Source organism: Gopherus flavomarginatus, chromosome 1, assembly GCF_025201925.1.
Source record: "Gopherus flavomarginatus isolate rGopFla2 chromosome 1, rGopFla2.mat.asm, whole genome shotgun sequence".
NCBI classification, from domain to species: Eukaryota; Metazoa; Chordata; order Testudines; family Testudinidae; genus Gopherus; species Gopherus flavomarginatus.
In genome coordinates this window covers 379,577,457-379,703,948 of record NC_066617.1, presented here as the reverse complement: position 1 = coordinate 379,703,948, position 126,492 = coordinate 379,577,457, and the positions used below count along the sequence as shown (strand labels likewise).

General features: G+C 63.1%; 3 protein-coding genes across 5 annotated transcripts; 2 read left to right on the top strand and 1 right to left on the bottom strand.

Moving 5' to 3' along the window:
* Positions 1 to 17,015: 17,015 nt before the first annotated feature.
* On the top strand, positions 17,016 to 47,109 carry HPX (hemopexin). The gene is made up of 10 exons (XM_050938994.1): positions 17,016 to 17,080; positions 17,811 to 17,878; positions 19,860 to 19,940; positions 20,769 to 20,911; positions 21,587 to 21,740; positions 22,482 to 22,694; positions 33,248 to 33,364; positions 36,313 to 36,443; positions 44,046 to 44,190; positions 46,883 to 47,109. Exons 1-10 carry the CDS (start codon positions 17,016 to 17,018, stop codon positions 47,107 to 47,109), a joined length of 1,344 nt encoding a protein of 447 aa, XP_050794951.1.
* A 23,298-nt stretch (positions 47,110 to 70,407) lies between these two features.
* APBB1 (amyloid beta precursor protein binding family B member 1) lies at positions 70,408 to 111,902 on the top strand. Of its 3 annotated transcripts, none has more exons than XM_050930859.1 (15): positions 70,408 to 70,504; positions 71,263 to 71,355; positions 75,230 to 75,783; positions 91,023 to 91,228; positions 92,507 to 92,605; positions 97,680 to 97,765; positions 98,030 to 98,084; positions 99,266 to 99,403; positions 99,622 to 99,749; positions 102,684 to 102,798; positions 104,070 to 104,154; positions 104,450 to 104,533; positions 104,675 to 104,790; positions 110,484 to 110,660; positions 111,498 to 111,902. In XM_050930859.1, the coding sequence occupies exons 3-15, from the start codon at positions 75,243 to 75,245 to the stop codon at positions 111,663 to 111,665; spliced, it is 1,998 nt and encodes a 665-aa protein (XP_050786816.1). In that variant the 5' UTR covers positions 70,408 to 70,504; positions 71,263 to 71,355; positions 75,230 to 75,242; the 3' UTR covers positions 111,666 to 111,902. The 3 variants fall into 3 exon arrangements, with proteins under 3 accessions (XP_050786816.1, XP_050788349.1, XP_050787554.1); XM_050931597.1 differs by having other exon boundaries at positions 70,409 to 70,504; positions 92,549 to 92,605; XM_050932392.1 differs by lacking the exon at positions 92,507 to 92,605.
* A 459-nt stretch (positions 111,903 to 112,361) lies between these two features.
* SMPD1 (sphingomyelin phosphodiesterase 1) lies at positions 112,362 to 120,106 on the bottom strand. The gene is made up of 6 exons (XM_050936386.1): positions 119,884 to 120,106; positions 116,856 to 117,625; positions 114,988 to 115,159; positions 114,164 to 114,240; positions 112,887 to 113,032; positions 112,362 to 112,804 (listed from the first exon to the last, which is right to left on the bottom strand). Exons 1-6 carry the CDS (start codon positions 120,082 to 120,084, stop codon positions 112,395 to 112,397), a joined length of 1,776 nt encoding a protein of 591 aa, XP_050792343.1. The 5' UTR covers positions 120,085 to 120,106; the 3' UTR covers positions 112,362 to 112,394.
* Between the last annotated feature and the right edge of the window lie 6,386 nt (positions 120,107 to 126,492).

The following is a 126,492-nucleotide window of genomic DNA, read 5'->3' as shown; positions in this document are numbered from 1 at the left end:
CTTCCGACCCCTCCGTACCTGAGAGCGGCTCAGCCCTGGGCCTCAGCAGCCCCCTCCTGAGAGCCCAAGGGAGCCACCTGGCTGGGCTGGCCATGGAGCAAAGGCCACGTGGGCCCCACACCCATCACCGGGCTGCCAGGCCCCACGGCCCAGACGTGCAGCTCCGTGCACAGATCACACTGGCCCCAATGGTTGCCAGGAGCTCCCCGCCCTGCCCGGGCCCTGCCAGTGAGATGCCAGGTGGCACTGGCTGGCACCCGCCCGAGGAGAAGCTACAGGTGACAAGGCTTTGTTTGAAGTGGCATTTTCGAGCAGCCCAAGTCCCTAGCACGTCAGGGATGGTTCCCTCCCGTGAACAGCGCAAGTACTGGCCGCACCAGTGGAAGGGGCCCAGGGCTGGCCCTGAAAACAAGGGACAGGTGGGCAGCAGGGTCCCTCTGAGTTATCCTACCCATGGTACGTGGTGACGTGTGGCAGGGGTGGGGCCGAGGGGTTCAGAGGATGGGAGGGGGCTCAGGGCTGGGGCAGAGGGTTGGGGTGCGGGGAGGGTGAGGACTCTGGCTGGGGATGCAGGCTCTGGGGTGGGGCTGGGGATGAGGGGCTCAGGGCTGGGGCAGAGGGTTGGGGGGTGAGGACTCTGGCTTGAGGGGGCAGGCTCTGGGGTGAGGCTGGGGATGAGGGGTTTGAGGGTGCCCTGGGGCTACAGTGGGGAGAGAGGATGCCCACCCCACCCCTGCTCTCTCTCCCCGGAGTAGGACCTGGGCTGGGGAGGGTCCGGGCCAGGGCTGGGTTTGTTACTGGCACAAAATTCTCTCTTGCACCCTCCAGGGCACCCACCTCTGCCCAGTTCCTAGGCTCAGGGCAAAACCCTGTTAGTTTAGCCACGCTAACTTCCCCGTCCGTGGGCTGTGGGCGAACAGCCTTCCCGCTGGACTCAGGGCTTTACCTTTCGTGGGTTTACGGGGTCTTTTCCCAGTGAAAGAGCCTCACACAGTAATAACCTGATCCTCTAACAACAGTCGCCAAACCCAGCCTGCACCCGCTGCACAGCCAGTGCTCCCCGTAAGCTGGGTGAGCTTTTCGCTGCCGGCCCTTCAGGCTCGGGTCCATCCGGGGACGCCAGGCTCTGGCCGGTGTCATTGGCGGGGTGCTGAGGTCTGGCAGCGCTGACCATGGGGCTGGTTCCCGTCAGAGCCCAGTTTATCCAGTGACACTTGGGCCCTGCTAAGCACGCCCGTCACTGATCATCATCCTCCCATGTTGCTCACCAGTCCTAGCACAACGTAGCCCCATTCTCTAACCCACCGCCTGCATTCACGTACCCACAGCAACACTCACTGTGTGCCAGACAAATGCTCAATGCACCCGGCAGAGACCCATGAACACAGGGACGTGGGGCCCAACATGACAAAACACGGAAGAAATGTGGGTGTCACACCCACAGCCACTGAGAAGTGATTTCTTGCCACAAAGACGCTATCAAACGATGTTTTCTTTAACCAGCTTATCTGGTGCTAGTGGGAGCCATTAGGACGGGGTCTGCTTCTTAACAGCCGGATAGTCCAGCGTTTTAATGTCATTTAGATGGACTGTGGGGACGTGACTCTCTGCTTCTCAGCTAATGGCTGTCGCTTTTTTTAACCTGGCTGCAGCCGAAGGTCTGAGGCTTCACCATGTGGCTACAAGAAAAGGCCTGATCTCAACAGGTTGGGACAGGGGGACGGTGGTGCCCTGAGCGTCTGTGCGGCCGTGCAGCTTACAGGGAACATAGGTGGCCACTCGGGGGTCTGGACCTGGCTCCTCTGGGGCTGGGGAGCAAGGGGGGCACCTGTCACGGACTCACAGTGCCCACTCGTGGCCCCATGTGGTCCGTGGGGGGTTCCCCTTTCAGAGCATCAGCCCTTCTTGGGGGTCCACTTGTGACGAAGTGGGACTGGTTTTAATGTTCTCTCTAAATACTGGGGGGGGCCTCAGCCCTGGCCGACCCTGTCGCCTGGCAGCTAATGGCAGCACCCCGGCCTGTGAGTGGCCAGCAGGAAGAGGTTTGCCCAGCGGCGCAAGTGCGACCTGGTGGAACTGTGCAAGCAGAGGGGGCTGCGCAGAGGGAGGCTCATCAAGGACCAGCTGATTGCCCACCTGGAGGAGGGAGATCACAGGAATGAACAGAGCCCTGTCTCTGGGGGAAGCAGCCGGGCAGATGCAGCGCAGGCACCAGTGTCTGTCCCCGCTGGGAGTGGTCAGCCGGCGGCTGAGGGCTTCCCGAGACCCCCCCCTTCCTATGCCTAGGGGAAGGGCGGGGAGGAGCCCAGTGAATGCCAAGGGCACCGTGACCCCCCCCACCAGCCAGCAGGGGATCCTCCCGGCAACACTCGGCATCCGTGGAGCGGAAGCAGCTGGAATGGGAGAGAGAGCTAAAACTGAGAGAGCTGGAGGATCGTGAGAGACAGAGAGAACATGAAGCGAGACAGAGGGAACATGAGGAGAGACAAAGACAGCAGAAGAAAGAGAGACTGTGTCAGCATAAGCTGCAACTGGCAAGGCAGAGGGGCAGCGGGCCCCCAGCTGCGATGAGTGAGGGGGGGCCCAGGACTGCACAGAGCTTTGATAAGTGTATCCTGGCCCAGCGTAAGGAGGGGCAGGACATGGATGACTTCCTGGAGGCCTTTGAGACGGCCTGCGAGCTGCACCAGGTAGACCCTGCAGACAGGCTCCGGGTTCTCCCCCTTACTGGACCCCAAGGCCGTGGCATTGTACCGCCAGCTGGGAGAGGAGGAGAAAGGGAACGACGAACTATTCAAGCAGGCCCTGCTGCGCGAGTTTGGGCTGACTCCTGAGATGTACCGGGAGAGGGTCCGGAGTCAGGATAAAACCCCTGAGGTCTCATATCTGCAGCTAGCCGTCCGCATGGAGGGATAGGCCAGCAAGTGGGCAGATGGGGCCCAGACGATGGGGGTCGTGGTTAAACTGCTGGTACTGGAGCAACTGTATGAGCGGTGCCCATCCGACCTGAGGCTGTGGTTGAGGGACCAAAAGCCAGAGAACCCGCGACATGCAGGGCGGCTGGCCGATGAGTTTGTGAAGAGCCGGTCGGGGGGTGGCAGGTTGGAGTCCCAAAGGAATAGGCCTGCCGCGATGCAGACAGAGTCATCCTGGGACCTCCCAGAGGGGGAATACGGAGAACCCCCTCCCAAGGGGAACGCCCAGTGTCAGGGACAACCGATCGGTTCGAGGGGACCAACGGGACATGAGCTGCTGCTATCAATGCGGCCAGAGAGGCCACGTATAGTCCCAGTGCCCCAGGCTCAGGTACAGACCGAGCGAACTGGACCCACAGAGGGTTAACTGGGTAGAGACCCAGCCAGATGAGGGGCAGGCTTCCCAGGAAAGCGGGGCTGGCAGCTTATCAACTGTTCAGGAGGGAGGAGGGCCCCAAGCCACCTCCTCCACAGAGCTGGATTCTCCGTACATCAGGTTTTCCGTTTACAGGGTGGGCGCAGGGCTGTCCCTGCGGAGCGAGTGCCTTGTTCCCCCGGAGGTGAATGGGAGGAGGGTCAATGGATACTGGGATACGGGTGCTGAGGTGACGCTGGCCCAGCCTGAGGTGTTAGCTCCAGATCAGGTGATGCCCAACACCTACCTGACCCTGACAGGGGTGAGTGAGACCCCATTCAAGGTGCCCCTGGAAAGAGTACACTTGAAATGGGGGAACAAGGAGGGCCCCAAGAAAGTGAGGGTGCACCCCCATTTACCCACTGAGGTGTTAATGGGGGGGGGTGACATGGAGAACTGGCCAAGCAACCCCCAGGGTGCCTTGGTTGTGACCCGTAGCCCAAGCCTGCACAGGACACTGCGCCCTGACAACGGGGAAGGTACCTTGCCCGAGGCGCAGGACCCTAACCCAGGGGGGAGGGAACGCCCAGGGACACGGCTCAGGGAGGCTGCAGCTTCAGACCCAGCCGACGAGAGAGAGCAGGTGCCCAACCCTGTCCCAGCTGCTGAGTTCCAGGCCGAGGTGCAGAAAGATCCCTCCTTGCGGAAGATAAGGGACCTGGTCGACCTCAGTGCGGTACAGACCATGGGGGAAGGTTGCCAGAAAAGGTTCCTGTGGGAGAAGGGGTTCCTGTACCAAGAATGGGCTCCCCAGGGGGAATGGAGTCGGGGGGATCAGGAGGCAGCTGGTGGTTCCCCGGAAGTATCGCCACCAGCTGCTCTGCCGGGCCCATGACATCCCTCTCACAGGGCACCAGGGAACCTGGCGTCCCCAGCAGAGGCTGCTACAGAACTTTTACTGGCCTGGGGTCTTTACCCATGTCCGGCAGTGCTGCCAATCCTGTGACCCCTGCCTGAGGGTGAGGAAGGCCCGGGACAAGGGGAAAATGGTTTTAGGAGCCTTGCCAACACAGAGGAGCCTTTCCCGAGGGGGTCCAAGGTCAAAATGGGGGCTCTGAACCAAGAGAGCCCGAATCACAGCCCTCCAGACTGGAAAGTGGGGAGAAGACCGCAGCCCAGCTTGAACCCCAGGGGTACTGGGGTGGGGAAAGGGCACGGGCCCCATAAATCTTCCCACATGTGAACTACGAGTGCCACCGAGCCCCCCCCCCGACCTAAAAGGTGGTGTGAAACTGGAAGGGCCTGGGGTAACTCTTCCCCCCACGAGGTGGGGGGGATGCTGGGGCATCCCTGGGAATGTTGGTGGGTTTGAACTTCCCGAGGTCACTGGCTGAAGTGACCCCGCTCAGTTCGGTCTCGAAGGGGGGAGAGATGTGACGAAGTGGGACTGGTTTTAATGTTCCCTCTGAATACTGTGGGGGGGGCCCTCAGCTCTGGCCGACCCTGTCGCCTGGCAGCTAATGGCCAGGCCCTGCCCCCCTGCAAGGGATGCTCAAGGTGTTGGAGACAGAGATCAGGTGACCTCCTGGCCCGGGAAAGAGACACAGCCCACAGAGGAGGGGCTGGAGGGGGTTTGGTAGTTTTTGGAAGCTGGCTGGAAGATGCAGGGGAGCCCCGAAGAGGCTCGGGCCTCCCAGCGGGGCTGTGGCCTCCCTGGGGCCCCAGATGGACCTAACTAAGAGGGGTCTTATTATCTGTACCAGCAAGACCTGTTTTGGACTGTGTTCCTGTCATCGAATAAACCTCTGTGTTACTGGCTGGCTGAGAGTCACGTCTGACTGCAAAGTGGGGGTGCAGGACCCTCTGGGCCCCCCAGGACCCCACCTGGGCGGACTCGCTGTGGGAAGTGCACAGAGGGGCAGAGGATGCTAAATGCTCCAAGGAGAGACCCAGGAGGTGAAGCCATGTGAGCTTCTTGCCCTGGACACAGTCTGCTCCGAGGGAGAGGAGGCTCCCCAGAGTCCTGCCTGGCTTGGTGGGGAGCAGGTCCAGAGCATCGCCCGAGGACTCCGTGACACCACTCTCTCTCGGGGTCAGGCCCCTCCACCGCCCAGAGCCGCACCTCTCTGAGCCTCAGCACGTCTGCCTCTGCCGTAGGCCCCCTCAGGGAGTCCCCTCGCACTGGGCCCCTGGGGCCTCCACCCCCAAAGGGGTTGATGCCCCCCCGCCCCCCGCCCTGTTCTCTAGCTCGGAGTGACTCTCAGCCAGCGTAAAACAGAAGGGTTTACTGAGCATCTGAACCCAGCACAGGAATCTCTCAGGGCCTCAGGCCTGGCCTCCCCCAGCCCAGCACATCCCAGTCCCCCTGCATCCAGGTGGGGTCTCCCTGCTCCCCCTCTCCAGCCCAAAGCACCCCTGCTTCCCAGCTGGGCCTCCGATATCCCCAGCCCCAAGCCCCTCTGGCTTCTCTCCAGGGAAACGGGCGCCTGGGCCCCCTCTCCCCTCTTCTGTCCTCTGGTCCCTCTGGCTGGAACCGGCTGGTCAGGTCACCGGGGTCCTCTCCCCACAGCCCATTGTCCCCCACTGGCCAGAACCGGCTGTGTCTCCTGAGCTGGGTCTCTGGGTCCCCAGGTGACCAGTCGCTGGGGTCACCATCCTCCAGGCCATCGGCCGGGGTCCCAAGCTCTGGTCCTCTGTAACAACAACTCTCTCTCCCCTCCCCTCGTTAAACCAGTAACACCCAGGGGACACTGAGTCCCACCCCCTCTGCATGCAACCCCCTGGAAAACACGGAAAAACCAAGGAAACCCCTCGCTTCGTCACAGCACCTCTCTCCCCATCCTGCTTCCAGAGATGTTCTCTGCCCGTGGTGAGGGCCACAGCCCTGCTGCGCCCAGGTTCACCTCTCGGAGCCAGAGCCGGGAACGGTGCCGACACTTGCTGGACAAAGCGTGAGGAGCAGCGGCCTGGCACTCAGGCTGTGCCCCGGCTGCCCTTCCTGGGGGATGGCAACTTTCCGCCATGGGGTGTGTCAAGCCCCCGCCATGACTTCACCCTCTGTCCCTGCTGACAGAGGGGTCTGGTGCCTGGGAACGTGAGCGGCACAGCTCTGGGGACATGGGCTGTGGGGAAGGGCCTGGCACCTGGCAGCTTGGGCAGAGTGATTCTCATGCAGCTCATGGCTCTTTGGTCGTGTTACGACAGCAGCAGGACCCCCCTCAAAACAGGGCCCATCCTCCCCAAGGAGCAGAGGGACGTAGCTGGTGGGGGGAGCAGTGGGGTGTGGCAGTGGGAACGGGACCTTTCCGTGGGCTAGTCCTGCAGGCAGGAGGTTGGGCAGGGGCTGCAGAGGCTTCTGCTCTGTGGTGCGGTAGGAGCAGGGAATGGTCCTGAGTGGAGGGTCTGTTTGAAGTCCCTTGGGCCCAGAGGGATGTTACTGACCCACCACGTGGCTCCTGGAGCAAACAGAAGCCAAGGGCAAGCCCCGAGGGGGAGAACGGAGAAGCTAAACGCTTAAGCTTTCTGGAAGTGTGGAGATGATGAGGAATTTCAAGGCTCTTCACTCTGCCCGTGAGAAGGCACCGCTCAGGGGATGCCCGGTTTCCAATACTAGCTGGTTCTGCTGCACTCGGCGGTGTGACGCGTCCCCCTGGGGTGCCACCTGGAGCTGGGGTACCCCTGAGCCCTCTGACCCACCAGCCTGGGCTCCCTCTCACACTGCACTGCTGTGACGAGCTACAACGCCCTCCAGCCTGCACTTTCACCAGCATTCACACAGACAGGGACATACCCAGCTGCAGTCACATGCAGCCTCTCTAACCACCAGCTGGGGACCCCAGCACAGTATCCTCCTGTTCTGGTCACATCTGGCCAGCATATGACCACCCGGTCCGCTGCTCCCTCAATGTGACAAGGACCGTGCACACGTGTGGTAACCAAGCTGAGATTTTCCCCAGACACCTTAGTCAAACGCAAATGGGTTTGGAGTAAAACATGTTTATTAACTACAGAACGATAGATTTTAAGTGGTTGTAAGTGTTAACAAACAGATCAAAGCAGCTCACCTAGGAAATAAACAAAACCACAAACTGAGCTTAACATCCTAGATAGGTAGGAGATGAATTAACAAATCAGCCTGAGTGATAAACAGGCTGGCAGATTTCTTGAGTTTCCCAGGTTTTCAGACGCAGGTTTTGTATGTTCCCCAGGTGTTTCCAGGTGTGGCGTTGTCGGGAGAGTGAGGTCCCCCCAGGATGTCATTTCCCCCTTTTCTATCTTCTTCCCACTTGCTGGAAAGCTCTTTTGCTGTGCCCTGGGTCAGACAGTTCCCTGGAGGTAGTGCTGTCTCAGAGAGGTTTCTGGGTGTCAGGGACTCTAACCCAACGACAAAGTTCGTTGTCTGACCGCGAGAGAGACAGGCAACACTAGCAAGGTCCGATCAAAAGCTCTTTATTGACAAGTGCACGCATCAATAGAGAGCAGCTCGTCTCCAGAGAGAACCAGCCTGCTCTTTACATCTTAGTATAAGCCAAGATAGACAGTTCTGTCGCGTCATGAATTATTCACTGGAGCAACCCACCCCCTTCTTCTAACAACCAGACACTAGACACCTTTAGTATACATGCATGCCTAAAGTTAGAAATGTAGGGGAGTTAAAAACAAACAAAGAACAAAACCAGGGAGTGAAAACAAGGAGGCTGGGAAACTAGGGCTCTTATCAGTTCTTCGAAGAGCTGCCCGAACACAGCACATCTGGTACTATGCCAGGAATGTAGCTTCTCTCTTATCTCACTTGTTCCCAGCGCTTGTGAGACATGCTGCTGCTTCTCAGTGTTTTCCACTCAGGGATTACCCACAAACCTCTGTTAGCCTGACTTTGGTCAGGTTGGCATACCTGGTTTTGTCTGCTATATCTTTATTCAGGCCTAACATGGAGTAACCCTGGCGCGTGTGCATTTCCTCAGGAAGCCATTAACACTGTTTGGCCTTTTTACTGTTGTACCCAAAAGGCTGCTTGTGGGTGTTTGCAGCCTCACCACACGGTTCAGTAACACACACGTAGCCAAAGGTCACAACGTCGCACACGATGGTAGCAGGGACAATCCAGTGAGAGCTGACTCTCCAGCAGATTAACACGTTTCCAATGACACCTCACAGGCCCTCATGACATGACCGTGGTGCCTATGGGGTGCCGGGTGTCACAGCGGGTGTAATGGTTTCCGCTCACTCAGGGAGGGGAGCTAACCAGGAGGCTGTTACTGCGGCCTGCTGTGCCCCACATAAAATGAAGCGGAGGAGAGCGATGTTTTTCATCAGAGGCACAGATGGAACAGAAATAATGGAGAGTTTGCAGCTGACCTGAGGCTGAACAGCCACGTTTAGGGAGTTACCTGAATCCCTGATCAGAGATCAAATCATGGTGGAAATCGGAATAAACAGCTCAGGCTATTGGGTGACAACAAGGCCATTAGGATTTGCCGAACCCCAGAAGCTGCCCAGCCCAGAATGGTCCGTGCTCTGACACAAGACATGACTGAGGCCTGAAGCAGAAAGCCACACAGCTCTCAAAGTCTCTAGCCGGAGCTGCGCATGGAGCTGCACACGCTGTGACAACTAGCACAAGCCAGGGCAATGCCCAGCCTATGGGAACAGGTACGAAGGGATGGGACCTGTTTCAGTTCTTGCAGGAGCTGGCAAGCCCCTTGTGCACTGCCTGGATTAAGAGGCTGACGGCAGCACCAGTGGCTTCTTCCCTGGAGAAATGGGCAGAGCTGCAGAATCAGACACGTGGGCCATGTGCCTGGAAGCTAATGGGACATTTGTTAATTTGCCCAGGGGTTGCCAGAACCCCAGTTAGTGACGCTGAAAGAAAAGCTCGCCCCCCCCCCAACTTGCCCCAGCAGCCGAGAGGAGAGCAGAGATTCCTTCGAGCAGAGACCTAGGAAGGGAAATTGGTGCCTGATTGAGCTGCCCAGACAGAGTTTGAGAAACTGACGGTTAATTAAACAGCCTCCCTTCCCCCGCTGCGGTGCTAGAACAGTAGGAGCAAACCTGCAACCATGACTACGCTACAAGCTTTTTCCGATGCAAGTTATGTTGGCACAGAGCCCCCACGGCTCGTATGGTACCTGGGCTCGTGCATACCTGGGTCCTCATGTCGGCACGGTGCCTGCTCACCAGTGTCCATGCACAGGGCTGTGCACCGTGGGTCATTGTCCCCATGTGCAACCACCACCAGCCAGTGCAAGGGCTGTTGGGAAGGTCTGTCAGTGCACAGTGGGGCAGAAACGACTCACTCGGGGTGACTGGGAGCAAGGGCTCAACTTGCCAGCATGCAGCTGTCTCCAGCCCATAACATTATCTGCATCCGGTGATTTTCATGCCTTTCTGAAGAATCCCTGGCCCTACTGCTGGGGCCTGCTAGGCACTGTGTGGTGATGTGCACACTGGGTGTGTCACTGAGCCTGGGTGTTGTGTCACACAGGGCGGTAACAAGTGGAGGTCTCTCTCCAGCATGTGCTGGGAACTCAGAACCACAAATTATTTTCCAAATCGTAGAATGTGATTCAGTAATAAGCCAGTGCAACCGCCCCGAGCAATTTAAAAGCAAATACATGAAGCGTTCAGGTTCTGTTCCATGAATAGATTGTAACCCTTCTGCCGCTCTGAGTTGGCAGCAACAAGGGCTGGGTTCAGTATCCAGGGGTTCCGTTTCAATAACGCAATGTAAAACCGGCTTGAGCCCCCACCCAGTGACCTGGGACAATTACACACACACCCCCGGGCACCTCTAGGAGGCAACACTTCCCCTCTTCCAAGCACGGAGTCTGAGTGTAGCAAAATCCTTTTAATAAAGGAAGGAAACAATGGAAACACCACAGACAGGATTCATAACACAAACCATGAGCAAAAGACCCACCAAGTAAGTTTGGCAGTGTCCTTTTCCCCTTTTACCCTCAGGGTCTTAAGTCCAATCACCCCAAAGTCCAACAACCCAAAAGTCTCTGTCCCTGGTCAGTGCTGCCCCAGAGTTCAAAAGTTTATCTGCAGAGTATTACCCCCCGCACAGCCTGGGTGGAAATGGGGGGGGCACATGGGGTGTTATGGGGCACCTTACGTGGGCCAGGGCCGACTGCCCCGCCTCTCCGTGGAGGTCTGCTGCAGCCTTCACCCAAACGGCTCTGCTCCACCAGCTGTACTGCTCCTCCAGCCGACCCGTGAGTCACTCCAACCGTCCTGCAAACTGCTCCACTCCACCAGCCCTCCCATGAACTGCTCCAGCTGTCCCCACAAACTGCTCCGCTCGCTGTTCCATGGGCCACTCCAACCATCCTGCAAACTGCTCCGCTCCACCAGCCGTCCCATGAACTGCTCCAGCTGTCCCCACAAACTGCTCCGCTCCACCAGCCGTCCCATGAACTGCTCCCCACAAACTGCTCACCTCCACCAGCCGTCCCATGAACTGCTCCAGCTGTCCCCACAAACTGCTCCGCTCTGCTCCGCTCGCTGTTCCATGGGCCACTCCAACCATCCAGCAAACTGCTCAGCTCCACCAGCCGTCCCATGAACTGCTCCAGCTGTCCCCACAAACTGCTCCGCTCCACCAGCCGTCCCATGAACTGCTCCCCACAAACTGCTCACCTCCACCAGCCGTCCCATGAACTGCGTCCCACAAACTGGTCCGCTCCGCTCCGCTCGCTGGTCCATGGGCCACTCCAACCATCCAGCAAACTGCTCAGCTCCACCAGCCATCCCATGAACTGCTCCCCACAAACTGCTCCGCTCCGCTCCGCTCGCTGTTCCATGGGCCACTCCAACCATCCAGCAAACTGCTCCGCTCCACCAGCCGTCCCATGAACTGCTCCAGCTGTCCCCACAAACTGCTCAGCTCCGCTCTGCTCGGTGTTCCATGGGCCACTCCAACCATGCTGCAAACTGCTCATTTCTGCCAGCCACTTAGCAATAGGTCTTCACACTCCCCCACTAGTTAACACAGCACTCAGTGATCTCAGCTCTTAGTAGGGAAGCCCCAGTGCTGGTGCACCATTGGCCCAATATGAATTCAGCTCAGCAGCCTCTAGATGGACTCCTAATAGAATCAAAATTAGCTCTGCTCTTTTACAGGAAGGATGCAATTGGTGTTCCAGGCCCTGAAAGAAGAGGGGAGTAACTACAGCATCAGATACACACACTAATCCACAGCCTCTTTCAATTCACTACATTTTGGAACCCATGTCCCTTGTCTAGTGAGTGCTATTTAGTTGATGGTGAGACCCTCTGTCATAAAACAGTTTCATGGTTCCTCATTCACATAATCAGGGTAACAACACTTTATTCCTCTTGCCCCAATAACAGAGAAATTGGGGATCCCACAGTTGTCAAAGTGACCATTTCGGGCTGCTATGGGCTCGTGCTAGGCGGGGTGCAGGTGCCTATGCAAACAAGATCAGCCCCTGAAATTCTTTTCCACGCTTGCCACAATTCACCACCAGATGTCAGGGCAGAGCTCATCCTGACTCTGCTTACATATTAACCAGGGCAAAGAACAGCCACGTCCATTTTACCTGAACATACAGCAACCGTGGCTGTCACAAGGCTGTGGGTGGAGGTGGAGGGGTTGGGGAAGGGATGCAGCCCCTGAGGCTATGTGCAATGGTGAGGGTGGCATAGGCACGGGCTGCCGTGCAGTTCTCCACGGACTGTGGAGGGAGGCCAGCCCAGGACTGTTGAACCTGCAGGTCCACCGGAGCCTGCTGCAGCTGTGGTTGCTGTCGGAAAAGACCCTGATGCCTCCCCCTCTGCTTTTCCTGCTGGGACTCCTCGGCTTTTCTGGCTTCAGTGCTTGCTCTCCAGGCCCTGTGCTCACGGGCCGATCTCACTGGACATGTTCATACTGAGTCCTGGATCAGGTGTCCTGCGGTGGGCGCCACCAGCACCTCATTCTAATGCCGGGTTCTCACACTTCGATGCACCGCGAGCCCCTCTGATAACAAAATTACTACATGACCCTGGGGGTGGGGGAGCCCAAGTCCCCGGTGGTGGAACTCAGCTTTCAGCTTCAGCCCCGTGAGTGCCCTCGCTCTGGACCCCCGGGGCCTCCACCCCGCAGAGGGAATAATGTCCCCACACACACACCCTGATCTCTAGCCTGGAGTGACACTCAGCCAGCATAAAACAGGAGGGTTTATTGATCCCAGCACAGGAAACTCTCCCGGCCTCAGGCCTGCTGTCCCTCAGCCCAGAACATCCCATGCTGGAAGGACATAATGAGTGGGGTCCCATAGAGATCAGTTCTGGGTCCAGTTCTGTTCAATATCTTCCTCAATGATTTAGATCATGGCATAGAGAGGACACTTACAAAGTTTGTGGGTGATACCAAACTGGGAGGTGCTTTGGAGTACAGGGTTAAAATTCAAATTATCTGGACACCCTGGAGAAATGGTCTGAAGTAAATAGGATGAAATTCAATATGGACAAATGCATAATGCTCCGCTTAGAAAGGAACAATCAGTAGCACACATACAAAATGGGAAATGACTGCCTAGGAAGGAGTACTGCGGAAAGGGATCTCTCTCTGGGAACCATTTTCCAACCAGTTCTGCACCCACCTTATAGTAACTCCATCTAGGTTGCATTTCCCTAGTTAGTTTATGAGAAGGTCACGTGAGACGGTCAAGATAGACCATGTCTACCACTTCCCCCCAGCCACAGGGCTTGTTACCCTGGCAAAGAAAGCTCTCAGGCTGGTTTGACATGATTTGTTCTTGACAAATCCATGATGACTATTACTTATCACCTTGTTATCTTCTCGGGGTTGTGAAATGATTGCTTCATTATTTGCTCCATTATCTTTCCGGGTACAGAAGTTAAGCTGACTGGCCTGTAATTTCCCGGGTTGTCCTTATTCCAGTCCTCTGGAATCTCTCCCATCTTCCATGACTTCTCAAAGATAATCGCTAATGGCTCAGCTATCTCCTCAGTCAGCTCCTTGGGTATTTTAGGATGCATTTCATCAGGCCCTGGTGACTTGAAGACATCCCATTTGTCCAAGTAACTTTTGACTTGTTCTTTCCCTATTTTAGCTCTTCTGATCCTGCCTCATTTTCACTGGTTTTCACTGTGTCACAGAGTGTGGGGATGTCAGGGCCCTGCACCCCCACATCCTGTGATTCACCAGGCCTCTCAGCCAGCCAGTAAAACAGCAGGTTTATTAGCCGACAGGAGCACAGTCCCAGACTGGTCTTGCAGGCACAGACAACAGGGCCCCTCAGTCAGCTCCATCTTGGGGGACAGAAAGCTCAGACCCCAGCCCTGGGGCTCCCTCCATTTCCCCAGCCAGCCTCAAACTGAAACCCTCCAGCGCCTCCTCCTCTGGTATTTGTCCTATTCCCAGGCCAGGAGGCCCCTGATCTCTTTGTTGTCCGGCACATTCAGTTGGCACCTTTGCAGGGGAGGGGCCCAGGCCATCTGTTGCCAGTAGACAGGGTGTCTGCCATTCTCTGTGCAGACACCATCACACTGGTCCCGTAGGGCTCTGCATCGATCACACCCCCTTATCCCACCACCTAGATACCTCAGAAATGCATAGGGGAAACTGAGGCACCCACACAGCACTCAGAGAAAACATTAAGAACATTCCCACTTCATCACACACTGGCATTCACTGTGTTAGATGTCCAACCACCACAAACCTTCCTGGTGAGAACTGAAACAAAGTCGTCATTTAGCACCTCGGCCATTTCCACATTTTCTGTTATTGAGCAATGGGTCGACCCTGTCCCTGGCCTTCCTCTTGCATCGAATGTATTTGTAGGATGTTTTCTTGTTACTCTTTGTCTCTAGCTAGTGTAATGGAAAGGGAGGGACAGCGGTGCAGGGCTGTCATAAACAGATAGCTAAGGGTTAATGTCTCTTTCACCTGAAGCACCTGACCAGAGGACCAATCAGGAAACCGGATTTTTTCAACTTTGGGTGGAGGGATTTGAGTGTCTAAGGTCTTTGTTTTCTGGCTGCCTGCTTTCTCTGAGCTTTGGAGAAGTAGTTCTATTTTTCTAGTCTTCTGTTTCCAAGTGTAAGGACAAAGAGATCAGATAGTAAGTTATATGGTTTCTTTTCTTTGGTATTTGCATGAATATAAGTGCTGGAGTGCTTTGATTTGTATTCTTTTTGAATAAGGCTGTTTATTCAATATTCTTTTAAGCAATTGACCCTGTGTTGTATCATCTAAATACAGAGAGAACATTTGTACTTATTTTTCTTTCTTTTTATATAAAGCTTTCTTTTAAGACCTGTTGGAGTTTTTCTTTACTTCAGGGAAATTGAGTCTGTACTCACCAGGGAATTGGTGGGAGGAAGAAATCAAGGGGAGATTTGTGTGTTGGATCGCTAGCCTGATTTTGCATTCCCTCTGGGGAAATAGGAAAGTACTTTTGTTTCCAGGATTGGGAACGGAGAGGGGGAGTCCCTCTGTGTAGTTTCACAGAGCTTGTGTCTGTGTATCTCTCCAGGAGCACCTGGAGGGGGGAAGGGAAAAAGGATTATTTCCCTTGGTTGTGAGACTCAAGGGATTTGGGTCTTGGGGTCCCCAGGGAAGGTTTTTCAGAGGGACCAGAGTGCCCCAAAACACTCTAATTTTTTGGGTGGTGGCAGCAGGTACCAGGTCCAAGCTGGTAACTAAGCTTGGAGGTTTTCATGCTAACCCCCATATTTTGGACGCTAAGGTCCAAATCTGGGACTAAGGTTATTACAAGGGCCTCATGCCCAGGGCGGGGGGAGAGGCAGGGCCCCAGGGAAGGGGGGGCAGGGCCCAGTGTCCAGGGTTGGGGGGGGAGAGACAGCGGTGCAGGGCCCTGTGTCCAAGGTGGGGGGAGGCAGGGCCCAGTGCCCAGAGCAGGGGGGAGAGGCAGGGCCCCAGGGAACAGGAGGCAGGGCCCAGAGAGGGGGCAGGGCCCCAGGCCTAGGAAGGGGGGCAGAGCCCAGGGAAGGGGGGGCAGGGCCCCAGGGCCCGGGAAGGGGGCCAGGGCCCAGGAAGGGGGGCAGGGCCCAGGCTGTCCTGTCTGAGCACCGCAGAGGCGCTGACCCCCGGGTGCTGAGCTCACTGATCTGCACTTTAGCCCCGGCTCCGGTCCTGGCCCTGAGCTGAGCAAACAGAGCCGGGGTCAGGGTCCCCCCTCCCCCGCCCATTGGGCGTCCCTGGGGAGCTGCTGGGAAACAGGCAGGACAGTGCCAGGAATGTGCCCCCCACCCCGCCCCCTCCCTCTGCCCCATGGAGCCCCCCCAGCCCTGTCCCTCTGCCCCATGGAGCCTTCCCCACCCTGGTCCTCTGCCCCATGGAGCCTCCTCCGTCCCATCCCTCTGCCCCATGGAGCCTCCCCAGCCCTGTCCCTCTGCCCCATGGAGGCCCCCCACCCCATCCCTCTGCCCCATGGAGCCTCCCCAGCCCGGTCCCTCTGCCCCATGGAGGCCCCCCACCCCATCCCTCTGCCCCATGGAGCCCCCCCAGCCCCGGTCCCTCTGCCCCATGGAGCCCCTCTGCCCCATGGAGCCCTCCTGTCCAGTCCCTCTGCCCCATGGAGCCTCCCCTGCCCTGGTCCCTCTGCCCCATGGAGCCTCCCCCGTCCCATCCCTCTGCCCTATGGGGCCTCCCCAGCCCTGTCGCTCTGCCCCATGGAGCCTCCCCTGCCCTGGTCCCTGTGCCCCATGGAGCCTCCCCCGCCCCCTCCCTCTGCCCCATGGAGCCCCCCCAGCCCTGTCCCTCTGCCCCATGGAGGCCCCCCACCCCATCCCTCTGCCTCATGGAGCCCCCCCAGCCCCGGTCCCTCTGCCCCATGGAGCCTTCCCCACCCTGGTCCTCTGCCCCATGGAGCCTCCTCCGTCCCATCCCTCTGCCCCATGGAGCCTCCCCAGCCCTGTCCCTCTGCCCCATGGAGGCCCCCCACCCCATCCCTCTGCCCCATGGAGCCTCCCCAGCCCGGTCCCTCTGCCCCATGGAGGCCCCCCACCCCATCCCTCTGCCCCATGGAGCCCCCCCAGCCCCGGTCCCTCTGCCCCATGGAGCCCCTCTGCCCCATGGAGCCCTCCTGTCCAGTCCCTCTGCCCCATGGAGCCTCCCCTGCCCTGGTCCCTCTGCCCCATGGAGCCTCCCCCGTCCCATCCCTCTGCCCTATGGGGCCTCCCCAGCTCTGTCCCTCTGCCCCATGGAGCCTCCCCTGCCCTGGTCCCTGTGCCCCGCCCCCAGCTGTCCCAAGGGCCCTGGCCAGCATTCAGGAGATTTACCCAGCAGGGACCCAGGGGCATCCGTGGGTCAGGGGGCAGCGGCTCAGGTGCGAGGAGCCCTGGAGACCCCCATTCCCCATGGCACTTGGCTCAGCCCTGCCCCCTCATCCCAGCACGGCCCAGGGGGCTGACTCCTGGGGCAGACAGCGCACGGCCCCCACACTGCTCGGCTCCAGGGGGCAGAGTCTCCCCGCCCCATCTGTCTGCCTCTGCTGGGTTCTGGGGGCCTCCCGGGGATCTCGGCTCCAGGCTGTGGTGCTGGTGCCCGGGGCAGCAGGGAGCCTGGCATGTGCGGGGTTAATGGGAGCTGCTCCGGGCTGGAGGGGCTGGGGGCTGTGCCATGGGCTCTGGGCCTGCCTCCCACTCTATATAGGAGAGGGTGACAGCCCAGAGCCCTGACCCAACCCAGCATGCGCGTAGCCGTGGCTGCCCTGTCCCTGGCCTGGGCACTGGCCCTGGGGCTCGCCCACTCCCTGTGAGTGGCACTGCTGGGGCAGGGCACAGCGCCTGGTGCCAGGCAGTGAGGGGCACTGCCAGAGGGACCGTGCGAGGGGGGATGGGGTGGAGGGGCCCATGTGCAAGGGGCAGAGCATGGCTGCGCGGGCAGGTGGGGATGGCACTGGCAGAAGCGTTTGTGTGAGGAAGGGCAGGTGTGGGTGCTGGTGCAAGAGGGACGGGTGCTGGTGTGAGAGGATGGATGCTAGTGCGAGAGGGACAGGTGCTGGAGTGAGAGGGACAGACGCTGGTGCGAGAGGGACAGACGGTGGTGCGAGAGGGATGGGCACTGGTGAGAGAGGGACAGACAGTGTGAGAGGGATGGGTGCTGGTGTGAGAGGGACAGACGTTGGTGCGAGAGGGATGGGCACTGGTGCGAGAGAGACAGACAGTGTGAGAGGGACAGGCGCTAGTGCACGGCAGGAGGGCGCAGATGTTTGTGTGAGCAGCTGCCAGACCCCGGGCGTAGCTCCCGCAGGCAGGGAGACGTGGGTGTGTTTCACCCCACACCAGCCCCTGCACTGAGCACACCTGCCCAGACCCCGGGGCCCAGCACCCAGGAGCTCGCAGCAGGGCCCGGCCCCAAGGAGAACGCTACCCCTAGTTGTATGGGGTCCCTGCCCCCCCACAACGACTCCAGCAAGGAGAGGAGTCAGCTGGGGAGGAGATCTCAGTGAACCGGGACCCAAACTGCCTTCTCCCCACAACAGCCCTGGCAAACCGGGGGAGGCTGGACCACGGTTCCACTATGGGGCTGAGACCCAGCTCAACGACACAGGTGAGATGCAGCTGGGGGGCATCCTGCGGCCTGGGAGGGGTCGAGATGCAGCAGGGTGTGTGTGTCAGGGATCCATCAGTTAGTCCAGCACCCTCACCCGGCTCCCCCAGCCCAGCACCCCCGGCCCAGCTCCCCTAACCCAGCACCCCCGGCCCGGCTCCCCCAGCCCAGCAACCCCGGCCCGGCTCCCCCAACCTGATGCCCTCTCCTGGCTCCCCCGGCCCAGCACCCCCAGCCTGACACCCTCGTCCGGCTGCCCTGGCATCAGCCCCCTCCGGGTCACACTCGCTGGGGTCAGCCCCTCGGCCCCCCCTCAGAGACCAACCCTCAGAGCCCCCAGCCCCCACGACACACCGGGAGCCCCCTCAGCGAGTGCCCCTGGTGGGACCCCGGCAGGAGACTTGTATCCAAAGGGAGCCAGGCACCCCCCGGCCTGACTCTGCAGTGACTCTGCCTGTGGGAACAGCAGGCGGGTGCCTGGGGGTCTGGACCCAGCGATTGAGTTCTGGGTTAGTGCCGGGTCAGATCAGAGCCCAGAGCCCCCCGACCCCTCTGTAATCCCCTCCAGGGGCGTGTCCAGCTGCCCCCCTGTCACTACCCCCGGCCCCTCTGTAATCCCCTCCAGGGGCGTGTCCAGCTGCCCCCGTGTCACTACCCCCGGCCCCTCTGTAATCCCCTCCAGGGGCGTGTCCAGCTGCCCCCCTGTCACTACCCCCAGCCCCTCTGTAATCCCCTCCAGGGGCGTGTCCAGCTGCCCCCGTGTCACTACCCCCGGCCCCTCTGTAATCCCCTCCAGGGGCGTGTCCAGCTGCCCTCGCGGCACTACCCCCGGCCCCTCTGTAATCCCCTCCAGGGGCGTGTCCAGCTGCCCCCCTGTCACTACCCCCGGCCCCTCTGTAATCCCCTCCAGGGGCGTGTCCAGCTGCCCCCGCGGCACTACCCCCGGCCCCTCTGTAATCCCCTCCAGGGGTGTGTCCAGCTGCCCCCGTGTCACTACCCCCGGCCCCTCTGTAATCCCCTCCAGGGGCGTGTCCAGCTGCCCCCGTGTCACTACCCCCGGCCCCTCTGTAATCCCCTCCAGGGGTGTGTCCAGCTGCCCCCGCGGCACTACCCCCGGCCACTCTGTAATCCCCTCCAGGGGCGTGTCCAGCTGCCCCCCTGTCACTACCCCCGGCCCCTCTGTAATCCCCTCCAGGGGCGTGTCCAGCTGCCCCCGCGGCACTACCCCCGGCCCCTCTGTAATCCCCTCCAGGGGCGTGTCCAGCTGCCCCCGCGGCACTACCCCCGGCCACTCTGTAATCCCCTCCAGGGGCGTGTCCAGCTGCCCCCCTGTCACTACCCTCGGCCCCTCTGTAATCCCCTCCAGGGGCTTGTCCAGCTGCCCCCGTGTCACTACCCCCGGCACCTCTGTAATCCCCTCCAGGGGCGTGTCCAGCTGCCCCCGCGGCACTACCCCCGGCCCCTCTGTAATCCCCTCCAGGGGCGTGTCCAGCTGCCCCCCTGTCACTACCCCCGGCCCCTCTGTAATCCCCTCCAGGGGTGTGTCCAGCTGCCCCCGCGGCACTACCCCCAGCAGCTCCGTGCTCTGTTCTAGTTCCCAGGCAAACCTGGTCACTTGGCCCAGGCCTCCAGCTGGTCCAACCGCTGGCTTCTCGCCGGGGGTTGTAAGTACCCAATGGCTGGGCCAGTGTCTGGGCTCTGGTGCCCATCACACCTGGATCTCTGGGTGTCTGCAAAGAGCAACCCACTTTCCCCCCCAACCCCCAGGCAACCATGCAGCAGACAGGGAAACTGAGGCACACTGAAAAATTCCACATTCTTGTGGGGTGTGGGCGGGTTGGTTCCTGGGGATGTGACAGCAGTGGGGGCAGAGGCAGATTGGGTCAGTGAATGTGGTGCGGGGAAGTTGGCTTGGTGGCAGGGAGGTTGGGTAGTTCCTGGGGGGCAGGATGGCTGCACGGTACTGTACTCTCCTCCCCAGAGGCGGCAAGCCGGTGTGCGGACGAGGGGGGCTTTGATGCCATCACACTGGACGAGCACGGTGTGATGCTCTTCTTCAGAGGTACGGGGGGCTCTGGCTGCTGGGGCAGGGGGAGGGGCGTCCCTCACAGGCTGTCCTGGGCACCCCGGCTGGGGGCTCTGGCCCCGCTTGGCACTACACCAGGCAGGCCTCCGGGGCAGCGTCTCCCCTCAGGGCACCTGTCCCAGGGCAAGGACCCTGCTCCGCTTCGGCACCTCCTGGGTCTGACCTCCGAGCGTTCAGCCCCCTGATCACCCCGTGAGCTCCCCACAGCGAGTCCCCCTGGCTGGGACCCCTGGGGGAGCCTCACCCCCAAAGGGTCCTGCCCCCCACGCTGCAGCCAGCCGTGACTCCCAGCCTGCGTGTGACACAGATGGGTTATTATCGTGGGGTGCCCAGCGTAGAACAGAGCTTGGCAGCACTGAGATCAGGGACCTTTGGCAAAGTCCATGGGGGGTGGGGGGCCGAGAGCACTGGGCCCTCGCCCCTGAGTCCCCAACCAGGAGACTGACTCATTTCCAGCTGCCCGGCCTCCATCACGGCCATTGCCCTCCTCTGTCCTTTGTCCCTTTTGGGGTCTAGCAGGTCACCTGGGCTGCATCAACCCCCCATCTGCTCCTTGCAGAGGAGGGGACCCAGCCAGCAGCTGCCAGGCTACAAGTGTCAGTTGTTCTCTGCAGCCCGTCAGCAGTTGCACCTGCTCTCTAGGGGTGTCTGCAACAAACACACCCCCTTGAGTAGCACGTGGGGAAACTGAGGCACACAGAGGGTTTAGAGAAGCGATTAAGAACGTTCCCACTTCGTCACCCTCCCCACCGCTCTCCGGGCCCGGCCCTGCCCTGCTCAGGCTCCCTTGGCCTCGCCTGGCAGGTGTCCACGTCTGGAAGGGCTTCCACGGCCCAGCCCAGCTCATCAACGCCACCTGGCCGGAGATCCAGGGCCCCGTGGACGCTGCGCTGCGCATCCACCACAAGGCGTCCCCTGGGGTGCACGACAGCGTCTACCTCTTCCAGGTGCTGGGGGGGCGCCAGGCAGGGGCTCCGTGGGGGGCTGGGCTGCAGGGGGGGCTCAGTGGGGGTCTGGGCAGCGGGGGGGGCTCCGTGGGGGGCTGGGCAGCGGGGGGGCTCTCTGGGGGTCTGGGCAGCGGGGGGGGGGGCTCAGTGGGGGTCTGGGCAGCGGGGGGGCTCAGTGGGGGCTGGGCAGCGGGAGTGGCTCTCTCGGGGGCTGGGCAGCGGGGGGGGCTCTCTGGGGGGTCTGGGCAGCGGGGGGGGCTCTCTGGGGGGTCTGGGCAGCGGGAGTGGCTCTCTCGGGGGCTGGGCAGCGGGGGGGGGCTCAGTGGGGCGCTGAGCTCCAAGCGGGGCAGGGGCAGAGAATCAGTGGGGGCTGGGCAGTGAGAGTGGCTCTCTGGGGGGCTGGGCAGCGGGGGAGGCTCAGTGGGGGTCTGGGCAGCAGGAGTGGCTCTCTGGGGGGCTGGGCAGCGGGGGGGCTCTCTCGGGGGCTGGGCAGCGGGGGGGCTCTCTGGGGGGTCTGGGCAGCGGGGTGGGGGGGCTCAGTGGGGCGCTGAGCTCCAAGCGGGGCAGGGGCAGAGAATCAGTGGGGAAAGGCCCAGGGTCCTGCCGGCTCAGGTGCCAGGCCATGCCCGTGTCCGTACAGCCCCGTGGTGCCAGCTGAGCTGCGTGTGCCCACAGGGCGAGCGGGTCTGGGCGTATGCGGGGGGCCGGCTGCGGCCCGGCTACCCCCGGCTCATCGGGGAGGAGTTCAAGGGGGTGCCTGGGGACCTGGACAGCGCCGTGGAGTGTCACCCCGAGGACTGCACGGCCGAGAGCCTCCTCTTCTTCAAGGGTACGGGGCCAGGCCGGGGGCAGGTGGGGCTGGGGGGCTGGGAGGGGGCCGGGCCGGGGGCAGGCAGGGCCGGGCCGGGCTGGCATGGGGCTGGACTGGGTGGGCACTGACCCAGGTGCTGAGCCGGCTGTGGGGGCGGTCGGGGGGCCAGGTGGGTGCTGACCTGGACTGTGGGGGCGGCCAGGGGGCTGGGCGGGTTGGGCAGGCGCTGAGCTGGGCTGTGGGGGCGGCCGGGGGGCCGGGGCGCTGGGCAGGTGCTGAGCCGGCTGTGGGGACGGCTGGGAGGCCGGGGGGCCAGGGGGCTGGGCGGGCGCTGAGCCGGGCTGTGGGGGCGGCCGGGGGGCCAGGGGGCCGGGCAGGCGCTGAGCCGGCTGTGGGGGCGGCCGGGGGGCCAGGGGGCTGGGCGGGCGCTGAGCCGGGCTGTGGGGGCGGCCGGGGGGCCGGGGCGCTGGGCAAGCGCTGAGCTGGGCTGTGGGGGCGGCTGGGGGGCCGGGGAGCCGGGCAGCCGCTGAGCTGGGCTGTGGGGGAGCCGGGGGGTCGGGCGGGCGCTGAGCCGGCTGTGGGGGCGGCTGGGGGGCCGGGGGGCCGGGCAGCCGCTGAGCTGGGCTGTGGGGGGGCCGGGGGGTCGGGCGGGCGCTGAGCCGGCTGTGGGGGCGGCCGGGGGGCCGGGGGGCCGGGCGGGCGCTGAGCCGGGCTGTGGGGCCGTCCGGGCGCTGACCCCGTCGCTGTCTCTCCCCGCAGGGCGGGACGTGTTCGCCTACGACCTGGGCCTGGGAGTGCTGAAGCGCCGGTCGTGGCCCGGGGTCACCAACTGCTCGGCGGCCACGCGCTGGCTCGGGCGCTATTACTGCTTCCAGCGCGTCCACTTCCTGCGCTTCCAGCCGGCCACGGGCCAGGTGCCGCCCGGCTACCCCCGCGATGCCCGCGACTACTTCCTGCGCTGCCCCGGGAGAGGTGATACCACCGGCTGCCCCCCTGCGGTGCCCCCGGATCACAGCCCAGCGATCCCCTCGGCTGCCCCCGGATCACACCCCAGCGATCCCCTCGGCTGCCCCCCCGCAGTGCCCCCGGATCACAGCCCAGCGATCCCCTCGGCTGCCCCCCCGCAGTCCCCCCGGATCACACCGCAATCATCCCCTCGGCTGCCCCCCTGCCATCCCCCCGGATCACACCCCAGCGATCCCCTCGGCTGCCCCCGGATCACACCCCAGCGATTCCCTCGGCTGCCCCCCTGCCATCCCCCCGGATCACACCCCCCACCATCCCCCCGGATCACACCCCAGCGATCCCCTCGGCTGCCCCTCCGCCATCCCCCCGGATCACAGCCCAGCGATCCCCTCGGCTGCCCCCGGATCACAGCCCAGCGATCCCCTCGGCTGCCCCCGGATCACACCCCAGCGATCCCCTTGGCTGCCCCCCCGCAGTGCCCCCGGATCACAGCCCAGCGATCCCCTCGGCTGCCCCCCCGCAGTGCCCCCAGATCACAGCCCAGCGATCCCCTCGGCTGCCCCCCTGCCATCCCCCCGGATCACACCCCCCACCATCCCCCCGGATCACACCCCAGCGATCCCCTCGGCTGCCCCCCCGCAGTGCCCCCGGATCACACCCCAGCGATCCCCTCGGCTGCCCCCCCGCAGTGCCCCCAGATCACAGCCCAGCGATCCCCTCGGCTGCCCCCCTGCCATCCCCCCGGATCACACCCCCCACCATCCCCCCGGATCACACTCCAATCATCCCTTCGGCTGCCCCCCTGCCATCCCCCCGGATCACACCCCAGCGATCCCCTCGGCTGCCCCTCCGCCATCCCCCCGGATCACACCCCAGCGATCCCCTCGGCTGCCCCCGGATCACACCCCAGCGATCCCCTCAGCTGCCCCCCTCACGGTGCCCCCGGATCACAGCCCAGCGATCCCCTCGGCTGCCCCCCCGCAGTGCCCCCAGATCACAGCCCAGCGATCCCCTCGGCTGCCCCCCTGCCATCCCCCCGGATCACACCCCCCACCATCCCCCGGATCACACCCCAATCATCCCTTCGGCTGCCCCCCTGCCATCCCCCCGGATCACACCCCAGCGATCCCCTCGGCTGCCCCCGGATCACAGCCCAGCGATCCCCTCGGCTGCCCCCCCCGCGGTGCCCCCGGATCACAGCCCAGCGATCCCCTCGGCTGCCCCCCTGCCATCCCCCCGGATCACACCCCCCACCATCCCCCCGGATCACACCCCAATCATCCCTTCAGCTGCCCCCCTGCCATCCCCCCAGATCACACCCCAGCGATCCCCTCGGCTGCCCCCCCACGGTTCCCCCGGATCACAGCCCAGCGATCCCCTCGGCTGCCCCCCCCGCAGCCCCCCCGGATCACACCCCAATCATCCCCTCGGCTGCCCCCGGATCACACCCCACCCATCCCCTCGGCTGCCCCCCTGCCATGCCCCCGGATCACACCCCAGCGATCCTCTTGGCTGCTCCCCCGCGATCCCCCCAGCTGACCCCCCGCGATCCCTCCAGGTCAGATCCCCCATGATCCCCCCACATCACACCCCCCGCAAACCCGTCAGATCACACCCCCCGCGATCCCTCCAGCTGCCCCGCCCCGCAATCCCTCCAGATCACACCCACAGCGATCCCCCTGGATCATACCCCAGCGATCCCCTCAGCTGCCCCCCCCCGCAATCCCTCCAGGTCACATCCCACACGATCCTCCTGGGTTACACTCCCCGCGATCCCCCTGGATCACACCCCAGCGATCCCCTCGGCTGCCCCCCTGCTATCCCTCCAGGTCACATCCCCCGCGAGCCCCCCAGATCACACCCCCGTGATCCCCCTGGCTGGCCCCCCGCAATCCCCCTGGATCACACCCCAGCGATCCCCTCGGCTGCCCCCCCCGCGATCCCTCCAGGTCACATCCCACCTGATCCCCCCGGGTTACACTCCCCTCGATCCCTCTAGGTCACATCCCCTGCGATCCCCCTGGATCACACCCCCGCGATCCCCCCGGCTGGCCCCTCGTGATCCCTCCAGGTCAGATCCCCCATGATCCCCCCAGAACACACCCCCTGAGAAGCCCCCGGATCACACCCCCACGATCCCTCCAGCTGCCCCCCCGCGATCCCTCCGGGTCACAACTCCTGCGATCCCCCCCGATCACACCCCTGATGATCCCTCCAGCTACCCCCCCGTAATCCCTCCGGGTCACAACTCCCGCGATTCCCCTGGATCACACCCCCCGTGAGCACTCCGGCTGTCCCCCCACAATCCCTCTGGGTCACAACCCCCGCCATCACCCCGGCTGCTCCCTCATGGTCCCTCTGGGTCATACCCCCCGCGGTTCCCCCCAGCTGCCCCCCCGCAATCCCTCCGGCTGCCCCCCCGCAATCCTCCCGGCTACTCCCCCGCAATCCCTCCACATCACAGCCCCCTGCGATCCCTCCGGCTGACCCTCCATGATCCCTCCAGATCACACCCCCTGCGATCCCTCCGGCTGCACTGCCCCGCAATCCCTCCGGCTCCTCCCCGCAATCCCTCCGGATCACCCCCCTGTGATCCCATTGGCTGCCTCCCCGCAATCCCTCCAGATCACAACCCTGCGATCCTTGCAGCTGCACCGCCCCACAATCCCTCCGGCTCCCCCCACCTGCAATCCCTCTGGCTCCCCCCCGCAATCCCTCCGGATCACTCCCCCGTGATCCCATCGGCTGCCCCCCCCATGATCCCTCCGGCTCACATCCCCTGCGATCCCTCCAGGTGCCCCCCCGCGATCTCTCTGGCTGCCCCCCCGCAATCCCCTCGAGTCACACCCCCTGCGATCCCCCCAGCTGCCCCCCCGCAATCCCCTTGGCTGCCCCCCCACGATTCCTCCGGATCACACCCCCTGTGATCCCCCCAGATCACACCTCCTGTGGTCCCCCTGGCTGCCCGCCTGCAATCCCCTCAGGTCAGACCCCCTGCGATCCCCCCGGCTGCCCCACCACGATCCCCCCAGCTGCCTGTGACGATGCGGTTCTGGCGGGACCCAACTGAGAGTGCCAATTCAGGACCAATTGCTCAAACAGGGCAGTCACAGCCCTAGGCTGGGGTTTTTCCACCTCTAAGGCAAACCAAACCAGCCAGACAAAAAGGACTTCGGTTTCACCCCACTAGCTAACCACAAGTCACACAAGCAATTTCCTTAGACACTCCAGTCTCCCAGTATCACCACCAGTGCCATCTGTCCTGGGGATGAATGGTTATGAAAACCAACACCCCAGTAAAAGAAAAAGGTTCTCTCGATCCCAAAGGACCAAGCCCCAGACCCAGGTCAATATACACATCAGATCTTACCCACAAATCACGCTGTTGCCAATCCTTTAGAATCTAAAATCTAAAGTTTATTCATAAAGGGAAAAAGGTAGAGATGAGAGCTAGAATTGGTTAAATGGAATCAATTCCATACAGTAATGGCAAAGTTCTTAGTTCAGGCTTGTAGCAGTGATGGAGTAAACTGCAGGTTCAAATCAAGTCTCTGGAGAACATCCCCTGCTGGGATGGGTCATCAGTCCCTTGTGTAGAGCTTCAGTTTGTAGCAAAGTCCCTCCAGAGGTAGGAAGCGGGACTGAAGACCAGATGGAGATGAGGCATCAGCCTTATATAGGCACTTCCAGGTGTAAGAACCTCTTTGTTCTTACTGTGGAAAATTACAGCAAAATGGAGTCTGGAGTCACATGGGCCAGTTTCTGCACACCCTGCTGAGTCACAGGGCGTATCTGCCTCCTCTCAATGGGTCAGTTGTGTAGCTGATGGTCCTTAATGGGCCATCAAGCAGGCTAAGCAGAGCTAACACCAACTTGTCTGGGTATTTCCCAGAACTACAGCACCAATTTGAAATACAGACAGTATACAGCCAATACTCATAACTTCAACTACATAATGATACAGACATACAGACAGCATAATCATGCAACACATTAGTTACAAAAATCACCATTAGCAATAACAGCAAATTCATTGCAAGTGTCCATTTACAATTAAGTTTGTTATGTCACACCTTTGGCTCAATACCATTGGAGTTTGGGAATTTTAGGGTTAACTTTTGGCTTTCCTTTGCAAAATTCAGTTTTCTCTTTTCTCTTGCTTAGCCAAATTCACTGGCTGATGGGGTGGGTTCTCTGTGCTAACAGCTATTAGCAAGTCTTTTTTCTCCCTGCCAGCCAGGTAATTTGCATCAACACAAACACTGGCTTTTAACTTCTTAGCTGCTACCAATTCCATGCTGGACTCTGTCTTACAGAGATTCCACACAAATCCAAAGAGTTTGAGAGTGAGAGTTTGCTTGCTCTCCCTTGCATCCTCAAGCCTTTATCCATAAAACTATTCTGCTTTGAAACACCAGTAACCCAATCTGTTCTCAGATCCTGAAGCGCAGACTGCTCACTCACAGAATCAGCATGGAGACAGTCCTGTCCCAACACCATTGTCTTCCCAACCAGCTGGCCACACACAGCCATTTGATTATAGGGCTGCTCAACTTTCTTAACAGCTTCTACTTTATCTGAGGGCTTGTCTACATCAGAAAGTTGCAGCGCTGGTGAGGGAGTTACAGCACTGCAACTTAGGAGGTGTACACATCTGCAGGGCACCACCAGCGCTGCAACTCCCTGTTTGCAGCGCTGGCCGTACTCCTGTTTTGTCTCGGGTGTAGAGGATCCAGCGCTGGTGATCCAGCGCTGGTAATCAAGTATAGACACTTACCAGCGCTTTTCTTGACCTCCGTGGAATAAGCATGTATCCTAGCATACCTGAGGAAGCCTCTGGTAATCAAGCTGGTCTCCTTCCCCGGTTTGCTCTCGCGTTCCCCGAACCCCGAGCAAGCAGGTCTTCTTCCCTGCGGTTTGCAGGGTGGTTCGGGGAACGCGAGAGCAAACCGCGGCGAAGCTGGTCTCCTTTCCCGGTTTGCTCTCGCGTTCCCCGAAAGCCCTTGAAGCCGCCCAACAGCGCTGCAGTGTGGCCACATCTAACACCACTTGCAGCGCTGGTTGCTGTAAGTGTGGCCACTCTGCAGCGCTGGCCCTATACAGCTGTACTAATACAGCTGTAACAACCAGCGCTGCAAAATTTTAGATGTAGACATGGCCTGAAGGCCTTTTCAAAGCTCCCCGCACTGGATCTTTCAAAAGGAAAGTCAGTGGAGCCATTCACAACAGAAAATTTCTGGCTGTTAGGAACTGAAACTTCCTTAATTAAATCACTTTCACACCCTTTAGTTGCAGTAAACTGCTTGCACAGATTACCCTGAGGATTCCTTTCCCCAGGAGCTTCTCTAAGCAACAATTCGCCCCTTACAGACATTCTGCTCTTACCTTCTTCACCTAGGGCTTGCTGTAAAGGAACACTTTCCTGATTCACAACAGACTCTTTTTGGGTTTTACTTACATCCATGATCACCTTTGGCCCATCCTGCAGATTTCTACCCACTTTCCTTTCAGGCAAACTTATAGACTTACTAGATAAAAGTTTAGAGGTTCTCTCCTTCCCTCTGCAACTTTCCTCATAGTCACTGGCCACCTGCACATTGTCAGGCTCAACACCCACAAGTTTAGCAATCTTTTCCTCCTTTTTACAAGTTGTTAAACTGTCAGTAGGTAACACAATTAAATCACCTTTCTGCTCTCCTTGTGCCCTGGCTAGGGTAGCACCCTGATCAGACAGAGCTGCTACACCATTTTCCAACCACACATTACCAACCGGCAAACTACAAGCACCAGAATTGTCTGGTCTCTGGGATTTTGCTAAGACACTAACTGGATGCAACCTAGTTACAGGGCCATCCTCCCCAGCAGACACAAACTTAGGACCATTCCCTTCCTGGGCTTTAGCTGTATTTACAACCAACTCTGAGACAACTGAATCACCCTCAACCATCACAGGCTGAAAGGCACCTTCTGTCTGCTCCACAGACACAGAAGAGCCGGAGACACATTCTCCTTCACCAGACACACAGCTTGGGATTTCCTTTCCCTTGTCCCAGCACACAGGGCTGTTCACAGACAACTGCTTGGAGACTGAGGTAGCTTCCTCCATAGGCAAGTCAATACCCCGACAGACACAGGCACATTTCCTTCACTGTCACATTTCTCCACACAGGAAACAGGTAAGGGATAGAGACACTCATCTTCCACTATCCTTGTCTTCCCGCACTGCTGACTAGACAAAGCCATCAGCTCACAAGGCTGCCTAGGCTCCTCCAAACTTTCCCTACCAGGCACATTGCCACTCCCAACAGATAAGCTGCTGCTTTTTTCACTACACTGAGCTACTTCCAGCAAATCACAGTTACCCATTTCAGGTTTACTTTTACAAGCTGCACTAGCCACCAATCCATCACCCATCACCAATCTCCCCTTTCCTTCCTCAGTTAGGGCTTCCACCTGACCATTTACTTGAATCTGCTCCTGAGAAACATTTTCCTCCCCAGTGAGATCTTTTTGCTCTTGATCTAATTCCAGATTCACTTCTGAGACATTAGACAGACATTCAGAAACTCCATTCACAGACACTCTGCTTTCTTGCACAGACAAACAGCTATTACCCACCAGGTTAGACTCCCCCTCTCCCTGGCCATAGCAAAACTGGTTACACACAGAAAACTGCCCAGAGTAATACCACATATCAACATAGTTATAAACTGGATTTTTAAGAGGATACAGTTTCTGCTGTTCTTTCCTTGCTTTTTTGACTTGGAGCTGTGTGACGTTATTGATATAAACTGGGACCATATAGAACATGGGTTGCAACCAAGGTCCTGTAGTGGCACCAAATCCTATGTAAAGGGGGTCATATAAGGTGTCTAAGACCAGGTTACGGATTACTGGTTATGATGATGCTGTCTGTATGTCTGTATCATTTTGGTAGTTGAAGTTATGAATATTGGCTGTATGCTGTCTGTATTTCAAATTTGTGTTGTGTTACTGGGAAAGATCCCAGACAAGTTGGTGTCAGCTCTGTTTAGCCTGCTTGATGGCCCATTAAGGACCATCACCTACACAATTGTCCCATGGAGAGAAGGTCAGTTACGCCCTGTGACTCAGCAGGGTGTGCAGAAACTGGCCCATGTGACTCCAAACTCCATTTTGCTGTAACTTTCCACAGCAGGAACAAAGGAGTGTTCTTACACTTGGAAAAGCCTATATAAGGCGGAGGCCTCATCTCCATTTTGTCTTCAATCCTGCTTCTTACCTCTGGAGGGATTTTGCTGCAAGCTGAAGCTCTACACAAGGGACTGAGGACCCATCCCAGCGGGGGATGTTCTCCAGAGACTTGATTTGAACCTGCAGTTTACTCCATCACTGCTACAAGCCTGAACTAAGAACTTTGCCATTACTGTATGTAATTGATTCCATTTAACCAATTCTAGCTCTCATCTCTATCTTTTTCCCTTTATGAATAAACCTTTAGATTTTAGATTCTAAAGGATTGGCAACAGTGTGATTTGTGGGTAAGATCTGATGTGTATATTGACCTGGGTCTGGGGCTTGGTCCTTTGGGATTGAGAGAACCTTTTTCTTTTACTGGGGTGTTGGTTTTCATAACCATTCAGCCCCAGGACAGGTGGCACTGGTGGTGATACAGGGAGACTGGAGTGTCTAAGGAAATTGCTTGTGTGACTTGTGGTTAGCTAGAGGGGTGAAACCGAAGTCCTTTTTGTCTGGCTGGTTTGGTTTGCCTCAGAGGTGGAAAAACCCCAGCCTTGGGCTGTGACTGCCCTGTTTGAGCAATTGGTCCTGAATTGGCACTCTCAGTTGGGTCCCACCAGAACCGCAACGTCACAAGCTGAAGTCTGGCAGTTTCTTGTTGCATCTTGTGAGTCTCCTGTTCCAGCTTGTGAGTCTCCTGTTGCCTCTGTCGAGCTTTTTCCTCAGCAGCCATCAGCTCCAGACGCCTCTTAGGAACTTTTTCTTCTCTCTCCTCAGCCTCCTTCTTTCTTTCAGCAGCCTCTTCCTCCAGCTGGGCCAAGGCTTGCTTCTCTTTCATTCGAATTTCTGCCAGTTTTTGCTCATATTCAAACTGCAGGCTGTCCATCAGGGCTTGCAATTTCGTTGCTTTTGCTGATGCTTTCTGGCTCATGGTCACTGATCTTTAACCAACCAAACTCTCAATTCCAAAATTTCAAATTTTGCTAACATGGGGTTCTGAACCAAAGCTTAATTGACCTGGTTCTGTGGATCCTGCCGACTACGCCACTGTGACGATGCTGTTCTGGCGGGACCCAACTGAGAGTGCCAATTCAGGACCAATTGCTCAAACAGGGCAGTCACAGCCCTAGGCTGGGGTTTTTCCACCTCTAAGGTACCAAACCAGCCAGACAAAAAGGACTTTGATTTCACCCCACTGGCTAATCACAAGTCACACAAGCAATTTCCTTAGACACTCCAGTCTCCCTGTATCACCACCAGTGCCACCCGTCCTGGGGATGAATGGTTATGAAAACCAACACCCCAGTAAAAGAAAAAGGTTCTCTTGATCCCGAAGGACCAAGCCCCAGACCCAGGTCAATATACACATCAGATCTTACCCACAAATCACACTGTTGCCAATCCTTTAGAATCTAAAATCTAAAAGTTTATTCATAAAGGGAAAAAGATAAAGATGAGAGCTAGAACTGGTTAAATGTAATCAGTTACATACAGTGATGGCAAAGTTCTTGGTTCAGGCGTGTAGCGGTGATGGAGTAAACTGCAGGTTCAATTCAAGTCTCTGGAACATCCCCCGCTGGGATGGGTCATTCAGTCCTTTGTTCAGAGCTTCAGCCTGTAGCAAAATCCCTCCAGAGGTAGGAAGCAGGACTGAAGACCAGATGGAGATGAGGCATCAGCCTTATATAGGCACTTCCAGGTATAAGAACACTTCTTTGTTCTTACTGTGGAAAATTACAGCAAAATGGAGTCTGGAGTCACATGGGCCAGTTTCTGCACACCCTGCTGAGTTACAAGGCGTATCTGCCTCCTCTCCATGGGTCAGTTGTGTAGCTGATGGTCCTTGATGGGCCATCAAGCAGGCTAAGCAGAGCTAACACCAACTTGTCTGAGGTGTCACCCAGAACTACAGCACCAATTTGAAATACAGACAGTATAGAGGCAATACTCATAACTTCAACTACAAAACGATACAGACATACAGACAGCATAATTATAACCCGTAATCCATAACTTGGTCTTAGACACCTTATATGACCCCTTTTACATAGGATTTGGTGCCACTACAGGACCTTGGTTGCAACCATGTTCTGTATGGTCCCAGTTTATATCAATAACGTCACATTGCCCCCCTGTGATCCCTCCTGATCATACTTCCCGTGGTCCCCCTGGCTGCCCCCCCACAATCCCCTCGGGTCAGACCCCCTGCGATCCCCCCAGCTACCCCCCCATGATCCCTCTGGGTCACACTCCCCGCTATCCCCCTGCCTATCCCCCTGCGATCCCTCCGGGTTACATCCCCTTCGATCCCCCCAGCTGCCCCCTCCGTGATCTCTCCAGATCACACCCCCTGTGATCCCCCCAGCTGCCTGCCCCCACAATCCCTCTGGGTCACCCCCCTGCCATGATCCCCCCCTGGTCACACCCCCTGTGATCCCCCAAGCTGCCGCCCCCCACGATCCCTCTGAGTCACATACCCTTGCGATCCCCTCCAGCTGCCCCCCCACAATCCCTCCAGATCACACCCCCTGTGATCCCCCCAGTTGCCTGCCCCCACAATCCCTCTGGGTCACACACCCCCATGATCCCCCCCTGGTCACACCCCCTATGATCCCCCAATCTGCCGTCCCCCCGATCCCTCTGAGTCACAGCCCCTCGCGATCCCCTCCGGCTGCCCCCCCATGATCCCTCTGGGTCACACCTCCCGCTATCCCCCTGGCTGCCTCCCCACAATAGACCCCATGATCCCCCTGGCTGCCCCCCCCAATGCCTCCAAGTCACAGCCCCCCATGATTCCTCTGGCTGCACCCACCCACGATGCCTCTAGGTCACAGCCCCCCCACGATCTCCCCAGCTGCCCCCCCTGTGATCCCTCCTGGTCACAGCCCCCTGCAGCACCCACCCGGCTGCACCCAAACCATCCATCCTCGTTACAGCCCCCCTGCGATCTTTCCTAGTCATACACACACCCCACTGTCCTGCCTGGTAACAGCCCCCCATGATCCTCCCGGCTGCCCCATGATACCCTGCCATGATCCTCCCAGCCCCCCCCCATTAGCACCCCCATGATAGTGTGGCTGCCCCACAATATCCCCAACCTCACCTGGACCACAACTCCCCTGGCCACCCCATGACTGTGACCCTCTGTCCCCCTATGACACCCCCACCCCCAACAGTGACCCCCTGTGATACCCCTTGGCAACCTATGACCCCACCTCCTCCAGCACCTCCTGGCAACTCCATACCCCAGACGCTACATCCTCCCCCAGCCACACTGTGCCCCTAATGTGCCCCTGGCGCCTGCCCGTACCTGACCCCTCTCTCCCTGCCGGCGGCTGCAGGGCATGGGCACGAGGTGCACAGAAACGCCAGCACCATGGGCATCTGGGACCGATGCAGCGGCCTCGCCTTCCAGGCCTTCACCGCGGACGACGCCAACCGCACCTACGCCTTCCGGGGTGAGTGAGAAGCGGCTCCCCGACCCGCTGCCTGGCCCCCACCGGTGTCCCCGTACCCAGCCCCGACCCTGGGCCACTGGGCCTTGGCTGGAGCCCTGCAGTCCCTGCAGCTGGAGCTCCCCGGAGCCCCCCGCTCCCCATCGACCCCCTTGTCTGGTCGCTCCCCGGAGCCCCCCGCTCCCCATCGACCCCCTTGTCTGGTCGCTCCCCGGAGCCCCCCGCTCCCCATCGACTCCCCGTTGTCTGGTCGCTCCCCAGAGCCCCCGCTTCCCATCGACCCCCCCCTTGTCTGGTCGCTCCCCGGAGCCCCCCGCTCCCCATCGACTCCCCGTTGTCTGGTCACTCCCCAGCGCCCCCGCTCCCCATCGACCCCCCCTTGTCTGGTCACTCCCCAGAACCCCCCGCTCCCCATCGACCCCCCCTTGTCTGGTCACTCCCCAGAACCCCCCCGGTCCCCATCGACCCCCCCTTGTCTGGTTGCTCCCCAGAGCCCCCCACTCCCCAACAACCCCCTGTTGTCTGGTAGCTCCCCGGAGCCCCCCGCTCCCCATCGACCCCCTTGTCTGGTCGCTCCCCGGAGCCCCCCGTTCCCCATCGACCCCCCTTGTCTGGTCGCTCCCCAGAGCCGCCTGCTCCCCATCGACCCCCTGTTGTCTGGTCGCTTCCCAGAGCCCCCTGCTCCCCATCGACCCCCTTGTCTAGATGTTCCCCGGAGGCCCCCCCCGCTCCCCATCGACTCCCCTGTTCTCTGGTTGCTCCCTGGAGAACCCCCGCTCCCCATCGACCCCCCGTTCTCTGGTTGCTCCCTGGAGACCCCCCGCTCCCCATCGACCCCCTTGCCTGGTCGATCCCCAGAGCCCCCCCCACTCCCCATCGACTCCCCTTGTCTGGACACTCCCTGGAGCCCCCAGAGCCCCCCGCTCCCCATCGACCCCCTTGTCTGGTCACTCCCTGGAGCCCGCCACTCCCCATCGACTCCCTGTTGTCTGGTTGCTCCTCGGAGCCCCCCGCTCCCCATCGACCCCCGTTGTCTGGTCTCTCCCTGGAGACCCCCTGCTCCCCATTGACCCCCCCTTGTCTGGACACTCCTTGGAGCCCCCAGAGCCGCCCGCTCCCCATCGACCGCCTTGTCGGGTTGCTCCCTGGAGCCCCCTGCTCCCCATCAACTCCCCTTGTCTGGACACTCCCCGGAGCCCCCCTGCTCCCCATCAACCCCCTTGTCTGGTTGCTCCCTGGAGCCCCCTGCTCCCCATCATCCCCCTTGTATGGTCGCTCCCCGGAGCCCCATGCTCCATATCAACCCCCTTGTCTGGTCACTCCCCGGAGCCCCCCCACTCCCCATCGACCTCCCACTTCTCTGATCACTCCCTGGAGCTCCGCGTTCCCCATCGACCCCCCCTTGTCTGGTTGCTCCCTGGAGTCCCCCTACGCCCCATCGACCTCCCTTGTCTGGTCGCTCCCCGGAACCCCCCGCTCCCCATCGACCCCCCTTGTTTGGTCCTTCCCCGGAGCCCCCCGCTCCCCATCGACCCCCTTGTCTGGTTGTGACAATGCAGTTCTGGCGGGACCCAACTGAGAGTGCCAATTCAGGACCAATTGCTCAAACAGGGCAGTCACAGCCCAAGGCTGGGGTTTTTCCACCTCTAAGCCAAACCAAACCAGCCAGACAAAAAGGACTTTGGTTTCACCCCACTGGCTAATCACAAGTCACACAAGCAATTTCCTTACACACTCCAGTCTCCCAGTATCACCACCAGTGCCACCTGTCCTGGGGATGAATGGTTATGAAAACCAACACCCCAGTAAAAGAAAAAGGTTCTCTTGATCCCAAAGGACCAAGCCCCAGACCCAGACCAATATACACATCAGATCTTACCCACATATCACGCTGTTGCCAATCCTTTAGAATCTAAAATCTAAAAGTTTATTCATAAAGGGAAAAAGATAGAGATGAGAGCTAGAATTGGTTAAATGGAATCAATTACATACAGTGATGGCAAAGTTCTTAGTTCAGGCTTGTAGCAGTGATGGAGTAAACTGCAGGTTCAAATCAAGTCTCTGGAGAACATCCCCCGCTGGGATGGGTCATTCAGTCCTTTGTTCAGAGCTGCAGTTTGTAGCAAAGTCCCTCCAGAGGTAGGAAGCAGGATTGAAGACCAGATGGAGATGAGGCATCAGCCTTATATAGGCTCTTCCAGGTGTAAGAACACTTCTTTGTTGTTACTGTGGAAAATTACAGCAAAATGGAGTTTGCAGTCACATGGGCCAGTCCCTGCACTTTGCTGAGTTACAAGGCGTATCTGCCTCCTCTCCATGGGTCAGTTGTGTAGCTGATGGTCCTTGATGGGCCATCAAGCAGGCTAGGCAGAGCTAACACCAACTTGTCTGGAGTGTCACCCAGAAGCACAGCACAAGTTTGAAATACAGACAGAACAGAGCCAATATTCATAACTTCAGCTACAAAATGACACATGCACACAGACATAATTATAACCAGCTACCCATAACCTGGTCTTAGACACCTTATATGTCCCCCTTTACATAAGATTTGGTGCCACTACAGGACCTTGGTTGCAAACCATGGTCTATATAGTCCCAGTTTATATCAATAACCTCACAATGGTCACTCCCCAGAGCCCCCTGCTCCCCATCGACCCCCTTGTCTGGTTGCTCCCTAGAGCTCCCCGTTCCCCATCGACCCCCTTGTCTGGTCGTTCCCTGGAGCCCCCCCACTCCCCATCGACCCCCCCTTGTCTGGATGCTCCCTGGAGTTCCACCCCATAGGCCCCCCTTGTCTGGGGGGCAAACCCCTGCCCCTCGGTGTGACAGGGACATCTTGGCCATGGTCCAGGGTGGGGGTCAGCCCCTGCTGAGCGCCCCAGAAGCCGCCAGCAGCCGCCCTGCCCCAGGGCAGCCATGCAGAGCGGCGTGTTCTCGCCTGGCCCTAGGGGGGCAGTACTTCCGCCTGGACTCCAAGCGGGACGGTTGGCACTCGTGGCCGCTGAACCACACCTGGCAGGAGCTGAGCGGGCAGGTGGACAGCGCCTTCAGCTGGGACAACAAACTCTACCTGATCCAGGTAATCTGGGATGGGGGCTGGTTCTGGCCAAGGCCAGCTGTGTGGACAACTCAGAACAGGGTGTCCAGCTCAGGGCCTGCTTGGCTGGGGTGTCTCTACCCCTCCCCAGAGAAGTGTGTCTGTCCCCCCCCAGGGCAGGGTGGGGGCTGGGTGTCTGTTCCCCCCCAGTGCAGGGCGGGGGCTGGGTGTCTGTTCCCCCTGAGGGCAGGGCAAGGACTGGGGTGCCTGTCCCCCCAGAGCAGGGTGGGAGCTGGGCATCTGTCCCCCCCCAGGGCAGGGCGGGGCTGAGGTGTCTGTCCCCCCCAGGGCAGGGCAGGGCAGGGCTGGGGTGTCTGCCTCCCCTCCGGGCAGGGTGGGGGCTGGGATGTCTCTCCCCCCAAGGCAGGGTGGGGCTGGGGTGTCTGCCCCACCCCCAGGGCAGGGTGGGAGCTGGGTGTCTCTCCCCCCCGCAGGGCAAGGCGGGGATGTGACAGAGCAGGGAGCAGGGCCTGTTTGAACAGTTCGTAGTCCCCTGCCTCCGCCCCTTTCAGTCGGCTGTACACCTCCACGGCGGTGGAGTCCAGTAAGGGGGTGAGAACTGCGATCCTGTCTGCAGGGTCAGCCCTGTGCAGCTCGCAGGCCTTCTCAAAGGCCGTCAGCAAGGTGTCTATGTCCTCCCCGTCCTTACGCCGGGCCAGGAAGCCCTTATCAAAGCTCTTTGTAGGCTTGGGTCCCCCTCACTCGCCGCAGCCGGGGCCCCACTGCTCCTCAGCCGGGCCAGCTCCAGCTCATGCTTATGCTGGTTCTCCTCATGCGGACGCTGTTTTTCTCGTTCTTCCCGCTCCTGCTTCAGTTCTTGCCTCCTTAACTCGAGCTCTTCCCATCTCAGCTCCCTGTCATATTCCAGCCGCATCCATTCCAGGGACGGGGATCTCCGCCGGGACGATCCTCTGCTGGCCACCGGTGCCCTCGGTATTCGCTGGGCTTCCCGCAGCCACTCCCTTAGGTATAGGTGGGCAGGGTCTGGGGTGTCCTCGGCAGCAGTCTAGCCCCTCCCAGCCATGTCAGGCTCCGGAGTCTGGGGGAGTCCGGCCCTGCACCCCTCTTCCTGGGACTCACAGTGACTCTCCGCCAGCCAGTAACACAGAAGGTTTATTGGACAACAGGAATGCAGGTTACAGCAGAGCTTGTAGGCACAGCCAGGACCTCTCAATCGAGTCCCTCTGGGGGTTCAGGGAGCTTAGATCCCAGCTTGGGATTCCCTGAATTCCAACCACCCAGCCCCAAACTAAAACCAAAAAATCCCTGCAGCAGCTCTCTTCCCCCTTCCCTCTCTCTCCCGTCCATTGTTCAGGCTCCCAGGCAGGTGTGAATTCTCCCAACCCCCCTCCTGGCTCAGGTTACAGCTCAGGGAGATTTACTCTCATCCCCAATGTAACCTCTCTGCAACAATCCCAGGTCAAATCCGCCCGCTCCCTACTCCATCACATCTCTCCCCCCTTCGAGACTGAACTGAGCGGGGTCAGTCTGCCCAGTGACCTGGGGAAGTTCAGGGTCCCCTCTCCGGGACAACGCGTCCGCTATCAGGTTGGCACTTCCCTTCCCATGGACCACGTCCATGTCATAGTCCTGCAGGAGCAGGCTCCACCTCAGGAGCTTGGCATTGGCTCCTTTCATCTGGTGCAGCCAGGTCAGGGGAGAGTGGTCGGTGTACACAGTGAAGTGTCGCCCAAACAGATATGGCTCCAGTTTCTTAAGGGCCCACACCACGGCCAGGCATTCCTTCTCGATGGCCGCGTAGCTTTGTTCCCGGGTTAGTAACTTCTTGCTCAGGTACATGATGGGGTGTCTCTCCCCCTTTTCATCCTCCTGCATCAACACCGCCCCCAGTCCCGTGTCTGAGGCGTTGGTGAACACCATAAAGGGCTTGTCAAAGTCTGGGTTTGCCAGAACTGGGCCACTAACCAGAGCCTCCTTCAGCGCCCGGAGAGCCTCCTGGCACTGCTCAGTCCAGACCACCTTGTCTGGCTTCCCCTTCTTGCACAGTTCAGTGATGGGGGCGGCTATGGCGCTAAAGTGGGGCACGAACCTTCGATAGTACCCCGCCATCCCAATAAAGGCCTGGACCTGGTGTATGGTTTGTGGAGCAGGCCAGTCTCTGATCACCTCCACCTTGGCTGGTTCCGGCTTTAGGCAGCCGCTTCCCACCCGATGGCCCAGGTAAGATACTTCAGCCATCCCCACCTTGCACTTCTCAGCCTTTACTGTTAACCCAGCCTCCTGGAGTCGGTCCAGCACTTGTCTAACCTGGGACACATGGTCCTCCCAGGTCCGGCTGAAGACGCAGATGTCGTCAATATACGCCACGGCAAAACTCTCCATCCCCCTCAATAGCTGATCCACCAGGCGCTGGAAGGTGGCCGGTGCTCCCTTGAGGCCGAAGGGCAGGGTCAGAAACTCATAGAGCCCCAGAGGGGTGATAAAGGCCGATTTCAGCCTGGCATCTGCGTCCAGCAGCACTTGCCAGTAGCCCTTTGTAAGATCCATAGTGGTGAGGTACCGAACATCTCCCAGTTTGTCTAGGAGCTCGTCAGGCCTGGGCATGGGGTAGGCATCAGATACGGTGATGGCATTGAGCTTTCGATAGTCCACACAGAACCGGACTGACCCATCCTTCTTGGGGACCAGCACCACTGGCGAGGCCCAAGGGCTGGAGGATGGCTGGATCACCCCCAAAGCCAGCATGTCCCTGACCTCTCTTTCTAGGTCCTGGGAAGTTTTCCCAGTGACCCGAAAAGGGGAGCATCTTATAGGGGGATGTGACCCAGTCTGCACCTAGTGGACAGTCAAATTAGTGCGTCCAGGCTGGTTGGAAAACAGTTGTCGGTATAGATGCAGCACCCCTCTGATCTCAGCGTTCTGGGCCAGGGTCAGCTGATCAGAGAGGGGAATCGCCTCCATGGGGGAACCAGCTTTTGTCCCAGGGAATAGATCCACTAAAGGGTCATCTCCCTGCTCCTCCATCGGGAGCGGCCTTCCTCTCCCATTTGTCTCTCATCAGGTCCAGGGGCCCCCTTACCAGCCTTCCATATAACAGTTCGAAAGGCGAAAACCCGGTAGATTCCTGGGGCACCTCCCTGTACGCGAACAGCAGGTGGGGTAAGTACTTGTCCCAGTCCTGCGGGTGCTGGTTCATAAATGTTTTTAGCATCATCTTCAGCATCCTGTTGAACCTTTCTACCAGCCCATCGGACTGGGGGTGATACGCTGAGGCCCAGTTGTGCTGGACCCCACATTTCTCCCACAAGCACCGGAGCAGGGCCGACATGAAGTTGGACCCCTGGTCCGTTAAGACTTCCTTGGGGAACCCCACCCGGCTGAAAATGGTCAGCAGCTCATCTGCCACGGTGTCTGCTTCGATAGAGGACAAGGCCACCGCCTCGAGGTAGCGAGTGGCGAAATCCACCACCACCAGAACATATTTCTTCCCTGACCGGGTCATCTTGCTGAGGGGTCCCACTATGTCCATGGCCACCTTCTGAAAAGGTTCTTCTATGATGGGTAAAGGCCTCAAAGCTGCTTTCCCCTTGTCCCAGTCCTTCCCCACCCTCTGGCAGGGGTCACAGGATTGGCAGTACTGTCGGACCTGGGTAAAGACCCCAGGCCAGTAAAAGTTCTGTAGCAGCCTCTGCCTGGTGTGCCGGATTCCCTGGTGCCCTGCGAGAGGGATGTCATGGGCCAGGTACAGCAGCTTCTGACGAAACTTCTGGGGAACCACCAGCTGCCTCCTGAACCCCCATGACTCTACTTCCCCTGGGGGAGCCCATTCTCGGTACAGGAACCCCTTCTCCCACAGGAACCTCTCCTTGCAACCTCTCTTCATGGTCTGTACCGCACTGAGGTCGGCCAGGTCCTTTGGCCTCCGCAAGGAGGGATCTTTCTGCAGCTCGGCCTGGAACTCAGCAGCTGGGACTGGGATGGGGACCTGCTCTCTCTCGGTGGCTGGGTCTGAGGCCGCAGCCTCTCTGAGCCATGTCCCTGGGCGTTCCCTCCCCACCAGGTTAGGGTCCTGCGCCTCGGGCAGAGTACCTTCCCTGTTGTCAGGGCACAGTGCCCTTCGCCGGCTCTGACTACGGGTCACGACCAGGACACTCCGGGAGTTGCTTGGCCAGACCTCCAGGTCCCCCTCCATTAACACCTCTGTGGGCAAATATGGATGTACCCACATGTCCTTGGGGCCCTCCTTGGCCCCCCACTGCAGGTGTACCCTCGCCACAGCCACCTTGAATTGGGTCCCGCCCACCCCCATCAGGGTCAGGTAGGTGTCGGGCACTATCCGATCTGAGGCCACCACCTCGGGCCGGGCCAGCATTGCTTCTGCGCCCGTGTCCCAGTACCCAGTGACCTTCCTCCCATCTACCTCCAGGGAAACAATGCACTCCTTCCGGAGGGGCAGCCCCGCGCCCACCCGGTAAACCAAAAACCCGGAGCCTGAAGCATCCAGCCCCCCAGAGGAGCTGACCTGGGGCCCTCCTCCCTCCTTCACAGGTGGTACGCAGCCAGCCCCCCTTTCCTGTGAACGCTGCCCCTCGTCCAGCTGAGTCTCATAGACTCATAGACTCTAGGACTGGATGGGACCTCGAGAGGTCATCGAGTCCAGTCCCCTGCCCTCATGGCAGGACCAAATACTGTCTAGACCATCCCTAATAGACATTTATCTAACCTACTCTTAAATATCTCCAGAGATGGAGATTCCACAACTTCCCTAGGCAATCTATTCCAGTGTTTAACTACCCTGACAGTTAGGAACTTTTTCCTAATGTCCAACCTAAATCTCCCTTGCTGCAGTTTAAGCCCATTGCTTCTTGTTCTATCATTGGAGGCTAAGGTGAACAAGTTTTCTCCCTCCTCCTGATGACACCCTTTTAGATACCTGAAAACTGCTATCATGTCCCCTCTCAGTCTTCTCTTTTCCAAACTAAACAAACCCAATTCCTTCAGCCTTCCTTCATAGGTCATGTTCTCAAGACCTTTAATCATTCTTGTTGCTCTTCTCTGGACCCTCTCCAATTTCTCCACATCTTTCTTGAAATGTGGTGCCCAGAACTGGACACAATACTCCAGTTGAGGCCTAACCAGCGCAGAGTAAAGCGGAAGAATGACTTCTCGTGTCTTGTTTACAACACACCTGTTAATGCATCCCAGAATCACATTTACTTTTTTTGCAACAGTATCACACTGTTGACTCATATTAAGCTTGTGGTCCACTATGACCCCTAGATCTCTTTCTGCCATACTCCTTCCTAGACAGTCTCTTCCCATTCTGTATGTGTGAAACTGATTGTTCCTTCCTAAGTGGAGCACTTTGCATTTATCTTTATTGAACTTCATCCTGTTTACCTCAGACCATTTCTCCAACTTGTCCAGATCATTTTGAATTTTGACCCTATCCTCCAAAGCAGTTGCAATCCCTCCCAGTCTCTACCAAGTTAACCCGGTGTGGGGTTGGTCTGCTCAGTCTGTCCTTGAGTCTGGGGCACTGGGACCGTATGTGGCCTCTCTGGCCACACTGATAGCAGCTCATGTCCCGTTGGTCCCCTCAAACCGGTCAGTTGTCCCTGATGCTGGGCGTTCCCCTTAGGAGGGGTTCTCCCTATTCCCCCTTTGGGAGGTCCCAGGATGACCCTCTCTCTGCATCGCGGTGGGCCTGTTCCTCTGGGACTCCTCCCTGCCACCCCCCGACCGGCTCTTCACAAACTCATCAGCCAGCCGCCCTGCATGTCGCGGGTTCTCTGGCTTTTGGTCCCTCAACCACAGCCTCAGGTCGGATGGGCACCGCTCGTACAGTTGCTCCAGTACCAGCAGTTTAACCACAACCCCCATCGTCTGGGCCCCATGTGCTCACTTGCTGGCGTATCCCTCCATGCGGACGGCCAGTTGCAGATATGAGACCTCAGGGGTTTTATCCTGACTCCGGAACCTCTCCCGGTACATCTCAGGAGTCAGCCCAGATCGCGCAGCAGGGCCTGCTTGAATAGTTCGTCATTCCCTTTCTCCTCCTCTCCCAGTTGGCGGTACAATGCCACGGCCTTGGGGTCCAGTAAGTGGTGAGAACCCGGAGCCTGTCTGCAGGATCTACCTGGTGCAGCTCGCAGGCCGTCTCAAAGGCCTCCAGGAAGTCATCCATGTCCTGCCCTTCCTTACGCTGGGCCAGGATACACTTATCAAAGCTCTGTGCAGTTCTGGGCCCCCCTCACTCATCGCAGCTGGGGGCCCGCTGCCCCTCAGCCTCGCCAGTTCCAGCTCATGATGACACTGTCTCTCTCCTCCCGGTCATGTTCTCTCTGTCTCTCACGATCCTCCAGCTCTCTCAGTTTTAGCTCTCTCTCCCATTCCAGCTGCTTCCGCTCCACGGATGCCGAGCGCCGCCGGGAGGATCCCTTGCTGGCCAGGGGGGGTCACGGTGCTCTCGGCATTCGCTGGGCTCCTCCCCGCCCTTCCCCTAGGCCTTGGAAGGAGGAGTCTCGGGAAGCCCTAAGCCGCTGGCTGACCACTCCCAGTGGGGACAGACACTGGTGCCTGCGCTGCATCTGCCCGGCTGCTTCCCCCAGAGACAGGGCTCCGTTCATTCAAGCAATCTCCCTCCTCCAGGTGGGCAATCAGCTGGTCCTTGATGAGCCTCCCTCTGCGCAGCCCCGTCTGCTTGCACAGCTCCACCAGGTCGCACTTGCGCCGCTGGGCAAACCTCTTCCTGCTGACCACTCACAGGCCGGGGTGCTCGCCGCTCCCCACGGTTTCCAGGGGGACCCCTAGTGCACCAGCCCTTCTTGAGGTCACCACCTCTCTGCCAGGGTCGAGCTGCAGACTCCTCCGCCCCTGGGACCGCTCACTGCATCCCCCAGGGGACCCTGTTATTGCAAAGTCCTTCTCACTGGGCACACACTCCCAGGGGTTAATCACCCCTTTGTTTTACTGCTCCCCAGTCACTTACTGCAGGAAGCGCCGTCCACGGGGTGCAGTAGATCACACCACTGCCACCAGTTGTCACGGAGTGTGGGGAGTCCGGCCCTGCACCCCTCTTCCTGGGACCCACAGTGACTCTCCGCCAGCCAGTAAAACAGAAGGTTTATTGGACAACAGGAACACAGGTTACAGCAGAGCTTGTAGGCACAGCCAGGACCCCTCAATCAAGCCCCTCTGGGGTCCAGGAAGCGTAGCCCTCTGAATTCCAACCACCCAGCCCAAAACCAAAACTAAACTCCCCTCCTCCAGCCGGCCGATTCCTTTGTCCAGCTTCCCGGGCCAAGGTGCTATCCCCCTCCCCCCCTACCTGGCTCAGGTTACAGGCTTAAAGATCCTGTCCCTCACCTAAAGACATCCCCGGCTCTCCCATCCCCCACACAGACAGTCCCTACTCCATCACAGAACCACGTCCATGTCATAGTCCTGCAGGAGCAGGCTCCACTTCAGGAGCTTGGCGTTGGCTCCTTTCATCTGGTGCAGCCAGGTCAGGGGAGAGTGGTCGGTGTACACGGTGAAGTGTCACCCAAAGAGATATGGCTCCAGTTTCTTAAGGGCCCACACCCTTCTTCCCCGTCCCACCGTCCTGCGTGTGCCTTGCAGGGCTCCCAGGTCTACATCTACCGGGTGGGTCCGGGCTACACGCTGGTGCAGGGCTACCCCCGGGGCCTGCAGGAGGAGCTGGGCATCGCGGGCGCTGACGCCACCTTCACCTGCCCCCACTCTGCTGAGCTCTTCGTCATCAAAGGTGCGAGCTGGGCAGCCAGGTCTAGTGATCAGAGCAGGGGGTTGGGGAAGCCAGAACTCCTGGGTTCTCTCCTGGCTTGGGTGGGAGAGGCTGGTGTGTTGGAGCAGGGAGTTGGGGAGCCAGGACTCCTGGGTTCTCTTTTGGCTCAGGGAGGGGAGGGGCTGGTGGATTAGAACAGGGGGTGGGACCCAGGACTCCTGGGTTCTGATGCTATGGGTCCTTGGGCGAGTCTGAGTGGGGTGATGCTGGCTGGCCTTGAGGGGCTGTGGAGGGCAGTGAGTGACTCAGGCACTGTTGGGCCCAGCCGGGGCATCTCTGCTTCCACCAGCACCCCCGGCCTGGTTCACATTGCGATGAAGGGGTGCACGGAGCTGGGCCGGGGGCGCCGTTCCCATCGCAGGGGAGGGTGTAACGATGCTGACTCTGGCGGGACCCAACTGAGAGCATCAATTCAGGACAAATCACTCAGAACAGGGCACTCACAGCCCCATTCAGACAGACTTGAAGTCAGTTCTTGAGGTTCAGATACATGGCAGAGATGAGCTTGTAGTTGCCAAAAGTCTTTTTAGAAACAGTCCAGAGGTTATAGTCCAATGTCCATATTCAGGGCGGCTCCAGTCAGTGACTGGGGATCTCAAGCCTTGTGGGTTAAGGTTTCCCCCTCTTGAAACCCAAAGCAGATCTGAGATGAAGCAGGATCGTGTCCCAGGTTCTTATACATTTCCAGCAGCCTTTTGCCCTGAGAAAACAATAGGCTTAACTCCTTCTCCCAAACATTATAGGATAATTTATCATAAAATCAAAGAATCATAGAATCTCAGGGTTGGACGGGACCTCAGGAGGTATCTAGTCCCACCCCTGCTCGAAGCAGGGCCAATCCCCAGCTAAATCATCCCAGTCAGGGCTTTGTCAAGCCTGACCTTAAAAACCTCTAAGGATGGAGATTCCGCCACCTCCCTAGGGAACCCATTCCAGTGCTTCACCACTCTCTGAGTGAAAAAGTTTTTCCTAATATCCAACCTAGACCTCCCCCACTGCAACTTGAGACCATTACTCCTTGTTCTGTCATCTGCTACCGCTGACAACAGTCTAGATCCATCCTCTTTGGAACCCCCTTTCAGGTAGTTGAAAGCAGCTATCAAACCCCCCCTCATTCTTCTCTTCTGCAGACTAAACAATCCCAGTTCCCTCAGCCTCTCCTCATAAGTCATGTGCTCCAGCCCCCTAATCATTTTTGTTGCCCTCTGTCACAGAGTTGGGGGAGTCAGGGCCCTGCACCCCCCACTTTCTGCGATTCACCAGGACTCTCAGCCAGCCAGTAACACAGAAGGTTTATTAGCCGACAGGATCACAGTCCCAGACAGGTCTTACAGGTACAGACAACAGGACCCCCTCAGTCAGGTCCATCTGGGGGCCCCAAGGAGGCCACAGCCCTGTTGGTCGGGGCTCCCCTCTCCATTTCCCAGCCAGCTCCAAACTGAAACTCCCTCCAGCCTCTCACTCAGCCTCCCCCAGCTCTGCCCCCAGTCGTTGTGTCTTTTGTCCAGCTTCCCGGGCAGAGGTGTCACCTGGCCTCCAACTCCCTCTGGGGTCTCAGGTTACCTGCTCAGGTCTCCTCCCTTCCCCAGGCAGGCCCCCAAACTCTCCTCCAACTCCCCTCCTGGGTTCTCAGGTTACCTGCTCAGGTCTCCTCCCTTCCCCAGGCGGGCCCCCAAACTCCCCTCCAACCCCCTCCTGGGTTCTCAGGTTACCTGCTCAGGTCTCCTCCCTTCCCCCAGGCAGGCCCCCAAACTCCCCTCCAACCCCCTTCTGGGTTCTCAGGTTACCTGCTCAGGTCTCCTCCCTTCCCCAGGCAGGCCCCCAAATTCCCCTCCAATCCCCGTCCTGGGTTCTCAGGTTACCTGCTCAGGTATCCTCCCTTCCCCAGGCAGGCCCCCAAACTCCCCTCCAACCCCCTCCTGGGTTCTCAGGTTACCTGCTCAGGTCTCCTCCCTTCCCCAGGCAGGCCCCCAAACTCCCCTCCAACCCCCTCCTGGGTTCTCAGGTTACCTGCTCAGGTATCCTCCCCTCCCCCAGGCAGCCAGTCCCAGCAAAACTCCCCTGCAACCTTCCCAGGCCAACTCCCCCCACTCCGCAATCCCATAACACATCAGGAACATTCCCACTTCGTCACACCCTCCATTAAACAGTTCAGATACCGGTTACTACAACCTTCAAAGAAACACATAGAGAATAATACTATTTCGCACAAGTGTCTTCCTAAATGTTAATATTCCTCTTTTGATCTTTGAATCAAAGCCATAGCAATAGACAAGACTTGTTTGCTGACATCCCAAGACCTGACCAAACACCTTCCCTTCTACCTCTAACAATGCGGCTGCATTTCAAAGCTCTGTTCATTGAGTATCTTCCTAACCCGTCTCTAAAGTTTGGTCCTGAGTCAGGTCAGTCTGAGGTAATTAACTCTTTCTGGCCCTGTCACCTTTCCGTGAGATGTTATATCACTCAGAATGTCACAAGAGGTGCTCGGGGCTGGGCCAGGGGAAGGGCGCGAGGGCCAGGCTGGGAGGCTCCGTTCATGTCAGGGAGGGAGGGGTGTGTGGGGCTGGGCCGAGGGGCTCTGTTCAGATTGCCGGGGAAGGGGCACATGGTCCGGGTGGGGGGGCTCTGACAGCTCCTGTCTGCCCTGCAGGAAACTCCCTGGAGCGGGTGGATCTGAACCAGAGCCCAAGAAGCCCGAGGCTAGAGGGGCCCATTCACCACGAGCACGTGGACAGTGCCATGTGCAACGCGGACGGAGTGCACCTCTTCCATGGAAACACCGTGCACCACTACGCCAGTGTGGCCAAGCTCATAGCGAGCCCCAAGCCCTCCCCCCCGCAGAACGTGACTGCCGTCCTCTTCGGGTGCCCCCACTGACAGGACAACCCTGCCAGACCCCCAGCCACCACGCTCCCTGAACCCCCCCATGGCATCCTTTACTGTGCCCCTCCCTTCCGCGCCCACCGCACCCCACTCCCAGGGGTGTCCTTGGTCAGTGAGGATCCAGGTTCAGAGCTCCCCTCCCACCTGGGGAAGAAGGCACCTGGCTTGTTCTGCCATCTGAGCACTTGCTCTGGCTGGCCACTATGCCAGGCACGGTTCCTTGCCACCTGGCTGCCCCCCATCCCCCACCAGCTTGGCACTTTCATCAGTCACCCATGAGTCACCTTCTGCTGCCGCTTGCCTCTGCCGTGACCTCTACCGGTCAGTCTCCCCGTGATTGTCGGCTCTCAGGGGACCGGGCACACTCTCCCACCACCACTGGCTTCAGCTCTCATTGAGCATTTGAAAGAATAACGTGGCTCCTAATAAAGGTTCTTTCTTTCTCTTGGAACAGCAGGAGGAACAGATGAAAGCAGCCCAGGGACCCTTTGGGAGTGGGGCACACATCCTAGCTAGAACCTCTGTCCCTACCACCTGACTGCCCCAGGGCTCTGGCATTCGAGTCCCTGGCTTAACGGGGGCCTTTCAGCTGAGGGTGAGCCCTCGTTTGGGACAGGCTAAGCACAGTTCTGCTCATACAGCAAAGACAACAACCTTGAGAACAGCACTTCACACTCCTGCATTCAGCTCTGCAGTGATTTGTAACCCAACACCAGCCAAAGCCCTGGACTGGGTTCCCTAGGGAGGGGGTGAAATCGCCTTCCTTAGAGGGTTTTCAGGCCCCGCTTGACAGAGCCCTGGCTGAGTGATTTAGAGCAAAGCAGCTCTAGCTGTTGGATCCCTACGCAGAGTAGCTGTGTTCACGGAAATACAGTTTGCTCCTGAAGTTTCTCCCCCTCCCAGCTCGCTGCCAGGGAAGAGTTCATTCAGGCCCTGCTTACAGGTGTGTGCGCATGCACGTTTGTGTGTGTGTGTCTTTGTGCCTGTCTGTGCATGTGCATGCATGTGTCTGTGTGTGTACTGGGGTGTTGGTTTTCATAACCATTCATCCCCAGGACGGGTGGCACTGGTGATGATACAGGGAGACTGGAGTGTCTAAGGAAATTGCTTGTGTGACTTGTGGTTAGCCAGTGGGGTGAAACCGAAGTCATTTTTGTCTGGCTGGCTTGGTGCCTTAGAGGTGGAAAAACCCCAGCCTTGGGCTGTGACTGCCCTGTTTGAGCAATTGGTCCTGAATTGGCACTCTCAGTTGGGTCCCGCCAGAACCACATCGCCACACTGGGACACCCGGGGGAGCTGGCTGGAGGGCCACATGGAGCCTGCAGCCGCATGGCTGGGACACCCAGGGGAGCTGGCTGGATGATGCCTCCCCAGCATTTCTGCGAGCTGTGCTAAGGACCCCCCCTGCAGCCCTGCACCCAGTAATCCCGACTCTGTTTGAAAACACTGCCTGGGTGGGGCTGCAGCTCCCGCTGGGTGAGGGGTGGAGCCCTGCAGCTCCCGAGTGGGCATGAGGAGGGGGGTGTCACAGAGTCCCTGGACGATGCTCTGGAACTGGTCCGGTAAATCTGGCAAATCCAGACCTTTGCAGTGTTCACCGACGCCTCAGACACAGGGCTGGGCATGATGCTGATGCTAGCCAATGCTGAGGGGGGAGACACCCCATCGGGTACCTGAGCAGGGAACTGCTGCCCCGGGTACAGAACTATGGGAACGTTCTTAATGTTTTCTCTTAATGTTTGCTCTGAATACTGTGTGGGTGCCTCAGTTTCCCCTATGCCTTTCTGAGGTATCTAGGTGGTGGGATAAGGGGTTGTGGTTGTTGCAGAGCCCTAGGGGACCAGTGTGATGGTGTCTGCACAGAGAATGGCCGACACCCTGTTTGCTGGCAACTGATGGCCTGGGCCCCTCCCCTGCAAAGGTGCCAGCTGAATGTGCTGGAGAACAAAGGGATCAGGTGACCTCCTGACCCAGGAAAGAGACAAAGGCCTGAGGTGGGGCTGGAGAGTTTCAGTTTGGAGCTGGCTGGGAAATGGAGGGGGGCCAGATGGGGCTCTGGCCTACCTGTCCCCCCAGATGGACCTGACTGAGGGGTCCTGGGTGTACTGAGAAGCCCTGCTTGGGACTGTGATCCTGTCGTATAATAACCCTTCTGTGTTATTGGCTGGCTGAGAGTCCCGGTGAATGGCAGGAATGCGGGGTACAGGGCCCCGACTCCCCCACACTGCGTAACACCAGACATGCTTTATATGTGAGATCAGGATTATATGTAATGAGGAATATGGGGGTTACAGCACGCTCCCTCAAGAGAGAGAATGTCACAGTGCGGGGGGGGGGGGGGCGCCTGCAGCTCCTGGCTGAGCGTGGGGGGGGCCCTGTGGCTTCTGTGGACATGCTGGGCAGAGCTTTTGGGGGGGCACAGACAGCTGGGTATGGGGGGGACACAGGGGGCTTGGTGTGGTGGGGGGCACAGGGGCTGGGCGGGGGAGTGCAGGCGGGTGGGGCAGGGGATGGGAGCTGGGAGGTGGGGGGCAGTGGCTGGGAGGTGGGAGCTGGGGGTGGGGCTGGGAACGGGGGGCTGGAGCCAGGGGACTGGAGCTGGGAGGTGGGTGGGGACTGGAGCTGGGGCCAGGGTCTGGGAGCTGGGGGCAGGAGCTGTGGGTGGGGGGGTAGGAACTGGGGCTGGGAGGCGGGAGGTGGGGCCTGGGAGCTGGGGTCGAGGGCTGGGAGGTGGGGGCAGGGGCTGGAGGCTAGAGTTGGGGGCGGGGGCGGGAGCTGGGAGTTGGGGGCAGGGGCTGGGGGCTAGAGTTGGGGGCGGGGGCGGGAGCTGGGAGTTGGGGGCAGGGCTGGGAGCAGGGGGCTGAGGGCTGGGAGGTGGGGAGTGGAGAGCTGGAGCTGGGAGGCTGGGGGCGGGGGCTGGGAGTTGGGGGCAGGGCTGGGAGCGGGGGACTGGGGCTGGAGCAGACCAGAGCCGAGTGCTGGAGCCGCTGGCTGGGCAGAGTGAGGGAGACCCTGGGCACAGGGCCCAGCACAGGGAGATGCCCCCAGGCCATGAGGCCTTGCAGCCCAGACTGGGAGGGGGCTCGTAACCCCCACGGGGGCGGGGGGCTGCCACCGAGATCCTGAGGGTGTGTGGCCACCGTCAGAGCGAGGGTCCGACCTGCGGCACAGCCAGGGCCTGGGCAGGCCCTGACATTCCCGGCCACCGAGCGGGGTGCCGGCTTTTCCCTCCACCTTTTACTTATTTTGAAGGACTTGCTGTGTAATAAATCGTGTTTGCTTTGAACCCTGTGTAGTGATCAGTGGGACAGGGAGCGCCTGGAGTGGACAGAGCCCCTCAGAGTGGGGACACCCAAGCCCTGTCCTAAGTATGACAGGAGATTGGGGTTTGAGCCCCAGGAATCCTGGGCCCAGCCTGGTCGGGGGTCCGAGGACTCTGCCACCCAGGGGAGCGGGAGGGGAGCCCTCGAGTCAGGTGGGCCGCTGGGTAAGGGAGCAGGGGCTCAGATCCTTTCGCTAGCCCCCTGCGCCGGGGGAGTGTATAAGCCAGGAGAGCTGCCCATGATAGCAGGACCATTCCCCTGCTTCCATCTGTCTCCGAGGTCCCATGGCCAGCCCTGAACATGCAAACGGCCAGACTGGGTCAGACCAAGGGTCCATCCAGCCCAGTGTCCTGTCGGCCGACAGTGGCCAGCGCCAGGTGCCCCAGAGGGAGTGAACAGAGCAGGGAATCACCAAGTGACCCATCCCCTGCGCCCATTCCCAGCATCTGGCAGACAGAGGCCAGCGACCCATCCCGGCCCAGCCTGGCTAATAGCCATCGATGGACCCGTCCTCCGTGCACTTCTCTGGTTCCTGTTCGACGCGGTTCACGTTTGCCCTTCCCAGCAGCCCCTGGCAGCGGGTTGCCCAGGCTGGCTGTGTGATAGGTGAAGTCTTTCCTCATGTAGGTTTATCCCGAAGGGCGAGTGGGACCCCTTGGGGCTCTGGCCCACCTCTGGGGGCCCCCCAGGGCCTGTTTGAGGGTTGGGGCAGCACTGGCCGCCTGAGAGGGGAGAGGGGGCAGCTCGGAGAGGTGCCCACGTGGGGCTGTGCCCAAGGGGGATGTGTGCAGATGATGCGCGACTGACCCAGGCAGCGTTTACTGGAATGAAGCTTTATTGGCTCAGGCCAGCGGGGCGGGAGAGGCCTCCAGAACGGCCCCGGTCCCACTGGCCACGCCGGCTCAGCCGAAGATGCAGACGGTGCCGGAGGCCAGGCGGTGCCGGTATTCGTGCAGCAGGCAGGCGGCTGGCGGGAAGTTGCTCCTCATCTCCAGCTTGCCAGGCACCACGTGGACGGTGACGCTGGGCCCCAGCCCCTCACCCAGCTTCTGCAGCATGCGCTGGGCTAGGTAGCCACGGGCCCGGGCTGGCTCGGCCTCCAGGCTGGCATAGACCTCGGGCGGCGGGTTGGGCAGCTTCCACTCCAGCTCCCCGATCAGCTGGTGGGTGCGGCCCTTGTCCAGCGAGGAAGGGCTCTCACTGTAGCAGGCTACCACTCTGAGCCCGCAGGCCGCCTGGCCCGTGATGTAGTTGCCCTGGGCTAGCACCTGGTCCCCCTCCAGGTCGGGCTGCGGCTCCCCGTCTGGGCCGGGCTGCGGCTCCCCGCCCCACGCCATCACCGCCCAGCGCAGCCAGTCGTAGTTCGTCTCCAGCTTCTTGAGGACCTGGGCAGCCACCTCGGCGGGGCCAGGCAGCGGGGCCTGGGCCAGGACGCTGGCCAGGTCCTCCTGTGCCTGCCCCTGGAAGTAGGCGGTGCACTGGCCCACGGCCTCCTTCATGCGCTGGTGCAGGGCCCCCATGCGGCCAGCCCAGCGGCCCAGCAGCAGGGCCCCGTCCCGCCCCGTCAGCCCGGCCTGGCACAGCAGGCACAGCAGCCCCGCGCCCACCACCAGGTTGAGCTGCTGGCAGAACTGAGTCATCTGCCAGCGGCGGGGCCGGTGGGCCTGGACAGCCTGCTCCAGCAGCGCCGGGCGCCCGGTCAGCACGGAGACGCCCTGCACCCGCCGGCACAACCCCAGCAGCTGCCGCTCCAGCTCGTACTGGGCGCAGGTCTGCAGGAAGAGCTCCTGCTCGCGCGGGGCGTGGGCAGCGCCGGCCCGCACGGCCGCCCCCAGCTGCCCGTACACGGCAGCCACGCAGTCCTCGTAGCGCCCCACCTCCGCGTCGTCCAGCAGCCCTGGGCCCCCCGCCAGTGCCCCGTCCAGCAGCTCCAGCTCCCGCTGCACGAACGCCAGCTCCTCGGGCATGGCCGTGCCCTGCAGCTGCGCCACCACGCCTAGCACCAGCGAGCGCAGAGACTGCAGGTAGCCGTGGGGCTCCAGGAGCTGCCCAAAGAGCGCCATGTCGGGACCTGTGGGAGAGGGGGGTCACACTCAGCCCCAGGAGCCCCGCAGAGTCTCCAGGGTTCAGGAGGACACAGCAGGGGCCCCAGGGGTGCAGCAGGGACACTAGGGTTCAGGGGGACACAGCAGGGGCTCTGGGGATGCAGTGGTGGGGTGCAGCAGGGGCCCTGGGCTGCAGTGGTGGGGAGCAGGGGCCCAGGGTTGGAGGACACATGGCAGGGGTCTGGGGGTGTGGCACTGGGATGCAGCAGGGATCCAGGATGCGGCAGTGGGGTGCAGGGGTCCCAGGGATGGGGGACATATGGCAGGGGCCCAGGGGTGTGGCGGTGGGGAGCAGGGGCCTCAGAGTTGGGGGACACATGGCAGGAGCCTAGGTGTGTGGCAGTGGGGTGCAGCTGGGGCCCCGGGGTGTAGCGGTGGGGAGCAGGGGCCCCAGGGTTGGAGGACACATGGCACGGGCCCGGGGCTGCAGCAGTGGGAGCAGGGGTCCCAGGGTTTGGGGACACATGGCAGAGGCCCTGGGGCTCAGCAGTGGAGAGCAGGGGCCCCAGAGTTGGGGGACACATGGCAGGGGCCCAGGGGTGTGGCGGTAAGGAGCAGGGGCCCCAGCATTGGGGGACACATGGCAGGGGCTGAGGTTGCAGCAGTGGGGAGCAGGCACCCCAGGTTTGGGGGACACATGGCAGGGGCCCGAGGGTGCGGCAGTGGGGAGCAGGGGCCCCAGGGTTTGGGGACACATGGGAGGGGCCCAGGGATGTGGCAGTGGGGAGCAGGGGTCCCAGGGTTTGGGGACACATGGCAGGGGCCCGGGGGTGCGGCAGTGGGGAGCAGGGGCCCCAGAGTTGGGGGACACATGGCACGGGCCCGGGGCTGCAGCAGTGGGAGCAGGGGTCCCAGGGTTGGGGACACATGGGAGGGGCCCTGGAGTGTGGTGGTGAGGAGCAGGGGCCCCAGGTTTGGGGGACACATGGCAGGGGCCCGGTAGTGTGGCAGTGGGGAGTAGGGGCCCCAGGGTCTGGGGACACATGGGAGGGGCCCGGGGGTGCGGCAGTGGGGAGTAGGGGCCCCAGGGTTTGGGGACACATGGCAGGGGCCCGGGGGTGCGGCAGTGGGGAGTAGGGGCCCCAGGGTTTGGGGACACATGGCAGGGGCCCGGGGGTGCGGCAGTGGGGAGTAGGGGCCCCAGGGTTTGGGGACACATGGCAGGGGCTCAGGGGTGCTGCAGTGGGGAGTAGGGGCCCCAGGGTTTGGGGACACATGGCAGGGGCCCGGGGGTGCGGCAGTGGGGAGTAGGGGCCCCAGGGTTTGGGGACACATGGCAGGGGCTCAGGGGTGCTGCAGTGGGGAGCAGGGGTGCCAGGGTTTGGGGACACATGGTAGGGGCCTGGGGGTGCAGCAGTGGGAGCAGGGGCCCCAGGATTTGGGGACACATGGCAGGGGCCCAGGGATGTGGCAGTGGGGAGCAGGGGTCCCAGGGTTTGGGGACACATGGCAGGGGCCCAGGGGTGCTGCAGTGGGGAGCAGGGGTCCCAGGGTTTGGGGACACATGGTAGGGGCCCGGGGTTGCAGCAGTGGGGAGCAGGGGCCCCAGGGTTGGGGGACACATGGCAGGGGCCCGAGTGTGCGGCAGTGGGGAGCAGGGGCCCCAGGGTTGGGGGACACATGGGAGGGGCCCGGGGCTGCAGCAGTGGGGTCAGGGGTCCCAGGGTTGGGGGACACATGGCAGGGGCCCGGGGTTGCTGCAGTGGGGAGCAGGGGTCCCAGGGTTGGGGGACACATGGGAGGGGCCCAGGGGTGTGGCAATGGGGAGCACGATTCCCAGGGTTGGGGGACACATGGGAGGGGCCCGGGGTTGCTGCAGTGGGGAGCAGGGGTCCCAGGGTTGGGGGACACATGGGAGGGGCCCGGGGGTGCGGCAGTAGGGAGCACGATTCCCAGGGTTGGGGGACACATGGCAGGGGCCCGGGGTTGCTGCAGTGGGGAGCAGGGGTCCCAGGGTTGGGGGACACATGGGAGGGGCCCGGGGGTGCGGCAGTAGGGAGCACGATTCCCAGGGTTGAGGGACACATGGCAGGGGCCCGGGGTTGCTGCAGTGGGGAGCAGGGGTCCCAGGGTTGGGGGACACATGGGAGGGGCCCGGGGGTGCGGCAGTAGGGAGCACGATTCCCAGGGTTGAGGGACACATGGCAGGGGCCCGGGGTTGCTGCAGTGGGGAGCAGGGGTCCCAGGGTTGGGGGACACATGGCAGGGGCCCGGGGGTTCGGCAGTGGAGTGCAGCAGGGTCCCCGCGGTTGCAGACGTACGGGGGTGCTGAGGGGAGGACGTGGGTGGGGTTGGAGAGGGGAGCAATAGGGAATCCTGGGGGTGCCCAGGGAGCATGGGAGGAGGAGGCAGGTTGCAGCAGGGCCCCTGGGGGTGGGAGGAGAGGGGAACAGGCCCCCACATGGGCGGCAGGGGAGATCTCACAGAGGCTGGGGCCTGCTGGCCGAGCTGCTCTCACCAGGTGCGAGCAACTTGGGGTGGGGCCCAGCCTGCCCCACGTGTCATCACCGCACCCTCCCGCCAACACCGTGTACATGTCCGCCAGGGACAGCATGCCCCTCTGACGGCTGCAGGGCTGGGTGTGCATGGGGGCAGGGCGGTGGGTGCATGTGTGCATGGGGGGGGCTGGGTGTGTGTGTGGGGGCTGTGTCATGTGAGCGGGGCTGGGTGCACATGGGAAGGATGGGTCCGTGTGTGGGGGGCTGCGTTCATGCACGGTGGGGAGCTGGGTGTGTGTGGGGGGCTGGGTTCATGTGGGGGGGCTGTTCTGTGTGTACGGTGGGGGCTGGGTGCATGCACGGTGGGGGGCTGGGTGTACACGGGGGGCTGGGTCCATGTGGGGGGGCTGTTCTGTGTGCATGGTGGGGGCTGGGTGCATGTGGGGGGCATGGGTCCATGTGGGGGGGCTGTTCTGTGTGCACGGTGGGGGCTGGGTGCATGTGGGGGGGCTGTTCTGTGTGCACGGTGGGGGGCTGGGTGTACACGGGGGGCTGGGTCCATGTGGGGGGCTTTTCTGTGTGCACGGTGGGGGGCTGGGTGTATGTAGGAGGGCTGGGTCCATGTGGGGGGCTGTTCTGTGTGCACGGTGGGAGGCTGGGTGTACACAGGGGGGCTGGGTCCATGTGGGGGGCTGTTCTGTGTGCACGGTGGGGGGCTGGGTGTACACAGGGGGGCTGGGTCCATGTGGGGGGCTGTTCTGTGTGCACGGTGGGGGGCTGGGTGTACACAGGGGGGCTGGGTCCATGTGGGGGGCTGTTCTGTGTGCACGGTGGGGGGCTGGGTGTACACAGGGGGGCTGGGTCCATGTGGGGGGCTGTTCTGTGTGCACGGTGGGGGGCTGGGTGTACACAGGGGCGCTGGGTCCATGTGGGGGGCTGTTCTGTGTGCACGGTGGGGGGCTGGGTGTACACAGGGGGACTGGGTCCATGTGGGGGGCTGTTCTGTGTGCACGGTGGGGGGCTGGGTGTACACAGGGGGACTGGGTCCATGTGGGGGGCTGTTCTGTGTGCACGGTGGGGGGCTGGGTGTACACAGGGGCGCTGGGTCCATGTGGGGGGCTGTTCTGTGTGCACGGTGGGGGGCTGGGTGTACACAGGGGAACTGGGTCCATGTGGGGGGCTGTTCTGTGTGCACGGTGGGAGGCTGGGTGTACACAGGGGGGCTGGGTCCATGTGGGGGGCTGTTCTGTGTGCACGGTGGGGGGCTGGGTGTACACAGGGGGGCTGGGTCCATGTGGGGGGGCTGTTCTGTGTGCACGGTGGGGGGCTGGGTGTACACAGGCGGGCTGGGTCCATGTGGGGGGCTGTTCTGTGTGCACGGTGGGGGGCTGGGTGTACACAGGGGGTCTGGGTCCATGTGGGGGGCTGTTCTGTGTGCACGGTGGGGGGCTGGGTGTACACAGGGGGGCTGGGTCCATGTGGGGGGCTGTTCTGTGTGCACGGTGGGGGGCTGGGTGTACACAGGGGCGCTGGGTCCATGTGGGGGGGCTGTTCTGTGTGCACGGTGGGGGGCTGGGTGTACACAGGGGGACTGGGTCCATGTGGGGGGCTGTTCTGTGTGCACAGTGGGGGGCTGGGTGTACACAGGGGGGCTGGGTCCATGTGGGGGGCTGTTCTGTGTGCACGGTGGGGGGCTGGGTGTACACAGGGGGGCTGGGTCCATGTGGGGGGCTGTTCTGTGTGCACGGTGGGGGGCTGGGTGTACACAGGGGGGCTGGGTCCATGTGGGGGGCTGTTCTGTGTGCACGGTGGGGGGCTGGGTGTACACAGGGGGACTGGGTCCATGTGGGAGGCTGTTCTGTGTGCACGGTGGGAGGCTGGGTGTACACAGGGGGGCTGGGTCCATGTGGGGGGCTGTTCTGTGTGCACGGTGGGGGGCTGGGTGTACACAGGGGGGCTGGGTCCATGTGGGGGGCTGTTCTGTGTGCACAGGTGGGGGGCTGGGTGTACACAGGGGGGCTGGGTCCATGTGGGGGGCTGTTCTGTGTGCACAGTGGGGGGCTGGGTGTACACAGGGGGGCTGGGTCCATGTGGGGGGCTGTTCTGTGTGCACGGTGGGGGGCTGGGTGTACACAGGGGGGCAGGGTCCATGTGGGGGGCTGTTCTGTGTGCACGGTGGGGGGCTGGGTGTACACAGGGGGGCTGGGTCCATGTGGGGGGCTGTTCTGTGTGCACGGTGGGAGGCTGGGTGTACACAGGGGGGCTGGGTCCATGTGGGGGGCTGTTCTGTGTGCACGGTGGGGGGCTGGGTGTACACAGGGGGGCTGGGTCCATGTGGGGGGCTGTTCTGTGTGCACAGTGGGGGGCTGGGTGTACACAGGGGGCTGGGTCCATGTGGGGGGCTGTTCTGTGTGCACGGTGGGGGGCTGGGTGTACACAGGGGGGCTGGGTCCATGTGGGGGGCTGTTCTGTGTGCACGGTGGGGGGCTGGGTGTACACAGGGGGGCTGGGTCCATGTGGGGGGCTGTTCTGTGTGCACGGTGGGAGGCTGGGTGTACACAGGAGGCTGGGTCCATGTGGGGGGCTGTTCTGTGTGCACGGTGGGAGGCTGGGTGTACACAGGAGGCTGGGTCCATGTGGGGGGCTGTTCTGTGTGCACGGTGGGGGGCTGGGTGTACACAGGGGGGCTGGGTCCATGTGGGGGGCTGTTCTGTGTGCACGGTGGGGGGCTGGGTGTACACAGGGGGGCTGGGTCCATGTGGGGGGCTGTTCTGTGTGCACAGTGGGGGGCTGGGTGTACACAGGGGGCTGGGTCCATGTGGGGGGCTGTTCTGTGTGCACGGTGGGGGGCTGGGTGTACACAGGGGGGCTGGGTCCATGTGGGGGGCTGTTCTGTGTGCACGGTGGGGGGCTGGGTGTACACAGGGGGGCTGGGTCCATGTGGGGGGCTGTTCTGTGTGCACGGTGGGAGGCTGGGTGTACACAGGGGGGCTGGGTCCATGTGGGGGGCTGTTCTGTGTGCACAGGTGGGGGGCTGGGTGTACACAGGGGGGCTGGGTCCATGTGGGGGGCTGTTCTGTGTGCACGGTGGGGGGCTGGGTGTACACAGGGGGGCTGGGTCCATGTGGGGGGCTGTTCTGTGTGCACGGTGGGAGGCTGGGTGTACACAGGGGGGCTGGGTCCATGTGGGGGGCTGTTCTGTGTGCACAGTGGGGGGCTGGGTGTACACAGGGGGGCTGGGTCCATGTGGGGGGCTGTTCTGTGTGCACAGTGGGGGGCTGGGTGTACACAGGGGGGCTGGGTCCATGTGGGGGGCTGTTCTGTGTGCACGGTGGGGGGCTGGGTGTACACAGGGGGACTGGGTCCATGTGGGGGGCTGTTCTGTGTGCACGGTGGGGGGCTGGGTGTACACAGGGGCGCTGGGTCCATGTGGGGGGCTGTTCTGTGTGCACGGTGGGGGGCTGGGTGTACACAGGGGAACTGGGTCCATGTGGGGGGCTGTTCTGTGTGCACGGTGGGAGGCTGGGTGTACACAGGGGAACTGGGTCCATGTGGGGGGCTGTTCTGTGTGCACGGTGGGAGGCTGGGTGTACACAGGGGAACTGGGTCCATGTGGGGGGCTGTTCTGTGTGCACGGTGGGAGGCTGGGTGTACACAGGGGGGCTGGGTCCATGTGGGGGGCTGTTCTGTGTGCACAGTGGGAGGCTGGGTGTACACAGGGGCGCTGGGTCCATGTGGGGGGGCTGTTCTGTGTGCACAGTGGGGGGCTGGGTGTACACAGGGGGGCTGGGTCCATGTGGGGGGCTGTTCTGTGTGCACGGTGGGGGGCTGGGTGTACACAGGGGGGCTGGGTCCATGTGGGGGGCTGTTCTGTGTGCACGGTGGGGGGCTGGGTGTACACAGGGGGGCTGGGTCCATGTGGGGGGGCTGTTCTGTGTGCACGGTGGGAGGCTGGGTGTACACAGGAGGCTGGGTCCATGTGGGGGGCTGTTCTGTGTGCACGGTGGAGGCTGGTTGCACAGGGGGGCTGGGTGTGTGGGGGTCTCACTCAGGTCTGCGCAGTGCCTGGGCCCCCATCTCAGTAGGCCCCTGCTAGTGCTATAGGGCCCCTGCCCCCTCAGCGAGCCAGGGCTCCTAGCACCGCTCTCTGCCAGCCCCGGCCCGGTCCGGCCGGCCCCACGTTTGGCAGAAGTGGGTATTTGTCCTGCCTGCTGCCGACCGAGAGTGAACGGGACAAATGCCCTTTCATCAGAGAAGTGGGCGCGGTGGGAGCTGTGGTGGGGAGGCGCGGGGGGATACAGGAGGTGTGGGGCAGGGCCGTTCAGGGGTGTCAGAGCTCGGGCAGTGGGCAGTCAGCACAGCTCGTTCCAGCCTGGCCTGGGGGCTACAGCCAGCCCCACCTGTGGGGGGGCGGGTCAGACTAGCCCCACAAGCTGTCCCATTTTCCCTTTGGGAATATGGTCTCCCCACCCTGGGGAGACAGGAGCCAGGCTGGCTCAGCGGGGGCCCGGGGTGGAGAAGGGGGCTGAGCTGGCTCCAGAGGATGGGGAAGGGAGCCAGGCTGGCTCCTGGGGGGCGGGGAAGGGAGCCGGGCTGGCTCCTGGGGGGCGGGGAAGGGTGGGTGCAGGGGGCCAGACTGGCTATGGGGGGCGGGGAACGGAGTTGGGCTGGCTCCAGGTGGTGGGGAAGGGCGGGCGTAGGGGGTAGGGCTGGCTCCTGGGGGGCGGGGAAGGGTGGGCGTAGGGGGCCAGGCTGGCTCCTGGGGGGCGGGGAAGGGCGGGCACAGGGGGCCAGGCTGGCTCCTGGGGGGCGGGGAAGGGCGGGCGCAGGGGGCCAGGCTGGCTCCTGGGGGGCGGGGAAGGGCGGGCGCAGGGGCCAGGCTGTCTCTGGGGGGGCTGGGAAGGGCGGGCGCAGGGGCCAGGCTGTCTCTGGGGGGCGGGGAAGGGCGGGCGCAGGGGGCCAGGCTGTCTCTGGGGGGGCGGGGAAGGGCGGGCGCAGGGGGCCAGGCTGGCTCCTGGGGGGCGGGGAAGGGCGGGCGCAGGGGGCCAGGCTGGCTCCTGGGGGGCGGGGAAGGGCGGGCGCAGGGGCCAGGCTGTCTCTGTGGGGGCTGAGAAGGGCGGGCGCAGGGGCCAGGCTGTCTCTGGGGGGGCTGGGAAGGGCGGGCACAGGGGCCAGGCTGGCTCCGGGCGGGCGGAGAATGGCGGGCGCAGGGGGCCAGGCTGTCTCTGGGGGGGCGAGGAAGGGCGGGCGCAGGGGCCAGGCTGTCTCTGGGGGGGCGAGGAAGGGCGGGCACAGGGGCCAGGCTGGCTCCTGGGGGGCGGGGAAGGGCGGGCGCAGGGGGCCAGGCTGTCTCTGGGGGGGCTGGGAAGGGCGGGCGCAGGGGCCAGGCTGTCTCTGGGGGGCTGAGAAGGGCGGGCGCAGGGGCCAGGCTGTCTCTGGGGGGGCTGAGAAGGGCGGGCGCAGGGGCCAGGCTGGCTCCTGGGGGGCGGGGAAGGGCGGGCGCAGGGGGCCAGGCTGTCTCTGGGGGGGCTGGGAAGGGCGGGCGCAGGGGCCAGGCTGTCTCTGGGGGGGCTGGGAAGGGTGGGCGCAGGGGCCAGGCTGTCTCTGGGGGGGCTGGGAAGGGCGGGCGCAGGGGCCAGGCTGTCTCTAGGGGGCGGGGAAGGGCGGGCGCAGGGGCCAGGCTGTCTTTTGGGGGGCTGGGAAGGGCGGGTGCAGGGGCCAGGCTGTCTCCGGGCAGGCGGAGAACGGCGGGCATAGGGGCCAGGCTGTCTCTGGGGGGGCTGGGAAGGGCGGGCGCAGGGGCCAGGCTGTCTCCGGGCGGGCGGGGAAGGGCGGGCGCAGGGGCCAGGCTGTCTCTGGGGGGGCTGGGAAGGGCGGGCGCAGGGGCCAGGCTGTCTCTGGGGGGGCTGGGAAGGGCGGGCGCAGGGGCCAGGCTGTCTCTGGGGGGGCTGGGAAGGGCGGGCGCAGGGGCCAGGCTGGCTCCTGGGGGGCGGGGAAGGGCGGGCGCAGGGGGCCAGGCTGTCTCTGGGGGGGCTGGGAAGGGCGGGCGTAGGGGCCAGGCTGGCTCCTGGGGGGCGGGGAAGGGCGGGCATAGGGGCCAGGCTGTCCCTGGGGGGGCTGGGAAGGGCGGGCGCAGGGGCCAGGCTGTCTCTGGGGGGCGGGGAAGGGCGGGCATAGGGGCCAGGCTGTCTCTGGGGGGGCTGGGAAGGGCGGGCGCAGGGGCCAGGCTGGCTCCTGGGGGGCGGGGAAGGGCGGGCGCAGGGGCCAGGCTGTCTCTGGGGGGCTGAGAAGGGCGGGCGCAGGGGCCAGGCTGTCTCTGGGGGGGCTGAGAAGGGCGGGCGCAGGGGCCAGGCTGTCTCTGGGGGGGCGGGGAAGGGCGGGCGCAGGGACCAGGCTGGCTCCTGGGGGGCGAGGAAGGGCGGGCACAGGGGGCCAGGCTGTCTCTGGGGGGCTGGGAAGGGCGGGCGTAGGAGCCAGGCTGTCTCTGGGGGGCTGAGAAGGGCGGGCGCAGGGGCCAGGCTGTCTCTGGGGGGGCGGGGAAGGGCGGGCGCAGGGACCAGGCTGGCTCCTGGGGGGCGAGGAAGGGCGGGCACAGGGGGCCAGGCTGTCTCTGGGGGGCTGGGAAGGGCGGGCGTAGGAGCCAGGCTGTCTCTGGGGGGGGCTGGGAAGGGCGGGCGCAGGGGCCAGGCTGGCTCCGGGGGGGCCGGGAAGGGCGGGCGCAGGGGCCAGGCTGTCTCTGGGGGGCGGGGAAGGGCGGGGGCAGGGGCCAGGCTGTCTCTGGGGGGCGGGGAAGGGCGGGCGCAGGGGCCAGGCTGTCTCTGGGGGGGCTGGGAAGCGCGGGCACAGGGACCAGGCTGTCTCCGGGCGGGCGGAGAACGGCAGGCATAGGGGCCAGGCTGTCTCTGGGGGGGCTGGGAAGGGCGGGCGCAGGGGCCAGGCTGGCTCCGGGGGGGCTGGGAAGGGCGGGCGCAGGGGCCAGGCTGTCTCTGGGGGGGCTGGGAAGGGCGGGCGCAGGGACCAGGCTCTTTCTGAGGGGGGCTGGGAAGGGCGGGCGCAGGGGCCAGGCTGGCTCCGGGGGGGCTGGGAAGGGCGGGCGCAGGGACCAGGCTGTCTCTGGGGGGGCGGGGAAGGGCGGGCGCAGGGACCAGGCTGTCTCTGGGGGGGCTGGGAAGGGCGGGCGCAGGGGCCAGGCTGTCTCTGGGGGGGCGGGGAAGGGCGGGCGTAGGGGCCAGGCTGTCTCTGGGGGGGCGGGGAAGGGCGGGCGCAGGGACCAGGCTCTTTCTGAGGGGGGCTGGGAAGGGCGGGCGTAGGGGCCAGGCTGTCTCTGGGGGGGCGGGGAAGGGCGGGCGTAGGGGCCAGGCTGTCTCTGGGGGGGCGGGGAAGGGCGGGCGCAGGGACCAGGCTCTTTCTGAGGGGGGCTGGGAAGGGCGGGCGTAGGGGCCAGGCTGTCTCTGGGGGGGCGGGGAAGGGCGGGCGTAGGGGCCAGGCTGGCTCCGGGGGGGCTGGGAAGGGCGGGCGCAGGGACCAGGCTCTTTCTGAGGGGGGCTGGGAAGGGCGGGCGTAGGGGCCAGGCTGTCTCTGGGGGGGCTGGGAAGGGCGGGCGTAGGGGCCAGGCTGTCTCTGGGGGGGCGGGGAAGGGCGGGCGCAGGGACCAGGCTCTTTCTGAGGGGGGCTGGGAAGGGCGGGCGTAGGGGCCAGGCTGTCTCTGGGGGGGCGGGGAAGGGCGGGCGTAGGGGCCAGGCTGTCTCTGGGGGGGCGGGGAAGGGCGGGCGCAGGGACCAGGCTCTTTCTGAGGGGGGCTGGGAAGGGCGGGCGTAGGGGCCAGGCTGTCTCTGGGGGGCGGGGAAGGGCGGGCACAGGACCGGGCGGGGAGCCACCCGCTGAAGGTGACCTCACCAGACGCGCTGCCGGCTCCAAGGGCAGACGCTGGGACGGGGGTGCAAACGGCCCAGGGAGCGGCCCAGCTGGGCCAGGCAGGGGCCGGGGTGGGCAGAGTGCCTCTCGCTGGGGCTCCACAGGGCCTGGGGCTCCCCTTCTCCCCCATTCGGCCACGGCCGCCAGCCCCCCCGGGCAGAGCAGGCCCTGCCGGGACCACAGAGACCTGCACCCGCAGGATCCCAGCCAACACCCACTTGCCAGGAGGGCTCTCTGCCTCTGGGGGTGCAATGGGGGGCCCTCAGGTCTGGAGCTGCCTGGTCCCACCGCCCCACAGCCCGGGGAGCAAGGGGCTGGGCTGGGCAGAGCCCGGGGCCCCAGGCAGCGAGTCCGTGGCCCCTACCTGGTCCGGGTGCCAGGGGTGATGCTGCCTCTGGCTCGAGTGCCTGGACTGTGCAGCGGGCACCTTCCCCGCTGATATCCCGGCCTTATCTGTGCTCTGAGCACACGTGGCGGGTGGGTGGGGGCAGGACTGCCAAGGGCAGAGCTTGCTGCCTGGCTCCTGGCCCAGTGCCCCGGGCCCCCCAGTCCTGGCTCCTGCGGGGTTCCCTCCCTTCTGGGGCCACTGTGATCCCCGGCTGAGCGCTGCATCCACGGGCACCCTGGGGATTTACTGACAATGCCCGCATCAGCCCCCTCGGCAGAGCTAGAGCTGACCCTGGGGATCCACTGACCCCCAGCGAGGGGAACCCCGCACTCCCCCAGGGATCCACTGACCCCCAACGAAGGGAATGCCCGACTCCCCCGGGAATCCACCGACCCCCAGCTAGGGGAACCCGTCACTCCCCTGGGGATCCACCCAACCCCAGCGAGGGGAACCCCGCACTCCCCCGGGGATCCACCCAACCCCAGCAAGAGGAACCCCACACTCCTCCAGGGATCCACCGACCCGCAAGGAATGGAATGCCTGACTCCTCCGGGGATCCACCGACCCCCAGCGAGGGGAACCCCACACTCCCCCAGGGATCCACTGACCCCAACGAAGGGAATGCCCGACTCCCCTGGGAATCCACCAATCCTCAGCTAGGGGAACCCGTCACTCCCCTGGGGATCCACCCAACCCCAGCGAGGGGAACCCCGCACTCCCCCGGGGATCCACCGACCCCCAAGGAAGGGAATGCCCGACTCCCCCGGGGATCCACCGACCCCCAGCGAGGGGAACCCCTCACTCCCCTGGGGATCCACCCAACCCCAGCGAGGGGAACCCCGCACTCCCCCGGGGATCCACCGACCCCCAAGGAAGGGAATGCCCGACTCCCCCGGGGATCCACCGACCCCCAGCGAGGGGAACCCCGCACTCCCCCAGGGATCCACTGACCCCAACGAAGGGAATGCCCGACTCCCCTGGGAATCCACCAACCCCCAGCTAGGGGAACCCGTCACTCCCCTGGGGATCCACCCAACCCCAGCGAGGGGAACCCCGCACTCCCCCGGGGATCCACCCAACCCCAGCTAGGGGAACCCCCTACTCCCCCGGGGATCCACCAACCGCCTGTCACAGACTCACAGGTAGTGCCCACTCTTGGCCCCGTGTGGTCCCTGGGGTTCCCTTTGTTGGGGGTGTGACCAAGTGGGAGGGTTCTTGTGTTTTCTGTGTTTTCCAGTGGGTTGCATGCGGGGGGAGGGGACTCAGTGTCCCCGGGTGTTACTGGTTTAACGAGGTGAGAGGAGAGGGAGTTTGTTGGGACACAGGACCGGAGAGGGAACGTGGGACCCCGGCCGATCGCCTGGAGAATGGAGACCCCAGCGACTGGTGACCTGGGGACCCGGAGACCCAGCTCAGGAGACACAGCCGGTTCTGGCCTGTAGAAGGACAATGGGCTGTGGGGAGAGGACCCCGGGGACCTGACCAGCCCGTTCCAGCCAGAGGGACCAGAGGAGGGCTGAGAGGAGAGGAGACCCAGAGGAACTTGTTTCCCCGGAGAAGCCAATGGACAGAGGGGCTTGGGGCTGGGGATATCGGAGGCCCAGCTGGGAAGCAGGGGGCTCGGGGCTGGAGAGAGGGAGCAGGGAGAGCCCCCCTGGATGCAGGGGGACTGGGATGTGCTGGGCTGGGGGATGTCATGCCTGATGCTGGAGAGTTTCCTGTGCTGGGGTCAAACACTCAATAAACCTCCTGTTTTATGCTGGCTGAGATTCGCTCCGGGCTAGAGATCAGAGTGTGTGTGTGTGGGGGGCATTATTCCCTCTGGGGGTGGAGGCCCTGAGGGTCCAGAGTGCGTGGACTCCCTGAGGGGGCCCATGGCAGAGACAGACGTGCTGAGACTCAGAGAGGTACAGCTCCAGATGTGGAGCCCTGCAGCTCCCAAGTGGGCATGAGGAGGGGGGTGTCACGGAGTCCCTGGGCGATGCTCTGGACCTGCTCCCCACCAAGCCAGGCAGGACTCTGGGGAGCCTCCTCTCCCTCGGAGCAGACTGTCTGCAGGGCAAGAAGCTCACACGGCTTCACCTCCTGGGTCTCTCCTTGGAGCATTCAGCATCCTCTGCCCCTCCGTGCACTTTCCACAGCGAGTCCGCCCAGGCGGGGTTCTGGGGAAGCCACAGGGTCCTGCCCCCCCACTTTGCAGTCAGACGTCACTCAGCCAGCCAGTAACACAGAGGTTTATTAATTGACAGGAACACGGTCTAAAACAGAGCTTGTATATGTAGCTATGGCCCATTGCCTAGAACTGGAAGGAACCTTGAAAGGTCATTGAGTCCAGCCCCTGCCTTCACTAGCAGGACCAAGTACTGATTTTGTCCCAGATCCCTAAATGGTCCCCTCAGGGATTGAACTCACAAACCTGGGTTGAGCAGGCCAATGCTCAAACCGCTGAACTATCCCTCCCCTGTGGGTATAGAAATTGGACGCCTAAGTCAGGTCCATCTTGGGGGAACATTCCCACTTGGTCACAGCCCCAGACACTCACAGCGTCTGGGCCCCCATGCTGCCCTGGATGGTGGCTCTGGCCCTCACCCTTTGCCCTGGCTGGGTGAGGTGGCCTGGGGCTGTGGGATTGGAGCCAGCGTTCCCAGTGACGGATGACAGCCCCATCCTCATCAGCGTTCCCCTGCTCCAGGTCAGCAGCAAACATGGTCTGGAAGGTGTGACGGAGCAGGGAGCAGCGCGGATCAACCCAGGGATGTTGTGTGGGAGTTTTATTGAGACTGTTGACATTGGTGATGGGATACCTTGGAAGGGGGCTGGTGACACCTTTTGCCCCGGAAACTGGACAAAGGCTGGGGGAGGAGCTGGAGGAGACGGCTGGAGGGGTTTTAGTTTCGATCTGGCTGGGGAGATGGAGGGAACCTCAAAGCTGGGGTCTAAGCTCCTTGCCCCCGGGGACTTGATTGAGGGGTCCTGGTTGTATGTATGTGATGTTATTGGTATAATCTGGGACCATACAGAACATGGGTTGCAACCAAGGTCCTGTAGTGGCACCAGATCTTATGTAAAGGGGGTCATATAAGGTGTCTAAGACCAGGTTATGGGTTGCTGGTTATGATTACGCTATCCGTATGTCTGTATCATTTTGTAGTTGAAGTTATACGTATTGGATCTATTCTGTCTGTATTTCAAATTGGTGCTGTGCTTCTGGGTGACACCCCAGACAAGTGGGTGTTAGCTCTGCCTAGCCTGCTTGATGGCCCATTAAGGACCATCAGCTACACAAGACCTGATAGCAGATGCGTTGTCCCAGAGAGGGGACCCTGAACTTCCCCAGGTCAGGGCCCTGCACCCCTCTTCCTGGGACTCACAGTGACTCTCCGCCAGCCAGGAAAACAGAAGGTTTATTGGACAACAGGAATGCAGGTTACAGCAGAGCCTGGAGGCACAGCCAGGACCCCTCAATCGAGTCCCTCTGGGGGTTCAGGGAGCTTAGATCCCAGCCTTGGGGTTCCCTGTGTTGCACCACTCAGCCCAAACTGAAACTAAAATTCCCTCCAGCCCCTCTCCTGCCCCTCCCCTCTGCCCCTCCTCCCTTTGTGCAGTCTCCCAGGCAGGTGTGAATTCTCCCAACCCCCCTCCTGGCTCCGGGTACAGCTCAGGGAGATTTACTCTCGTCCTCAAGGTAACCTCCCTGCAACATTCCCAGGTCAAATCCGCCCTGCTCTGTCACAGGGGGTCTTTACCCATGTCCGGCAGTACTGCCAATCCTGTGACCCCTGCCAGAGGTTGGGGAAGGCCCGGGACAAGGGGAAAATGGCTTTAGGAGCCTTGCCAACACAGAGGAGCCTTTCCCGAGGGGGGCCAAGGTCAAAATGGGGGCTCTGAACCAAGAGAGCCCGAATCATAGCCCCCCAGACTGGAACGTGGGGAGAAGACCCCAGCCCAGCTTGAACCCCAGGGGTACTGGGGTGGGGAAAGGGCACGGGCCCCATAAACCTTCCCACATGTGAACTACGAGGGGGGGTCCTGCTGTCTGTGCAAGACCTGTCTGGGACTGTGCTCCTCTCGGCTAATAAACCTTCTGTTTTACTGGCTGGCTGGGAGTCCTGCCGTGACACCCGGTGAATCGCAGGAGGTGGGGGGTGCAGGGCCCTGACTGCCCCACACTCCGTGACACCCAGTGAGTCACAGGAACGGGGGGTGCAGGGCCCTGACTGCCCCACACTGGGTGACGGGAGTCCAGGGCAGTGGAGGGTCCGTGCAGACAATGGCAGATCTCAGCACTGGGACACTTACTCCCGAGCAACTCAGGCTCCTGGATGTCCCCCACTGCTCCCCCCAGGAAGCTGGTGGGTCCGACCAGCCGGGGAAGAACAGACCGAGGAGGGCCCGAGGGTGGGGGGGGCAGGTTTGGCTGGGTGCTGGGTCCCCAGGCTGGGCCAGGCAGCTCCCTGGGCTCCCCGAGAGCACTGGGCTGACGTCCCTGGGCTGGGCATCTCTGCAGACGCTGGGGGGCCCAGCTCCCTTTGGGGACACGTCTCTCAGGAGCAACCCCAGGGCGACTGGCTGCGGGAGCTCGGGGCGGGGGGGGGGGGGGCTGCAGGCTCCCAGGGTTGGTCCCGTGGTGGGGGTCAGCTGGGGCTGGACAAGGGGCGGCTGGTTCCCTTAGGAAGGAACCTATGTGCCCTGGGTCCCCGTGCGGGACTGGGACGGGGGCTGGTGCCTGGCCCGCCCTGGGGCCACCCCTGAGTGCTCAGCTACGGGCCCCAGCGCAGAACCCCGGCCCCCGACCCCGCTGCCCTCCACCCTTGGGGCACAGCGAGGGGCCCAGGCCAGCACGGTGGGTGCGGGGCAGATCAACACAGGGGGCCTCGGTCAGCACAGGGGGGGGGCAGATCAGCACAGGGGGGGCAGGGAGCGGGGGGGAGCAGATCAGCACAGGGGGCCTCGTTCAGCACAGGGGGACAGGCAGCGGGGGGCAGGAGGGTAGATCAGCACGGGGTCCCCCGGTCAGCACGGGGGGGGGGCAGGCAGCAGGGGGGAGCAGATCAGCACTGGGGGCCTTGGTCAGCATGGGGGGGGCAGATCAGCACAGGGGGGGCAGGGAGCGGGGGGGAGCAGATCAGCACAGGGGGCCTTGGTCAGCACGGGGGGGGGCAGATCAGCATAGGGGGGGCAGGGAGCGGGGGGGAGCAGATCAGCACAAGGGGCCTCGGTCAGCACGGGGGGGCGGGGCAGGCAGCAGGGGGAAGCAGATCAGCGGGGGGGGCAGGGAGCGGGCGGGGGGCAGATCAGCACAGGGGGCCTCGGTCAGCACGGGGGGGCGGGGCAGGCAGCAGGGGGAGCAGATCAGCACGGGGGGGCAGGGAGCAGGGGGGGCAGATCAGCACGGGGGGGCAGGGAGCAGGGGGGGCAGATCAGCACGGGGGCCCCCGGTCAGCACGGGGGGGGGCAGGCAGCAGGGGGGCAGATCAGCACGGGGGGGCAGGGAGCAGGGGGGGCAGATCAGCACGGGGGCCCCCGGTCAGCACGGGGGGGGGCAGGCAGCAGGGGGAGCAGATCAGCACGGGGGGGCAGGGAGCAGGGGGGGCAGATCAGCACGGGGGCCCCCGGTCAGCACGGGGGGGGGGCAGGCAGCAGGGGGAGCAGATCAGCACGGGGGGGCAGGGAGCAGGGGGGGCAGATCAGCACGGGGGCCCCCGGTCAGCACGGGGGGGGCAGGCAGCGGGGGGCAGGGGGGCAGATCAGCACGGGAGGCCCTGGCTGGAGCCGGGGGGGGGTCCTGGATCTGCCTCCCCCGGCCCCAGCACCCCCCAGGGCTGAAGCGCCCCCCCCGAGGAACTTCCTGAGACTGACTCGCCCCCCCCTGCCCCCGGGCGGCGCCGAGTCTCTCGGAAGCGGAAGCGGCGGCTCCTCCCCCAGAGCCGAGCGGGGCCGCAGCAGGTACCGGCCGGGCCGGGGGGGCGGGGGGCTGCGGGTCAGGAGTAGGGGGCTGCGGGTCGGGAGTGAGGGGCACGGGGGGGCGGGGGGCTGCGGGTCGGGAGTGAGGGGCACGGGGGGGCGGGGGGCTGCGGGTCGGAAGTGGGGGGGAGCGGGGGGCTGCGGGTCGGGAGTGAGGGGCACGGGGGGGCGGGGGGCTGCGGGTCGGGAGTGAGGGGCACGGGGGGGCGGGGGGCTGCGGGTCGGAAGTGGGGGGGAGCGGGGGGCTGCGGGTCGGGAGTGAGGGGCACGGGGGGGCGGGGGGCTGCGGGTCGGGAGTGAGGGGCACGGGGGGGCGGGGGGCTGCGGGTCGGAAGTGGGGGGGAGCGGGGGGCTGCGGGTCGGGAGTGAGGGGCACGGGGGGGCGGGGGGGCTGCGGGTCGGGAGTGAGGGGCACGGGGGGGGCGGGGGGCTGCGGGTCGGAAGTGGGGGGGAGCGGGGGGCTGCGGGTCGGGAGTGAGGGGCACGGGGGGGCGGGGGGCTGCGGGTCGGGAGTGAGGGGCACGGGGGGGCGGGGGGCTGCGGGTCGGAAGTGGGGGGGAGCGGGGGGCTGCGGGTCGGGAGTGAGGGGCACGGGGGGGCGGGGGGCTGCGGGTCGGGAGTGAGGGGCACGGGGGGGCGGGGGGCTGCGGGTCGGAAGTGGGGAGCACTGGGGGGCGGGGGGCTGCGGGTCGGGAGTGGGGGGCACCGAGGGAGCGGGGGGCTGTGGGTCAGGAGTAGGGGGCTGCGGGTCGGGAGTGAGGGGCACGGGGGGGCGGGGGGCTGCGGGTCAGAAGTGGGGGGGAGCGGGGCGCTGCGGATCTGGAGTGAGGGGCACTGGGGGGCGGGGCGCTGCGGGTCGGGAGTGGGGGGCATCGAGGGAGCGGGGGGCTGTGGGTCAGGAGTAGGGGGCTGCGGGTCAGGAGTGAGGGGCACGGGGGGGCGGGGGGCTGCGGGTCAGAAGTGGGGGGGAGCGGGGCGCTGCGGATCTGGAGTGAGGGGCACTGGGGGGCGGGGCGCTGCGGGTCGGGAGTGGGGGGCATCGAGGGAGCGGGGGGCTGTGGGTCAGGAGTAGGGGGCTGCGGGTCAGGAGTGAGGGGCACGGGGGGGCGGGGGGCTGCGGGTCGGAAGTGGGGGGGAGCGGGGGGCTGCGGATCTGGAGTGAGGGGCACTGGCGGGACCGTGGGGAGCCCAGGGTGTGAAGTTACGTGTCCGTGGGGCTGTGGGTCAGGCCATGCCAGGTGTGGTGCAGACATGTGGGTGAGCAGTGGCGGGCGCAGCTCAGCTCTGCGATTAGTTGCCCCTGGTCTGGGGCTGGGCTGAGCGGTGCCTGGAGTCGCTGGCCATCAATACCCAGACGTGATCCACACGCGGGACGTTGGGATTGAGCCCAGCCGAGGCCCCACAACACCCAGCAAAGCAGGGGCAGATCCAGGAGCCCCAAAATCCTGAGACTGCTGTGCCCCGCGGGCAGAAGGGTTCCCGGCCCTGGCCAGGGTGTAGAGGGGGAGTCGCCTGCCCCCTGAGTCTGGATGGGCTCTCGGCTGGGGACTGGTCCGGGCCTGGGGCAGATGCGGCTGGCTCTGGGATGAGGGAGGGGCCGGTGATCTGGGGACCCCTCGGGACAGGGGGCGGGGGCTGCTGAGGACGGGACGGGGAGAGACCAGCTTTGCATGCCACGGACGGTGCGGGTGGAGGAAGTTGGCGTCTGGGGATCACAAGGCGTACTGGGCTCCGGACGCTGGCAGACGAAGGTCTGACCCAAGCCACTGGCTGGGAGCTGAGGCTGGACCCTGGGTTGGGGTGGGGTCATTTAGCTTCTGGGGCATTTCCCAAGGTCAGCCTGGATTCTCCACCCCCTGACTGGCTTTAGTCCCGTCGAGATTCGGGGAGTCCTGTGGCCTGTACTCGGCAGGGGGTGAGATCACCTGATCCTGTCCATCTCTCCTGCCATTGGGATCTGAGTCTGACCCCGCTGCCCCCCCGAGTGACCTCCTCTCCTGTTCCTCTGTCTCCAGGTTCTGGGAGTTGGTCCCCAGCAGCATCCCCGCATGGACACGGCTGTCCTGGTCCTGAGGGGCACGTAGGATCTGCCTCCGCTGCAGCACAGGGTAAGGGCGCCCTTGGGCCAACAGAGCGGTGCCCAGTGACCTAGGAGGGGCGAGTGGGATCCTGGGCTGGACAGGCCGTGGGTCCGAGCCAGGAAAAATGGACTGTGACTGGACTGAGGTTGGGTGGTTCCACAGGGGCTGTTCTGGGGCTGGTGTTAGAATCATAGAATATCAGGGTTGGAAGGGACCTCAGGAGGTCATCTAGTCCAGCCCCCTGCTCAAAGCAGGACCAATTCCCAATTAAATCATCCCAGCCAGGGCTCTGTCAAGCCTGACCTTAAAAACCTCTAAGGAAGGAGATTCCACCACCTCCCCAGGTAACCCATTCCAGTGCTTCACCACCCTCCTAGTGAAAAAGTTTATTCTCTGGCTGTTGCCCCAGAGAGCAGGCTGAGCCAATCTGCAACTGACAGAAAGCTGCAAGGGCCGGGGGGGCACTGACACTTTGGAGGACAGAACTAAAATTCAGAGGGATCTGGATAAATTTGGAGAACTGGGCTGTAGACAACAAAATGAAATTCAACAAAGATGAATGTATGGTGCTACACTAAGGGAAGAAAAAACGAATGCACAAATACAGCCTGGGGGATAACTGGTTTGGCAGCAGCACTGCTGAGAAGATCTGGGAGCAGGGGAGTCAGCAATGCGATGTTAGGTCGCATGAACAGAGGCAGAGCATGCAAGTCATGGGAGGTGATAGCACCGCTCTGCTTGGTGCTGGGCTGGTTAGGCCTCAGCTGGAGAACGGTGTCCAGTTTGGGTCACCAATGCACAGGAAGGATGAGGAGAAACCAGAAAGGATCCAGAGCCGACGGACAAAGAGGATCCAAGGGCTGGAATGCGAACCATACGTGCAAAGGCTGAAGGAACTGGGTACAGTGCAGTCACATCACAGGCGCGTTTAACTTGTGCGATTTTAACTCTACGTGCTCGGCAAAACAAAATGAACGAGAGAAAAATAATTTAAACACTGCACCTGTAATGCAGGCGATTGCGCCCGCCATTCCACTCAATGAGCGTTCGACTAGACGCAATTTTCGCCTTACGCGCTGACATCAGACCCTAATGCCCGTGTACAACGCGACTCCCCATAGGTTTAGTTTGGAAAAGAGGAGATTGCGAGGGGGGGGGGGCGGCCTGACAGCTGTCTTCAGGTACTGGAAAGGCTGCCATAAGTAAGGGCAGGATGAGAGGTGAGGGGTCAGACTCCAGCCCAGCAGACTGAGGTGAAATCTCCGGAAGAACTTTCTAACTAAGATCAGTAGGACAATGGACCAGACGCCTCGGGAGGTCGGGGAACCTCCTTCATTGGGGGTTTCCAAAGGGGGCTGGGGCTGGCAGGAGTGAGTCAGACCCAACCAATCCTGCATCTGAGCGGAGCCAGACTAGCTGACCCCTGCGGTCCCTTCTAGCCCTGTGGGTCAGTGATTCTAGGACAGGATGCCGGGTTGCCCAAGCTGCTACAGCCTTTCCAGGGTCCCTAGCTGCCTCTGGCAGGCTCGGATAGCAGAGCTGCTGTTGTGCACGGGGGCGCCCAGTGTGAACAGAGGCAGAGGGAGCCTGTCCCAGAGATGCCCAGGGTGCCTGGCCTGGGGTGCCTAGCCAGGGTGTGGTTGCATTCAGCAGCTTCCCTCGCCCCCCCGTGGCTGAGCGTCACCTGGCCCCGGGCTCTCCCAGCTCTGTCGTGGTGCCCTTACCCTCACTGAGGGAGCTAGGCTGGGCCTGAGACCAGGAGCTGGGCATGTGGTTCATGGATATATCTATATTCCAGTTTATTGCACCCAATGCAGCATGTGTGACTATCTGCCCTGTGGGCGGGCGGTGTATGAGTGCACTCGGTGCAGGGGCTCCTGGCCCTCAGAGACCGCGTTCGGGCTTTGGGGACCAGGATGGCTGAGCTGGAGGAGCTCAGGGAGACAGAGAGGGATGCAGAAGAATGGTCCCACCCCATACATCAGAAGCAGGAAGCTGCTAAATGACCAGTGGGGCCACTGGACAATCGAGATGCTAAAGGAGCACTCAAGGACGATAAGGCCATTGCAGAGAAACTAAATGGATTCTTTGCATTGGTCTTCATGGCTGAGGATGTGAGGGAGATTCGCAAACCTGAGCCGTACTTTTTAGGTGACAGATCTGAGGAACTGTCCCAGATTGAGGTGTCATTAGAGGAGGTTTTGGAACAAATTGAGAAACTAAACAGTAATAAGTCATCACGACCGATGCTGTTCACCCAAGGAACTCAAATGTGAAATTGCAGAACTACTCACCGTGGCATGTAACCTATCATTTAAATCAGCTTCTGTACCAGATGACCGGAGGGACAGCTAATATGACACCAGTTTTTTAAAAGGGCTCCAGAGGTGACCCCGGCAATTATAGGCCAGTAAGTCTGACTTCAGTACCAGGCAAACTGGTTGTAACTAAAGAACAAAATTGCCAGACACACAGATTAACATAATTTGTTGAGGAAGAGTGAACATGGTTTTTGTAAAGGGAAATCATACCTCACCAATCTACTAGAATTCTCCGAGGAGATCAACAAGCATATGGACCCAGTGGATCTAGTGTACTTAGATTTTCAGAAAGCCTTTGACAAGGTCCCTCACCAAAGGCTCTTACACAAAGTCAGCTGTCATGAGATGAGAGGGAAGGGCCTCTCATGGATTGGTAACTGGTTAAAAGACAGGAAACAAAGGGTAGGAACAAATGGTCAGTTTTCAGAATGGAGGGAGGTAAATAGTGGTGTCCCCCAGGGGCCCGTTCTGGGACCAGTCCTAGTCAGCATGTTCATAAATGATCTGGAGAAAGGGGTAAACAGTGAGGTGGCAAAATTTGCAGATGGTACAAAACTGCTCAAGATAGTTAAGACCAAAGCAGACTGCGAAGAGCTGCAAAAGTATCTCACAAAACTAGGTGACTGGGAAACAAAATAGCAGATGAAATTTAATGTCGATAAATGCAAAGTAATGCACGTTGGAAAACATAATCCCAACTATACATATAAAATGATGGGGTCTGAATTAGCTGTTACCATTCAAGAAGGACCTTGGAGTCATTGTGGATAGTTCTCTGAAATCATCCACTCAATGTGCAGCAGCATCAAAAAAGCGAGCAGAATGTTGGGAATAATTAAGAAAGGGACAGATAATAGGAGAGAAAATATCATGTTCCCTCTATATAAATCCATGGTACGCCCACATCTTGAATACTGCATGCAGATGTGGTCGCCCCATCTCAAAAAAGATATGCTGGAATGGTTCATAAAGGGCAACAAAAATGATTAAGGGTATAGAATGGCTTCCATATGAGGAGAGATTAATAATACTGAGACTTTTCAGCTTGGAAAAGAGGTGACTAAGGGGGGATATGACAGAGGTCTATAAAATCATGAGGAATGTGGAGAAGGTGAATAAGGAAAAGTTATTTACTCCTTCTCATAACAGAAGAACTAGGGGTCACCAAATGACATTAATAGGCAGCAGGTTTAAAACAAAGAAAAGAGGATGTTGTGAAGGCCAAGACCATAATATGGTTCAAAAAAGAACTAGGTAAGTTCCTGGTGGACAGGTCCATCGATGGCTATCAGCCAGGCTGGGCAGGGATGGTGTCTCTAGCCTCTGTTCGCCAGAAGCTGGGAATGGGTGACTGGGGATGGATCATTTGGTGACTCCCTGTTAGCTTCACTCCCTCTGGGGCACCTGGCATTGGCCACTGTCGGTAGACAGATACTGGGCTAGTTGGACCTTTGGTCTGACCTGGCATGGCCATTCTTGTGTTGTTAAAGATGTCCCCTGGCTGGCTGCACCCTGGGGCCAGGCCCAGCCCTGTGCTCCATGCCGTGCTGGCCTTCACACCAGTGTCTCTCCCTTCTCAGGGTACCCGGGGCCATGTCATGGCCGCTGAGCCAGAGGAGCGACTTGGCCAATGACAACAGCTGCCCAGGGCTGAGTTTGGTGCTGCGGGTGCCACACAGTGAGCTTCTGAACGGCACGCTGCCGTGCCAGGCCTCGCCTCCAGAGCACCACCCGTGCACCTGCCCTGCTCAGCACGGCGCCCTGGGGCCAGGACCGCCATCTAGGGAGGAGCCCGCCAATGTCAAGTGGGTGAAGGATGGGCAGAACCAGCTGCGCCAGGCGGCCGAGCAGGACCAGAACCGTAATGAGCTTGGCCCCCTCGCCACGGTGCTGCTCAGTGACCTGCCGCGGGGGGGCCCGGAGGAGGAGGAGGAGGAGGATGGCGACTCCACCCCGGTACAGAGTGACCCCATCACGGCCGAGTCAGAGCAGAGCTTGGAGCGTGGGTCCCGCGAGCACGGCAAGAGCGCCAGCCTGCTCTTCGGCCCACGGGCCAGCGCCGCCAGTGACGAGGACTCCAGCTGGGCCACGCTGAGCCAGGGCAGCCCGGCTGGCAGCTCCCCCGATGACACAGGTACGGGCAGGGCCCACGGGCTCACTCAGCTTCTCTGCTGGCCCAGCCCTGGGGAGCAGAACTGCCAAATGCTGCTGGGAGGGCGGAGGTGGACCTGGATGGAGGGCCTGGGGGGCGGAGCTGTGCACTGACGAATCACAGAATCATAGAAGGGACCTTAGGAGGTATCTAGTCCAACCCCCTGCTCAAAGCAGGACCAACCCCAACTAAATCATCCCAGCCAGGGCTTTGTCAAGCCTGACCTTAAAAACCTCTAAGGAAGGAGATTCCACCACCTCCCTAGGGAACCCATTCCAGTGCTTCACCCTCCTAGTGAAAAAGTTTTTCCTAATGTCCAACCTAAACCTCCCCCACTGCAGCTTGAGACCATTACTCCTTGTTCGGTCATCTGCCACCACTGAGACCAGCCGAGCTCCATCCTCTTTGGAACCCCCTTTGAGGTAGTTGAAAGTAGCTATCAAATCCCCCCTCATTCTTCTCTTCTGCAGACTAAACAATCCCAGTTCCCTCAGCCTCTCCTCATAAGTCATGTGCTCCAGCCCCCGAATCATTTTTGTTGCCCTCCGCTGGACTCTTTCCAATTTTGCCACATCCTTCTTGTAGTGAGGGGCCCAAAACTGGACACAGTACTCCAGATGAGGCCTCACCAATGTTGAATAAAGGGGAATGATCACGTCCCTCAATTTGCTGGCAATGCCCCTACTTATACAGCCCAGAATGTTGTTAGCCTTCTTGGCAACAAGGGCACACTGTCGACTCATATCCAGCTTCCCGTCCAATGTAACCCCTAGGTCCTTTTGGTCCCTAGTCTGTAACAGTGAATGGGATTCTTCCGTCCTAAGTGCAGGAGTCTGCACTTGTCCTTGTTGAACCTCATCAGATTTCTTTTGGCCCAGTCCTCTAATTTGTCTAGGTCCCTCAGTATCCTATCCCTACCCTCCAGCGTATCTTCCACTCCTCCCAGTTTAGTGTCATCTGCGGACTTGCTGAGGGTGCAGTCCACGCCGTCCTCCAGATCATTAATGAAGATATTGAACAAAACTGGCCCCAGGACCGACCCTTGGGGCACTCCACGTGGTACCGCTGCCAACTAGACATCGAGCCGTTGATCACTACCCGTTGAGCCCGACGGTCTAGCCAGCTATCTATCCACCTTATAGTCTATTCATCCAGCCCACACTTCTTTAACTTGCTACCAAGAATACTGTGGGAGTATAACAGCGTTTAAAAGAGAACTAGGTAAATTCATGGTGGCTAAGTCCATCAATGGCTATTAGCCAGTATGGGTAAGGAATGGTGTCCCTAGACTCTGTGTGTCAGAGGATGGAGATGGATGGCAGGAGAGAGATCACTTGATCATTGCCCGTTAGGTTCACTCCCTCTGGGGCACCTGGCATTGGCCGCTGTTGGTAGACAGGATACTGGGCTGGATGGACCTTTGGTCTGACCCAGTACGGCCATTCTTATGGGAGACCGTATCAAAAGCTTTGCTAAAGTCAAGGAATAACACATCCACTGCTTTGCCCTCATCCACAGACCCAGTTATCTCCTCATAGAAGGCAAGTAAGTTAGGATGGAGGGGGGCATGGATGGATCAATGGGGGTGTCCCAGCCAGGCCCTTTGCGGGTGACCCTTATACTGGGCCGGGCCCCAGGCCCCGTAGCTCACAGGGGCCGGCCTGCAGCCTCCGAGGCTGGGCTTAGGGCACCAGCGTCCAGTCTCTGTCCAGGGCTCCCTGCTGCGAATCTGACCGGGACGCCAGCAGGCCCCACTGAGCAGTCACCTGGCTACTGGCTGCCAGGCCGTGGCTGGCTGGGGGGCTAAGCTGGAGCTAACAGCGCAGCCGGTGCCAGGCTGGGGGTCCAGGAGCAGCTGCTGTCAAGGCTTCTGTCCCTGTTGTTAGTTTCAGGAGGGGCCAGGGAAGAGCCCGACTGCCTGGCGATCGCGGGGGGCAGGGCTGGGGCAGGTCAGAGGTGACAGCCACAGGTGTGTCGGGGATTTCACCCCACACCAGAACGCTGTAAAATGAACGTGATCCTACTGAAGGGGGGCGGGGAGGGGGAAACACTGACTGGTCAGTCCCCGAATGGAGACATCACTGGGGGGTTGGTTCCTTGGGTCCCGCGGGGATCGGCCCTTGGCCCTGCGCTAGTAACATCTTTCTCAGCCACCTGCAGGAAAACCCCAGTGGGGTTTGCAGGTGACTGGGACATTAGGGGAGGGGTGACTAGGGCCAGAGCACCGTGACACCGAGGGTGGCTCTCTCTCTCCGGGGTTCAGCCCCCTGTCCCCCTGCCACCAGCACGTCTGGCTCTGCTGGGGGCCCCGGCCCCACTCGGAGTGATGTCTGGCAGGACTCTGGGGCAGCATCTCCCCTCAGGGCACCTGTCCCAGGGCAAGGACCCTGCTCCGGTTCGGCACCTCCTGGGTCTGACCTGGGAGCGTTCAGCCCCCTGCTCACCCCGTGAGCTCCCCACAGCGAGTCCCCCTGGGTGGGACCCCTGGGGGAGCCTCACCCCCAAAGGGTCCTGCCCCCCACGCTGCAGCCAGCCATGACTCCCAGCCGCGTGTGACACAGATGGGTTATTATCGTGGGGAGCCCAGCGTAGAACAGAGCTTGGCAGCACCGAGATCAGGGACCTTCGGCAAAGTTCATAGGGGGGCGAGAGCACTGGGCCCTCGCCCCTGAGTCCCCAACCAGGAGACTGACTCGCTTCCAGCTGCCTGGCCTCCATCACGGCCATTGCCCTCCTCCGTTCTTTGTCCCTTTCGGGGTCTAGCAGGTCACCTGGGCTGCACCAACACCCCCATCTGCTCCTTGCAGAGGAGGGGACCCAGCCAGCAGCTGCCAGGCTACAAGTGTCAGTTGTTCTCTGCAGCCCGTCAGCAGTCGCACTTGCTCTCTAGGGGTGTCTGCAACAAACACACCCCCTTGAGTAACACGTGGGGAAACTGAGGCACACACAGTGTTCATACAAAACAGTCTCACTTTGTCACAGTGACACCACCACCCCCACCCAGGATCCTGCTCTGCCCCAGAGCAGCTTTTAATCTTTTATGTTACCTGTATAGCAATGCAAAGCACAGAGGGAAATTGAGGCACTCATAAAGATGTTACCAAAATTCCCACTTCATCCCAGGGGGTGGAGCTTTGGGTGCCCAAGGAAGGGACAGAGCTCCCAGCCCCTCCCCCCGTTATAACCACTAGACACCACTGCCTTCCCAGAGCTGGGGAGAGAACCCAGGGGTCCTGGTTCCCAGCCCCACTGCATCTGGCCAGCTAGGCCCTGCTGCAGGGAGCCATGGTCCCTGGGTCCCCTCTGTCTGGAGGGGTCCCTGTCCACGGCATGAAAACAAGCCCCAACCAGCCACTGGGGGCTGGACACTGGTGAAGGGGGCACAGTGCAGGATGTGGGGCATGCAGGGATGGGGGGACAGGTGGGGGTAGCAGGCAGGTGGCTTAGCCAGTGCCCACGTCCTGCCCTGCTCCAGCCTGCTGCAGTCTGTGACTTTGTGGGGCTGGGCCCTTCCCCATGGCCCCCCCGGACCCCTCACAATGCGCCTGGAGTGGGGCCGGTCTAGGGTGGGCACTGGTAGCCCCACGTTACAGCACAGAGCCAGTGGCAGCCTATTGTTTAGCAACTATCTCTGCTGGAAGCAGCACCTCCCTGCTGCCCCTCACCCTCTCCCGGCAGGCCCCCCACCAGGGTACCCCCACACTTCTGCATCCTGCCCCTCCTGCACAGACCCCTTGCCCCCCACATCCTGCTGCCCCCCCATACAGTCTCCCTTCCCCATAGCTCCCACTGCCCCATCAGTGCTCGGGGGTGCTAGGCCTGGCTTGGAGCGGGGGGACCTGGGGCCGCAGCACCCACAGTAGGAGCCGGGGCCCTGGCAGACTCTGGCCAGTTTCACTAGAGGAGTCACCTCGCTGAGCTGTGTCAGGACTCCTGAGTCTGTCCCAGGTCAGACAGGAGCCATGGACTTTACCCCCCATAACGATGCTGCCTTTGGTGGGACGCTTCTGAGAGCATCAATTCAGGACAAATTGCTCAGAGCAGGGCAGTCACAGCCCCAGGCTGGTGGTTTTCCACCTCTAAGGCACCAAACCAGCCAGACAGAGAAGACTTTGGTCTCACCCCACTGGCTAACCACAAGTCACACAAGCAATTTCCTTAGACACTCCAGTTTCCCAGTATCACCACCAGTGCCACCCGTCCTGGGGATGAATGGTTATGAAAACCAACACCCCAATAAAAGAAAAAGGCTTTCTCGATCCCAAAGGACCAAGCCCCAGACCCAGGTCAATATACACATCAGATCTTACCCACAAATCACGCTGTTGCCAATCCTTTAGAATCTAAAATCTAAAGGTTTATTCATAAAGGGAAAAAGATAGAGATGAGAGCTAGAATTGGTTAAATGGAATCAATTCCATACAGTGATGGCAAAGTTCTTAGTTCAGGATTGTAGCAGTGATGGAGTAAACTGCAGGTTCAAATCAAGTCTCTGGAGAACATCTCCAGCTGGGATGGGTCATTCAGTCCTTTGTGCAGAGCTTCAGTTTGTAGCGAAGTCCCTCCAGAGTCAGAAGCAGGATTGAAGACAAGATGGAGGGGTTTCCAGGGCCTTTTATATCCTCCGCCCGTGGAAGGACGCCCCGTCCGTTCTTACTGTGGAAAATCACAGCAGCAAGATGGAGTCTGGCATCACACGGGAAAGTCACATGTCCCTGCATGACTCAGTTTACAGGCCAACGCCATTGTTCACATGTTACTTTGAAGGTTCCCAGGACAGCTCAGATGTGGGTTGGCGTCTCCCAAAGTCCAGCAAATGCTTCACTGAGACTACTTAGAAGCAAATGCATTTGAGATACAAGTACAGAGCCAATATTCATAACTTCAGCTACAAAATGATACACCCATACAGACTATAATCCGAACCAGCAAACCGTAACCTTGCCATAGACACCTCACTCGACAACCTTTGTACGCTATTTGCTGCAAATATATAACAGTGGTTGCAACAATGATCTGTACCGTCACAGGTAATGTCAATAACGTCCCATGGGGGAGCCCAGGGCTGGGCTAGCAGGGGCTGTGAGTCAGGAGTGAGGGGCACTGACAGGGCTTCGGGGAGCCCAGCGGTGGGCTAGCAGGGGCTGCAGGTCGGGAGTGAGTGGCACCGACAGGGTGAGGGGAGCGCAGGGCTCGGGTGGCAGATACTGTGTGGGCGCAGAAGTAGTTCCATAAGAATGGCCAGACTGGGTCAGCCCGATGGTCAGTCTAGTCCAGTGTCCTGTCGGCCGACAGTGGCCAGTGCCAGGTGCCCCAGAGGGAATGAACAGAACAGGGAATCAGAGACCAGGGATCCTTCCGGGAGCTGGGCCAGCCTGTCTCCCCCCAGCACGGAGCTCCCGGGCCAGTCTGTCCTCCCCCAGCACGGAGCCTCTGGGCCAGCCTGTCTCCCCCCAGCATGGAGCCCCCGGGCCAGCCTGTCCCCTGCCGGCACAGAGCCCCTGGGCCAGCCTGTCCCTCCCCAGCACAGAGCCCCCGGGCCGGCCTGTCCCCCCCCAGCACGGAGCCCCGAGCCAGCCTGTCCCCCCCACGGCACGGAGACCCCGAGCCAGCCTGTCCGCCCCCAGCACGGAGCCCCTGGGCCAGCCTGTCTCCCCCCCAGCACGGAGCCCCCGGGCCAGTCTGTCCTCCCCCAGCATGGAGCCTCTGGGCCGGCCTGTCCCCCCCCCTGCACAGAGCCCCCGGGCCAGCCTGTCCCCCCATAGCACAGAGCCCCTGGGCCAGCCTGTCCCCCCATAGCACGGAGCCCCTGGGCCGGCCTGTCCCCACCCCCCACAGCACGGAGTCCCCAGGCCGGCCTGTCCCCCCATAACACAGAGCCCCCAGGCCGGCCTGTTCCCCCATAGCACAGAGCCCCCGGGCCGGCCTGTCCCTTCCCCCAGCACAGAGCCCCCGGGCCGGCCTGTCCCCTCCGCCCGGAACACAGAGCCCCCGGGCCGGCCTGTCCCCCCCCCCAAACAGAGCCCCCGGGCCGGCCTGTCCCCCCCCAAAACAGAGCCCCCGGGCTGGCCTGTCCCCCCCCAGCACAGAGCCCCCGGGCCGGCCTGTCCCCCTGTAGCACAGAGCCCCTGGGCTGGCCTCTCCCCCCCCCCAGCACAGAGCCCCTGAGCCGGCCTGTCCCCCACCCAAATCACAGAGCCCCCAGGCCGGCCTGTCCCCCCCCCAGCACAGAGCTCCCGGGCTGGCCTGTCCCCCCCCAGCACAGAGCCCCCGGGCCGGCCTGTCCCCACCCCAGCACAGAGCCCCCGGGCCGGCCTGTCCTCCCCCAGCATGGAGCCTCTGGGCCAGCCTGTCTCCCCCCAGCACGGAGCCCGCGGGCCAGCCTGTCCCCTGCCGGCACAGAGCCCCTGGGCCAGCCTGTCCCTCCCCAGCACAGAGCCCCCGGGCCGGCCTGTCCCCCCCAGCACAGAGCCCCCGGGTCGGCCTGTCCCCCCCAGCACGGAGCCCCGAGCCAGCCTGTCCCCCCACGGCACAGAGCCCCCGGGCCGGCCTGTCCCCACCCCAGCACAGAGCCCCCGGGCCGGCCTGTCCTCCCCCAGCATGGAGCCTCTGGGCCAGCCTGTCTCCCCCCAGCACGGAGCCCGCGGGCCAGCCTGTCCCCTGCCGGCACAGAGCCCCTGGCCAGCCTGTCCCCCCCCAGCACAGAGCCCCCGGGCCGGCCTGTCCCCCCCAGCACGGAGCCCCGAGCCAGCCTGTCCCCCCACGGCACAGAGACCCCGAGCCGGCCTGTCCCCCCCAGCACAGAGCCCCCGAGCCAGCCTGTCCGCCCTCAGCACGGAGCCCCTGGGCCAGCCTGTCCCTCCCCAGCACGGAGCCCCTGAGCTGGCCTGTCCCCCCACCACCCACAACACAGGGGGCTCTGGGCTGGCCTGTCTCCCCCCCCCAGCACAGAGCCCCTGGGCCGGCTTGTCCCCCCTCCCAGAGCAGAGAGCCCCCAGGCCGGCCTGTCCCCCCATAACACAGAGCCCCCAGGCCGGCCTGTTCCCCCATAGCACAGAGCCCCCAGGCCGGCCTGTTCCCCCACAGCACAGAGCCCCCAGGCAGGCCTGTCCCCCCCACAGCACGGAGCCCCCAGGCCGGCCTGTCCCCTCCCCCTCCGGAACACAGAGCCCCTGGGCCAGCCTGTTCCCTCCCCCAGCACAGAGCCCCCGGGCCGGCCTGTCCCCCTAGAGCACAGAGCCCCCGGGCCGGCCTGTCCCCCCCACAGCACGGAGCCCACAGGCCGGCATGTCCCCCCCCCCAGAACACAGAGCCCCTGGGCCAGCCTGTCCCTTCCCCCAGCACAGAGCCCCCGGGCTGGCCTGTCCCCCCCCACCAAAACAGAGCCCCCGGGCCGGCCTGTCCCCCCCCCAGCACAGAGCCCCTGGGCCAGCCTCTTCCCCCCCAGCACAGAGCCCCCGGGCCGGCCTGTCCCACCCAGCACAGAGCCCCCGAGCCGGCCTGTCCCCCCCAGCACAGAGCCCCCGGGCCGGCCTGTCCCCCTAGAGCACAGAGCCCCCGGGCCGGCCTGCCCCCCCACAGCACGGAGCCCACAGGCCGGCATGTCCCCCCCCCCAGAACACAGAGCCCCTGGGCCAGCCTGTCCCTTCCCCCAGCACAGAGCCCCCGGGCTGGCCTGTCCCCCCCCACCAAAACAGAGCCCCCGGGCCGGCCTGTCCCCCCCCCAGCACAGAGCCCCTAGGCCAGCCTCTTCCCCCCCAGCACAGAGCCCCCGGGCCAGCCTCTTCCCCCCCAGCACAGAGCCCCCGAGCCGGCCTGTCCCCCCCCCAGCACAGAGCCCCTGGGCCAGCCTCTTCCCCCCCAGCACAGAGCCCCCGGGCCAGCCTCTTCCCCCCCAGCACAGAGCCCCCGAGCCGGCCTGTCCCCCCCAGCACAGAGCCCCTGGGCCGGCCTGTCCCCCCCCCAGCACAGAGCCCCTGGGCCGGCCTCTTGCCCCCCAGCACAGAGCCCCCGGGCCGGCCTGTCCCCCCCAGCACAGAGCCCCTGGGCCGGCCTCTTCCCCCCCAGCACAGAGCCCCCGGGCCGGCCTGTCCCCCCCAGCACAGAGCCCCTGGGCCGGCCTGTCCCCCCCCCAGCACAGAGCCCCCGGACCAGCCTGTCCCTTCAGAACACGGAGCCCCCAGCACAAGCCAGCTGATGCTCCATTGCCCCCAACGCGACCCAGACACCCCACCCCCCCACACAGCTCAGTTGGAGGGGGGCAGGGGGATGTGGAGCCCAGCTCCATGCAGCCCGCAGGGCCCCCGCCCCGGGGGAGGCAGCCGGGGAGCTCTGGGGTGGGCACAGCTGGCGGCAGAGCCTGGCACAAGGCTGGTTACGCCGCTCTCGGCCAGCTGTGCCCACGGGAGCGGGTGGCACCGGCTGCCAGCGCCGCGTACAGCTCGGATTCCTGCCTGGCCGTGCTGGCTGGCTGCTCGCCCGCGAGGGAGCCGGGAGTCGGGCACAGCCGGGCCCTGGGGGTGCCCACGGAGCTGCCCGCCTGCCCCAGCAGCAGAGGAGCCCCAGGCTGGGTGAGCTGGGGGCTGCGTCACGGGGCCTGGCAGCCGCTGGCAGAGCAGGGCTGAGCTCAGGGTGCAGCCGGGTGCAGGGTTTGTTTGCTGCTGCGTTGGGGCCAGGGCCCAGGGCTCGGACATGGGCCACGGGCTGGATGCAGGGCTGGGGTCGGCCAGGGGCGCCCGGTGTGATCCTCAGGGGCCGGTGGGGTCCCCCTGTGCAGAGGGGAGGGGGATCGGGCCCTCTGCCCCCACGTCTGTCTGGGTGTGCAGGGACCGTCCATGCAGACGGTACAGCGCCAGGGGCCTCGGCCGGGGGGGGGGTCTGGGGGGTGTCTGGCATGTCGGGGCCCTGAGCTCACTGACGGGGTGTGGGGGTGTCTGTGCTGCCTAAGCATAATGGAGCATTGGCTGGTTTGTGCTGGGGGCTCTGTGCTATGGGGGGACATGCTGGTCCGGGGGCTCTGTGCTGTGGGGGGACAGGCCGGCCCGGGGGCTCTGTGCTGTGGGGGGACAGGCCGGCCCGGGGGCTCTGTGCTGTGGGGGGACAGGCCAGCCCGGGGGCTCTGTGCTGTGGGGGGGGACAGGCCGGCCCAGGGGCTCTGTGCTGTGGGGGGAACAGGCCGGCCCGGGGGCTCTGTGCTGTGGGGGGACAGGCCAGCCCGCGGGCTCTGTGCTCTAGGGGGACAGGCCGGCCCGGGGGCTCTGTGCTCAGGGGGGGGACAGGCCGGCCCGGGGGCTCTGTGCTCAGGGGGGGGACAGGCCGGCCCGGGGGCTCTGTGCTGTGGGGGGACAGGCCAGCCCGCGGGCTCTGTGCTCTGGGGGGGACAGGCCAGCCCGGGGGCTCTGTGCTGTGGGGGGACAGGCCGGCCCGGGGGCTCTGTGCTCAGGGGGGGGACAGGCAGGCCTGGGGGCTCTGTGCTGTGGGGGGAACAGACCAGCCCGGGGGCTCTGTGCTGTGGGGGGACAGGCCAGCCCGGGGGTTCTGTGCTGTGGGGGGACAGGCCGGCCCGGGGGCTCTGTGCTGGGGGGGGACAGGCCGGCCCGGGGGCTCTGTGCTGTGGGGGGGACAGGCCGGCCCGGGGGCTCTGTGCTCAGGGAGGAGACAGGCAGGCCTGGGGGCTCTGTGCTGTGGGGGGAACAGACCAGCCCGGGGGCTCTGTGCTCTAGGGTGACAGGCCAGCCCAGGGGCTCTGTGCTATGGGGGGACAGGCCGGCCCGGGGGCTCTGTGCTCAGGGGGGGAACAGGCCGGCCCGGGGGCTCTGTGCTGTGGGGGGACAGGCCGGCCCGAGGGCTCTGTGCTCAGGGGGGGCACAGGCCGGCCCGGGGGCTCTGTGCTGTGGGGGGACAGGCCAGCCCGGGGGTTCTGTGCTGTGGGGGGGACAGGCCGGCCCAGGGGCTCTGTGCTTGGGGGGGGACAGGCCGGCCCGGGGGCTCTGCGCTGTGCGGGGACAGGCAGGCCTGGGGCCTCTGTGCTATGGGGGGACAGGCCGGCCTGGGGGCTCCATGCTCGGGGGGGGGAACAGGCCAGCCCGGGGGCTCTGCGCTGTGGGGGAGACAGGCCGGTTCGGGGGCTCTGTGCTGTGAGGGGACAGGCCGGCCCGGGGGCTCTGTGCTATGGGGGGACATGCTGGTCAGGGGGTTCTGTGCTCTGAGGGGACAGGCTGGTCTGGGGGCTCTGTGCTGTGGGGGGACAGGCCGGCCCGGGGGCTCTGTGCTATGGGGGGACATGCTGGTCCGGGGGTTCTGTGCTCTGAGGGGACAGGCTGGTCTGGGGGCTCTGTGCTGTGGGGGGACAGGCCGGCCCGGGGGCTCTGTGCTATGGGGGGACATGCTGGTCCGGGGGTTCTGTGCTCTGAGGGGACAGGCTGGTCTGGGGGCTCTGTGCTATGGGGGGACAGAACAACCCGGGGGCTCCGTGCTGGGACGGGGGACAGGCCGGCCCAGGGGCTCCATGCTCAGGGGGACAGGCTGGTCTGGGGGCTCTGTGCTATGGGGGGACAGAACAGCCCAGGGGCTCCTTGCTGGGACAGGGGACAGGCCGGCTCGGGGGCTCCATGCTCAGGGGGACAGGCTGGCCTGGGGGCTCCGTGCTGTGGGGGGAGGGGACAGGCCAGCCCAGGGGCTCCGTGTTGTGGGGGACAGGCCAGGCTAGCCCGAGGCCTCTGTGCTGTGTGTGTGTGTGGGACAGGCTGGCCCGGGGGCCCTGTGCTCTCGGGGGGAGAGGGAACAGCCTGGCCCAGGGGCCCTGTGCTCTGGGGGCAACAGGCTGGCCCGGGGGCTCTGTGCTGTGTGTGTGGGGGACAGGCCGGCCAGAGGGCACTGTGCTGTGGGGGTGTCAGGGACTCTAACCCAATGACAAAGTTCGTTGTCTGACCGCGAGAGAGACAGGCAACACCAGCAAGGTCCGATCAAAAGCTCTTTATTGACAAGTGCACGCAGCAGCTCGTCTCCAGAGAGAACCAGCCTGCTCTTTACATCTTAGTATAAGCCTAGATAGTCAGTTCCGTCGCGTCATGAATTATTCACTGGAGCAACCCACCCCCTTCTTCTAACAACTAGACACTAGACACCTTTAGCATACATGTTTTACAGCGTTAGGTGATTAACAATATCTTAGCAAGCACCAGAAGTTAGGAATGCAGGGGAGTTAAAACAGACAGAGAACTGAACCAAGGAGTGAAAACAGGGAGGCTCGGATTTCTTATCAGTTCTTCTAAGGAACTGTTCCTAACACCGCACAGTTGGTGCTATGCCAGGAATGCAGCCCCTCCCTTATCTCACTTGTTCCCAGCGCTTGTGAGACATGCTGCTGCTTCTCAGGCCATGTCTACATCTAAAATTTTGCAGCGCTGGTTGTTACAGCTGTATTAGTACAGCTGTATAGGGCCAGCGCTGCAGAGTGGCCACACTTACAGCAACCAGCGCTGCAAGTGGTGTTAGATGTGGCCACACTGCAGCGCTGTTGGGCGGCTTCAAGCGGGGTTCGGGGAACGCGAGAGCAAACCGCGGGGAATCAGGTCTCCTTCCCCGGTTTGCTCCAGTGTTCCCCGAACCCCCGAACAAGCAGGTCTCCTTCCCTGCGGTTTGCTGGGTGGTTCGGGGAACGCGAGAGCAAACCCGGGAAAGGAGACCAGCTTCGCCGCGGTTTGCTCTCGCGTTCCCCGAACAAGCAGGTCTCCTTCCCTGCGGTTTGCAGGGTGGTTCCGGGAAACGCGAGAGCAAACCGCGGCGAAGCTGGTCTCCTTTCCCGGTTTGCTCTCGCGTTCCCGGAACCACCCAGCAAACCTCAGGGAAGGAGACCTGCTTGCTCGGGGTTCGGGGAACGCGAGAGCAAACCGCGGCGAAGCTGGTCTCCTTTCCCGGTTTGCTCTCGCGTTCCCGGAACCACCCAGCAAACCTCAGGGAAGGAGAGCTGCTTGCTCGGGGTTCGGGGAACGCGAGAGCAAACCGGGGAAGGAGACCAGCTTGATTACCAGAGGCTTCCTCAGGTATGCTGGGATACCTGCTTATTCCACGGAGGTCAAGAAAAGCGCTGGTAAGTGTCTATATTTGATTACCAGCGCTGGATCACCAGCGCTGGATCCTCTACACCCGAGACAAAACGGGAGTACGGCCAGCGCTGCAAACAGGGAGTTGCAGCGCTGGTGGTGCCCTGCAGATGTGTACACCTCCTAAGTTGCAGCGCTGTAACTCCCTCACCAGCGCTGCAACTTTCTGATGTAGACAAGCCCTCAGTGTTTTCCACTCAGGGATTACCCACAAACCTCTGTTAGCCTGACTTTGGTCAGGTTGGCATACCTGGTTTTGTCTGCAATATCTTTATTCAGGCCTAACAGGGGGGACAGGCCAGCCCAAGGGCTCCGTGTTGTGTGTGGGGGGAACAGGCCGACCCAGGGGCTCCGTGTTGTCGGGGGGGGGGAGGGACAGGCCGGCCCAAGGGCTCTGTGTTGTGTGTGGGGGGAACAGGCCGACCCGGGGGCTCTGTGCTGTGGGGGGGACAGGTCAGCCCTTCGGCTCCGTGCTGTGTGGGGGAGACAGGCTGGCCCGCGGGCTCTGTGCTGTGGGGGGAACAGACCGGCCCAGGGGCTCCGTGTTGTGTGGGGGAGAAACAGGCCGGCCTGGGGGCTCTGTGCTGTGGGGGGGACAGGTCAGCCCTTCGGCTCCGTGCTGTGTGGGGGAGACAGGCTGGCCCGCGGGCTCTGTGCTGGGGGGGTGGGGACAGGCCGGCCTGGGGGTTCCATGCTCTGGGGGGACAGCCCAGCCCGTGGGCTCCCTGCTGGAGGAGGGACGGGGGGCAGAGGTTTATTAGATGACAGAAACACAGTCAAACCAGAGCTTGTAGGTACAGAAACCAGGACCCCTCAGCCGGGTCTATCTTGAGGCCAAGCTCTCTTTCCGCAGCCAGCTCCAGCTGAGACTCTCCAGCCCCACCTCTGGCCTTTGTCACCTGATCCCTTTGTTCTCCAACACATTCAGCTGGCACCTTTGCAGGGGAGGGGCCCAGGCCAGCAGTTTCCAGCAAACAAGGTGTCAGCCATTCTCTGTGCAGGCCCCTAGGGCTCTGCAACGATCACACCCCCTTGTCTCACGATCTAGATACCTAAGAACTGCATTGGGGAAACTGAGACACCCACACAATTTTCAGAGAAAACACCAAGAACATTCCCACCTCATCACAGAGACCTTCTGAGAAGAGGCTTTAGCCAAACCCAAGTCTCTGGGCTCAGTGCAGTGGGGCAAATCGGCCTTTGTTGGTAATATTTGTATGACGCCTAAGTGCGCCTCAGTTTCCCTGGTGCGCCATGTTGTTTCCCAGGGTAGGGAAGGGACTGAGTGAGGAGTCAGTGCTGGGCTGTTCCGGGGAAGGAGCAGGCAGCTGCATCCCACATGCTCACGGGGAGGCTGAGCTGGGACGTGTTTGGCCCAGTGATCACTATCACCGGGCAGTGGGCTTGGCTGGGTCTGGCCGGTGCTCGGCTGGGTCTGGTGCCTGGCTTGGCTGGTCTGGTGCCCAGCTCGGCTGGGTCTGGCCAGAGCTCGGCTGGGTCTGGTGCCCGGCTCCACTGGGTCTGGCTGGAGCTTGGCTGGGTCTGGTGCCCGGCTTGGCTGGGTCTGGCTGGAGCTTGGCTGGGTCTGGTGCCCGGCTTGGCTGGGTCTGGCTGGAGCTTGGCTGGGTCTGGTGCCCAGCTCAGCTGGTCTGGTGTCCAGCTCGGCTGGGTCTGGCCGGAGCTTGGCTGGGTCTGGTGCCCAACTCGGCTGGGTCTGGCTGGAGCTTGGCTGGGTCTGGTGTCCGGCTCGGCTGGGTCTGGCCGGAGCTCAGCTGGGTCTGGTGCCTGGTTCGGCTGGGGCTGGCTGGGGCTCGGCTGGGTCTGGTGCCCATCTTGGCTGGGTCTGGCTGGAGCTCGGGTGGGTCTGGTGCCTGGCTCGGGTGGGTCTGGCCAGAGCTCGTCTGGGTCTGGTGCCTGGCTTGGCTGGGTCTGGCCCGGACTCAGCTAGGTCTGGTGCCCGGTTCGGCAGGGTCTGGCTGGGGCTCGGCTGGGTCTGGTGCCCGGGTTGGCTGGGTCTGGCCAGAGCTCGGCTGGGTCTGGTGCCTGGCTTGGCTGGGTCTGGCTGGGGCTCGGCTGAGTCTGGTGCCCGGGTCGGCTGGGTCTGGCTGGAGCTCGGCTGGGTCTGGTGTCCGGCTTGGCTGGGTCTGTCTGGAGCTCGTCTGGGTCTGGTGCCTGGCTTGGCTGGGTCTGGCCCGGACTCAGCTGGGTCTGGTGCCCGGTTCGGCAGGGTCTGGCTGGGGCTCGGCTGGGTCTGGTGCCCGGGTCGGCTGGGTCTGGCCAGAGCTCGGCTGGGTCTGGTGCCTGGCTCGGCTGGGTCTGGCTGGGGCTCGGCTGGGTCTGGTGCCCGGGTCGGCTGGGTCTGGCTGGAGCTCGTCTGGGTCTGGTGTCCGGCTCGTCTGGGTCTGGCTGGAGCTCGGCTGGGTCTGGTGTCCGGCTCAGCTGGGTCTGGCTGGAGCTCATCTGGGTCTGGTGCCTGGCTCGGCTGGGTCTGGCCCGGACTCAGCTGGGCCTGGTGCCCGGTTCGGCAGGGTCTGGCTGGGGCTTGGCTGGGTCTAGCTGGAGCTCGGCTGGGTCTGGTGCCCGGGTCGGCTGGGTCTGGTCGGGGCTCAGCTGGGTCTGGCTGCAGGACGACGACGAAGGGACTGTGTCATAGGCAGAGTCTCAGAGGCGTCTGACTTGGTGCCGTCTGGACGAGGCCCTGACCGGACACTGCCCATCATTGTAACAGGGGCCCCGGGTTCCAGGCTGTTCCCAGGGGCCCCGCAGGGGCTGTTCTCAGCCCGGTGTCTGTCACGCCGGGAAATGGGGGGTAACAGGGGGGCCTGGCTGGGCCCCGAGCGAGTGGCGCTGGGCATCCCGTAGCACCATGCTAGTCAATGCAGCTGGAGCCCCAGGCCTGGCTGGGGTGGCCCCGGGAAGCAGCGCCCCTGGAAAGGTCTGGGAGGGCTCAGCTGAGGGCTGGCCATGGGGAACGAGCGGGCATAGTGAGGGGCAGGGCAGTGGGATTGTGGCTGTGCTGGGGCCTGGGCCGGTGTGGGGGCCTCGTCCTGCCCCAGCTCGGGCCCGTCCTGACTCCCTGGGGGTGCCCGGCCCCGCTCACACTCCCTCCTTCCACAGACGCTGCCTGGGCCCGCAACGCCTTCGAGACGGACTCGGACCTTCCTGCTGGATGGGTGAGGGTGCAGGATGCCTCGGGCACCTACTACTGGCACATCCCCACGGGCACGACGCAGTGGGAGCCGCCCGCAGACCTGGGCCAGGGCGAGGGGGGCCGTGGCCCTGACCGTGACTCCCAGGGGAATACGCCCACTGAGGAGCAGCAGGTGAGAGCCCCGCGGACGCCCCCACCCTGGGGAGACGCTGCCAGTGCCCCAGGAACACCTCCCCCACCTTGGGGAGACGCTGCTGGTGCCCCAGGAGCCCCCCCCACACCCTGGGGAGACACTGCCAGTGCCCCAGGACCCCCCCCCCCCACCATGGGGAGATGCTGCCAGTGCCCCAGGAACACCTCCCCCACCGTGGGGAGACGCTGCCGGTGACTCAGGGTGTCACAGAGTGTGGGGGAACACAAGGCCCTGCACCCCCATTTCCTGCGATTCACCAGGACTCTCAGCCAGCCAGTAAAGCAGAAGGTTTATTAGCCGACAGGATCACAGTCCCAGGCAGGTCTTGCAGGCACAGACAACAGGATCCTCCCCAGTAAGGTCCATCTTGAGATCCCAGAGGCACCACAGCCCCATTGGGGAATCAGAGCCCCGTCTGCACCTCCCTCCATTCCCCAGCCACCTCCCGAAAACTCCCTCTCTCCCCCCAGCGTCCCCTCCCCCAGCCTTTGTCCAGCTTCTTGGGCAGAGGTGTCACCTGGTCTCCAACCCCTTCCTGGGTTCTCCCGTTACCTGCTCAGGTCTCCTCCCTCCAGCCAGTCTCCCATCCCCCCATGCAGATCATCCTCCCAGGCCAAACCCCCCCCCCCCCCCCCCCAGCATTCACAGGCCACAGTCAGAACAGTCCCAGTTCATCACACAGGGACCCCCCCCCAGGAGACACTGCCAGTGCCCCAGGGACCCCCCCCCCCACACACACCCTGGGGAGACTCTGCCGGTGCCCCAGGGACCCCTCACACACAAACACCCTGGGGAGACGCTGCCGGTGCCCCAGGGACCCTCTCCTGCTGCTGGTGCCCCAGGGACACCCCTGGGAGACTCTTCCAGCGCCCCCAGGGACTCCCCCCCCCGGGGAGACACTGCCAGTGCCCCAGGGACCTCCTCCAGGTCTGGGCCACCCCCCATCTCCAAACTGAAACTCTCCAGCCCCACCTCTGGCCTTTGTCTCTTTCCTGGGTCAGGAGGTCACCTGATCCCTTTGTTCTCCAGCACATTCAGCTGGCACCTTTGCAGGGGAGGGGCCCAGGCCATCTGTTGCCAGCAGACAGGGTGTCGGCCATTCTCTGTGCAGACACCATCACACTGGTCCCCTAGGGCTCTGCATCGATCACACCCCCTTATCGCACCACCTAGATACTTAAGAAATGCATAGGGGAAGCTGAGGCACCCACACAGTATTCAGAGAAAACATTAAGAACAGTCCCACTTTGTCACAAGGCCACGACCCCCACTGGCTGGTTTCTGTCCCGCTCTCTGCAGCTCACCTGGACGGGCTTTGTGGAGGCCGAGCGCTTGGCGGATGCCGAGGGCTGGAAGGTGAGTGCGGTGCTGTGTGGCGGGAGCCGGTGCCAGAGAGCGTTCAGGCCTTGCAGGGCAGACGGAGGAGGGAGAAGGGGGCACCCCCAGGCCGGGCAGGAGTAGGGGTACTCACCTCCCAGCCAGCAGCTGGAGAACGGCAGCAAAGCTCAGGCCTGGTCGCTGTAGGGTGTGCTGGGCACCACATCCCATCTGAGAGACCAGGCCTGTGTCCGGGGGGACGTTCTGTAATATTGTTACAGGGTGTGAGCCGTGTTAGTCTGTATTAGCAAAAACAACAGGAAGTCCTTGTGGCACCTTAGAGACTAACACATTTCTTTGGGCGTAAGCTTTCGTGGGCTACAGCCCACTTCATCAGACTTAAACTGCAGCAAGGGAGATTTAGGTTGGACATTAGGAAAAAGTTCCTAACTGTCAGGGTAGTTAAACACTGGAATAGATTGCCTAGGGAAGTTGTGGAATCTCCATCTCTGGAGATATTTAAGAGTAGGTTAGGTAAATGTCTATTAGGGATGGTCTAGACAGTATTTGGTCCTGCCATGAGGGCAGGGGACTGGACTCGATGACCTCTCGAGGTCCCTTCCAGTCCTGGAGTCTATGAGTCTATGAGACGCATCGAATGGAACATACAGGAGGAAGAGCTGTATACACAGAACATGAAACAATGGGGGTTGCCATACTAACTCTAACTAGACTAATCAATTAAAGTGGGCTATCATCAGCAGGATTAAAAAAGCTTTTGTAGTGATAATCAGGAGGCCCCATTTCCAACCATTAAAAAGAAGGTGTGAGTAATGGTAGGGAGAAAATAGTTTAGTTTGTGTAATGACCCATCCACTCCCAGTCTTTATTCAGGCCTAATATAATGGTGTCCAGTTTGCAAATTAACTTCACATAGAATATCAGGGTGGAAAGGGATCTCAGGAGGTATCTAGTCCAACCTCCTGCTCAAAGCAGGGCCAAGCCCCAGACTGATTTTTGCCCCAGATCCCTAAGTGGCCCCCTCAGGGAGTCAGCTCACAACCCTGGGTTTAGCAGGCCAATGCTCAAACCACTGAGCTATCCCTCCAGTTCTGCAGTTTCATCTTGGAGTCTGTTTTTGAAGTTTTTTTGTTGAAGAATTGCCACTTTTAGGTCTGTTATTGAGTGACAGAGAGGTTGCAGTGTTCTCCTGCTGGTTTTTGAATGTTATAATTCCTGATGTCAGATTTGTCAGACTTATAGGATGGTGTTTATGTGACCATTGGTTATTTGCATTGTAGTGTCCAGGAAGTAGATCTCTTGTGTGGACTGGTCCAGGCTGAGAATGATGGTGGGATGGAAATTGTTGAAATCTGGTGGAATTCCCCAGGGCCTCCTTCCCATGGGTCCAGATGATGAAGATGTCATCAATGTAGCGCAAGCAGAGTAGGAGCGTTGGGGACAAGAGCTGAGGCAGCGTTGTTCTAAGTCAGGAATAAAAATGTTGGCATACTGTGGCCACGCGGGTACACATAGCAGTCCTGCTGACTGGAAGGTATAAATTGTCCCCAAATCTGACATAGTTGTGGGTGAGAACAAAATCACAAGGTTCAGCCACCAGGTTTGCCATGACATTATCAGGGATACTGTTCTTGACGGCTTGTAGTCCATCTTTGTCTGGAATGTTGGTGTAGAGGGCTTCTACCTCCATAGTGGCCAGGATGGTGTTTTCTGGGAGATCACAGATGGATTGTAGTTTCCTCAGAAAGTCAGTGGTGTCTCAAAGATAGCTGGGAGTGCTGGCAGCGTAGGGCCTGAGGAGAGAGTCCACATAGCCAAACGGTCCTGCCGTTAGGGTGCCAGCGCCTGAGATGATGGGACACCCAGGGTTTCCAGGTTTATGGATCTTGGGTAGCAGACAGAGTACCCCTGGTTGGGGCTGTAGGGGTGTGTCCATGTAGATTTGTTCCTGGGCTATAGTAGGGAGATTCCTGAGCAGATGGTGCAGTTTCTTTTGGTACCTCTCAGTGGGATCGGAGGATAATGGCCTGTAGAAGGGGGTGTTGGAGAGCTGCCTAGCAGCCTCCTGTTCACACTCCGAGCTGTTCATGATGACAGCAGCGCCTCCTTTGTCAGCCCCTTTGATTACGATGTCAGAGTTGTTCCTGAGGCTGTGGATGGCATTGTGTTCTGCACGGCTGAGGTTCTGGGGCAAGTGATGCTGCTTTTCCACAATTTCAGCCCCTGCACATCGGCAGAAGCACTCTCTGTAGAAGTCCAGTCTGTTGTAGCGACCGCCAGGAGGAGTCAACGCAGAATCCTTCTTTCGGAAGTGTTGGTAGGGAGGTTTCTGTGGGTTCATGTGCTGTTCAGTGCTGCGCTGGAAATATTCCTTGAGTCAGAGGTGTCGCAAGTAGGATTCTAGGTCACCGCAGAACTGTATCATGTTTGTGGGGGTGGAGGGGCAGAGGCAGAGGCCCCGAGATAGGACAGACTCTTCCTCTGGGCTTAGAATATAGCTGGATAGATTAACAACTTTGTTGGGTGAGTTAAGGGAACCACTGTTGTGGCCCTTTGTGGCATTACAACGATGCGGTTCTGGCGGGACCCAACTGAGAGTGCCAATTCAGGACCAATTGCTCAAACAGGGCAGTCACAGCCCAAGGCTGGGGTTTTTCCACCTCTGAGGCAAACCAAACCAGCCAGACCAAGAGGACTTTGGTCTCACCCCACTAGCCAGGGCCGGCTCTAACGGCACACGGACTGCTCCCGCTGTTCACGGGGGCAATTTGGCGCGCTGCTTGCGGCGGCAAAAACAGTAGAGCCGGCCCTGCCACTGGCTGACTACAAGTCACACAAGCAATTCCCTTAGACACTCCAGTCTCCCAGTGTCACCACCAGTGCCACCTGTCTTGGGGATGACTGGTTATGAAAACCAACACCCCAGTAAAAGAACAAGGTTCTCTCGATCCCAAAGGACCAAGCCCCAGACCCAGGTCAATATACACATCAGATCTTACCCACAAATCACGCTGTTGCCAATCCTTTAGAATCTAAATCTAAAGGTTTATTCATAAAAGGAAAAAGATAGAGATGAGAGCTAGAATTGGTTAAATGGAATCAATTCCATACAGTAATGGCAAAGTTCTTAGTTCAGGCTTGTAGCAGTGATGGAATAAACTGCAAGTTCAAATCAAGTCTCTGGAGAACATCCCCCGCTGGGATGGGTCATCAGTCCCTTGTGCAGAGCTTCAGTTTGTAGCAAAGTCCCTCCAGAGGTAGGAAGCAGGACTGAAGACAAGATGGAGATGAGGCATCAGCCTTATATAGGCTTTTCCAGGTGTAAGAACCTCTTTGTTCTTACTGTGGAAAATTACAGCAAAATGGAGTCTGGAGTCACATGGGCAAGTCCCTGCACTTTGCTGAGTTACAAGGCGTATCTGCCTCCTCTCAGTGGGTCAGTTGTGTAGCTGATGGTCCTTGATGGGCATCAAGCAGGCTAAGCAGAGCTAACACCAACTTGTCTGGGGTGTCACCCAGAAGCACAGCACAAGTTTGAAATACAGACAGAACAGAGCCAATATTCATAACTTCAACTACAAAATGATACAGACATACTGACAGCATAATCATAACCAGCAACTCATAACCTGGTCTTAGACACCTTATATGACCCCCTTTGCATAAGATTTGGTGCCACTACAGGACCTTGGTTGCAACTATGTTCTATATGGTCCCAGATTATGTCAATAATGTCACAGGCGTGTAGGAATTCAGTTAGTTTAATGTCCTTTTTCCTCTGTAGAGAAGCAGAGTGTGTGTTGTAAATGGCTTGTTTCCCTCTGTCCTTTGCATGGCCACCCAGTGAGCGGTGTGGGGGGGTCACCCCACATCTGGGTAGAAGGACAAGGGTGAAACCAGCTTGGATCAGCAGAGTTTCAGAAATACAAAGCCCCGAACAATCCCCCGTAACAGCAGGGCGCCCCGGCAGGGCGGGAAGTGGGGCCAGGGAGCGAGGGGAACGGCGAGCAGAGCTTGGGCTGGTTCCTGTCACTGGCTTGGTCTGATGTCTCATGGCTTAGCCCTGGCCCCCAGCCAGCCACGGCCTGGCAGCCAGTAGCCAGGTGATTGCTCAGTGGGACCTGCCAGCGTCTCAGGGATCATCGCGCCCTGACGGGGATGGACCAGCCCCTTGCCGGGGCCTGGCTGGGCTGGATTCGTGGCAGGGAGCCCCGAACAGAAACGGGGCCCAGGGCCTCCCCTGTGAGCTGCAGGGCCTGGGGCCCCAGTCCAATACAGGGGTCACCCCCGACATGCAGTGTGCGGGAGTCCGGGCCCTGCACCCCCCATTCCTCAATTCAGCGGGACTCAGCCAGCCGGGAAAACAGAGGTTTATTAGATGACAGGAACACAGTCCAAACCAGAGCTTGTAGGTACAGAAACCAGGACCACTCAGTCAGTCCATCTTTGGGGGGTCCCCAGGGAGCCCAGACCCAGGTTCTGGGCCTGCCCCCATCTTCCCAGCCAGCTCTGAACTAAAGCCCCCCTAGCTGTCTCCCCCAGCCACCCTCACCCCGTGTCCTGGCTCCTTTTCCAGGATTTGTCCAGTTTCCTAGGCAGAAGGTGTCACCTGGCCCCAGCCCCCATCCTGGGCCCAGGTATCATCCCTCAAGTGAAGTCACCCCTGATATCCCATCACCATCAGTATTAATGCAGACAGTAAAGTAGTGAAACTCCCACCCAACGTCCCCAGGCCAACACCCCCCACTCCCTACCTCACAATACCTGATGGTCCTTAATGGGCCGTCAAGCAGGCTAGGCCGAGCTAACACCAACTTCTCTGGGGTGTCACCCAGAAGCACAGCACAGGTTTGAACTACAGACAGTCTAGAGCCAATGCTCATAACTTTAAACAGAAAAATGAAACACGCATCCAGATAGCGTAATCGTAACCCGCAACCCATAACCGTGTCTTAGACACCTCATCTCACCCCCTTTATACAAGATTTGGTGCCACTACAGGACCTTGGTTGCAACACTGATCTCTACGGTCCCAGTTTGTGTCAATAACATCACACCAGCCCGACATGCTGTGACTCTGTCCCTTGCCCAGGACGTCCCGTCGGAGGAGGGGACCCTGGAGCTGGGGCAGCAGGACTTGGAGCAGCCCACCCTGCACCTGGCACTGCTGAGCCTCAGGTGAGTAGGGCAGGGCTGTTGGGGCCAGGCTCGGGCATGGGGCCGGGGCCCCAACCTGCCGTGCTGTGCACCAAGACAGTGGGGCTGGGAGCCAGGACGACACGGGGCATCCCTACAGGATCCCCTTTGTGAGACTTTGCCCTGTGACAGTGGGGCAGGACCCACGGTCTGGGGTGACAGGGATCAGCCCAGGGGCCCTTCCCATAGGGTGCGGGGGGCCAGGCAGTGCCCAGGGCGTCACCAGCCTCTCTTGCTCTTCCTCAGTGCGCCGAAAGCCAAGGAACAGATGCTGCATCTGGGCTCGCCCCTGGGCTCCAAGGTACGGCTACCGGGTTACTGTCGTCATGGTGCCAGGGAAGCAGGGCTGCCAGGTGTCACGGAGTCCCCGGGCGATGCTCTGGAACTGCTCCCCACAAAGCCAGGCAGGACTCTGGGGAGCCTCCTCTCCCTCGGAGCAGACTGTCTGCAGGGCAAGAAGCTCACACGGCTTCACCTCCTGGGTCTCTCCTTGGAGCATTCAGCATCCTCTGCCCCTCCGTGCGCTTCCCCCAGCGAGTCCACCCAGCGGGGTCCTGGCGGGGCCAGAGGGTCCTGCACCCCCACTTCGCAGTCAGACATGACTCTCAGCCAGCCAGTAACACAGAGGTTTATTCGATGACAGGAACGGTCTAAAACAGAGCTTGTAGGTACAGAGAACAGGCCCCCTTACCCGGGTCCATTCTGGGGTCTAGCGAGCCAGACAACCCCGTCTGCCCTCACTTCCCGTCCCCAGCCAGCTCCAAAGTGACCCCCCCTGCAGCCCCTTCTCTCTGGCCTTTGTCTCTTTCCTGGGCCAGGAGGTCACCTGATCTCTTTATTCACCTTTAGCATCCCCTTGCCGGGGGGAAGGGCCCCGGCTATTTGTTGCCAGGATCCAGGGTGTCAGCCATTTATGCACACTGGAGACTTAAGAACTGCATAGGGGAAACTGAGGCACCCACACAGTATTCAGAGGAAACATTAAGAACAGTCCCACTTTGTCACACTGGTTTACTGTCGTCATGGCACCCAGAGCAACAGGGATGCTGGATTACTGTTGTCATGGCACCCAGGGCAACAGGGATGCTGGATTACTGTTGTCACGGTGCCGGGATAGCAGGGGCTGCTGGGTTACTGTTGTCATGGCGCTGGGAAATGCTGCCAGCTAAGTACAGCAAGTGCGCCCATTTAGCCTGGTATCATTCACCCCCCGTCAGACCCCTGGGCCCAGCCAGCCCCTCCCGTCCCCCCCGCACCAGGTCAGACCTCTGGGCCCTCCAGTGGCTGGCGGGGGTGACTCTGCTGGGGCTGGTGGGGCTCTGGCAAGAGATGGGGCTGGCAGGGTGGTGGTGGTGGTTCTGTGCCTGGTGGGGGGATTGTGCCAGTTGGAGGGGGGTTGGTGGGGAGCTATGCCAGGGGGCTGTGGCTGGGTGGTCGGCGGGGGTGGCTGGCAGCAGCCCCATGGCGTGTCCTCTTCACCAGAGCTTCCCGGTGCGGTCGCTGGGCTGGGTGGAGATGAGCGAGGAGGAGCTGGTGCCAGGCAAGAGCAGCGCGGCCGTGAACTCCTGCATCCGCCAGCTGGCCGGCCGTGGGGCCCCCCCGCCGGGGGGCTGGGACCAGGTGAGCGGGGCAGCTGGGGGGAGGTGCGGGGCTGGTCTGGTCCCTGGGGCCGCGGCCTGGGTTGGGCTGTGAGCTGCAGGGAAAGAGGTCCCCATGGGGCTAATCCCCAGCCAGCCCCCCATCCTCCCACTGCTGCCCTGCCCCAGGCCTGACCTCTGACCCTATGCTGCCTCCCCTCTCTGATCCCCTCCCCCACCCTGACACCGCTCTCCCCCCAGGGCCGGGCCATGCTGCTGCTCCTGGACCACGAGACGCTGCGGCTGCTGGAGCCAGTGGAGCGGACGCTATTGCATGCCCAGCCCGTGGCCAGCATCCGCGTGTGGGGCGTTGGCCGGGATGATGGCAGGTAGGGGGCTCTGGGGAGCCGGATGAGCCCCGCAGGGCGTGGTGCAGGGACCACCACAGGGGAGCGCTGCAGGGCCCTGGGGCTGCAGGCAGGGCAGGGTCCAGCCTGGGGGCCCCCTTGCCCAGCCCCCCTAACTCTCCGGGACACAGAGCTGTACGATACCGTCCCCGTGTGCCCTGGCCCGTCACCCCCTGTGCGCAATGACGCTGGCTTTGGTGGGACTCTTCTGAGAGGGACAATGCAGGACAAATTGCTCGGAACAGGGCAGTCACAGCCCCAGACTTGGGATCCTTTGCACACCAACGCAAACCAAACCGGCCAGACAGAGAGGACTTCGGTCTCACCCCACTGGCCAACCACAAGTCACACAAACAATTTCCTTAGACATTCCAGTCTCCCAGTATCACCACCAGTGCCACCCGTCCTGGGGATGAATGGTTATGAAAACCAACACCCCAGTAAAAGAACAAGGTTCTCGATCCCAAAGGACCAAGCCCCAGACCCAGGTCAATATACACATTAGATCTTACCCACAAATCACGCTGTTGCCAATCCTTTAGAATCTAAAATCTAAAGGTTTATTCATAAAAGGAAAAAGATAGAGATGAGAGCTAGAATTGGTTAAATGGAATCAATTCCATACAGTAATGGCAAAGTTCTTGGTTCAGGCTTGTAGCAGTGATGGAGTAAACTGCAGGTTCAAATCAAGTCTCTGGAGAACATCCCCCGCTGGGATGGGTCATTCAGTCCTTTGTGCAGAGCTTCAGTTTGTAGCGAAGTCCCTCCAGAGGTAAGAAGCAGGATTGAAGACAAGATGGAGGGGTTTCCAGGGCCTTTTATATTCTCTGCCCGTGGAAGGACGCCCCGTCCGTTCTTACTGTGGAAAATCACAGCAGCGAGATGGAGTGTGGAGTCACATCAAGTGGAGGGATAGCTCAGTGGTTTGAGCATTGGCCTGTTAAACCCAGGGCTGTGAGCTCAATCCTTGAGGGGGTCACTTAGGGATCTGGCGCAAAAATCTGTCTGGGGATTGGTCCTGCTTTGAGCAGGGGCTTGGACTAGATACTTCCTGAGGTCCCTTCTGTCATGGAGTGTGGGGGAGTCCAGCCCTGCACCCCTCTTCCTGGGACTCTCAGCGAGCCAGTAAAACAGAAGGTTTATTGGACAACAGGATTGCAGGTTACAGCAGAGCCTGGAGGCCACACCAGGACCCCCCCAATCAAGTCCTTCTCAGGATTCAGGATGCTTGGATCCCTGCATAGGATACCTGAATTCCGCCCCAAACTGAACTGCCCCTTCTCCAGCCGGCCGATTCCTTTGTCCAGCTTCCCTGGCCAAGGTGCTAACCCCCTACCTGGCTCAGGTTACAGGCTTAAAGATCCTGTCACTCACCTAAAGACATCCCCGGCTCTCCCATTCCCCACACAGACAGTCCCTACTCCATCACACCTTCCAACCCTGATATTCTGTGAAACTGAGTCACACACAGTACTATAGAAAAACAGTAAGACTCCCATAGACTCATATATATCATAACAGGGAAAATTCCTACTAGGCCACTCCAATCCTTGACTCTGGGAGCCAGCCTGACCCTGCTCTGCGGTGAGAACCCCACTCCTGGGCTGTTCACACACAGCCTCAGGCATGTAATACACTCCTTGGATTGTGCAGCTGAATGACACTAGCCAATATCTCTGGCCCAGACACAACCCTAGGAACATACATGTTGCAGTGTCCAGTTATGCCCACTGGACGCTGCAAGCTTATATGAGCTCATCAATTGAACAGAGAAATTGATCTGTACCAGGCCTGTTATCCCAAGGGGAGTCTCTGACACACTTCAACCAAGCACACTGCTTCAGGTAGAATAAACGAACAGATTTATTAACTACAAAGATAGATTTTAAGTGATTATAAGTCAAAGCACAAGAAGTCGGATTTGGTGAAATGAAATAAAAGCAAAACGCATTCTTAGCTGCTCTTAACACTTTCACAAACTTCGATGCGTCTCACCACAGGTTGGCTGGTTGCCCTTCAGCCAGGATCTCCCCTTGGATCAGCACTTCAGTCACTGGGTGGGGGTGTCTGTACATGCAGGTGGTAAGGGGAGAACGATAGAACTGAGCAAGGGAAGGGGAGTGACTCACTCAAGAGTCCAGCAGATCCTTTGTTGCTGCCTAGGCCAGTGTCATTTGTTCCTGTGAGGCTGGGCTGAGTTTGTCCCATACATGCCTGGATGAGGGTGAACTGCCTCTGCTCCTGGAGAGTCTTTGCTTGCGCTTGTTTTAAGCCACAAGGACACATTTTCAGTCTCGTAACTAGACATGAAATTACAACCTCTAACATCACTATAAGAACAATGCTCAGACACCCGACATGACACCCGATATGACAAACTTTGCATTGGATCCCACTCAGTCATTTTACAGAGATGAACATGGGGCTGCAGGGAGTTCCCCCGAGGTACAGAGCGTCACACTCACATACAGCATAACAAGGGAAAATACCCACTACATCAACCCCACCGCCGGGGGATGCTGGGCTCTGCACCCCGCTACTGGGAGATGCTGGGCTCTGCACCCCGCCGGGGGACGCTGGGCTCTGCACCCCACTACTGGGAGATGCTGGGCTCTGCACCCTGCTGCCATCTCCATGGGGGGCTCCCTTGGTGAGGGGAAACTGGCTCCAGACTCATTGCACACCTCAGCCAACACCTATGTCTCGTCTGGACCCTGGCTGGATGGGATCTGGCCGGTGTCGAGCCCAGGGCAGGGGGGGTGCCTGGACCCTGCCCCTCCTGGATGGGTTGGTGGGAAGATGCTGCAGGGTTCAGTTTGGCAGGCAGGGTCAGAGGTCATGACCTCCAGAACATGACCCCCCTGCTCAGGTTGAGGGCTCAGCAGGGGGCTCTGACATTCGGGGTCTCACGCACAGGGACTTTGCCTATGTGGCCCGGGACCCACTGACTCAGATGCTGAAATGCCACGTCTTCCGGTGTGAGACATCAGCCAAGCGCATTGCCACCAGCCTGCAGGCTGTCTGCTCCCAGGTGAGACCCCCCAACCTCCCTGGGCCCCCCCAAACCTCCCCAACCCCCCCCCCCATCGCCACCAGCCTGCAGGCTGTCTGTTCCCAGGTGAGACCCTTCAACGTCCCCAGGCCCCCCCGAGCCCTCCCAACTTCCCCCCCATCGTCACCAACCTGCAGGCTGTCTGCTCCCAGGTGAGACTCCCCAACCTCCCCAGGCCCCCCCGAACCCTCCCAACTTCCCCCCCATCGCCAGCAGCCTGCAGGCCGTCTGCTCCCAGGTGTCACGGAGTGTGGGGGAGTCCGACCCTGCACCCCTCTTCCTGGGACTCACAGTGACTCTCCACCAGCCAGGAAAACAGAAGGTTTATTGGGCAACAGGAATGCAGGTTACAGCAGAGCTTGTAGGCACAGCCAGGACCCCTCAGTCAAGTCCTGCTGGGGTTCAGGGAGCTTAGATCCCTGGATTCCAACCACCCAGCCCAAAACCGAAACTAAACTAACCCCCTCCAGCCAGCCCCTTCCTTTGTCCAGCTTCCCGGGCAAAGGTGCTGACACACCTCCCTGCTCCCTGGCTCAGGTTACAGCCTTAGGTCCTGGTCCCTCACCTAAAGTAATCCCCAGCTCTCCCATCCCCCACACGCAGTCCCAACTCCATCACACCAGGTGAGACCCCCCCCGACCTCCCCAGGCCCCCCCGAACCCTCCCAACCTCTCCCCCATCGCCACCAACCTGCAAGCCGTCTGCACTCAGGTGGGACCCCCCCAACCTCCCCGGGCCCCTCTGAACCCCCTCCTTCCTGGGGTCTCACCTTACCTGCACAGGTATCTTCCCTCAAGGCCAGTCTCCCATCCCCCCATGCAGATCATCCTCCCAGGCCGACCGCCCCCCCTCAGCATTCACAGGCCACAGTCAGAACAGTCCCAGTTCATCACATGTGGTGCCTGGGTGCTGGGAATGGTGCCTGGGCGGGCAGGTGCGGTGCCTGGGGGTGCCAAGCACAGTGCCGGGGGAGTGCTGGGCACAGTTCCAAGGGGGCCGGGCACGGTGCCTGGGGGGCCAGGCATGGTCCCTGGGGGGAGGCGGGCATGGTACCAGGGGGCCATGTGCGGTGCTGGGGCGGCCGGGCGCAGTGCCATGGGTCTGGGCATGGTGCCAATGGGTGCCAGGCACGGTGGCAGGGGACCGGGTGTGGTACCAGGGGGTGGGCCTGGTGCCGGGGGGGGGGACGGGCACGGTGCTGGCGGGACGGGCACCTTCAGCCGGACACTCTGTGACCCCGGCTCCCCTAGATGCTGGAGCAGCGGCAGAGCAGCCGGGCGCTCCTGAGTGGCCTGGTGCTGGAGCAGGCCGGGATGGTGGAGATTCCCTTCCAAGGTAGTGGGGGGCACTGGGGGCTTCATGGCAGGGTGGGGCCGGGCTGGGTGGGATGCTGGGCTGGGTGGGGCTGGACTGGGCGGGGGGGCTGGGGGAGCTGGGCAGTGTGGGGCAGGGCTGGGCCGGGAAGTGGGGCAGGGTGGGGCCGGGCTGGGTGGGATGCTGGGCAGGGTAGGGCCGGGCTGGGTGGAGGACTGGGGGGCCAGGCAGTGGGGGGTTGGGGCCGAGCTGGGCGGGGAGTTGGGGGGGCCGGGCGGCTTTGCCCGTGCAGACTGACCCCCGTCTCTCTCCGCAGTGGAGTTCCCGGCTCCCAGGACCGAGCTGGTGCAGAGGTTCCAGGTGTCCTACCTGGGCAGCGCGCCCGTCGCCCGGCCTGTGGGTACGGCCCGAGGGGGGCTCCTGTGCATGAGGGGTTCACGGCTGGTGGCTGGCCCAGGGGGGGAGCGGGGCCCAGGGTCACCCCATGGCTCCCGGGGGTCGGGACAGGGCCTGACAGCCGCTCTGCTTGGCCCCTTCCCAGGCATGGACGTGATCAACGCAGCCCTGGACTCGGCCCTGGCAGCCCCCAGCCGGGACCACTGGACCCCCAGCCACGTCCACGTGGCCCCTGCCACGCTCAGCGTCACCCACGCACAGGTGAGACCCCCCACCCCTCTCCCGTCCGGCTCAGCGTCACCCACACGCAGGTGAGACCCCCGCCCCTCCCCGGCCCTGCTCAGAGACACCCAAGCAGAGGTGAGACCCCTGCCCCTCCCCTGCCTGCCCAGCATCACCCACGCACAGGTGAGACCCCTCCCCCTCCCCGCTCAGCATCACCCACCCGCAGGTGAGACACCCCCCAACCCTCCACTGCCCCGCCCAGCGTCACCCACACACAGGTGAGACCCCTCCCACCCCTGCCCCGCCCTGCTCAGCATCACCCACACACAGGTGAGACCCCTCCCACCCCTGCCCCGCCCTGCTCAGCGTCACCCACATGCAGGTGAGACCCCCACCCCTCCGCCCAGCATCACCCACACGCAGGTGAGACCCTTGTGCCGGGTTGTCACCGCCGGGGAAGCCATTGGAACCGCTGTGCCCCCAAACCATTCGGCTGGGTTTGCCTCGCCCCCAGCCAGCCCCTCTGGGCCCTGCTGTCACCCAGCACACCCCGGCGGAGTCACCTGAGTGCTTGACCTGAGCCACTCGTGTCCCAGCTCCCCAGCCCTGCCCCCACGGGGTGTGACCCCCGAGTCCGAGGGGTGTGTGGGGTTCAAGCTCCTTACCCACCCCCCAGCGTGGGGGGCGCTGCACCAGCCCCTGCTACAGAGCCAAGATTGCCAAACACTTCACTCCAGACACACCCCTAAGATCAAACGGCCAAGGAGTTTGTTAGCTAGGCAAGGAGAGATTGCAGTGATAACAGACAGATCCCAGCAGGTTACCAGGGACTGAAACAAACCCACAATCTGAGACCCACACAACTAGCCAGGGTCTGGCTCAGCGATATCACCCTGACGGGTGGATGATACGTGCAGGGGGCAAAGCCTGACCCTGCTCCAGGAACTGAAACAAACCCGCAATCTGAGACCCACACAACTAGCCAGGGTCTGGCTCGGTGATATCACCCTGACGGGTGGATGATACGTGCAGGGGGCAAAGCCTGACCCTGCTCCAGGAACTGAAACCCGCAATCTGAGACCCACACAACTAGCCAGGGTCTGGCTCAGCGATATCACCCTGACGGGTGGATGATACGTGCAGGGGGCAAAGCCTGACCCTGCTCTGCAGCCTGGGTTCCCCTCGCCCCTTCCACGGGCTTCGGCGCCCAGCGGTGCTTTCAGGTGCTGAGTGCTGGGGGAGGGAGGACCCCAGTGATGATGTCACTTGGGTGGTGAGTTGTGTCACGGAGTGTGGGGGAGTCAGGGCCCTGCACCCCCCATTCCTGCGATTCACCGGGTGTCACGGAGCGTGGGGGAGTCAGGGCCCTGCACCCCCTATTCCTGTGATTCACCGGCTGTCACGGAGTGTGGGGGAGTCAGGGCCCTGCACCCCCCACTTCCTGCGATTCACCGGGTGTCACGGAGTGTGGGGGAGTCAGGGCCCTGCACCCCCCCATTCCTGTGATTCAGCGGGTGTCACGGAGTGTGGGGGAGTCAGTGCCCTGCACCCCCCACTTCCTGCCATTCACTGGGTGTCATGGAGTGTGGGGGAGTCAGGGCCCTGCACCCCCACTTCCTCCGATTCACCGGGTGTCACGGAGTGTGGGGGAGTCAGGGCCCTGCACCCCCACTTCCTGCGATTCACCGGGTGTCACGGAGTGTGGGGGAGTCAGGGCCCTGCACCCCCCATTCCTGCGATTCACTGGGTGTCATGGAGTGTGGGGGAGTCAGGGCCATGCGCCCCCCATTCCTGCGATTCACCGGGTGTCACGGAGTGTGGGGGAGTCAGGGCCCTGCACCCCCCACTTCCTGCAATTCACCGGGTGTCACGGAGTGTGGGGGAGTCAGGGCCCTGCACCCCCACTTCCTGCGATTCACCGGGTGTCACGGAGTGTGGGGGAGTCAGGGCCCTGCACCCCCCATTCCTGCGATTCACCGGGTGTCACGGAGTGTGGGGGAGTCAGGGCCCTGCACCCCCACTTCCTGCGATTCACCGGGTGTCACGGAGTGTGGGGGAGTCAGGACCCTGCACCCCCCATTCCTGCGATTCACCGGGTGTCATGGAGTGTGGGGGAGTCAGGGCCATGCGCCCCCCATTCCTGTGACTCACCGGGTGTCACGGAGTGTGGGGGAGTCAGGGCCCTGCACCCCCATTCCTGTGACTCACCGGGTGTCACGGAGTGTGGGGGAGTCAGGGCCCTGCACCCCCACTTCCTGCCATTCACCGGGTGTCACGGAGTGTGGGGGAGTCAGGGCCCTGCACCCCCACTTCCTGCGATTCACCGGGTGTCACGGAGTGTGGGGGAGTCAGGGCCCTGCACCCCCCACTTCCTGCCATTCACCGGGTGTCACGGAGTGTGGGGGAGTCAGGGCCCTGCACCCCCATTCCTGTGACTCACCGGGTGTCACGGAGCGTGGGGGAGTCAGGGCCCTGCACCCCCCACTTCCTGCCATTCACCGGGTGTCACGGAGCGTGGGGGAGTCAGGGCCCTGCACCCCCCACTTCCTGCCATTCACCGGGTGTCACGGAGCGTGGGGGAGTCAGGGCCCTGCACCCCCCACTTCCTGCCATTCACCGGGTGTCACGGAGCGTGGGGGAGTCAGGGCCCTGCACCCCCCATTCCTGTGACTCACCGGGTGTCACGGAGTGTGGGGGAGTCAGGGCCCTGCACCCCCCACTTCCTGCCATTCACCGGGTGTCACGGAGCGTGGGGGAGTCAGGGCCCTGCACCCCCCCCCTTCCTGCGATTCACCGGGTGTCACGGAGTGTGGGGGAGTCAGTGTCCTGCACCCCCCACTTCCTGTGACTCACCAGGTGTCACGGAGTGTGGGGGAGTCAGGGCCCTGCACCCCCCACTTCCTGCCATTCACCGGGTGTCACGGAGTGTGGGGGAGTCAGGGCCCTGCACCCCCCATTCCTGTGACTCACCGGGTGTCACGGAGCATGGGGGAGTCAGGGCCCTGCACCCCCCACTTCCTGCCATTCACCGGGTGTCACGGAGCGTGGGGGAGTCAGGGCCCTGCACCCCCCACTTCCTGCCATTCACCGGGTGTCACAGAGCGTGGGGGAGTCAGGGCCCTGCACCCCCCATTCCTGTGATTCACCGGGTGTCACAGAGCGTGGGGGAGTCAGGGCCCTGCACCCCTCCTTCCTGCGATTCACCGGGTGTCACGGAGTGTGGGGGAGTCAGGGCCCTGCACCCCCCGTTCCTGCGATTCACCGGGTGTCACGGAGTGTGGGGGAGTCAGGGCCCTGCACCCCCTATTCCTGCCATTCACTGGGTGTCACGGAGTGTGGGGGAGTCAGGGCCCTGCACCCCCTATTCCTGCGATTCACCGGGTGTCACGGAGTGTGGGGGAGTCAGGGCCCTGCACCCCCCACTTCCTGCCATTCACCGGGTGTCACGGAGTGTGGGGGAGTCAGCGCCCTGCACCCCCCATTCCTGCGATTCACCAGGACTCTCAGCCAGCCAGTAAAGCAGAAGGTTTATTAGCCGACAGGATCACAGTCCCAGGCAGATCTTGCAGGGACAGACAACAGGATCCTCCGCAGTTAAGTCCATCTTGAGATCCCAGAGGCACCACAGCCCCTATGGGGGGGTCAGAGCCCCGTCTGCACCTCCCTCCATTCCCCAGCCACTCCCCGAAAACTCCCTCTCTCCCCCCAGCGTCCCCTCCCCCAGCCTTTGTCCCGCTTCCTGGGCAGAGGTGTCACCTGGCCTCCAACCCCTTCCTGGGTTCTCCCGTTACCTGCTCAGGTCTCCTCCCCCCAGCCAGTCTCCCATCCCCCCATGCAGATCATCCTCCCAGGCCAACCCCCCCCCCCCAGCATTCACAGGCCACAGTCAGAACAGTCCCAGTTCGTCACAAACCTGCCGTCACCCCCCCTTGTCCCACCACCTCAGTACTTGGTAGAGTGGGGAAACTGAGGCACATTGTTCCCAGCAGGGCCCATCTCCTCAGGCCCCCACCATGGCACATACAGGCCTGATCTGCCCTTGCCAATGCCAGAGCCGTTCGCTCCCTCAGGCCTGAGGTCTCGCTCAGCCACTGCTGCCCCACAGCCTGGGCTCGGGCCCCTCTTGTGTGGGGCAGGGTCCAGGTCCTGGTGCAGACGCCCCAGCTCCGGGCTCCCAGGCACAGGCCTCCTCCACTCACCCTCTGCTTATGTGACACGGCTGGCAGGCGGGGAGCCCCGTCCCGCAGGGGTATGCCGTGTGTGTGTGTGGGGGGTGTCCCAAACCCCTGCTCCCCCCCAGGATTGTGCCGTGTGTGTGTGTGGGGGGGGTGTCCCAAACCCCTGCTCCCCCCCAGGATTGTGCCGTGTGTGTGTGTGTGTGTGGGTTTCCAAACTCCTGCTCCCCCCAGGGGCTGTGCCGTGTGTGTGTGTGGGGGTCCGAAACCCCTGCTCCCCCCCAGGGGCTGTGCCGTGTGTGTGTGTCGGGGGGGGGTTTCCAAACCCCTGCTCCACCTCGGGGCTGTGCCGTGTGTGTGTGTGTGTGTGTGGGGGGTTTCCAAACCCTGCTCCCCCCAGGGGCTGTGCCGTGTGTGTGTGTGTGTGGGGGTCCCAAACCCCTGCTCCCCCCCAGGGGCTGTGCCATGTGTGTGTGGGTGTGGGAGGGTTCCAAACCCCTGCTCCCCCCCAGGGCTCTGTCGTGTGTGTGTGTGGGGGGCGGGGTTCCAAATCCCAGCTCCCCCCAGGGGCTGTGCCGTGTGGGGGGGGGGTTTCCAAACCCCTGCTCCCCTCCCTGGGCTGTGCCGTGTGTGTGTGTGGGGGGTTTCCAAGCCCCTATTCCTCCCCCCGGGGCTGTGCTGTGTGTGTGGGGGGGCGGGTCCAAACCCCTGCTCTCCCCCGGGGCTGTGCCGTGTGTGTGTGTGTGTGTGGGGTTTCCAAGCCCCTATTCCTCCCCCCGGGGCTGTGCTGTGTGTGTGTGTGTGGGGGGGGGTTCCAAACCCCTGCTCTCCCCCGGGGCTGTGCCATGTGTGTGTGTGTGGGGGGGGGCTCCAAACCCCTGCTCCCCCCAGGGGCTGTGTCATCTGTGTGTGTGGGGGGGTTCCAAACCCCTGCTCCCCCCCTTGGCTGTGCCATGTGTGTGTGTGTGTGCGCGTTTCCAAACCCCTGCTCCCCCCTGGGGGTGTGCCGTGTGTGTGTGTGGGGGGGGGGTTCCAAAACCCCTGCTCCCCCTAGAGGCTGCGCTGTGTGTGTGTGTGGGGGGGTTCCAAACCCATGCTCCCCCCAGGGGCTGTGTCGTGTGTGGGGTGGGGGGTTCCAAACCCCTGCTCTCCCCCTTGGCTGTGCCGTGTGTGTGTGTATGTGGGGGGGTTTCCAAACCCCTGCTCCCCCCAGGGGCTGTGCTGTGTGTGTGTGTGGGGTTCCAAACCCCTTGCCCCCCCCAGGGGCTGTGCCGTGTGTGTGTGTGTGGGGGGGGGGTTTCAAACCCCTGCTCCCCCCAGGGTCTGTGCCGTGTGTGTGGGGGGGTTTCTGGCTCCATGCTCCCCCCCCCCGGACACGTGCCGTGTGTGGGGTTCTGGCTCCCTGCTCCCCCCTGGACAAGGTGCCGTGTGGGGGGGTTCTGGCTCCCTGCTCCCCCCCCGGACATGTGCCGTGTGGGGGGGTTCTGGCTCCCTGCTCCCCCCTGGACAGGTGCCGTGGGGGGTTCTGGGCCCTGACCCCCGCTCTCCCCGTAGACGGAGGCCGTGCTGTGCGAGTGCCGGGTGCGATTTCTCTCCTTCATGGGTGTGGGCCGGGACGTTCGCTCCTTCGCCTTCATCACGGCCAGCGCCCCCTGCGCCTTCCGCTGCCACATGCTGTGGTGCCAGCCCAACGCCGCCGGGCTCAGCGAGGCCCTGCAGGCCGCCTGCATGGTGAGCACCCTGCTCTGACCCCCGGCTCCCTACCCCGACCCCCGGGCCCCTGCCCCGACTCACGGGGCCCTGCGCCCTGCGCCTTCCGCGGCCACATGCTGTGGTGCCAGCCCAACGCCGCCGGGCTCAGCGAGGCCCTGCAGGCCGTCTGCATGGTGAGCGCCTGTCCCAACCCATGGGGACCTGCCCCCTGCCCCGACCCACGGGGAGCTGCCCTGACCCATGGGCCCCTGCCCCGAAACACAGGGCCCCTGCCCCGAACCCACGGAGCCCTGCCCCCGGGCCCCTGTCCCGAAACATGGGGCCCTGCCCCCAGGCCCCTGCCCCAACCCATGGGCCCCTGCCCCCAACCCACGGGGACCTGCCCCCGGGCCCCTGCCCCGACCTACGGGGTCCTGCCCCCCGTCACCAGCCTCTGACCCATGGGACCTTGCGCCCATCCCTGCCCACTGTCACTCTGCACCCCTGATCCACAAGGTCCTGCCCCCCCGGCCCTGACTGATAGGGCCCTGCACCCGACCCACAGAGTCCTGCCCTCAGAGCCTGCCCCCCATCACTGGCCTCTGACCCATGAGGTCCCCCATCCCTGCCCCCAACCACAGGCCTTGCCCCCCCATCCAATTGGGTCCTGTCCCTAACCCATGGGGCTGCGTCCCCCAACTCAGAGGGCACTGTACCTGAGTCCTGCCCTCCCCCGGGACCTTGCACCCGGGGCCTGCCCCTCCCACCCGGGGACCGCGGCCTGCAGGGGGCAAGCCCCCTCCCTCTGGGTGGTGGGGTGTTTCTGCAGGGGGCTGTTCCCCACTCTCCCCAGCTGGTAACCCCATTGCCCCCCAGCTGCGCTATCAGAAGTGCCTCGACGCCCGGCCCCAGGCCCCCAGCTCCTGCCTGCCGGCGCCGCCCGCAGACTCCATGGCCCGGCGTGTGGGCTCCACTGTCCGCAGGGGCGTCTGCAACCTGCTGGGCAGCCTGCAGCCCAAACGCCTCGGGGGGCAGACGCCGTGAGACCCCCCTGCACGTGGCCAAGGCTACGGCACAGCGCGGGAGGAGGCCCCGGCTGGCCCCACGGTGCCTGGGCTGCCTGCCCTCTCCTCCCCTGCCCGGCTCTGGCTGGGCCTTGAGGGGGTTTCCTGGCTCAGCCCCTCCCTCCCTCCACCCCCCCGTGCTGGGGGGCCCATGGGCGTGGCCCCGGCAGCCGCTGTGGGCGTTGTACTAACTCGTTAATAAACCCGTCCTGCCCGCCTCGCCCAGCTCGCTCTGTGCGCCGTGGGGGCGGGGGCAGCTCGCCAACGCAGTCGGCTTTGGGGAGTGGGGAATTCTTGGGCTGAATCTGGTGCCTGCGGCTCAGTTGGGGGGGCAGGCCTGGCCCTGCTGCCCACCCCACCCCCATCACTGGCCCAGCACGAGGAGGGGGCTCTGGGGGCCAGGGGACGATCCACCCTGGGGCCAGGCTGTGCCCAGCCAGCTGGCCCCCATGGCCAAGAATGCCAGAAAGTTTGGGCAGCAGGAGCCCCGGCTCAGTGCCCCCCCTTTCAGCCCCCATGCCCCCCAGCACCAGCAACACATGTTTTCCTCTCCTTTTATTGAGGGGCCAGAGCCCCCAGCCCCGCCTGGTCCAGGTGCCCAAGCCTCTGCAATGCCTGCCCCCCCCCCGGCTCAGTCCCCCCAGCCACCTCCCTTGGCCCGGCTCTGCCCCCCCCCCCATCCAGCCAAGTCCTAGCCCAGCCCAGCAGCTCAGCACAGTCGCCGCTGGCGCCACAGGGCCTGGACGTGGGCGAAGGGCAGCCGGGGGCGCAGGGCGCGGCAGAGGCTGGGGTCGGCGGAGCGGCCGGAGCGCAGGGCGCAGAGCAGAGCTGCCTTGCAGGCCTCGCGGCAGGGCTCCCGGGGCGGGTGGCCCTTGTGGAAGAGGAACCAGAAGTGCTGGAAGAGCCGCTCGTCGGCCTGGAAGCGCTGCAGGAGCTCGTCCCAGTCGGCCGGGAAGACGCTGGGCAGCCCGTAGGCCTGGCGGGCCCGGTAGAGGCGCTGCCAGCGCGGCTCGGCCCCCGGTGCGTTGGCCTCCGTCAGGTTCAGGATGAAGGTCTCGTGATCCAGGACCATGTGGGAGCTGCCAGGGTAGTCGCCATCCAGCTGGTAGACGCGGTAGCCTGGGGGGGAGCAGAGTGTCACCCCCTGCGGCACAGGGGGGCCCTGGCCAGGGCCGGCCGCAGCGCCAGGGGCTGAACTCACCGGGGTTCAGGTTGATGTAGGTGGTGACGCTGGGGGCCACGAAGGCCACGGAGACGGGGCGCGAGAGCGTCTCCTCGTCATAGAACATCTCAAACTCGTCCACGTGCGTGTGCCCAAAGAACTGCGCGGCAATGGTGCCCTCGAACCTGCCGTGGGTGGAGACGGGCGTCAGGGGGCCGGGCGCCTCACTGCGGGGCTCCGCAGCTGGCACCGACAGGAACCGGCGCCGCCACGCCCGTGGGGGAGCGGGGCACCGACAGGAACCGGCGCCACCGTGCCCGTGGGGTGGGGGCTGGGCACCGACAGGAACCGGCGCCGCCACGCCCGTGGGGGGGGCTGGGCACTGACAGGAACCGGCGCCGCCGTGCCCGTGGGGGGGGGCTGGGCTGGGCTCAGGCAGGAACCGGCGCCGCCGTGCCCGTGGGGGGGCGGGGCACCGACAGGAACCGGCGCCGCCGTGCCCGTGGGGGGGGGGCTGGGCACCGACAGGAACCGGCGCTACCACGCCCGTGGGGGGGGGGCTGGGCACAGGCAGGAACCGGCGCCGCCGTGCCTGTGGGGGGGGGCTGGGCACTGACAGGAACCGGCGCCGCCGTGCCCGTGGGGGGGGGGGCTGGGCACTGACAGGAACCGGCGCCGCCGTGCCCATGGGGGGGCTGGGCTGGGCCCGGCCCTGCTGTGCTCTGGCTGGGGGGCGAGCGGCTCCAGGAGCTCTGTGCACCCCGACCCTGTGCCGCTGCCCTCCCAGTGCCTAGGCCCGAGCCCAGCACCCGCTTCGGAGGCCTTGGCTGGCACCAGAGCTGTAGGTGCCAGGACGCCGAGAGGCGCCTTGGGGGCAGCCAGGCCCCCGGGTGGGGGAAGGGGCTGGAGACGCCCCCAGGGAGCAGAGCCAAGGCCCCGGCAGGGAAGGGGTCGGTTTGGGAGGGTTATGAGCGACGTCGCCCATGGGCTCGTGGGCAGAGACGGAGCCAAGGCAGCGCGGCTGGGGAGCCGGCTCCGGCCTGTCTGGACTCTGCCGGTCCAGACGCTGGTAAACCCGGCTGCGGGGGGGACACGGCACCCGGGGGCCTCTCGCCTGGGCACAGCTCGGGGGAGATGGGGGGGACATGCAGGCAGCTGGGGCCAGAGGCTCAGTCTTGGGGGTGCAGAGGCTGTGTGGCCGGTCCAGGAGGAGACGGGACCCCAGGTCTGGCCCATTCCGGGTGCAGGGCTGGTCGGGTGGTTGGTTCTGAGCCCTGGAGGCAGGGCGGGAACCCAGGCGTCCGGGCAGGGCTCACCTGTTAACGATGCGGTAATAGTTCCAGCTCCAGCTCCTCAGACAGTGGGCGGGGGGGATGTGCCCGATGATGTGCACCTGGGGCGGCAGTGAGCATGAGCAGGAACAGCACAGACAAGGACCCCCCACGCAACCCCCAGGAGCACAGACAGGGACCCCCCCTCCACGCCTGGGAGCACAGAGACCCCCTGGAACAGGGACCCCCCCTCCACGCCTGGGAGCACAGACAGGGACTCCCACAGTGCCCCCCCCTCGGAACAAGGACCCCCCCACAACCCCCAGGAACACAGACAGGGACCCCCCAACAGTGCCCCCTTGGAACAGGGACCCCCCCTATACACCCGGGAGCACAGACAGGGACCCCCCATAGCACCCCCCCTTGGAACAAGGACCCCCCCACAACCCCCAGGAGCACAGACAGGGACCCCCCCAACAGTGTCCCCTTGGAACAGGGTCCCCCCCCTACACACCCAGGAGCACAGACAGGGACCCCCCATAGCACCCCCCCTTGGAACAAGGACCCCCCCACAACCCCCAGCAGCACAGACAGGGACCCCCCCCAACAGTGCCCCCTTGGAAGAGAGACCCCCCCTCCACGCCCGGGAGCACAGACAGGGACTCTCCCACAGCGCCCCCCACCCCTGGGGAACAGGGACCTCCCCTTGATGGGGGGGGGAAGCTGGTGCCAAACAGCAAAGGGCCCTGCCTGACCCCAGCCCTACCTGGCCCCTCTGGGAGGGGAACCCGGCAGTGACTGGTGGGGAGGGGGAGCGGCCCCGCCGGCCGTGGGGCAGAAAGGGGGCAGCCCTGGGCCCAGCCCCTCACCTTCTCCTGCTGCCCCTCGGCGGCCTGCAGGACGCCCACCAGCCACTGCAGCTGCCCGGCCGGGTCGGTGGCGTTGATCAGGAGCCAGAAATTGGCCTCGGAGCAGAAGTTCATGTTGAGGGAGACGAGCCGCAGGCCGGGCTGGAGCCGCAGGGTGTAGAACCCGCCGACCCTGCAGGGGGGGAGCCGTGAGACCCCGGGCCGGTGGGGCTGCCCCCCAACTCCTGCCCCCGGGCCCCTTCCCTCCAGCCCCCGGGGCCCTGCCCGCCTGAGCGCCAGCCCCCCAGGCCCCTTCCCTGGCCAGCCCCCCAACTCCTCCTGCCCCCGGGCCCCTTCCCTCGCCAGCCCCCCAACTCCTCCTGCCCCCCGGGCCCCTTCCCTGGCCAGCCCCCCAACTCCTGCTGCCCCCCGGGCCCCTTCCCTCGCCAGCCCCCCAACTCCTCCTGCCCCCCGGGCCCCTTCCCTCACCAGCCCCCCAACTCCTGCTGCCCCCCGGGCCCCTTCCCTCCAGCCCCCGGGGCCCTGCCCGCTTGAGCGCCAGCCCCCCAACTCCTCCAGCCCCCGGGGCCCTGCCCGCCTGAGCGCCAGCCCCCCAACTCCTGCTGCCCCCTGGGCCCCTTCCCTGGCCAGCCCCCCAACTCCTGCTGCCCCCTGGGCCCCTTCCCTGGCCAGCCCCCCAACTCCTCCTGCCCCCGGGCCCCTTCCCTGGCCAGCCCCCCAACTCCTCCTGCCCCCGGGCCCCTTCCCTGGCCAGCCCCCCAACTCCTGCCCCCGGGCCCCTTCCCTCGCCAGTCCCCCAACTCCTCCTGCCCCCGGGCCCCTTCCCTCGCCAGCCCCCCAACTCCTGCCCCCGGGCCCCTTCCCTCCAGCCCCCCAACTCCTCCTGCCCCCGGGCCCCTTCCCTCGCCAGCCCCCCAACTCCTGCCCCCGGGCCCCTTCCCTCCAGCCCCCGGGGCCCTGCCCGCCTGAGCGCCAGCCCCCCGGGCCCCTTCCCTGGCCAGCCCCCCAACTCCTCCTGCCCCCGGGCCCCTTCCCTGGCCAGCCCCCCGGGCCCCTTCCCTGGCCAGCCCCCCAACTCCTCCTGCCCCCGGGCCCCTTCCCTCGCCAGCCCCCCGGGCCCCTTCCCTGGCCAGCCCCCCAACTCCTCCTGCCCCCGGGCCCCTTCCCTCGCCAGCCCCCCAACTCCTGCCCCCGGGCCCCTTCCCTCCAGCCCCCAGGGTCCTGCCTGCCTGAGCGCCAGCCCCCCAACTCCTCCAGCCCCCGGGGCCCTGCCCGCCTGAGCGCCAGCCCCCCAACTCCTCCAGCCCCCGGGGCCCTGCCCGCCTGAGCGCCAGCCCCCCAACTCCTCCAGCCCCCTGGGCCCCCAACTCCTGCTGCCCCCTGGGCCCCTTCCCTGGCCAGCCCCCCAACTCCTCCTGCCCCCTGGGCCCCTTCCCTGGCCAGCCCCCCAACTCCTCCTGCCCCCTGGGCCCCTTCCCTCGCCAGCCCCCCAACTCCTCCTGCCCCCTGGGCCCCTTCCCTCGCCAGCCCCCCAACTCCTCCTGCCCCCTGGGCCCCTTCCCTCGCCAGCCCCCCAACTCCTCCTGCCCCCTGGGCCCCTTCCCTCGCCAGCCCCCCAACTCCTCCTGCCCCCTGGGCCCCTTCCCTCCAGCCCCTGGGGCCCTTCCCGCCTTCCCTCGCCAGCCCCCCAACTCCTGCCCCCTAGGCCCCTTCCTTCGCCAGTCCCCCCACTCCTCCTGCCCCCCTTCCCTCGCCAGCCAGCCCCCCAGACCAGTGCTGCCAGCCACCCCACCTCCGCTCCCCTAGCCAGCTCCCTGCTTACCCATTGCCCTGACCCCGGCTCACCCACCCCGTGCCCCCAGTCCCACCTGAGGGTCTCCAGCGCCTCGGGGGGCAGCCAGCCCTCCCAGGCCTCAGCCATGGCCCCGTAGAGCCAGGCCGAGGACTGGTTGCCGTGGACGTAGGGCGGGGGGAAGCCGTTGACCGGCGCGGCCTCGTGGTTGCCCACAGCCGGGTAGACGGGCAGGGGCGCCAGGTACTTGTGCAGCAGGGCGCTGAGGGTGCGCAGTGCCCGGAGCTGGTCGGCGCGGCTCTGCTGCCACACGTCGTGGGCGGGCAGGTCGCCCGTCCAGTAGGCCCGCTGGAAGGGGGGGCCGCGCGCCAGGTGCTGCAGCAGGTTCTCGATGGTGTGCAGCGGCAGGTCGCACTTGCTGTACTCGCCCCAGTAGCCGGCGCCTGCGTGGGGGGGGCCCTGCGCCCGCCCCCCCCGGCAGCACAGCGGGTCCTTGCAGGCCGGGTCGCTGCCCGGCGCGTAGGCCCGGTCCCAGTGCAGGTCGGTGAGGAAGAGCAGCCGGGAGGTGGGGGCACCGGGCGGGGGGGGCGCGGGTGGCACAACCGGGGGCTTGGGCGTGCTGGGCAGCGTCACGTTCCAGTCGGAGAGGATGTCCCAGTGCCCACAGCGGGCGCCCACCAGCAGCCCGCAGATCTCGGCCGGGCGCAGCACCGAACGCACCCAGGCCGACACCACGTCCTTCTCAAAGAGCCGGACGGCGTCCTGGCAGATCTCCTGCCGTGCCAGCCGCAGCTCCGTGCACACGCTCACCGCCAGGCGCTCGATGCGGGCCTCGTTCGTCTGCATCTGCAACACGCCAGGGCGTCAGGGGCAGCGCCAGGCTGGGGGGGGTCACGCGCCAGGCCGGGGAGGGACTCACGCCAGGGTGTCAGGAGCAGCGCCAGGCCGGGGGGGTGTCACGCCAGGCTGGGGAGGGAGGGTGTCATGCCAGGGCGTCGGGCAGCGCCAGGCCGGGGGGGGTCACGCCAGGGCATCAGGGGCAGCGCCAGGCCGGGGGGGTCACGCGCCAGGCCGGGGGGGGACTCATGCCAGGGTGTCAGGGGCAGTGACAGGCCGGGGGGGTGTCACGCCAGGGCGTCAGGGGCAGCGCCAGGCCGGGGGGGGTGTCACGCGCCAGGCCGGGGGGCTCATGCCAGGGCGTCAGGGGCAGCGCCAGGCCGGGGGAGGGTGTCACGCCAGGCCGGGGAGGGGGGGTTCACGCCAGGGCGTCTGGGGCAGCGCCAGGCTGGGGGGGTGTCACGTCAGACCGGGGAGGGGGGGGGGACTCACGCCAGGCCTCTTTTATCCCCCACTAGACTCCTTCTGCACTTGGACTCTGCCCCACTGCTCGGGTTAGGGCCCAGGCACTGTCATCCAGCCCCCCACCCATGGGACACCCTGCTACACCCCAGCCCCGCCCCCACACACTGCCCCGGGGGCAGGGTGGGGACTCCGTTTTCTTGAGGCTTCTCAGCCCAGTGCAGGGGCTGGTTCCTCACGGGGGTCGCGGGCTCCTCGCCAGACTCGCCCGCAGCCAACGCACCCACAGCCCTGGCATCTCTGCTCAAGGTGTCCCAGACATCAGCCGTGGGGGTGTGGTGAGAGGGGGGGCAGGAGTGGGTCAGTGCCGCAGGCAGGGTGGGGAGAGCGGATCAGCCCCCAGAGCGGGGGGAGTGGAGGACAGGAGCGGGTCAGCACCTTGGGCGTGGTAGGGAAAGCGGGGGGCACGGGTGGGGTGAGTGGGGGGCAGGGGCAGGTCAGCACCATGGGTGGGGTGGGGAGAGAAGGGGGCAGGGGCGGGTCAGTGCCCCAAGTGGGGTGGGGACAGAAGGGGGCAGGGGCGGGTCAGTGCCCCAGGTGGGGAGGGGAGAGAAGGGGGCAGGGGCGGGTCAGTGCCCCAAGTGGGGTGGGGAGAGAAGGGGGCAGGGGCGGGTCAGTGCCCCGGGTGGGGAGGGGAGAGAAGGGGGCAGGGGCGGGTCAGTGCCCCGGGTGGGGAGGGGAGAGAAGGGGGCAGGGGCGGGTCAGCGCCGTGGGTGGGGAGGGGAGAGAAGGGGGCAGGGGCGGGTCAGCGCCCCGGGTGGGGTGGGGAGAGAAGGGGGCAGGGGCGGGTCAGCGCCCCGGGTGGGGCGGGGAGAGAAGGGGGCAGGGGCGGGACAGCGCCGTGGGTGGGGCGGGGGGGCAGGTCAGGCTCTGCCCTTGACCAGGACCAGACAGGTCAGCACGGACCCCCTGACCCAGCCCCCAGCAGACGCAGGCCGGGGGGGGGAGGGGGCTGTGAGGCCGAGCCAAGGGTCCTGCCCCACACCGCAGACACCACACTGGGGCTGGACCCGCCGAGGGGCTTGGGGGGGGCAGCTGCTGCAGGGTGCAGGACGGTGGTCACTGCGGCACTGCTGGGGGTCAATTTGCCCAGAGGCCCTCAAGCCCTGAGCCTCTGTCCTGGCAGCTGGGACCCAGAACTTCTCTGCTGCTGGGGCAGGAGCCAGGACCCCTGGCCCGAGGGCCGTGCCGCCCCCCCCAGTGCCAGGCCCGCAGGTCCTGATCCGGGGCCCAAAGGGAGCAGGCTGCCACGCCTGGTGGAGGATTGTGAGTATCTTGTGCCACAGCTGGGACGGGCACCGCACACTGCACAGATGCGAGCGCCAGAGCCGGGGAGAGAACCCAGGAGTCCTGCCTCCCAGCCCCCACTCCCCTCCCGGAGCCGGGGAGAGAACCCAGGAGTCCTGCCTCCCAGCCCCCACTCCCGCTTCCCAGCCCCCACTCCCCTCCCGGAGCCGGGGAGAGAACCCAGGAGTCCCGCCTCCCAGCCCCCACTCCCCCCCCAGAGCCAGGGAGAGAACCCAGGAGTCCCGCCTCCCAGCCCCCACTCCCCTCCCAGAGCCGGGGAGAGAACCCAGGAGTCCCGGCTCCCAGCCCCCACTCCCCTCCCAGAGCTGGGGCGAGAACGCAGGAGTCCGGTGGGGGAGGGGAAGGACGCGGACACTCCCAGGACCCGGCGGTTCCCCTCGGAGCGCAGCGGGGCAGGGGAGGGGCCCGAGGCGGCGGTGAGGGGCGGCGGGCGCTACCTGCACGCCCAGGTCGATGGCGGAGAAGAGGACGCGGCAGGCGGAGCAGCTCAGGTTCCTCCAGCCGAGCTGCGCCCCCGCGGCCGCCAGCTGCTCCCCCAGCGGGGCCGGGCCCCACGCGCCGGGCCGAGCCGAGCCGAGCCGGGCCAGCGGCACCAGCCAGGCCAGCGCCAGCAGCAGCAGCCGGGCGGCCCCGGCCATGGCGAGTCCGACAGGAGCCCGCAGCGCCCGCCCAGGAAGCGCCCGGCCCGGCCCCCAGCAGAGCCTGCCCCCCGGCACCTCCCACCCCGAGCGGCGCCCGCCCCCCCGCAGCCCACGCCCCCGGCACCTCCCACCCCGAGCAGCGCCCGCCCCCCCGGCACCTCCCACCCCGAGCAGCGCCCGCCCCCCGGCACCTCCCACCCCGAGCAGCGCCCGCCCCGCCGGTACTCCCGGCCCCCAGCAGCGCCCGCCCCCCGGCACCTCCCACCCCGAGCAGCGCCCGCCCCCCGGCACCTCCCACCCCGAGCAGCGCCCGCCCCGCCGGTACTCCCGGCCCGCCCCCCGGCAGCGCCCGCCCCGAGCGGCGCCCTCCCCTCCGGTACTCCGGGCCCCCAGCAGCGCCTGCCCCCCGGCACCTCCCACCCCGAGCGGCGCCCTCCCCCCCGGTACTCCCGGCCCGCCCCCCGGCAGCGCCCGCCCCCCGGCACCTCCCTCCCCGAGCAGCGCCCGCCCCCCCGGCACCTCCCACCCGGAGCAGCGCCCGCCCCCCCGGAACTCCCGGCCCCGCCCCCCCGGCAGCGCCCTCCCCCCCCAGCAGGGCCTGCCCCCTGGCACCTCCCACCCCGAGCGGCGCCCTCCCCTCCGGTACTCCCGGCCCCCAGCAGCGCCCGCCCCCCGGCACCTCCCTCCCCGAGCAGCGCCCGCCCCCCCGGCACCTCCCACCCCGAGCAGCGCCCGCCCCCCCGGAACTCCCGGCCCCGCCCCCCCGGCAGCGCCCTCCCCCCCCAGCAGGGCCTGCCCCCTGGCACCTCCCACCCCGAGCGGCGCCCTCCCCTCCGGTACTCCCGGCCCCCAGCAGCGCCCGCCCCCCGGCACCTCCCACCCCGAGCAGCGCCCGCCCCCCCGGAACTCCCGGCCCCGCCCCCCCGGCAGCGCCCTCCCCCCCCAGCAGGGCCTGCCCCCCGGCACCTCCCACCCCGAGCGGCGCCCTCCCCCCCCCCGGTACTCCCGGCCCCCAGCAGCGCCCGCCCCCCGGCACCTCCCTCCCCGAGCAGCGCCCGCCCCCCCGGAACTCCCGGCCCCGCCCCCAGCAGGGCATTGTGGGGGTTTGGTGTCACTGGGGGGGGCACCGCAGGGCATGGTGGGGGGTGTGGTGTCACTGGGGGGCACTGCAGGGCATTGTGGGGGCTGTGGTGTCACTGGGGGGGCACCACAGGGCATTCTGGGGGCTGTGATGAGGGGGGCACCGCAGAGCATTGTGGCGGCTGTTGTGTCACTGGGGGGGCAGCGCAGGGCATTGTGGGGGTTTGGTGTCACTGGGGGGGCACCGCACGGCATTGTGGGGGCTGTGGTGTCGCGGGGGGGCACCGCAGGGCATTGTGGCGGCTGTGGTGTCACGGGGGGGCACCGCAGGGCATTGTGGGGGTTTGGTGTCACGGGGGGCACCGCACGGCATTGTGGGGGCTGTGGTGTCACTGGGGGGGCACCACAGGGCATTCTGGGGGCTGTGATGGGGGGGCACCGCAGAGCATTGTGGCGGCTGTGGTGTCACTGGGGGGGCACCGCAGGGCATTGTGGGGGTTTGGTGTCACGAGGGGACACCGCAATGCATTGTCGGGGTTTGCTGGCACTGCGGGGGGCACCGCATGGCATTGTGGGGGCTGTGGTGTCACGGGGGGGCACCACAGGGCATTGTGGCGGCTGTGGTGTCACGGGGGGGGCACCACAGGGCATTGTGGCGGCTGTGGTGTCACGGGGGGGCACCGCAGGGCATTGTGGTGGCTCTAGTGTCACTGGGGGGGCACCGCAGGGCGTAGTGGGGGCTGTGGTGTCTCGGGAGGGGCACCGCAGGGCGTAGTGCTGGCTGTGATGTCATGGGGGGCACAGCAGGGCATTGTGGGAGCTGTGGTGTCACGGGGGGGCACCGTGGGTTGCAGGCACCCGGTCGAAAGGGGCCTGGTTCTCCGGTCAGTCCCACTGACTGGGCTGGTCAGAATCCAGTTGATGGCCTGTGGGTGAGGCCGGCTCCTTGCCTGGCGCAGCTCCGTGCTGCTCCCGGATGTGGGGTGTGACCCAGCAGGGAGGGGGGCGGATTGACCTGGGAATGTTGTCTAGCTTTACTGGGGCTGTCTACATGGGGGAGGGGAAAGCAGGGAGTGACTTCAGGTGAGGGACGGTACCTGAGCCAGGAGGGGGGTGGGGGGAGTCGACACCTTTGCCTGCAAAACTGGACAAAGGGAGAGGGGGAGAAGGAGGGGAGACCCGGCTGGAGGGGTTTTTAGTGTCAGTTTGGGCTGGGTGGGAAGAGGCAGAGAACCCCCCAGTCTGGGGTCTAAGCTCCTTGCCCCCCAGAGGGACCTGGCTGAGGGGTCCTGGTTGTACCTGCGAGGTCTGTCTTGGGACTGTGATCCTGTCGGCTAATAAACCTTCTGTGTCACTGACTGGCTGAGAGTCCCGGTGAATCGCAGGAAGTGGGGGGGTGCAGGGCCCTGACTCCCCCACACTCAGTGACAACTGGTGGTAGAGGTGGGATGTACTGCACCCCATGGACATGACAACTGGTCTTTCCCCCCTTCGAGATTGAACTGAGCAGGGTCACTCTGCCCAGTGACCTGGGGAAGTTGAGGGCCCCCTCTCCGGGACAATGCATCCGCTATCAGGTTGGCACTTCCCTTCCCATGGACCACGTCCATGTCATAGTCCTGCAGGAGCAGGCTCCACCTCAGGAGCTTGGCATTGGCTCCTTTCATCTGGTGCAGCCAGGTCAGGGGAGAGTGGTCGGTGTACACGGTGAAGTGTCGCCCAAAGAGATATGGCTCCAGTTTCTTAGGGGCCCATACTATGGCCAGGCATTCCTTCTCGATGGCCGCGTAGTTCTGTTCCCGGGTTAGTAACTTCTTGCTCAGGTACACGATGGGGTGTCTCTCCCCTTTTTCATCCTCCTGCATTAACACTGACCCCAGTCCCGTGTCTGAGGCATCGGTGAACACCATAAAGGGCTTGTCAAAGTCTGGGTTTGCCAGAACTGGGCCACTAACCAGAGCCTCCTTCAGCGCCCGGAAAACCTGCTGGCACCACTCGGTCCAGACCACCTTGTCTGGCTTCCCCTCCTTGCACAGCTCAGTGATGGGGGCGGCTGTGGTGCTAAAGTGGGGCACGAACCTTTGATAGTACCCGCCATCCCAATGAAGGCCTGGACCAGCTTTTTGGTGTGGGGAGCAGGCCAGTCTCTGATCACCTCCACCTTGGCTGGTTCTGGCTATAGGCAGCCGCTCCCCACCTGATGGCCCAGGTAAGATACTTCAGCCATCCCCACCTTGCACTTCTCAGCCTTTACGGTTAACCCAGCCTCCTGGAGTCAGTCCAGCACTTGTTTAACCTGGGACACGTGGTCCTCCCAGGTCTGGCTGAAGACGCAGATGTCGTCAATATACGCCACGGCAAAACTCTCCATCCCCCTCAGTAGCTGATCCACCAGGCGCTGGAAGGTGGCCGGCACTCCCTTGAGGCCGAAGGGCAGGGTCAGGAACTCGTAGAGCCCCAGAGGGGTGATAAAGGCCGATTTCAGCCTGGCATCTGCGTCCAGCGGCACTTGCCAGTTGCCCTTTGTAAGATCCATGATGGTGAGGTGCTGAGCGCCTCCCAGCTTGTCTAGGAGCTCGTCAGGCCTGGGCATGGGGTAGGCATCAGATACGGTGATGGCATTGAGCTTTCGATAGTCCACACAGAACCGGATCGACCCATCCCTTTTGGGGATGTGCACCACTAGCGAGGCCCAACGGCTGGAAGGTGGCTGGATCACCCCCAAAGCCAGCATGTCCCTGACCTCTCTTTCTAGGTCCTGGGCAGTTTTCCCGGTGACCCGAAAAGTGGAGCATCTTCTAGGGGGATGTGACCCGGTCTGCACCTGGTGGACAGTCAAATTAGTGCGTCCAGGCTGGTTGGAAAACAGCAGTCGGTACAGATGCCTCCAGGGCAGAACCGGCTTTGGTCCCAGGGAATAGATCTACTAAGGGGTCATCTCCCTGCCCCTCCCAATGTCCACACACGGCCAACACCACATTCCCCCTGTCATAGTATGGTTTCATCATGTTCACATGGTACACCCGACGGTGATGTGCCCGGTTTGACAGCTCCACCACATAGTTTACCTCATTCAGTTGCTTGACAACCTTGAAGGGCCCTTCCCAGGCGGCCTGGAGTTTGTTTCTCCTCACGGGGATGAGAACCATCACCTGATCCCCGGTGGCGAAGGCACGGGCCCGTGCCGTGCGGTCATACCAGACCTTCTGCTTCCTCTGGGCTCGGGCCAGATTCTCCCTGGCCAGGCCCATGAGCTCGGCCAGTCTTTCCCGGAAGGTCAGGACATACTCCACCACTGACTCTCTCTTTGGGAGCGGCCTTCCCCTCCCATTCGTCCCTCATCAGGTCTAGGGGGCCCCTTACCCGCCTTCCATACATCAGTTCAAAAGGCGAAAACCCAGTAGATTCCTGGGGTACCTCCCTGTATGCGAACAGCAGGTGAGGCAAGTACTTGTCCCAGTCCTGTGGGTGCTGGTTCAGCTGCCTCCTGATCCCCCATGACTCTACTTCCCCTGGGGGAGCCCATTCTCGGTACAGGAACCCCTTCTCCCACAGGAACCTCTCCTTGCAACCTCTCCTCATGGTCTGTACGGCACTGAGGTTAGCCCGGTCCCTGGGCTTCCGCAAGGAGGTATCTTTCTGCACCTCGGCCTGGAACTCAGCAGCTGGGACAGGGATGGGGACCGGCTCTCTCTCATTGGCTGGGCCTGAGGCCGCAGCCTCCCTGAGCCGTGTCCCTGGGCGTTCCCTCCCCACCAGTTTAGGGTCCTGCGCCTCGGGCCGAGTACCTTCCCCGTTGTCGGGCTGCAGTGCCCTTCGCCGACTCTGACTACGAGTCACGACCAGGGCACTCCGGGTGTTACTTGGCCAGTCCTCGAGGTCCCCTCCCATTAACACGTCCGTGGGCAAATGTGGGTGTACCCCCACGTCCTTGGGGCCCTCCTTGGCCCCCCACTTCAGGTGTACCCTCGCCACGGGCACCTTGAATGGGGACCCACCCATGCCCATCAGGGTTGGTAGGTGTTGGGTACCATTCGATCTGAGGCCACCACCTCGGGCCGGGCAAGCGTCACCTCTGCGCCCGTGTCCCAGTATCCAGTGACCTCCCTCCCATCTACCTCCAGAGGAACAAGGCACTCTCTCCGGAGGGACAGCCCTGCGCCCACCCTGTAAACCAAAAACCCTGAGCCTGGAGCATCCAGTCCCCTCCCGAGGAGCTGACCTGGGGACCTCCTCCCTCCTTCACAGGTTGTACGCTGCCAGCCCCCCTTTCTTGGGAATGTTGCCCCTCCTCTGACTGGGTCTTTACCCAGTCAACCCTCTGTGGGTTGGGTCTGCTCGGTCTGTCCCTGAGCTTGGGGCACTGGGCCTGTATGTGGCCTCGTTGGCCACAGTGATAGCAGCCCATGTCTCATGGGTTCCCTTGAGTGGGTTGGATGGACCTGACGCTGGATGTTCCCCTTTGGTGCGGGTTCTCCATAGGCCCTTGCTGGGAGGTCCCATGGTGACTCCCTCTCTGCGTTGAGGCAGGCCTGCTCCTTCGAGACTCCTCCCTGTTGTCCCCTGCCCGACTGTCCACAAATTGATCGGCCAGCTGGCCTGCGTGCTGCGGGTTCTCAGGCTTCTGGTCCATCAACCACAGCCTCAGGTCGGACGGGCACTGCTCGTACAGGTGCTCTAGTAGAATAGGTCAAGCAGGTCCTCTTTAGTTTGGGCCCCAGCTGTCCACTTGCGGGCATACCCCTGCGCCCGGTTGACCAGTTGTACGTATGTGACCTCACGGGTTTTACGCTGGCTCTGGAACCTCTCCCAGTACATCTCAGGAGTCAGCCCAAACTCGCGGAGCAGGGCCTGTTTGAACAGTTCGTAGTCCCCTGCCTCCGCCCCTTTCAGTCGGCTGTACAGCTCCACGGCAGTGGAGTCCAGTAAGGGGGTGAGAACTGCGATCCTGTCTGCAGGGTCAACCCTGTGCAGCTCGCAGGCCTTCTCAAAGGCCGTCAGGAAGGTATCTATGTCCTCCCCCTCCTTACGCCGGGGCAGCAAGTGCTTATCAAAGCTCTTTGTAGGCTTGGGTCCCCCCTCACTCACCGCAGCCGGGGCCCCACTGCTCCTCAGCCGGGCCAGCTCCAGCTCATGCTTATGCTGGTTCTCCTCATGCGGACGCTGTTTTTCTCATTCTTCCCGCTCCTGCTTCAGTTCTTGCCTCCTTAACTTGAGCTCTTCCCATCTCAGCTCCCTGTCATATTCCAGTTGCATCCGCTCCACGGATGCCGAGCACCACTGGGACAATCTTCTGCTGGGGGGTGAGCTTCACCAGGACGATCC

Bases quoted from the DNA above. Each gene is read 5' to 3' on its own strand.
- APBB1 (XM_050930859.1), top strand. From the start codon at position 75,243: ATGTCATGGCCGCTGAGCCAGAGGAGCGACTTGGCCAATGACAACAGC. The intron at 99,750-102,683 runs GTAGGGGGCTCT...TCTCACGCACAG, and splicing joins GTTGGCCGGGATGATGGCAG to GGACTTTGCCTATGTGGCCC. The intron at 102,799-104,069 runs GTGAGACCCCCC...CGGCTCCCCTAG, and splicing joins TGCAGGCTGTCTGCTCCCAG to ATGCTGGAGCAGCGGCAGAG.
- HPX (XM_050938994.1), top strand. From the start codon at position 17,016: ATGCGCGTAGCCGTGGCTGCCCTGTCCCTGGCCTGGGCACTGGCCCTG. The intron at 17,879-19,859 runs GTGAGATGCAGC...TCTCCTCCCCAG, and splicing joins GACCCAGCTCAACGACACAG to AGGCGGCAAGCCGGTGTGCG. The intron at 44,191-46,882 runs GTGCGAGCTGGG...TCTGCCCTGCAG, and splicing joins TGAGCTCTTCGTCATCAAAG to GAAACTCCCTGGAGCGGGTG.
- SMPD1 (XM_050936386.1), bottom strand. From the start codon at position 120,084: ATGGCCGGGGCCGCCCGGCTGCTGCTGCTGGCGCTGGCCTGGCTGGTG. The intron at 114,241-114,987 runs GTGAGGGGCTGG...CTGCCGCCCCAG, and splicing joins CCGAGGGGCAGCAGGAGAAG to GTGCACATCATCGGGCACAT. The intron at 112,805-112,886 runs GTGAGTTCAGCC...GCTCCCCCCCAG, and splicing joins CTACATCAACCTGAACCCCG to GCTACCGCGTCTACCAGCTG.